General features: G+C 43.7%; 1 pseudogene; it reads left to right on the forward strand.

Annotated features, from left to right (window-relative positions):
* The first annotated feature begins 44,814 nt into the window (after positions 1 to 44,814).
* Positions 44,815 to 110,472, forward strand: LOC132830049 (S-adenosylmethionine decarboxylase proenzyme-like; annotated as a pseudogene).
* Positions 110,473 to 144,179: the final 33,707 nt, after the last annotated feature.

Consider the following 144,179-nt stretch of genomic DNA (forward strand, 5'->3'; position numbering starts at 1 on the left):
CACTGTAGGTGATGTAGCATTGTGCTGTAGGTGATGTAGCACTGTGCTGCAGGTGATGTAGCACTGTATTGTAGGTGATGTAGCACTGCACTGTAGGTGATGTAGCATTGTGCTGTAGGTGATGTAGCACTGAGCTGTAGGTGATGTAGCACTGTATTGTAGGTGATGTAGCACTGCACTGTAGGTGATGTAGCATTGTGCTGTAGGTGATGTAGCACTGTGCTGCAGGTGATGTAGCACTGTATTGTAGGTGATGTAGCACTGCACTGTAGGTGATGAAGCACTGAGCTGTAGGTGATGTAGCATTGAGCTGTCGGTGATGTAGCATTGAGCTGTAGGTGATGTAGCACTGTGCTGTAGGTGATGTAGCACTGAGCTGTAGGTGATGTAGCACTGTGCTGTAATGATGAAGCACTGAGCTGTAGGTGATGTAGCACTATGCTGTAGGTGATGTAGCACTGTGCTGTAATGATGAAGCACTGAGCTGTAGGTGATGTAGCACTGTGCTGCAGGTGATGTCGCACTGAGCTGTCCGTGATGTAGCACTGTGCTTCAGGTGATGTAGCACTGTATTGTAGGTGATGTAGCACTGTGCTGTAGGTGATGTCACACTGTGCTGTAGGTGATGTAGCACTGTGTTGTAGGTGATGTCGCATTGTGCTATAGGTGATGTATCACTGAGCTGTAGGTGATGTAGCATTGCACTGTAGGTGATGTCGCACTGAGCTGTAGTGATGTAGCACTGTGCTCTAGGTGATGTCACACTGTGCTGTAGGTGATGTAGCACTGTGTTGTATGTGATGTAGCACTGTGCTGAAGTGATGTAGCACTGTGCTATTGGTGATGTAGCACTGTATTGTAGGTGATGTAGCACTGCGCTGTAGGTGATGTCACACTGTGTTGTCGGTGATGTAGCACTGCGCTGTAGGTGATGTAGCATTGAGCTGTAGGTGATGTAGCACTGTGCTGCAGGTGATGTAGCACTGTATTGTAGGTGATGTAGCACTGCACTGTAGGTGATGTAGCACTGTGCTGCAGGTGATGTAGCACTGTATTGTAGGTGATGTAGCACTGCACTGTAGGTGATGTAGCATTGTGCTGTAGGTGATGTAGCACTGTGCTGCAGGTGATGTAGCACTGTATTGTAGGTGATGTAGCACTGCACTGTAGGTGATGTAGCATTGTGCTGTAGGTGATGTAGCACTGAGCTGTAGGTGATGTAGCACTGTATTGTAGGTGATGTAGCACTGCACTGTAGGTGATGTAGCACTGTGCTGCAGGTGATGTAGCACTGTATTGTAGCTGATGTAGCACTGCACTGTAGGTGATGTAGCATTGTGCTGTAGGTGATGAAGCACTGAGCTGTAGGTGATGTAGCATTGAGCTGTCGGTGATGTAGCATTGAGCTGTAGGTGATGTAGCACTGTGCTGTAGGTGATGTAGCACTGAGCTGTAGGTGATGTAGCACTGTGCTGTAATGATGAAGCACTGAGCTGTAGGTGATGTAGCACTATGCTGTAGGTGATGTAGCACTGTGCTGTAATGATGAAGCACTGAGCTGTAGGTGATGTAGCACTGTGCTGCAGGTGATGTAGCACTGCGCTGTAGCAGATGTCGCATTGAGCTGTAGGTGATGTAGCAATGAGGTGTAGGTGATGTTGCACTGTGCTGTAAGTGATGTAGCACTGTGTTGTAGGTGATGTAGCACTGTGCTCTAGGTGATGTCACACTGTGTTGTATGTGATGTAGCACTGTGCTGAAGTGATGTAGCACTGTGCTATTGGTGATGTAGCACTGTGTTGTAGGTGATGTAGCACTGCGCTGCAGGTGATGTCACACTGTGTTGTCGGTGATGTAGCACTGCGCTGTAGGTGATGTAGCATTGAGCTGTAGGTGATGTAGCACTGTGCTGCAGGTGATGTAGCACTGAGCTGTAGGTGATGTAGCACTGCACTGTAGGTGATGTAGCATTCTGCTGTAGGTGATGTAGCACTGAGCTGTAGGTGATGTAGCACTGTATTGTAGGTGATGTAGCACTGTGCTGCAGGTGATGTAGCACTGTATTGTAGGTGATGTAGCACCTCACTGTAGGTGATGTAGCATTGTGCTGTAGGTGATGTAGCACTGTGCTGCAGGTGATGTAGCACTGTATTGTAGGTGATGTAGCACTGCACTGTAGGTGATGTAGCATTGTGCTGTAGGTGATGTAGCACTGAGCTGTAGGTGATGTAGCACTGTATTGTAGGTGATGTAGCACTGCACTGTAGGTGATGTAGCATTGAGCTGTAGGTGATGTAGCATTGTGCTGTAGGTGATGTAGCACTGTGCTGTAGGTGATGTAGAACTGCGCTGTAGGTGATGTAGCATTGAGCTGTAGGTGATGTAGCATTGTGCTGTAGGTGATGTAGCACTGTGCTGCAGGTGATGTAGCACTGTATTGTAGGTGATGTAGCACTGCACTGTAGGTGATGTAGCCTTGAGCTGTAGATGATGTAGCACTGCGCTGTAGGTGATTTAGCACTGTGCTGTAGATGATATAGCACTGTGTTGTAGGTGATGTAGCACTGTGTTGTAGGTGAGGTAGCACTGTGCTGTCAATGATATAGCACTGCGCTATAGGTGATATAGCACTGAGCTGTGGGTGATATAGCATTGAGCTGTGGGTGATGTAGCACTGTGTTGTAGGTGATGTAGCACTGTATTGTAGGTGAGGTAGCACTGTGCTGTCAATGATATAGCACTGCGCTATAGGTGATATAGCACTGAGCTGTGGGTGATATAACACTGAGCTGTGGGTGATGTAGCACTGTGTTGTAGGTGATGTAGCACTGTGTTGTAGGTGAGGTAGCACTGTGCTGTCAATGATATAGCACTGCGCTATAGGTGATGTAGCATTGTGCTGTAGGTGATGTAGCACTGTGCTGCAGGTGATGTAGCACTGTATTGTAGGTGATGTAGCACTGCACTGTAGGTGATGTAGCATTGAGCTGTAGGTGATGTAGCACTGTGCTGCAGGTGATGTAGCACTGTATTGTAGGTGATGTAGCACTGTGCTGTAGGTGATGTAGAACTGCGCTGTAGGTGATGTAGCATTGAGCTGTAGGTGCTTTAGCACTGCACTGTAGGTGATGTAGCACTGGGCTGTAGGTGATGTAGCACTGCGCTGTAGGTGATGTAGCACTGCACTGTAGGTGATGTCGCACTGAGCTGTAGTGATGTAGCACTGTGCTGTAGGTGATATAGCACTTTGTTGTATGTGATGTAGCACTGTGTTGTAGGTGATGTAGCACTGCGCTGTAGGTGATGTAGCACTGTGCTGTAGGTGCTGTAGCACTGCACTGTAGGTGATGTCGCACTGATCTGTAGTGATGTAGCACTGTGCTGTAGGTGATGTAGAACTGCGCTGTAGGTGATGTAGCATTGAGCTGTAGGTGCTTTAGCACTGCACTGTAGGTGATGTAGCACTGGGCTGTAGGTGATGTAGCACTGCGCTGTAGGTGATGTAGCACTGCACTGTAGGTGATGTCGCACTGAGCTGTAGTGATGTAGCACTGTGCTGTAGGTGATATAGCACTTTGTTGTATGTGATGTAGCACTGTGTTGTAGGTGATGTAGCACTGCGCTGTAGGTGATGTAGCACTGTGCTGTAGGTGCTGTAGCACTGCACTGTAGGTGATGTCGCACTGAGCTGTAGTGATTTAGCACTGTGCTTTAGGTGATATAGCACTGTGTTGTACGTGATGTAGCACTGTGTTGTAGGTGACGTAGCACTGTGCTGTCCGTGATATAGCACTGTGTTGTAGGTGATGTAGCACTGCGCTGTAGGTGATTTAGCACTGTGCTTTAGGTGATATAGTACTGTGTTGTACGTGATGTAGCACTGTGTTGTAGGTGACGTAGCACTGTGCTGTCCGTGATGTAGCACTGTGTTGTAGGTGATGTAGCACTGTGCTGTAGGTGATGTTGCACTATGTTGTAGGTGACGTAGCACTGTGCTGTCAGTGATATAGCACTGTGCTATAGGTGATGTATCACTGAGCTGTAGGTGATGTAGCACTGAGCTGTAGGTAGTGTAGCACTGCGCTGTAGGTGATGTCGCACTGAGCTGTAGGTGATGTATCACTGCACTGTAGGTAATGTCGCACTGAGCTGTAGTGATGTAGCACTGTGCTGTAGGTGACGTAGCACTGTGCTGTCCGTGATGTAGCACTGTGTTGTAGGTGATGTCGCACTGCGCTGTAGATGATGCAGCACTGTGCTGTAAGTGATGTAGCCTTGAGCTGTAGGTGATGTAGCACTGCGCTGTAGGTGATTTAGCACTGTGCTGTAGATGATATAGCACTGTGTTGTAGGTGATGTAGCACTGTGTTGTAGGTGAGGTAGCACTGTGCTGTCAATGATATAGCACTGCGCTATAGGTGATATAGCACTGAGCTGTGGGTGATATAGCACTGAGCTGTGGGTGATGTAGCACTGTGTTGTAGGTGATGTAGCACTGTGTTGTAGGTGAGGTAGCACTGTGCTGTCAATGATATAGCACTGCGCTATAGGTGATATAGCACTGAGCTGTAGGTGATGTAGCACTGTGCTGAAGTGATGTAGCACTGTATTGTAGGTGATGTAGCATTGTGCTGTAGGTGATGTAGCATTGAGCTGTAGGTGATGTAGCACTGTGCTGTAGGTGATGTAGCACTGTGCTGTAGGTGATGTAGAACTGCGCTGTAGGTGATGTAGCATTGAGCTGTAGGTGCTTTAGCACTGCACTGTAGGTGATGTAGCACTGGGCTGTAGGTGATGTAGCACTGCGCTGTAGGTGATGTAGCACTGCACTGTAGGTGATGTCGCACTGAGCTGTAGTGATGTAGCACTGTGCTGTAGGTGATATAGCACTTTGTTGTATGTGATGTAGCACTGTGTTGTAGGTGATGTAGCACTGCGCTGTAGGTGATGTAGCACTGTGCTGTAGGTGCTGTAGAACTGCACTGTAGGTGATGTCGCACTGAGCTGTAGTGATGTAGCACTGTGCGGTAGGTGATATAGCACTTTGTTGTATGTGATATAGCACTGTGTTGTAGGTGATGTAGCACTGCGCTGTAGGTGATGTAGCACTGAGCTGTAGGTGATGTAGAACTGCACTGTAGGTGATGTCGCACTGAGCTGTAGTGATGTAGCACTGTGCGGTAGGTGATATAGCACTTTGTTGTATGTGATGTAGCACTGTGTTGTAGGTGATGTCGCACTGCGCTGTAGATGATGCAGCACTGCGCTGTCGGTGATTTAGCACTGTGCTGTAGATGATATAGCACTGTGTTGTAGGTGATGTAGCACTGTGTTGTAGGTGAGGTAGCACTGTGCTGTCAATGATATAGCACTGCGCTATAGGTGATATAGCACTGAGCTGTAGGTGATGTAGCACTGTGCTGTAGGTGATGTTGCACTGAGCTGAAGTGATGTAGCACTGTGCTGTAGTTGATGTCGCACAATGTTGTAGGTGATGTAGCGCTGTATTGTACGTGATGCAGCACTGCGCTGTAGGTGATGTCGCACTGTGCTGTAGGTGATGTAGCACTGTGTTGTAGGTGATGAAGCACTGAGCTGTAGGTGATGTAGCATTGAGCTGTCGGTGATGTAGCATTGAGCAGTCGGTGATGTAGCACTGTGCTGTAGGTGATGTATCACTGTGTTGTAGGTGATGAAGCACTGAGCTGTAGGTGATGTAGCACTGTGCTGTAATGATGAAGCACTGAGCTGTAGGTGATGTAGCACTGTGCTGCAGGTGATGTAGCACTGCGCTGTAGGTGATGTCGCACTGTGCTGTAGGTGATGTAGCACTGTGTTGTAGGTGATGTAGCACTGTGCTGTAGGTGATGTAGCACTGTGTTGTAGGTGATGTAGCACTGCACTGTAGGTGATGTCACACTGCGCTGTAGATGGTGTCGCACTGAGCTGTAGATGATGTAGCACTGTGCTGTAATGATGAAGCACTGAGCTGTAGGTGATGCAGCACTGTGCTGTAGGTGATGTAGCATTGAGCTGTAGGTGATGTAGCACTATGCTGTAGGTGATGTAGCATTGAGCTGTAGGTGATGTAGCACTGTGCTGCAGGTGATGTAGCACTGCGCTGTAGGTGAAGTAGCATTGAGCTGTAGGTGATGTAGCACTGTGTTGTAGGTGATGTAGCACTGTGCTGTAGGTGATGTAGCACTGTGCTGTAGGTGATGTAGCTCTGCGCTGTAGGTGATATTGCACTGTGCTGTAGGTGATATAGCACTGTGTTGTAGGTGATATAGCACTGTGTTGCAGTTGATGTAGCACTGTGCTGTCAGTGATATAGCACTGCGCTATGGGTGATGTAGCACTGTGCTGTAGGTGATGTCACACTGTGCTGTAGTGATGTAGCACTGTGCTGTAGGTGATGTAGCACTGTGTTGTCGGTAATGTAGCACTGCACTGTAGGTGATGTAGCATTGAGCTCTAGGTAATGTAGCACTGTGTTGTAGGTGATGTAGCACAATGCTGTAGGTGATATAGCACTGTGCTGTAATGATGAAGCACTGAGCTGTAGATGATGTAGCACTGTGCTGTAGGTGATGTAGCATTGAGCTGTAGGTGATGTAGCACTATGCTGTAGGTGATGTAGCATTGAGCTGTAGGTGATGTAGCACTGTGCTGTAGGTGATGTAGCACTGCGCTGTAGGTGAAGTAGCATTGAGCTGTAGGTGATGTAGCATTGAGCTGTAGGTGATGTAGCACTGTGTTGTAGGTGATGTAGCATTGAGCTGTAGGTGATGTAGCATTGAGCTGTAGGTGATGTAGCACTGTGCTGTAGGTGATGTAGCACTGTGCTGTAGGTGATGTAGCTCTGCGCTGTAGGTGATATTGCACTGTGCTGTAGGTGATATAGCACTGTGTTGTAGGTGATATAGCACTGTGTTGCAGTTGATGTAGCACTGTGCTGTCAGTGATATAGCACTGCGCTATGGGTGATGTAGCACTGTGTTGTAGGTGATGTTGCACTGCGCTGTAGGTGATGTTGCACTGAGCTGAAGTGATGTAGCACTGTGCTGTAGGTGATGTAGCACTGCGCTGTAGGTGAAGTCGCACTGTGCTGTAGGTGATGTAGCACTGAGCTGTCGGTGATGTAGCACTGTGCTGCAGGTGATGTAGCATTGTGCTGTAGGTGATGTAGCACTGAGCTGTCAGTGATATAGCACTGTGCTATAGGTGATGTAGAACTGTGCTGCAGGTGATATAGCACTGTGCTTTAGGTGATATAGCACTGTGTTGTAGGTGATGTAGCACTGTGTTGTAGGTGACGTAGCACTGTGCTGTCAGTGATATAGCACTGTGCTATAGGTGATGTCGCACAATGTTGTAGGTGATGTAGCACTGTGTTGTAGGTGATGTAGCACTGCGCTGTAGGTGATGTAGCATTGTATTGTAGGTGATGTAGCACTGTACTGTAGATGGTGTCGCACTGAGCTGTAGATGATGTAGCACTGTGTTGTAGGTGATGAAGCACTGTGCTGTAGGTGATGTAGCACTGTGTTGTCGGTAATGTAGCAATGCACTGTAGGTGATGTAGCATTGAGCTGTAGATAATGTAGCACTGTGTTGTAGGTGATGTAGCACAATGCTGTAGGTGATATAGCACTGTGCTGTAATGATGAAGCACTGAGCTGTAGGTGATGTAGCACTGTATTGTAGGTGATGTAGCACTGCACTGTAGGTGATGTAGCACTGTGCTGCAGGTGATGTAGCACTGTATTGTAGGTGATGTAGCACTGCACTGTAGGTGATGTAGCATTGTGCTGTAGGTGATGTAGCACTGTGCTGCAGGTGATGTAGCACTGTATTGTAGGTGATGTAGCACTGCACTGTAGGTGATGTAGCATTGTGCTGTAGGTGATGTAGCACTGAGCTGTAGGTGATGTAGCACTGTATTGTAGGTGATGTAGCACTGCACTGTAGGTGATGTAGCACTGTGCTGCAGGTGATGTAGCACTGTATTGTAGCTGATGTAGCACTGCACTGTAGGTGATGTAGCATTGTGCTGTAGGTGATGTAGCACTGTGCTGCAGGTGATGTAGCACTGTATTGTAGGTGATGTAGCACTGCACTGTAGGTGATGAAGCACTGAGCTGTAGGTGATGTAGCATTGAGCTGTCGGTGATGTAGCATTGAGCTGTAGGTGATGTAGCACTGTGCTGTAGGTGATGTAGCACTGAGCTGTAGGTGATGTAGCACTGTGCTGTAATGATGAAGCACTGAGCTGTAGGTGATGTAGCACTATGCTGTAGGTGATGTAGCACTGTGCTGTAATGATGAAGCACTGAGCTGTAGGTGATGTAGCACTGTGCTGCAGGTGATGTAGCACTGCGCTGTAGCAGATGTCGCATTGAGCTGTAGGTGATGTAGCAATGAGGTGTAGGTGATGTTGCACTGTGCTGTAAGTGATGTAGCACTGTGTTGTAGGTGATGTAGCACTGTGCTCTAGGTGATGTCACACTGTGCTGTAGGTGATGTAGCACTGTGTTGTATGTGATGTAGCACTGTGCTGAAGTGATGTAGCACTGTGCTATTGGTGATGTAGCACTGTGTTGTAGGTGATGTAGCACTGCGCTGCAGGTGATGTCACACTGTGTTGTCGGTGATGTAGCACTGCGCTGTAGGTGATGTAGCATTGAGCTGTAGGTGATGTAGCACTGTGCTGCAGGTGATGTAGCACTGAGCTGTAGGTGATGTAGCACTGCACTGTAGGTGATGTAGCATTGTGCTGTAGGTGATGTAGCACTGAGCTGTAGGTGATGTAGCACTGTATTGTAGGTGATGTAGCACTGTGCTGCAGGTGATGTAGCACTGTATTGTAGGTGATGTAGCACCTCACTGTAGGTGATGTAGCATTGTGCTGTAGGTGATGTAGCACTGTGCTGCAGGTGATGTAGCACTGTATTGTAGGTGATGTAGCACTGCACTGTAGGTGATGTAGCATTGTGCTGTAGGTGATGTAGCACTGAGCTGTAGGTGATGTAGCACTGTATTGTAGGTGATGTAGCACTGCACTGTAGGTGATGTAGCATTGAGCTGTAGGTGATGTAGCATTGTGCTGTAGGTGATGTAGCACTGTGCTGTAGGTGATGTAGAACTGCGCTGTAGGTGATGTAGCATTGAGCTGTAGGTGATGTAGCATTGTGCTGTAGGTGATGTAGCACTGTGCTGCAGGTGATGTAGCACTGTATTGTAGGTGATGTAGCACTGCACTGTAGGTGATGTAGCCTTGAGCTGTAGATGATGTAGCACTGCGCTGTAGGTGATTTAGCACTGTGCTGTAGATGATATAGCACTGTGTTGTAGGTGATGTAGCACTGTGTTGTAGGTGAGGTAGCACTGTGCTGTCAATGATATAGCACTGCGCTATAGGTGATATAGCACTGAGCTGTGGGTGATATAGCATTGAGCTGTGGGTGATGTAGCACTGTGTTGTAGGTGATGTAGCACTGTATTGTAGGTGAGGTAGCACTGTGCTGTCAATGATATAGCACTGCGCTATAGGTGATATAGCACTGAGCTGTGGGTGATATAACACTGAGCTGTGGGTGATGTAGCACTGTGTTGTAGGTGATGTAGCACTGTGTTGTAGGTGAGGTAGCACTGTGCTGTCAATGATATAGCACTGCGCTATAGGTGATGTAGCATTGTGCTGTAGGTGATGTAGCACTGTGCTGCAGGTGATGTAGCACTGTATTGTAGGTGATGTAGCACTGCACTGTAGGTGATGTAGCATTGAGCTGTAGGTGATGTAGCACTGTGCTGCAGGTGATGTAGCACTGTATTGTAGGTGATGTAGCACTGTGCTGTAGGTGATGTAGAACTGCGCTGTAGGTGATGTAGCATTGAGCTGTAGGTGCTTTAGCACTGCACTGTAGGTGATGTAGCACTGGGCTGTAGGTGATGTAGCACTGCGCTGTAGGTGATGTAGCACTGCACTGTAGGTGATGTCGCACTGAGCTGTAGTGATGTAGCACTGTGCTGTAGGTGATATAGCACTTTGTTGTATGTGATGTAGCACTGTGTTGTAGGTGATGTAGCACTGCGCTGTAGGTGATGTAGCACTGTGCTGTAGGTGCTGTAGCACTGCACTGTAGGTGATGTCGCACTGATCTGTAGTGATGTAGCACTGTGCTGTAGGTGATGTAGAACTGCGCTGTAGGTGATGTAGCATTGAGCTGTAGGTGCTTTAGCACTGCACTGTAGGTGATGTAGCACTGGGCTGTAGGTGATGTAGCACTGCGCTGTAGGTGATGTAGCACTGCACTGTAGGTGATGTCGCACTGAGCTGTAGTGATGTAGCACTGTGCTGTAGGTGATATAGCACTTTGTTGTATGTGATGTAGCACTGTGTTGTAGGTGATGTAGCACTGCGCTGTAGGTGATGTAGCACTGTGCTGTAGGTGCTGTAGCACTGCACTGTAGGTGATGTCGCACTGAGCTGTAGTGATGTAGCACTGTGTTGTAGGTGATGTAGCACTGCGCTGTAGGTGATTTAGCACTGTGCTTTAGGTGATATAGCACTGTGTTGTACGTGATGTAGCACTGTGTTGTAGGTGACGTAGCACTGTGCTGTCCGTGATATAGCACTGTGTTGTAGGTGATGTAGCACTGCGCTGTAGGTGATTTAGCACTGTGCTTTAGGTGATATAGTACTGTGTTGTACGTGATGTAGCACTGTGTTGTAGGTGACGTAGCACTGTGCTGTCCGTGATGTAGCACTGTGTTGTAGGTGATGTAGCACTGTGCTGTAGGTGATGTTGCACTATGTTGTAGGTGACGTAGCACTGTGCTGTCAGTGATATAGCACTGTGCTATAGGTGATGTATCACTGAGCTGTAGGTGATGTAGCACTGAGCTGTAGGTAGTGTAGCACTGCGCTGTAGGTGATGTCGCACTGAGCTGTAGGTGATGTATCACTGCACTGTAGGTAATGTCGCACTGAGCTGTAGTGATGTAGCACTGTGCTGTAGGTGACGTAGCACTGTGCTGTCCGTGATGTAGCACTGTGTTGTAGGTGATGTCGCACTGCGCTGTAGATGATGCAGCACTGTGCTGTAAGTGATGTAGCCTTGAGCTGTAGGTGATGTAGCACTGCGCTGTAGGTGATTTAGCACTGTGCTGTAGATGATATAGCACTGTGTTGTAGGTGATGTAGCACTGTGTTGTAGGTGAGGTAGCACTGTGCTGTCAATGATATAGCACTGCGCTATAGGTGATATAGCACTGAGCTGTGGGTGATATAGCACTGAGCTGTGGGTGATGTAGCACTGTGTTGTAGGTGATGTAGCACTGTGTTGTAGGTGAGGTAGCACTGTGCTGTCAATGATATAGCACTGCGCTATAGGTGATATAGCACTGAGCTGTAGGTGATGTAGCACTGTGCTGAAGTGATGTAGCACTGTATTGTAGGTGATGTAGCATTGTGCTGTAGGTGATGTAGCATTGAGCTGTAGGTGATGTAGCACTGTGCTGTAGGTGATGTAGCACTGTGCTGTAGGTGATGTAGAACTGCGCTGTAGGTGATGTAGCATTGAGCTGTAGGTGCTTTAGCACTGCACTGTAGGTGATGTAGCACTGGGCTGTAGGTGATGTAGCACTGCGCTGTAGGTGATGTAGCACTGCACTGTAGGTGATGTCGCACTGAGCTGTAGTGATGTAGCACTGTGCTGTAGGTGATATAGCACTTTGTTGTATGTGATGTAGCACTGTGTTGTAGGTGATGTAGCACTGCGCTGTAGGTGATGTAGCACTGTGCTGTAGGTGCTGTAGAACTGCACTGTAGGTGATGTCGCACTGAGCTGTAGTGATGTAGCACTGTGCGGTAGGTGATATAGCACTTTGTTGTATGTGATATAGCACTGTGTTGTAGGTGATGTAGCACTGCGCTGTAGGTGATGTAGCACTGAGCTGTAGGTGATGTAGAACTGCACTGTAGGTGATGTCGCACTGAGCTGTAGTGATGTAGCACTGTGCGGTAGGTGATATAGCACTTTGTTGTATGTGATGTAGCACTGTGTTGTAGGTGATGTCGCACTGCGCTGTAGATGATGCAGCACTGCGCTGTCGGTGATTTAGCACTGTGCTGTAGATGATATAGCACTGTGTTGTAGGTGATGTAGCACTGTGTTGTAGGTGAGGTAGCACTGTGCTGTCAATGATATAGCACTGCGCTATAGGTGATATAGCACTGAGCTGTAGGTGATGTAGCACTGTGCTGTAGGTGATGTTGCACTGAGCTGAAGTGATGTAGCACTGTGCTGTAGTTGATGTCGCACAATGTTGTAGGTGATGTAGCGCTGTATTGTACGTGATGCAGCACTGCGCTGTAGGTGATGTCGCACTGTGCTGTAGGTGATGTAGCACTGTGTTGTAGGTGATGAAGCACTGAGCTGTAGGTGATGTAGCATTGAGCTGTCGGTGATGTAGCATTGAGCAGTCGGTGATGTAGCACTGTGCTGTAGGTGATGTATCACTGTGTTGTAGGTGATGAAGCACTGAGCTGTAGGTGATGTAGCACTGTGCTGTAATGATGAAGCACTGAGCTGTAGGTGATGTAGCACTGTGCTGCAGGTGATGTAGCACTGCGCTGTAGGTGATGTCGCACTGTGCTGTAGGTGATGTAGCACTGTGTTGTAGGTGATGTAGCACTGTGCTGTAGGTGATGTAGCACTGTGTTGTAGGTGATGTAGCACTGCACTGTAGGTGATGTCACACTGCGCTGTAGATGGTGTCGCACTGAGCTGTAGATGATGTAGCACTGTGCTGTAATGATGAAGCACTGAGCTGTAGGTGATGCAGCACTGTGCTGTAGGTGATGTAGCATTGAGCTGTAGGTGATGTAGCACTATGCTGTAGGTGATGTAGCATTGAGCTGTAGGTGATGTAGCACTGTGCTGCAGGTGATGTAGCACTGCGCTGTAGGTGAAGTAGCATTGAGCTGTAGGTGATGTAGCATTGAGCTGTAGGTGATGTAGCACTGTGTTGTAGGTGATGTAGCACTGTGCTGTAGGTGATGTAGCACTGTGCTGTAGGTGATGTAGCTCTGCGCTGTAGGTGATATTGCACTGTGCTGTAGGTGATATAGCACTGTGTTGTAGGTGATATAGCACTGTGTTGCAGTTGATGTAGCACTGTGCTGTCAGTGATATAGCACTGCGCTATGGGTGATGTAGCACTGTGCTGTAGGTGATGTCACACTGTGCTGTAGTGATGTAGCACTGTGCTGTAGGTGATGTAGCACTGTGTTGTCGGTAATGTAGCACTGCACTGTAGGTGATGTAGCATTGAGCTCTAGGTAATGTAGCACTGTGTTGTAGGTGATGTAGCACAATGCTGTAGGTGATATAGCACTGTGCTGTAATGATGAAGCACTGAGCTGTAGATGATGTAGCACTGTGCTGTAGGTGATGTAGCATTGAGCTGTAGGTGATGTAGCACTATGCTGTAGGTGATGTAGCATTGAGCTGTAGGTGATGTAGCACTGTGCTGTAGGTGATGTAGCACTGCGCTGTAGGTGAAGTAGCATTGAGCTGTAGGTGATGTAGCATTGAGCTGTAGGTGATGTAGCACTGTGTTGTAGGTGATGTAGCATTGAGCTGTAGGTGATGTAGCATTGAGCTGTAGGTGATGTAGCACTGTGCTGTAGGTGATGTAGCACTGTGCTGTAGGTGATGTAGCTCTGCGCTGTAGGTGATATTGCACTGTGCTGTAGGTGATATAGCACTGTGTTGTAGGTGATATAGCACTGTGTTGCAGTTGATGTAGCACTGTGCTGTCAGTGATATAGCACTGCGCTATGGGTGATGTAGCACTGTGTTGTAGGTGATGTTGCACTGCGCTGTAGGTGATGTTGCACTGAGCTGAAGTGATGTAGCACTGTGCTGTAGGTGATGTAGCACTGCGCTGTAGGTGAAGTCGCACTGTGCTGTAGGTGATGTAGCACTGAGCTGTCGGTGATGTAGCACTGTGCTGCAGGTGATGTAGCATTGTGCTGTAGGTGATGTAGCACTGAGCTGTCAGTGATATAGCACTGTGCTATAGGTGATGTAGAACTGTGCTGCAGGTGATATAGCACTGTGCTTTAGGTGATATAGCACTGTGTTGTAGGTGATGTAGCACTGTGTTGTAGGTGACGTAGCACTGTGCTGTCAGTGATATAGCACTGTGCTATAGGTGATGTCGCACAATGTTGTAGGTGATGTAGCACTGTGTTGTAGGTGATGTAGCACTGCGCTGTAGGTGATGTAGCATTGTATTGTAGGTGATGTAGCACTGTACTGTAGATGGTGTCGCACTGAGCTGTAGATGATGTAGCACTGTGTTGTAGGTGATGAAGCACTGTGCTGTAGGTGATGTAGCACTGTGTTGTCGGTAATGTAGCAATGCACTGTAGGTGATGTAGCATTGAGCTGTAGATAATGTAGCACTGTGTTGTAGGTGATGTAGCACAATGCTGTAGGTGATATAGCACTGTGCTGTAATGATGAAGCACTGAGCTGTAGGTGATGTAGCACTGTGCTGTAGGTGATGTAGCATTGAGCTGTAGGTGATGTAGCACTGTGCTGCAGGTGACGTAGCACTGCGCTGTAGGTGAAGTAGCATTGAGCTGGAGGTGATGTAGCACTGTGTTGTAGGTGATGTAGCATTGAGCTGTAGGTGATGTAGCACTGTGCTGTAGGTGATGTAGCACTGTGCTGTAGGTGATGTAGCACTGTGCTGTAGGTGATGTAGCTCTGCGCTGTAGATGATATTGCACTGTGCTGTAGGTGATATAGCACTGTGTTGCAGTTGATGTAGCACTGTGCTGTCAGTGATATAGCACTGCGCTATGGGTGATGTAGCACTGTGCTGTAGGTGATGTCACACTGTGCTGTAGTGATGTAGCACTGTGTTGTAGGTGATGTCGCACTGTGCTGTAGGCGATGTCGCACAATGTTGTAGGTGATGTAGCACTGTATTGTAGGTGATGTAGCACTGCGCTGTAGATGATGTTGCACTGTGCTGTAGGTGATGTCGCACAATGTTGTTGGTGATGTAGCACTGTATTGTAGGTGATGTAGCACTGCGCTGTAGGTGAAGTCGCACTGCGCAGTAGGTGATGTAGCACTGTGTTGGAGGTGATGTAGCACTGCGCTGTAGGTGATGTAGCATTGAGCTGTCGGTGATGTAGCACTGTGCTGCAGGTGATGTAGCACTGCACTGTAGGTGATGTAGCATTGTGCTGTAGGTGATGTAGCACTGTGCTGCAGGTGATATAGCACTGTGCTTTAGGTGATATAGCACTGTGTTGTAGGTGATGTAGCACTGTGTTGTAGGTGATGTAGCACTGCGCTGTAGGTGATGTAGCACTGCACTGTAGGTGATGTCGCACTGAGCTGAAGGTGATGTAGCACTGAGCTGTAGGTGATGTAGCACTGTGCTTCAGGTGATGTAGCACTGTATTGTAGGTGATGTCGCACTGAGCTGTACGTGATGTCGCACTGAGCTGAAGGTGATGTAGCACTGCGCTGTAGGTGATGTCGCACTGAGCTGTAGGTGATGTCACACTGAGCTGTAGGTGATGTCGCACTGTGCTGTAGGTGATGTCGCACTGAGCTGTAGGTGATGTCGCACTGTGCTGCAGGTGATGTCACACTGTGCTGTAGGTGATGTAGCATTGCACTGTAGGTGATGTCGCACTGAGCTGTAGTGATGCAGCACTGTGCTCTAGGTGATGTCACACTGTGCTCTAGGTGATGTCACACTGCGCTGTAGGTGATGTAGCGCTGCGCTGTTGGTGATGTAACACTGAGCTGTAGATGATGTAGCACTGTGCTGTAGGTGATGTAACACTGAGCTGTAGATGATGAAGCACTGTGCTGTAGGTGATGTAGCATTGAGCTGTAGGTGATGTAGCATTGAGCTGTAGGTGATGTAGCACTGTGCTGCAGGTGATGTAGCACTGTATTGTAGCTGATGTAGCATTGTGCTGTAGGTGATGTAGCATTGAGCTGTAGGTGATGTAGCATTGTGTTGTAGGTGATGTAGCACTGTGCTGTAGGTGATGTAGAACTGCGCTGTAGGTGATGTAGCATTGAGCTGTAGGTGCTGTAGCACTGCGCTGTAGGTGATGTCGCACTGAGCTGTAGGTGATGTCGCACTGTGCTGTAGGTGATGTAGTTCTGTGCTGTAGGTGATGTCACACTGCGCTGTAGGTGATGTAGCACTGAGCTGTAGGTGATGTAGCACTGCGCTGTAGGTGATGTCGCACTGTGCTTTAGGTGATATAGCACTGTGCTTTAGGTGATATAGCACTGTGCTTTAGGTGATATAGCACTATGTTGTAGCTGATGTACCACTGTGTTGTAGGTGACGTAGCACTGTGCTGTCAGTGATATAGCACTGTGCTATAGGTGATGTAGCACTGTGCTGCAGGTGATGTCACATTGTACTGTAGGTGATGTAGCACTGAGCTGTAGGTGATGTAGCATTGAGCTGAAGGTGATGTAGCACTTCGCTCTAGGTAATGTAGCATTTTGCTGTAGGTGATGTAGCACTGTGTCGGAGGTGATGTTGCCTTGAGCTGTAGTTGATGTAGCACTGCGCTGTAGGTGATTTAGCATTGTGCTGTAAGTGATGTAGCACTGTGCTGCAGGTGATGTAGCACTGCGCTGTAGGTGATGTAGCATTGAGCTGTAGGTGATGTAGCATTGATCTGTAGGTGATGTAGCACTGTGCTGTAAGTGATGTAGCACTGTGTTGTAGGTGATGTAGCACCCTGCTGTCGGTTATGTAGCATTGAGCTGTAGGTGATGTAGCAATGAGCTGTAGGTGATGTAGCATTGTGCTGTAAGTAATGTAGCACTGTGTTGTAGGTGATGAAGCACTGAGCTGTAGGTGATGTAGCACAATGCTGTAGGTGATGTAGCACTGTGCTGTAGGTGATGTAGCATTGAGCTGTAGGTGATGTAGCACTGCGCTGTAGGTGATGTAGCATTGAGCTGTCGGTGATGTAGCACTGAGCTGTAGGTGATGTAGCACTGTGCTGTAGGTGATGTAGCATTGAGCTGTCGGTGATGTAGCACAATGCTGTAGGTGATGTAGCACTGTGCTGTAGGTGATGTAGCATTGAGCTGTCGGTGATGTAGCACTATGCTGTAGGTGATGTAGCATTGAGCTGTCGGTGATGTAGCATTGTGCTGTAGGTGATGTAACACTGAGCTGTAGATGATGTAGCACTGTGGTTGAGGTGATGTACCACTGTGCTGTAGGTGATGCAGCACGGTGCTGTAGGTGATGTAGCACTGAGCTGTAGGTGATGTAACACTGAGCTGTAGGTGATGTAGCACTGTGGTTGAGGTGATGTACCACTGTGCTGTAGGTGATGTAGCACGGTGCTGTAGGTGATGTAGTTCTGTGCTGTAGGTGATGTAACACTGAGCTGTAGATGATGTAGCACTGTGGTTGAGGTGATGTACCACTGTGCTGTAGGTGATGTAGCACTGCGCTGTAGGTGATGTAACACTGAGCTGTAGATGATGTAGCACTGTGGTTGAGGTGATGTACCACTGTGCTGTAGGTGATGCAGCACGGTGCTGCAGGTGATGTAGTTCTGTGCTGTAGGTGATGTCACACTGAGCTGTAGGTGATGTATCATTGAGCTGTAGGTGATGTCGCACTGAGCTCTCGGTGATGTAGCACTGTGCTTCAGGTGATGTAGCACTGTATTGTAGGTGATGTAGCATTGTGCTGTAGGTGATGTCGCACTGAGCTGAAGGTGATGTAGCACTGCGCTGGAGGTGATGTGCACTGAGCTGTAGGTGATGTCGCACTGAGCTGTAGTGATGTAGTTCTGTGCTGTAGGTGATGTCACACTGTGCTGTAGTGATGTAGCATTGCACTGTAGGTGATGTCGCACTGTGCTTTAGTTGATGTCACACTGTGTTGTAGGTGATGTAGCACTGTTCTGAAGTGATGTAGCACTGTGCTGTAGGTGCTGTCGCCCAATGTTGTAGGTCATGTAGCACTGTATTGTAGGTGATGTAGCACTGCGCTGTAGGTGATGTCACACTGTGTTGTAGGTGATGTAGCACTGTGCTGCAGGTGATGTAGCATTGAGCTGTCGGTGATGTAGCACTGTGCTGTAGGTGATGTAGCACTGAGCTGTAGGTGATGTAGCATTGTGCTGTAGGTGATGTAGCACTGAGCTGTAGGTGATGTACAACTGAGTTGTAGATGACGTAGCACTGTGGTGTAGGTGATGTAGCACTGAGCTGTAGATGATGTAGCACTGTGGTGTAGGTGATGTAGCACTGCGCAGTCGGTGATGTAGCATTGAGCTGTAGGTCATGCAGCACGGTGCTGTAGGTGATGTCGCACTGCACTGTTGGTGATGTAACACTGTGCTGTAGGTGATGTAGCACTGTGCTGTAGGTGATGTAACACTGAGCTGTAGATGATGAAGCACTGTGGTGTAGGTGATGTAACACTGAGCTGTAGATGATGAAGCACTGTGGTGTAGGTGATGTAGCACTGTACTGTAAGTGATGTAGCACTGTGTTGTAGTTGATGTAGCACTGTGCTGTAGGTGATGTAGCATTGAGCTGTAGGTGATGTAGCACTGTGCTGCAGGTGATGTAGCACTGTATTGTAGGTGATGTAGCATTGTGCTGTAGGTGATGTAGCATTGAGCTGTCGGTGATGTAGCACTGTGCTGCAGGTGATGTAGCACTGTATTGTAGGTGATGTAGCATTGTGCTGTAAGTGATGTAGCATTGAGCTGTCGGTGATGTGGCACTGTGCTGCAGGTGATGTAGCATTGTGCTGTAGGTGATGTAGCATTGAGCAGTCGGTGATGTAGCACTGTGTTGGAGGTGATGTAGCACTGTACTGTAGGTGATGTAGCACTGCGCTGTAGGTGATGTAGCATTGAGCTGTCGGTGATGTAGCACTGTGTTGGAGGTGATGTAGCATTGTGCTGTAGGTGATGTAGCATTGAGCTGTCGGTGATGTGGCACTGTGCTGCAGGTGATGTAGCACTGTACTGTAGGTGATGTAGCACTGCGCTGTAGGTGATGTAGCATTGAGCTGTCGGTGATGTAGCGCTGTGTTGGAGGTGATGTAGCATTGTGCTGTAGGTGATGTAGCACTGAGCTGTAGGTGATGTACAACTGAGCTGTAGATGACGTAGCACTGTGGTGTAGGTGATGTAGCACTAGCTGTAGATGATGTAGCACTGTGGTGTAGGTGATGTAGCACTGCGCGGTCGGTGATGTAGCATTGAGCTGTAGGTGATGCAGCACGGTGCTGTAGGTGATGTCGCACTGCACTGTTGGTGATGTAACACTGTGCTGTAGGTGATGTAGCACTGTGCTGTAGGTGATGTATCACTGTGCTGTAGGTGATGTAGCATTGAGCTGTAGGTGATGTAGCACTGTGCTGCAGGTGATGTAGCACTGTATTGTAGGTGATGTAGCATTGTGCTGTAGGTGATGTAGCATTGAGCTGTCGGTGATGTGGCACTGTGCTGCAGGTGATGTAGCACTGTATTGTAGGTGATGTAGCACTGCACTGTAGGTGATGTAGCATTGTGCTGTAGGTGATGTAGCACTGTGCTGTAGGTGATGTAGCATTGAGCTGTAGGTGATGTAGCACTGTGCTGCAGGTGATGTAGCACTGCACTGTAGGTGATGTAGCATTGAGCTGTAGGTGCTGTAGCACTGCACTGTAGGTGATGTACCACTGGGCTGTAGGTGATGTAGCACTGTGCTGTAGGTGATATAGTACTTTGTTGTATGTGATGTAGCACTGTGTTTAGATTAGACTTACAGTGTGGAAACAGGCCCTTCGGCCCAACAAGTCCACACCGACCCGCCGAAGCGCAACCCACCCATACCCCTACATTTACCCCTTACCTAACACTACGGGCAATTTAGCATGGCCAATTCACCTGACCCGCACATCTTTGGACAGTGGGAGGAAACCGGAGCACCCGGAGGAATCCCACGCAGACACGGGGAGAACGTGCAAACTCCACACAGTCAGTCGCCTGAGGCGGGAATTGAACCCGGGTCTCAGGCGCTGTGAGGCAGCAGTGCTAACCACTGTGCCACCGTGCCGCCCGCTGTTGTAGGTGATGTCGCACTGCGCTGTAGATGATGCAGCACTGTGCTGTAAGTGATGTAGCCTTGAGCTGTAGGTGATGTAGCACTGCGCTGTAGGTGATTTAGCACTGTGCTGTAGATGATATAGCACTGTGTTGTAGGTGATGTAGCACTGTGTTGTAGGTGAGGTAGCACTGTGCTGTCAAAGATATAGCACTGCGCTATAGGTGATATAGCACTGAGCTGTAGGTGATGTAGCACTGTGCTGTCGGTGATGTTGCACTGAGCTGAAGTGATGTAGCACTGTGCTGTAGTTGATGTCGCACAATGTTGTAGGTGATGTAGCACTGTATTGTACGTGATGCAGCACTGCGCTGTAGGTGATGTCGCACTGTGCTGTAGGTGATGTAGCACTGTGTTGTAGGTGATGAAGCACTGAGCTGTAGGTGATGTAGCATTGAGCTGACGGTGATGTAGCATTGAGTTATGGGTGATGTAGCACTGTGCTGTAGGTGATGTAGCACTGAGCTGTAGGTGATGTAGCACTGTGCTGTAATGATGAAGCACTGAGCTGTAGGTGATGTAGCACTATGCTGTAGGTGATGGAGCACTGTGCTGTAATGATGAAGCACTGAGCTGTAAGTGATGTAGCACTGTGCTCAGGTGATGTAGCACTGCGCTGTAGCAGATGTCGCATTGAGCTGTAGGTGATGTAGCAATGAGGTGTAGGTGATGTTGCACTGTGCTGTAAGTGATGTAGCACTGTGTTGTAGGTGATGTAGCACTGTGCTGTAGGTGATGTATCACTGTATTGTAGGTGATGTAGCACTGCACAGTCGGTGATGTAGCACTGTGCTGTAGGTGATGTAGCATTGAGCTGTAGATGATGTAGCACTGTGCTGTAGATGATGTAGCACTGTGCTGTAGGTGATGTCACACTGAGCTGTAGGTGATGTAGCATTGAGCTGTAGGTGATGTAGCACTGTGCTGTAGGTTATGTCGCACTGAGCTGTCCGTGATGTAGCACTGTGCTTCAGGTGATGTCACACTGTGCTGTAGGTGATGTAGCACTGTGTTGTAGGTGATGTCGCACTGTGCTATAGGTGATGTATCACTGAGCTGTAGGTGATGTAGCATTGCACTGTAGGTGATGTCGCACTGAGCTGTAGTGATGTAGCACTGTGCTCTAGGTGATGTCACACTGTGCTGTAGGTGATGTAGCACTGTGTTGTATGTGATGTAGCACTGTGCTGAAGTGATGTAGCACTGTGCTATTGGTGATGTAGCACTGTGTTGTAGGTGATGTAGCACTGCGCTGCAGGTGATGTCACACTGTGTTGTCGGTGATGTAGCACTGCGCTGTAGGTGATGTAGCATTGAGCTGTAGGTGATGTAGCACTGTGCTGCAGGTGATGTAGCACTGTATTGTAGGTGATGTAGCACTGCACTGTAGGTGATGTAGCATTGTGCTGTAGGTGATGTAGCACTGAGCTCTAGGTGATGTAGCACTGTATTGTAGGTGATGTAGCACTGCACTGTAGGTGATGTAGCACTGTGCTGCAGGTGATGTAGCACTGTATTGTAGGTGATGTAGCACTGCACTGTAGGTGATGTAGCATTGTGCTGTAGGTGATGTAGCACTGTGCTGCAGGTGATGTAGCACTGTATTGTAGGTGATGTAGCACTGCACAGTAGGTGATGTAGCATTGTGCTGTAGGTGATGTAGCACTGAGCTGTAGGTGATGTAGCACTGTATTGTAGGTGATGTAGCACTGCACTGTAGGTGATGTAGCACTGTGCTGCAGGTGATGTAGCACTGTATTGTAGGTGATGTAGCACTGCACTGTAGGTGATGTAGCATTGTGCTGTAGGTGATGTAGCACTGTGCTGCAGGTGATGTAGCACTGTATTGTAGGTGATGTAGCACTGCACTGTAGGTGATGAAGCACTGAGCTGTAGGTGATGTAGCATTGAGCTGTCGGTGATGTAGCATTGAGCTGTAGGTGATGTAGCACTGTGCTGTAGGTGATGTAGCACTGAGCTGTAGGTGATGTAGCACTGTGCTGTAATGATGAAGCACTGAGCTGTAGGTGATGTAGCACTATGCTGTAGGTGATGTAGCACTGTGCTGTAATGATGAAGCACTGAGCTGTAGGTGATGTAGCACTGTGCTGCAGGTGATGTAGCACTGCGCTGTAGCAGCTGTCGCATTGAGCTGTAGGTGATGTAGCAATGAGGTGTAGGTGATGTTGCACTGTGCTGTAAGTGATGTAGCACTGTGTTGTAGGTGATGTAGCACTGTGCTGTAGGTGATGTATCACTGTATTGTAGGTGATGTAGCACTGCACAGTCGGTGATGTAGCATTGTGCTGTAGGTGATGTAGCATTGAGCTGTAGATGATGTAGCACTGTGCTGTAGGTGATGTATCACTGTATTGTAGGTGATGTAGCACTGCACAGTCGGTGATGTAGCATTGTGCTGTAGGTGATGTAGCATTGAGCTGTAGATGATGTAGCACGGTGCTGTAGATGATGTAGCACTGTGCTGTAGGTGATGTCACACTGTGCTGTAGGTGATGTAGCATTGAGCTGTAGGTGATGTAGCACTGTGCTGTAGGTGATGTCGCACTGAGCTGTCCGTGATGTAGCACTGTGCTTCAGGTGATGTAGCACTGTGTTGTAGGTGATGTCACACTGTGCTGTAGGTGATGTCACACTGTGCTGTAGGTGATGTAGCACTGAGCTGTAGGTGATGTAGCACTGTGCTCTAGGTGATGTCACACTGTGCTGTAGGTGATGTAGCACTGCACTGTAGGTGATGTAGCACTGAGCTGTAGGTGATGTAGCACTGTATTGTATGTGATGTAGCACTGCACTGTAGGTGATGTAGCACTGTGCTGCAGGTGATGTAGCACTGTATTGTAGGTGATGTAGCACTGCACTGTAGGTGATGTAGCATTGTGCTGTAGGTGATGTAGCACTGTGCTGCAGGTGATGTAGCACTGTATTGTAGGTGATGTAGCACTGCACTGTAGGTGATGTAGCATTGTGCTGTAGGTGATGTAGCACTGAGCTGTAGGTGATGTAGCACTGTATTGTAGGTGATGTAGCACTGCACTGTAGGTGATGTAGCACTGTGCTGCAGGTGATGTAGCACTGTATTGTAGCTGATGTAGCACTGCACTGTAGGTGATGTAGCATTGTGCTGTAGGTGATGTAGCACTGTGCTGCAGGTGATGTAGCACTGTATTGTAGGTGATGTAGCACTGCACTGTAGGTGATGAAGCACTGAGCTGTAGGTGATGTAGCATTGAGCTGTCGGTGATGTAGCATTGAGCTGTAGGTGATGTAGCACTGTGCTGTAGGTGATGTAGCACTGAGCTGTAGGTGATGTAGCACTGTGCTGTAATGATGAAGCACTGAGCTGTAGGTGATGTAGCACTATGCTGTAGGTGATGTAGCACTGTGCTGTAATGATGAAGCACTGAGCTGTAGGTGATGTAGCACTGTGCTGTAGGTGATGTCGCACTGAGCTGTCCGTGATGTAGCACTGTGCTTCAGGTGATGTAGCACTGTATTGTAGGTGATGTAGCACTGTGCTGTAGGTGATGTCACACTGTGCTGTAGGTGATGTAGCACTGTGTTGTAGGTGATGTCGCACTGTGCTATAGGTGATGTATCACTGAGCTGTAGGTGATGTAGCATTGCACTGTAGGTGATGTCGCACTGAGCTGTAGTGATGTAGCACTGTGCTCTTGGTGATGTCACACTGTGCTGTAGGTGATGTAGCACTGTGTTGTATGTGATGTAGCACTGTGCTGAAGTGATGTAGCACTGTGCTATTGGTGATGTAGCACTGTGTTGTAGGTGATGTAGCACTGCGCTGTAGGTGATGTCACACTGTGTTGTCGGTGATGTAGCACTGCGCTGTAGGTGATGTAGCATTGAGCTGTAGGTGATGTAGCACTGTGCTGCAGGTGATGTAGCACTGTATTGTAGGTGATGTAGCACTGCACTGTAGGTGATGTAGCATTGTGCTGTAGGTGATGTAGCACTGAGCTGTAGGTGATGTAGCACTGTATTGTAGGTGATGTAGCACTGCACTGTAGGTGATGTAGCACTGTGCTGCAGGTGATGTAGCACTGTATTGTAGCTGATTTAGCACTGCACTGTAGGTGATGTAGCATTGTGCTGTAGGTGATGTAGCAATGAGGTGTAGGTGATGTTGCACTGTGCTGTAAGTGATGTAGCACTGTGTTGTAGGTGATGTAGCACTGCACTGTAGGTGATGTAGCATTGTGCTGTAGGTGATGTAGCACTGTGCTGCAGGTGATGTAGCACTGTATTGTAGGTGATGTAGCACTGCACTGTAGGTGATGAAGCACTGAGCTGTAGGTGATGTAGCATTGAGCTGTCGGTGATGTAGCATTGAGCTGTAGGTGATGTAGCACTGTGCTGTAGGTGATGTAGCACTGAGCTGTAGGTGATGTAGCACTGTGCTGTAATGATGAAGCACTGAGCTGTAGGTGATGTAGCACTATGCTGTAGGTGATGTAGCACTGTGCTGTAATGATGAAGCACTGAGCTGTAGGTGATGTAGCACTGTGCTGCAGGTGATGTAGCACTGCGCTGTAGCAGATGTCGCATTGAGCTGTAGGTGATGTAGCAATGAGGTGTAGGTGATGTTGCACTGTGCTGTAAGTGATGTAGCACTGTGTTGTAGGTGATGTAGCACTGTGCTGTAGGTGATGTATCACTGTATTGTAGGTGATGTAGCACTGCACAGTCGGTGATGTAGCATTGTGCTGTAGGTGATGTAGCATTGAGCTGTAGATGATGTAGCACTGTGCTGTAGATGATGTAGCACTGTGCTGTAGGTGATGTCACACTGAGCTGTAGGTGATGTAGCATTGAGCTGTAGGTGATGTAGCACTGTGCTGTAGGTGATGTCGCACTGAGCTGTCCGTGATGTAGCACTGTGCTTCAGGTGATGTAGCACTGTATTGTAGGTGATGTAGCACTGTGTTGTAGGTGATGTCACACTGTGCTGTAGGTGATGTCACACTGTGCTGTAGGTGATGTAGCACTGTGTTGTAGGTGATGTCACACTGTGCTGTAGGTGATGTCACACTGAGCTGTAGTGATGTAGCACTGTGCTCTAGGTGATGTCACACTGTGTTGTATGTGATGTAGCACTGTGCTGAAGTGATGTAGCACTGTGCTATTGGTGATGTAGCACTGTGTTGTAGGTGATGTAGCACTGCGCTGCAGGTGATGTCACACTGTGTTGTCGGTGATGTAGCACTGCGCTGTAGGTGATGTAGCATTGAGCTGTAGGTGATGTAGCACTGTGCTGCAGGTGATGTAGCACTGTATTGTAGGTGATGTAGCACTGCACTGTAGGTGATGTAGCATTTTGCTGTAGGTGATGTAGCACTGAGCTGTAGGTGATGTAGCACTGTATTGTAGGTGATGTAGCACTGCACTGTAGGTGATGTAGCACTGTGCTGCAGGTGATGTAGCACTGTATTGTAGGTGATGTAGCACCTCACTGTAGGTGATGTAGCATTGTGCTGTAGGTGATGTAGCACTGTGCTGCAGGTGATGTAGCACTGTATTGTAGGTGATGTAGCACTGCACTGTAGGTGATGTAGCATTGTGCTGTAGGTGATGTAGCACTGAGCTGTAGGTGATGTAGCACTGTATTGTAGGTGATGTAGCACTGCACTGTAGGTGATGTAGCATTGAGCTGTAGGTGATGTAGCATTGTGCTGTAGGTGATGTAGCACTGTGCTGTAGGTGATGTAGAACTGCGCTGTAGGTGATGTAGCATTGAGCTGTAGGTGATGTAGCATTGTGCTGTAGGTGATGTAGCACTGTGCTGCAGGTGATGTAGCACTGTATTGTAGGTGATGTAGCACTGCACTGTAGGTGATGTAGCCTTGAGCTGTAGATGATGTAGCACTGCGCTGTAGGTGATTTAGCACTGTGCTGTAGATGATATAGCACTGTGTTGTAGGTGATGTAGCACTGTGTTGTAGGTGAGGTAGCACTGTGCTGTCAATGATATAGCACTGCGCTATAGGTGATATAGCACTGAGCTGTGGGTGATATAGCATTGAGCTGTGGGTGATGTAGCACTGTGTTGTAGGTGATGTAGCACTGTATTGTAGGTGAGGTAGCACTGTGCTGTCAATGATATAGCACTGCGCTATAGGTGATATAGCACTGAGCTGTGGGTGATATAACACTGAGCTGTGGGTGATGTAGCACTGTGTTGTAGGTGATGTAGCATTGTGCTGTAGGTGATGTAGCACTGTGCTGCAGGTGATGTAGCACTGTATTGTAGGTGATGTAGCACTGCACTGTAGGTGATGTAGCATTGAGCTGTAGGTGATGTAGCACTGTGCTGCAGGTGATGTAGCACTGTATTGTAGGTGATGTAGCACTGTGCTGTAGGTGATGTAGAACTGCGCTGTAGGTGATGTAGCATTGAGCTGTAGGTGCTTTAGCACTGCACTGTAGGTGATGTAGCACTGGGCTGTAGGTGATGTAGCACTGCGCTGTAGGTGATGTAGCACTGCACTGTAGGTGATGTCGCACTGAGCTGTAGTGATGTAGCACTGTGCTGTAGGTGATATAGCACTTTGTTGTATGTGATGTAGCACTGTGTTGTAGGTGATGTAGCACTGCGCTGTAGGTGATGTAGCACTGTGCTGTAGGTGCTGTAGCACTGCACTGTAGGTGATGTCGCACTGATCTGTAGTGATGTAGCACTGTGCTGTAGGTGATGTAGAACTGCGCTGTAGGTGATGTAGCATTGAGCTGTAGGTGCTTTAGCACTGCACTGTAGGTGATGTAGCACTGGGCTGTAGGTGATGTAGCACTGCGCTGTAGGTGATGTAGCACTGCACTGTAGGTGATGTCGCACTGAGCTGTAGTGATGTAGCACTGTGCTGTAGGTGATATAGCACTTTGTTGTATGTGATGTAGCACTGTGTTGTAGGTGATGTAGCACTGCGCTGTAGGTGATGTAGCACTGTGCTGTAGGTGCTGTAGCACTGCACTGTAGGTGATGTCGCACTGAGCTGTAGTGATGTAGCACTGTGCTGTAGGTGATATAGCACTTTGTTGTATGTGATGTAGCACTGTGTTGTAGGTGATGTCGCACTGCGCTGTAGATGATGCAGCACTGTGCTGTAAGTGATGTAGCCTTGAGCTGTAGGTGATGTAGCACTGCGCTGTAGGTGATTTAGCACTGTGCTGTAGATGATATAGCACTGTGTTGTAGGTGATGTAGCACTGTGTTGTAGGTGAGGTAGCACTGTGCTGTCAATGATATAGCACTGCGCTATAGGTGATATAGCACTGAGCTGTGGGTGATATAGCACTGAGCTGTGGGTGATGTAGCACTGTGTTGTAGGTGATGTAGCACTGTGTTGTAGGTGAGGTAGCACTGTGCTGTCAATGATATAGCACTGCGCTATAGGTGATATAGCACTGAGCTGTAGGTGATGTAGCACTGTGCTGAAGTGATGTAGCACTGTATTGTAGGTGATGTAGCATTGTGCTGTAGGTGATGTAGCATTGAGCTGTAGGTGATGTAGCACTGTGCTGTAGGTGATGTAGCACTGTGCTGTAGGTGATGTAGAACTGCGCTGTAGGTGATGTAGCATTGAGCTGTAGGTGCTGCAGCACTGCACTGTAGGTGATGTAGCACTGGGCTGTAGGTGATGTAGCACTGCGCTGTAGGTGATGTAGCACTGCACTGTAGGTGATGTCGCACTGAGCTGTAGTGATGTAGCACTGTGCTGTAGGTGATATAGCACTTTGTTGTATGTGATGTAGCACTGTGTTGTAGGTGATGTAGCACTGCGCTGTAGGTGATGTAGCACTGTGCTGTAGGTGCTGTAGAACTGCACTGTAGGTGATGTCGCACTGAGCTGTAGTGATGTAGCACTGTGCGGTAGGTGATATAGCACTTTGTTGTATGTGATGTAGCACTGTGTTGTAGGTGATGTAGCACTGCGCTGTCGGTGATGTAGCACTGAGCTGTAGGTGATGTAGAACTGCACTGTAGGTGATGTCGCACTGAGCTGTAGTGATGTAGCACTGTGCGGTAGGTGATATAGCACTTTGTTGTATGTGATGTAGCACTGTGTTGTAGGTGATGTAGCACTGTGCTGTAGATGATATAGCACTGTGTTGTAGGTGATGTAGCACTGTGTTGTAGGTGAGGTAGCACTGTGCTGTCAATGATATAGCACTGCGCTATAGGTGATATAGCACTGAGCTGTAGGTGATGTAGCACTGTGCTGTAGGTGATGTTGCACTGAGCTGAAGTGATGTAGCACTGTGCTGTAGTTGATGTCGCAGAATGTTGTAGGTGATGTAGCGCTGTATTGTACGTGATGCAGCACTGCGCTGTAGGTGATGTCGCACTGTGCTGTAGGTGATGTAGCACTGTGTTGTAGGTGATGAAGCACTGAGCTGTTGGTGATGTAGCATTGAGCTGTCGGTGATGTAGCATTGAGCAGTCGGTGATGTAGCACTGTGCTGTAGGTGATGTAGCACTGTGTTGTAGGTGATGAAGCACTGAGCTGTAGGTGATGTAGCACTGTGCTGTAATGATGAAGCACTGAGCTGTAGGTGATGTAGCACTGTGCTGCAGGTGATGTAGCACTGCGCTGTAGGTGATGTCGCACTGTGCTGTAGGTGATGTAGCACTGTGTTGTAGGTGATGTAGCACTGTGCTGCAGGTGATGTAGCACTGCACTGTAGGTGATGTAGCATTGTGCTGTAGGTGATGTCACACTGCGCTGTAGATGGTGTCGCACTGAGCTGTAGATGATGTAGCACTGTGCTGTAATGATGAAGCACTGAGCTGTAGGTGATGCAGCACTGTGCTGTAGGTGATGTAGCATTGAGCTGTAGGTGATGTAGCACTATGCTGTAGGTGATGTAGCATTGAGCTGTAGGTGATGTAGCACTGTGCTGCAGGTGATGTAGCACTGCGCTGTAGGTGAAGTAGCATTGAGCTGTAGGTGATGTAGCATTGAGCTGTAGGTGATGTAGCACTGTGTTGTAGGTGATGTAGCACTGTGCTGTAGGTGATGTAGCACTGTGCTGTAGGTGATGTAGCACTGTGCTGTAGGTGATGTAGCTCTGCGCTGTAGGTGATATTGCACTGTGCTGTAGGTGATATAGCACTGTGTTGTAGGTGATATAGCACTTTGTTGTATGTGATGTAGCACTGTGTTGTAGGTGATGTAGCACTGCGCTGTAGGTGATGTAGCACTGTGCTGTAGGTGCTGTAGCACTGCACTGTAGGTGATGTCGCACTGATCTGTAGTGATGTAGCACTGTGCTGTAGGTGATGTAGAACTGCGCTGTAGGTGATGTAGCATTGAGCTGTAGGTGCTTTAGCACTGCACTGTAGGTGATGTAGCACTGGGCTGTAGGTGATGTAGCACTGCGCTGTAGGTGATGTAGCACTGCACTGTAGGTGATGTCGCACTGAGCTGTAGTGATGTAGCACTGTGCTGTAGGTGATATAGCACTTTGTTGTATGTGATGTAGCACTGTGTTGTAGGTGATGTAGCACTGCGCTGTAGGTGATGTAGCACTGTGCTGTAGGTGCTGTAGCACTGCACTGTAGGTGATGTCGCACTGAGCTGTAGTGATGTAGCACTGTGCTGTAGGTGATATAGCACTTTGTTGTATGTGATGTAGCACTGTGTTGTAGGTGATGTCGCACTGCGCTGTAGATGATGCAGCACTGTGCTGTAAGTGATGTAGCCTTGAGCTGTAGGTGATGTAGCACTGCGCTGTAGGTGATTTAGCACTGTGCTGTAGATGATATAGCACTGTGTTGTAGGTGATGTAGCACTGTGTTGTAGGTGAGGTAGCACTGTGCTGTCAATGATATAGCACTGCGCTATAGGTGATATAGCACTGAGCTGTGGGTGATATAGCACTGAGCTGTGGGTGATGTAGCACTGTGTTGTAGGTGATGTAGCACTGTGTTGTAGGTGAGGTAGCACTGTGCTGTCAATGATATAGCACTGCGCTATAGGTGATATAGCACTGAGCTGTAGGTGATGTAGCACTGTGCTGAAGTGATGTAGCACTGTATTGTAGGTGATGTAGCATTGTGCTGTAGGTGATGTAGCATTGAGCTGTAGGTGATGTAGCACTGTGCTGTAGGTAATGTAGCACTGTGCTGTAGGTGATGTAGAACTGCGCTGTAGGTGATGTAGCATTGAGCTGTAGGTGCTGCAGCACTGCACTGTAGGTGATGTAGCACTGGGCTGTAGGTGATGTAGCACTGCGCTGTAGGTGATGTAGCACTGCACTGTAGGTGATGTCGCACTGAGCTGTAGTGATGTAGCACTGTGCTGTAGGTGATATAGCACTTTGTTGTATGTGATGTAGCACTGTGTTGTAGGTGATGTAGCACTGCGCTGTAGGTGATGTAGCACTGAGCTGTAGGTGATGTAGAACTGCACTGTAGGTGATGTCGCACTGAGCTGTAGTGATGTAGCACTGTGCGGTAGGTGATATAGCACTTTGTTGTATGTGATGTAGCACTGTGTTGTAGGTGATGTCGCACTGCGCTGTAGATGATGCAGCACTGCGCTGTCGGTGATTTAGCACTGTGCTGTAGATGATATAGCACTGTGCTGTAGGTGATGTAGCACTGTGTTGTAGGTGAGGTAGCACTGTGCTGTCAATGATATAGCACTGCGCTATAGGTGATATAGCACTGAGCTGTAGGTGATGTAGCACTGTGCTGTAGGTGATGTTGCACTGAGCTGAAGTGATGTAGCACTGTGCTGTAGGTGATGTCGCACAATGTTGTAGGTGATGTAGCGCTGTATTGTACGTGATGCAGCACTGCGCTGTAGGTGATGTCGCACTGTGCTGTAGGTGATGTAGCACTGTGTTGTAGGTGATGAAGCACTGAGCTGTAGGTGATGTAGCATTGAGCTGTCGGTGATGTAGCATTGAGCAGTCGGTGATGTAGCACTGTGCTGTAGGTGATGTATCACTGTGTTGTAGGTGATGAAGCACTGAGCTGTAGGTGATGTAGCACTGTGCTGTAATGATGAAGCACTGAGCTGTAGGTGATGTAGCACTGTGCTGCAGGTGATGTAGCACTGCGCTGTAGGTGATGTCGCACTGTGCTGTAGGTGATGTAGCACTGTGTTGTAGGTGATGTAGCACTGTGCTGCAGGTGATGTAGCACTGCACTGTAGGTGATGTAGCATTGTGCTGTAGGTGATGTCACACTGCGCTGTAGATGGTGTCGCACTGAGCTGTAGATGATGTAGCACTGTGCTGTAATGATGAAGCACTGAGCTGTAGGTGATGCAGCACTGTGCTGTAGGTGATGTAGCATTGAGCTGTAGGTGATGTAGCACTATGCTGTAGGTGATGTAGCAGTGAGCTGTAGGTGATGTAGCACTGTGCTGCAGGTGATGTAGCACTGCGCTGTAGGTGAAGTAGCATTGAGCTGTAGGTGATGTAGCATTGAGCTGTAGGTGATGTAGCACTGTGTTGTAGGTGATGTAGCACTGTGCTGTAGGTGATGTAGCACTGTGCTGTAGGTGATGTAGCACTGTGCTGTAGGTGATGTAGCTCTGCGCTGTAGGTGATATTGCACTGTGCTGTAGGTGATATAGCACTGTGTTGTAGGTGATATAGCACTGTGTTGCAGTTGATGTAGCACTGTGCTGTCAGTGATACAGCACTGCGCTATGGGTGATGTAGCACTGTGCTGTAGGTGATGTCACACTGTGCTGTAGTGATGTAGCACTGTGCTGTAGGTGATGTAGCACTGTGTTGTCGGTAATGTAGCACTGCACTGTAGGTGATGTAGCATTGAGCTGTAGGTAATGTAGCACTGTGTTGTAGGTGATGTAGCACAATGCTGTAGGTGATATAGCACTGTGCTGTAATGATGAAGCACTGAGCTGTAGATGATGTAGCACTGTGCTGTAGGTGATGTAGCATTGAGCTGTAGGTGATGTAGCACTATGCTGTAGGTGATGTAGCATTGAGCTGTAGGTGATGTAGCACTGTGCTGCAGGTGATGTAGCACTGCGCTGTAGGTGAAGTAGCATTGAGCTGTAGGTGATGTAGCATTGAGCTGTAGGTGATGTAGCACTGTGTTGTAGGTGATGTAGCATTGAGCTGTAGGTGATGTAGCATTGAGCTGTAGGTGATGTAGCACTGTGCTGTAGGTGATGTAGCACTGTGCTGTAAGTGATGTAGCTCTGCGCTGTAGGTGATATTGCACTGTGCTGTAGGTGATATAGCACTGTGTTGTAGGTGATATAGCACTGTGTTGCAGTTGATGTAGCACTGTGCTGTCAGTGATATAGCACTGCGCTATGGGTGATGTAGCACTGTGTTGTAGGTGATGTTGCACTGCGCTGTAGGTGATGTTGCACTGAGCTGAAGTGATGTAGCACTGTGCTGTAGGTGATGTAGCACTGCGCTGTAGGTGAAGTCGCACTGTGCTGTAGGTGATGTAGCACTGAGCTGTCAGTGATGTAGCACTGTGCTGCAGGTGATGTAGCATTGTGCTGTAGGTGATGTAGCACTGAGCTGTCAGTGATATAGCACTGTGCTATAGGTGATGTAGAACTGTGCTGCAGGTGATATAGCACTGTGCTTTAGGTGATATAGCACTGTGTTGTAGGTGATGTAGCACTGTGTTGTAGGTGACGTAGCACTGTGCTGTCAGTGATATAGCACTGTGCTATAGGTGATGTCGCACAATGTTGTAGGTGATGTAGCACTGTGTTGTAGGTGATGTAGCACTGCGCTGTAGGTGATGTAGCATTGTATTGTAGGTGATGTAGCACTGTACTGTAGATGGTGTCGCACTGAGCTGTAGATGATGTAGCACTGTGTTGTAGGTGATGAAGCACTGTGCTGTAGGTGATGTAGCACTGTGTTGTCGGTAATGTAGCAATGCACTGTAGGTGATGTAGCATTGAGCTGTAGATAATGTAGCACTGTGTTGTAGGTGATGTAGCACAATGCTGTAGGTGATATAGCACTGTGCTGTAATGATGAAGCACTGAGCTGTAGGTGATGTAGCACTGTGCTGTAGGTGATGTAGCATTGAGCTGTAGGTGATGTAGCACTGTGCTGCAGGTGACGTAGCACTGCGCTGTAGGTGAAGTAGCATTGAGCTGGAGGTGATGTAGCACTGTGTTGTAGGTGATGTAGCATTGAGCTGTAGGTGATGTAGCACTGTGCTGTAGGTGATGTAGCACTGTGCTGTAGGTGATGTAGCACTGTGCTGTAGGTGATGTAGCTCTGCGCTGTAGATGATATTGCACTGTGCTGTAGGTGATATAGCACTGTGTTGCAGTTGATGTAGCACTGTGCTGTCAGTGATATAGCACTGCGCTATGGGTGATGTAGCACTGTGCTGTAGGTGATGTCACACTGTGCTGTAGTGATGTAGCACTGTGTTGTAGGTGATGTCGCACTGTGCTGTAGGCGATGTCGCACAATGTTGTAGGTGATGTAGCACTGTATTGTAGGTGATGTAGCACTGCGCTGTAGGTGATGTTGCACTGTGCTGTAGGTGATGTCGCACAATGTTGTTGGTGATGTAGCACTGTATTGTAGGTGATGTAGCACTGCGCTGTAGGTGAAGTCGCACTGCGCAGTAGGTGATGTAGCACTGTGTTGGAGGTGATGGAGCACTGCGCTGTAGGTGATGTAGCATTGAGCTGTCGGTGATGTAGCACTGTGCTGCAGGTGATGTAGCACTGCACTGTAGGTGATGTAGCATTGTGCTGTAGGTGATGTAGCACTGTGCTGCAGGTGATATAGCACTGTGCTTTAGGTGATATAGCACTGTGTTGTAGGTGATGTAGCACTGTGTTGTAGGTGACGTAGCACTGTGCTGTCAGTGATATAGCACTGTGCTATAGGTGATGTAGCACTGTGTTGTAGGTGATGTAGCACTGCGCTGTAGGTGATGTAGCATTGAGCTGTCGGTGATGTAGCACTGTGCTGTAGGTGATGTAGCACTGTGCTGCAGGTGATATAGCACTGTGCTTTAGGTGATATAGCACTGTGTTGTAGGTGATGTAGCACTGTGCTGCAGGTGATGTAGCACTGAGCTGTCAGTGATATAGCACTGTGCTATAGGTGATGTAGCACTGTGCTGCAGGTGATATAGCACTGTGCTTTAGGTGATATAGCACTGTGTTGTAGGTGATGTAGCACTGTGCTGTCAGTGATATAGCACTGTGCTATAGGTGATGTAGCACTGTGCTGCAGGTGATGTCACACTGTACTGTAGGTGATGTAGCACTGTGTTGTAGGTGATGTCGCACTGAGCTGAAGGTGATGTAGCACTGAGCTGTAGGTGATGTAGCACTGTGCTTCAGGTGATGTAGCACTGTATTGTAGGTGATGTCGCACTGAGCTGTAGGTGATGTCGCACTGAGCTGAAGGTGATGTAGCACTGCGCTGTAGGTGATGTCGCACTGAGCTGTAGGTGATGTCACACTGAGCTGTAGGTGATGTCGCACTGTGCTGTAGGTGATGTCGCACTGAGCTGTAGGTGATGCAGCACTGTGCTCTAGGTGATGTCACACTGTGCTGTCGGTGATGTAGCACTGTGCTCTAGGTGATGTCACACTGTGCTCTAGGTGATGTCACACTGTGCTGTAGGTGATGTAGCGCTGCGCTGTAGGTGATGTAACACTGAGCTGTAGATGATGTAGCACTGTGCTGTAGGTGATGTAACACTGAGCTGTAGATGATGAAGCACTGTGCTGTAGGTGATGTAGCATTGAGCTGTAGGTGATGTAGCATTGAGCTGTAGGTGATGTAGCACTGTGCTGCAGGTGATGTAGCACTGTATTGTAGCTGATGTAGCATTGTGCTGTAGGTGATGTAGCATTGAGCTGTAGGTGATGTAGCATTGTGTTGTAGGTGATGTAGCACTGTGCTGTAGGTGATGTAGAACTGCGCTGTAGGTGATGTAGCATTTAACTGTAGGTGCTGTAGCACTGCGCTGTAGGTGATGTCGCACTGAGCTGTAGGTGATGTCGCACTGTGCTGTAGGTGATGTAGTTCTGTGCTGTAGGTGATGTCACACTGCGCTGTAGGTGATGTAGCACTGAGCTGTAGGTGATGTAGCACTGCGCTGTAGGTGATGTCGCACTGTGCTTTAGGTGATATAGCACTGTGCTTTAGGTGATATAGCACTGTGCTTTAGGTGATATAACACTATGTTGTAGCTGATGTACCACTGTGTTGTAGGTGACGTAGCACTGTGCTGTCAGTGATATAGCACTGCGCTATAGATGATGTAGCACTGTGCTGCAGGTGATGTCACATTGTACTGTAGGTGATGTAGCACTGAGCTGTAGGTGATGTAGCATTGAGCTGAAGGTGATGTAGCACTTCGCTCTAGGTAATGTAGCATTTTGCTGTAGGTGATGTAGCACTGTGTCGGAGGTGATGTTGCCTTGAGCTGTAGTTGATGTAGCACTGCGCTGTAGGTGATTTAGCATTGTGCTGTAGGTGATGTAGCACTGTGTTGTAGGTGATGTAGCACTGTGCTGTCAGTGATATAGCACTGCGCTATAAGTGATGTCGCACTGTGCTCTAGGTGATGTCACACTGTGCTGTAGGTGATGTAGCACTGTGTTGTAGGTAATGTCGCACTGTGCTGTAGGTGATGTAGCACTGTGCTGTAGGTGACGTAACACTGAGCTGTAGATGATGTAGCACTGAGCTGTAGGTGATGTAACAATGTGCTGTAGGTGATGTAGCACTGCGCTGTAGGTGATGTAGCATTGAGCTGTAGGTGCTGTAGCACTGAGCTGTAGGTGATGTAGCACTGTGCTGTTGGTGATGTAACACTGAGCTGTAGATGATGTAGCACTGTGCTGTAGGTGATGTTGCACTGTGCTGTAGGTGATGTCGCACTGAGCTGTAGGTGATGTAGCACTATGCTGTAGGTGATGTAGCATTGAGCTGTAGGTGATTTAGCACTGTGCTGTAGGTGATGTAGCACTGTTTTGTAGGCGACTTGGCACTGCGCTCTACGTGATGTAGCACTGTGCTGCAGGTGATGTATCACTGTATTGTAGGTGACGTAGCACTGCGCTGTAGGTGATGTAGCACTGTGCTGTATGCGATGTAGCATTGAGCTGTAGGTGATGTAGCACTGTGCTGTAGGTGATGTAGCACTGTGCTGTAGGTGATGTAGCACTGTGCTGTCGGTGATGTAGCACTGTGTTGTAGGTGATGTAGCACTGCGCTGTAGGTGATGTAGCACTGCGCTGTAGGTGATGTAGCACTGCTCTGTAGGCGATGTAGCACTGCGCTGTAGGCGATGTAGCACTGTGTTGTAGGCGATGCAGCACTGCGCTGTAGGTGATGTAGCACTGTGCTGTAGGTGATGTAGCACTGTGCTGTAGGTGATGTAGCACTGTGCTGTAGGTGATTTAGCACTGTGCTGTAGGCGATGTAGTACTGTGCTGTAGGTGATGTAGCACTGTGCTGTAGGTGATGTAGCATTGAGCTGTAGGTGATGTAGCACTGTGCTGTAGGCGATGTAGCACTGTGCTGTAGGTAATGTAGCACTGTGTTGTAGGTGATGTAGCACTGTGCTGTAGGTGATGTAGCATTGAGCTGTAGGTGATGTAGCACTGTGTTGTAGGTGATGTAGCACTGTGTTGTAGGTGATGTAGCACTGTGTTGTAGGTGATGTAGCACTGTGTTGTAGGTGATTTAGCACTGTGCTGTAGGTGATGTAGCGCTGTGCTGTCGGTGATGTAGCACTGTGCTGTCGGTGATGTAGCATTGAGCTGTAGGTGATGTAGCACTGTGCTGTAGGTGATGTAGCACTGTGCTGTAGGCGATGTAGTACTGTGCTGTAGGTGATGTAGCACTGTGCTGTAGGTGATGTTGCATTGAGCTGTAGGTGATGTAGCACTGTGCTGTAGGCGATGTAGCACTGTGCTGTAGGTGATGTAGCACTGTGCTGTAGGCGATGTAGCACTGTGCTGTAGGCGATGTAGCACTGTGCTGTAGGTGATGTAGCATTGTGCTGTAGACGATGTAGCACTGTGCTGTAGGTGATGTAGCACTGCGCTGTAGGTGATGTAGCACTGTGCTGTAGGCGATGTAGCACTGTGCTGTAGGTGATGTAGCACTTTGTTGTAGGTGATGTCACACTGAGCTGTAGGTGATGTAGCATTGAGCTGTAGGTGATGTAGCACTGTGCTGTAGGCGATGTAGCACTGCGCTGTAGGTGATGTAGCATTGAGCTGTAGGTGATGTAGCACTGTGCTGTAGGTGATGTCGCACTGAGCTGTAGGTGATGTAGCACTGTGCTGTAGGTGATGTAACACTGTGCTGCAGGTGATGTAGCACTGTGCTGTAGGTGATGTAGCACTGTGCTGTAGGTGATGTCGCACTGAGCTGTAGGTGATGTAGCACTATGCTGTAGGTGATGTAGCATTGAGCTGTAGGTGATTTAGCACTGTGCTGTAGGTGATGTAGCACTGTGTTGTAGGCGACTTGGCACTGCGCTCTACGTGATGTAGCACTGTGCTGTAGGCGATGTATCACTGTATTGTAGGTGACGTAGCACTGCGCTGTAGGTGATGTAGCACTGTGCTGTAGGTGATGTAGCATTGAGCTGTAGGTGATGTAGCACTGTGCTGTAGGTGATTTAGCACTGTGCTGTAGGTGATTTAGCACTGTGCTGTAGGCGATGTAGTACTGTGCTGTAGGTGATGTAGCACTGTGCTGTAGGTGATGTAGCATTGAGCTGTAGGTGATGTAGCACTGTGCTGTAGGCGATGTAGCACTGTGCTGTAGATGATGTAGCACTGTGTTGTAGGTGATGTAGCACTGTGCTGTAGGTGATGTAGCATTGAGCTGTAGGTGATGTAGCACTGTGTTGTAGGTGATGTAGCACTGTGTTGTAGGTGATGTAGCACTGTGTTGTAGGTGATTTAGCACTGTGCTGTAGGTGATGTAGCGCTGTGCTGTAGGTGATGTAGCACTGTGCTGTAGGTGATGTAGCACTGTGCTGTCGGTGATGTAGCACTGTGTTGTAGGTGATGTAGCACTGCGCTGTAGGTGATGTAGCACTGCGCTGTAGGTGATGTAGCACTGCGCTGTAGGCGATGTAGCACTGCGCTGTAGGCGATGTAGCACTGTGCTGTAGGCGATGTAGCACTGTGTTGTAGGCGATGTAGCACTGCGCTGTAGGTGATGTAGCACTGTGCTGTAGGTGATGTAGCATTGAGCTGTAGGTGATGTAGCACTGTGCTGTAGGTGATGTAGCACTGTGCTGTAGGTGATTTAGCACTGTGCTGTAGGCGATGTAGTACTGTGCTGTAGGTGATGTAGCACTGTGCTGTAGGTGATGTAGCATTGAGCTGTAGGTGATGTAGCACTGTGCTGTAGGCGATGTAGCACTGTGCTGTAGATGATGTAGCACTGTGTTGTAGGTGATGTAGCACTGTGCTGTAGGTGATGTAGCATTGAGCTGTAGGTGATGTAGCACTGTGTTGTAGGTGATGTAGCACTGTGTTGTAGGTGATGTAGCACTGTGTTGTAGGTGATTTAGCACTGTGCTGTAGGTGATGTAGCGCTGTGCTGTCGGTGATGTAGCACTGTGCTGTCGGTGATGTAGCATTGAGCTGTAGGTGATGTAGCACTGTGCTGTAGGTGATGTAGCACTGTGCTGTAGGCGATGTAGTACTGTGCTGTAGGTGATGTAGCACTGTGCTGTAGGTGATGTAGCATTGAGCTGTAGGTGATGTAGCACTGTGCTGTAGGCGATGTAGCACTGTGCTGTAGGTGATGTAGCACTGTGCTGTAGGCGATGTAGCACTGTGCTGTAGGCGATGTAGCACTGTGCTGTAGGCGATGTAGCACTGTGCTGTAGGTGATGTAGCATTGTGCTGTAGACGATGTAGCACTGTGCTGTAGGTGATGTAGCACTGCGCTGTAGGTGATGTAGCACTGTGCTGTAGGCGATGTAGCACTGTGCTGTAGGTGATGTAGCACTTTGTTGTAGGTGATGTCACACTGAGCTGTAGGTGATGTAGCATTGAGCTGTAGGTGATGTAGCACTGTGCTGTAGGCGATGTAGCACTGCGCTGTAGGTGATGTAGCATTGAGCTGTAGGTGATGTAGCACTGTGCTGTAGGTGATGTCGCACTGAGCTGTAGGTGATGTAGCACTGTGCTGTAGGTGATGTAACACTGTGCTGTAGGTGATGTAGCACTGTGCTGTAGGTGATGTAGCACTGAGCAGTAGGTGATGTAGCACTGTGCTGTAGGTGATGTAAAACTACCTTTTGGAACTCTCCTCCTGACAACCAACTGATTATGGAACAGCGCTCCAAAAACTAGTGCTTCCAAATAAACCTGTTGGACTATAACCTGGTGTTGTGTGATTTTTAATTCTGCACTTCCCAATCCAATACCAGCACCTCTAAATCATGACTTTCATGTTAATTTCTGGATATCTCACCTTTCTCCAGCCCATGGTGTAATAGGATCCTGCATACAAGTGCGAAGACCTTTGGAAGTAATGATGATGTTAACGAGCAATAATTCCAATTAATAGGCATCATTTCACCACTCACTGTTGTGAACCTCATCATGTTGTCAACATGTCAGATCTCACGTGACTTCTTCAGCAGTTCTCCCAGATGTCCTGCCATAACCCATATCATTCAGGCTTTTGCAAGATTCGCCAACAGGAAACACCACCCCTGCAAGGTCTCCTCTAAACCGCTCACCATCCTGACTTGGTAATATCTCATCATTCCTTCAGTGTCGCTGCATCCAAATCCTGGAACTCTCGCTAAAATCAATGTGGGATGGGCAATAAATGCTGGCCTGACTTGAAATGCCTACATTTCCAGGATGAAGTTTTAAAAACCCACAAATAAAACAAAATAACTTGTGACCCCAAGTTTGGTATGTTAAACACACATTTCCCAACAACTACAATTTGATCTTATATATGCTGTGTACATTCTGATGCCTATTCTGACAGAAATGCACTAACGCTGACAGAATGTACACTGTAAACTAAGAACATCAAATTATATTTGTTTTATGTATTCATGTCAAAGTCACATCTTTTAGACTGTTGTGATTTTGAAGATTTGTAGCACAGGTTGTAGATCAGGTTGTAAGTTTGCTCTCAGATGCTTCATCACCATGCTAGGTAACATCATCAGTGAGCCTCTGATGAAGTACTGGTGTTCTGTCCCACTTGCTATTTATGTATCTCAGTCTGTTGTGGTGGGTGGTATCACTTCTGATTCTGTTTCTGAGAGTTTGGCAATGGGTTCAAATCAATATGCTTGCTAATGGAGTTCCGGTTTGATTGCTACGCCTCTAGAAACTCTCGTGCGTGTCTTTGTTTAGCCTGTCTCAGGATGGATCGGTCAAACTGGTGTCCCTTCTCATCTGTATGTATGGATACTAGTGATAGTTGTACATTCTTTTGGTGGCTGGTTGGTGCTCATGTGTCCCGGTGGCTCGTTTCCTGCCCGTCTGTCCAATGTAATGTTTGTTGCAGTCCTTGCAGGGTATTTTGTATATGATGGTCATTCTGCTGGTTGTTGGTAAGGGGCCCTTCAGATTCATCAGGAGACGTTTCGGTTTGTTGGTAGGTTTGTGAGCTATCATGATGCCAAGGGGCTGGAGTAGTCTGGTTTGTTTCTCCTAGATGTCTTTAATGTATGGCAAGGTGGCTAGAGTCTCTGGGTGTGTTGTGTCTTCTTGCATAGGAATTGGTGGACCGCGCTTATCGCGTACCAATTGTTCCAGAATACATGTACAGGTGTGTTTCCTTGGTCTCAGTTCCTGGGTCCTGCAGCGTGTTGTGGCGTCATTTAAATAACGTCCTGTGGGTGTTAGGGTGATTGTTCCGATAGTTGAATATCTGGTCAGTGTGTGTGACTTTCCTGTTGATACTGGTCTGCAGCGTTCCATTGGCTTTGTGTTCTACCGTGATGCCTAGGAAGGGGAGTCTACTGTTGTTCTCTTCCTCTTTGGTGAACTTTATATCAGTAAGGCTGTTGTTTATATGTTTATGGGTTTCTTCAAATCTGTTACATTTCATGATGACAAAGGGATCATGAGCAGAGGGATCTTGGTGTCCATGTACACAGATCTCTGAAAGTTGCCACCCAGGTAAATAGTGCTGTGAGGAAGGCATATGGTGTACTGGGCTTTATTGGCAGAGGAATTGAGTTCCGGAGTCCTGAGGTCATGTTGCAGTTGTATAAGACTCTGGTGCGGCCTCATCTGGAGTATTGTGTGCAGTTTTGGTCGCCATACTATAGGAAGGATGTGGAAGCTTTAGAACGAGTGCAGAGGAGGTTTACCAGGATGTTGCCTGGAATGGTAGGAAAATCTTATGAGGAAAGGCTGAGGCACTTGGGGCTGTTCTCATTGGAGAAGAGAAGGTTTAGGGGAGATCTGATAGAAGTGTATAAGATGATTAGGGGTTTAGATAGGGTAGATACTAAGAACCTTTTACCGCTAATGGAGTCAGGTGTTACTAGGGGACATAGCTTTAAATTAAGGGGTGGTAGGTATAGGACAGATGTTAGGGGTAGATTCTTCACACAGCAGGTTGTGAGTTCATGGAATGCCCTGCCCGTATCAGTGGTGAACTCTCCTTCTTTATGGTCATTTAAGCGGGCATTGGATAGGCATTTGGAAGTTATTGGGCTAGTATAGGTTAGGTAGGATTCGGTCGGCGCAACATCGAGGGCCGAAGGGCCTGTACTGCGCTGTATCCTTCTATGTTCTATGTTCTAAAGGTGTCATCCACATAGCAGACTGAAAGTTTGGGCTGGATTGTGGGAAGGGCTGTCGACTCTAAACTCTGCATAACTGCTTCTGCTAAGAGTCCATTATATTGGTGAAAAACGCCAAGATTCTCAAGCTACCCTGCCATATAAAGGACATCCTTTCCTTCTCTTTACTCAGCACTCCTGAACACAGGTTACACATCCTACTCAGACTTCTCAGAAACAGCGAGCTTAGCTTGCCTCTGTGAGGTGGAGCTAAATGTGCAAAGATGTGCAGGCCAGGCGAATTGCCCATAGTGATAGGTTCATTAGTAGGGAGCAGAGGAATGGGCCTGGGTAAAGGCCTGGGTAAATTGCTCTTTGGAGGGTCGGTGTGGACTTGTTGGGCCGAAGGGCCTGTTTCCACACTGTAGGGAATCCAATCTAATCAGCACATGATCTGATTAAACTGGAAATTGCCTGACAATACAGTGCCTCAGATATTGATTCTCATGTTGGAAAAAAAATCAGATTGTAAAAATGGTTTATTTTATAATTTATTACAACTATTCCACTCCAAATTAATGTTTGACATACCTGGAGTAAATAACCTTGGCCAATCTACCAACTCAAAATTTCACTTACTTAGAATCCCTACAGTGCAGAAGCTGGCCATTCGACCCATTGAGTCCACACTGACCCTCCGAAGAGCATCCCACCTAGCTGAGGAACATTAGCAGATGTTTTAAAAATAGTTCATAGCTCATAGCAAAAATATATCCCAGTAAGGAAAGGGGATTCCAGGCGGGAGAGAAATAAACCCTGGTTAATCAGGGTTAAAGATTGTATCAAATTGAAAGCGCATTGAGAAAGTTTTAAAAACCAACAAAAGATTACCAAAATACTTTGACAGTAAAATCAAAATGGACAGTAGAAGCTTCTTTGAATATATAAAAAGGAAGAGGGAGGCCAATCACACATAGGCCTCTTAAAAAGTGAGGCTGGGATAATAATCACGGGGAACAAGGAAATGACAGAGGAGTTGGATAAATACATTGCATTAGCCTTTACAGTGTGACTGACAGCATTTTAATGCTATTAACTAAGTAGGGGTAAAAGGAAGAGAGGCACATGGAAGTTAGTACAACAAAGGATATACAGGTTAGTCTGACCTTTGAGTAGGATAAAAGGCCAGCACAACATCAGGGCCTGAAGGGCTTGTACTGTGCTGCACTGTTCTATGTTCTAAAACAAATTCCCTATCACTAGAGAATATCTGCTCAGGAAATAATGAGGCTAAAGACCAATAAGACCTTTAGGCCTAATAGGATGCGTCCTAGTATATTAAAGTAAGGAGCTACGGAGATAATGAATGCACTGGTAGTAAATAAGCTTAGAATAATGAAGGAATTAAGGGTTATGGTGAGGGGGGTGGGGGGGGTGGGGGCGGGTAAGTGGAGCTGAGGCCATGAAAAGATCAGCCATGATCATATTGAATGGCAGTGCAGGCTCCAAGAGCCAGATGGTCTACTCCTGCTATTTCTTAAGTTCTTACATCATTAGGGTAGATAGATTCTGGAAAGTCCCAGAGGACTGGAAAACTGCCAATTTATTTACTTAAAAAGGAAAGGAGGCAAAGAACAGTTAACTTTAGGGCAATTAGCTCAATGTCTGATATTGGGAAATTGTGTGAGTCCATCATAAAGAATGTAAATCAGAGCATTTCAGAACGTGTGATATGATAAGCTTAGATTCCCTACAGTATGGAAACAGGCCCTTCAGCCCAACAAGTCCACACCTACCCGCCGAAGAGTAATCCCCCCAGACCCATTCCCCGATATTTACCCCTGACTAATGCAACTAACACTGTGAGCAATTTAGCATGGCCAATTTACCGGACCTGCACATCTTTGAATTGTGGGAGGAAACTGGAGGAAATCCACACAGACACAGGGAAAATGTGCAATCTCCACACAGATGGCCACCGAGAGACAGGAATCAAACCCAGGTCCCTGGCGCTGTGAGGCAGCAGTGCTAACCAACGTGCCAGTGTCAGCATAAGTTCATGTAGGGGAAATCATACCTGCAAAATATACTTTGAGGAGGGACAAGCAGGATAGGTAAAGGGGAAGCAGTGGATATAATATACTTGGATTTTCAAAAGGTTTTTGAGAACATACCACATGTTAGGCTATTTAATAGGTTAAGAGCTCGTGGTTTTGCAGATAGTACACTGACATAGATGGAGGATTGGCTAACTAACATGGGTGGAGGAGTGCTTCAGTAGGGAAGGAGGTTACGTGCATGAAGGTCATTCTGGTGAGCAAGGGAAAATGACAGAGGGTGTAAGGTAAAGAAAAAAAGAACAAACAGAAATTGGAGAAACTCGCCAGGTCTGGCAGCATCTGTGGAAAGAAAGTAAAGTTCACGTTTTGACTCTTCATCAGAACTGAAGATTCTGATTTAGTTTCAGATCTCCAGTATCCACAGTTCTTTGTTTTATAAAAAGAAAGAAAATGAACTTTTTAATACTTTCAGTATTTCTTAGATAAACTTACATTAGTGCACAGGGTCGTTTACATACAAAGTGTCGTTCAGGGATCAAACTCAAGTTGGAGAAAGTGAGAACTCAAGTTCAGGAGTTTGACAGCTCAACCTGAAAGGATGGCAGACTACAACTCCCAGAGTACACCTCAAAGACTGAGCCCAATATCCAGTTGAAATCAACACAACGAAAGATCACGCTGTCAGTTCACTGCTGCTGAACTCAGATGGATGGCGATATCAGCTAGCGGCTCCTTACTTTAGCAGCCCACACACACACACATAATCCGCCAAACTACCTGCAGGAAGTGAATTAATTCGCCATGGAACATAGTGCTGTTTTTTTGTTTTACAGGCACCGAGAAGCTGTTGGAGGTGTGGTTCACTCGGGCGGATGAAACGAAAGGCTCAGGAGATCTCCTTCACATCTCCAGGTACAAGCAGTGAAGGGAAAGGGCAGCAGAAATCCATTTGGGGCTATCTACTTATACAGAAATGCACACACAGCACTTGGCTAAAGTACACAGCATAGCTGCTGTGAAATATTAAAACAGACTTGGTGCCTGATGATAACTACACGCCAACCCATTCGGGGGAGGGAGTATAAAAGGAGCAGGTTACAGGAGGTGACTCTGTTTTCAATCTGTAGCATAATGAATCCCACCCAATGCTCACTTCCAGGGAAACTATCAGGTAGCGCAATTTTAACACGGAAACAATTTTTAAAAATCCACAACAAACCGCCCAATATTCCTGATGAATTGTATTTGTAAAGAATCAACTAAACCCTCAAACTCAACTTCGGTCAGCTGTAACTCACCTTTAAAGAGTGTGAACTTTTGTTACTGAAAATTAAAGGTGGAAGAAGGAAGTGGCTCATTTCCTAAAACCAGGTCGATTTACAACAAAAAAACCCTCCAGTTAGTTTGATGTCAAACTTTTTGGTGCCTTATTTAATAATACGTTGAGATAATCTTGTATCCAACATACCTCACCCCCCCCCCCCCCCCCCCCCGCAACCCAAGAAAAACAAAAACATCAAATTCTGGCCTGAAAAAAGGCAGATGCTGGAGCTCTGCACCATTTTTTGTTGTTTATTCAGTACAGATTCCAGCATCTGCAGTGATTCGCTCCGACATCAAATTCTGGCCATTTCGAGGCCTCTGTTTGCTGTAGGTCTCTCAGTGTGCTGATGGGGGCTGGCAGGAGTGTGCTCAATCCCTTGGGAGAATTTTGTCCCAAACAATTCATCTGTAACATTGTTTAAAATGTCAGTTTCAGGAAATGCGTTTATTCTTCACATGGTTCGGGTCGGTGTTCAGCTGCTTGTGTTTTTTTTTCAATAACCCCACAGCCCTTTGCAATCTGGAGACTTTCAGCCCAGGAACGTTCAATCCTGGCTCAGTAAACGGAGTGGGGGACATGGCTGGAGTTATTTTCCTGTCCAACCACTGGCGTTTTTGGGGGAGTGGGGGAGTGGTGTCTTTGTGTAGCTGCCTGTGGTAAGTTTGCTTGTTGCTGTTCATTTTCAAGACACTTGAAGTATTTGGGGAAAGTGCAATCGCTGATGTTGTAAATATTTTTTGAAATGTGAAACAATATCAGAGTCTGCTCATTAAAGAGTTTCAAAATATTGTAAAGGATAGCAAAAGCCTTTTTGACTGCTTCAGAATTGAACTTATTACTATCTACTTTATTAAATTAAATATTCTTATGTCCAAATTTGGTTAAAGTAGGTGTTGTTGGTAGAACAGGGTTGCAGTAGTGCAGTTATTGAGTAATGTAGTACGCTCTTGTTACAAGCGTACTGACTATTAATATTAATATTGAGTCCCCGAGCAGGCTCATTAAAAATACAACACACATTGTCGGTGGACCATTTCCTGACAGTGCTTTTACGATCACTGTGCACAATTATAATTAGGAACAAAGCGCATTATCCCAGTCAAAGTTTCCAGAAACATTAGGCAGGCCTCTCATGTTTAAAGACAGACCGTTCAGGAGAGATGTTAGGAAGCATTTCTACACACAAAAGGTGGGAGAGTTTTGGAACTCTCTTCCACAAACAGCAGTTGATACGGATCAGTTGTTAATTTTAAATCTAAAATAAATAAGTTTTGGTTCAGCAAAGGTATTAAGGTATACAGGCCAAAGGCAGGTAAATGGAATTAAGTCGCAGATCAGCCTTTATCTCATTGAATGGTGGAACAGGCTGGAGGGGCTGAATGGCCTCCTCCTATTCCCATGTTGCTGTGTTACAGTAAAGATAATTATTGGACCGTATTACTGCAAGAGAACTTCTTCAAACTTTAATATTTTGTTTTGAGATTCTTCAGATTCCACCTTTTTTCTGTAAAAGCATGATTCATTTTAGGATGTGAATATCTATTGTTTAAAAACATCTGGATAGTAATCACTGCTTTGTTCTCATCAGTCTCCAATTCAGGAAGTAGCACGGTTCTGCTCCTGATCACAATCTGATGAGTGGAGCTGGGAAGGGTTGGTGTGTGAACATCGACCGGAACACCGCATACCTGTGCTCATGTCCCTCTCTCCTCCCAGTTGGAGAATACTCAACACTTAATTGGGATGAGCTTACAGATGAAGAATAGCCACTGACAGGATGCTCAGGACGGCCAGTGAAGAAAAGATAGAATGAAAAACCTTGGGTGCTGTGCGGGAATGAATTGCAAACCACATTTTTTATTGTCTAATTTTTTCTTAAACCACAAATTATTACACACTCAGGAAAACTGGGCAGATGACAATTTTAGTGTATTTGGAATTCATCTTAAAAAGAAATGTCCTCCTTGACTCCTGATCAGAGTGAAATTCATGAGTTGCTATTTTAAGAAATATTCACCATAAATGGGAAAATGAGAAGATAACCCACTGTTATCTTCGACAGATCATTCACACTGGCCAAGTGTTTGGCAGACCTGTGTCAAGGCTACCCTTGCATCAATGCCATCCTTTATGTTTGCTCAATTCCTATTACCTTTGGTTTGCAGAAAATTGATACCTTAACCTGAGGAACCTTTTAACTGCAAATATTTTTTAAAAAGTGAATATTTATCATTAATCATTGCTGCTTGACGATGTTATATGCTGTTTGATGTTAGCACACATAACATCACTTGATTAGTGTAGCTAAAATCATAACTTGTTCACTTGTTATACAGTGTATCAGGTTGAAAGCTGGTAAAAGCTGATGGCAAAAGGTAGCATTGCAATGAATCAGAAATCATAATTATCTCTTTCCACAGAATTTATTTTTGATGCACCAAATTTCAGCGTCGTTTTCGTGGGTGATTATATAGAACACTCTTATAACATGCTGTTACAGATAACAGAGCCTGACAGTATTAATCTAACAGTAAGGTCTTCCTGTTCTCAAAAAACAGTTACTGTGACTGGACAGGTAGTCACAATGAAGATGAAAGGAAAGCTTTCTTGTCAGTAACTGCTGCCATCTTTTGTGTAAAATAGATTTGAATGGAACAAGCTGCTGAAAAATGTGCATTGTTTGATTGTCAGTGTGACAAGAACAGACTGGCAAGATGCTTATGTGCTCAGGTAAGTGACAGCTTTGGGATATAATACTCTGCTGATTTGTGGACTGTTTTAAGGACCCCTGAAATCCATTGTTTGACAATTCTTATTCTTCATTATTGAAGACAAAAACTAGCTGGGTCTTGTGTTCCACACTTTTTTCAAAGAAAACTTGAGCAGCAGTTTTAAAAGTGTAGGACAGGCTTTAATTTTAACAAAGTTATTCCAACTTAATAACTTGTATGGATATTCCAAAGAATGCATCTTATTCAGGAGTCAAACATTTGTAAAGTCTTCATATAGGAATGTGGAGATCTTTTAAAAGTGACTTGCTGTACTCATTAATTTATAATAGGAAGACAGAAAGTTGTAATGATTTTCCAGAGCCAAATATTGAAGAATTATGCAACAGAATGAATTGCTCTGCCTTCCTACTGGCCTCCAGAGTCCATTGTAACTTCCTGTGATGATGAGAATTGAGTGATTAATGGTAAAAGATTGTAAACCTCACAAGAGGAATGGAGGATGTTGGGTTGGCTCCAGGCATTGTTTGTGCACTCAAGGCTGTTCTCTTATAGGGAAGGCACATTTCAACTATTTACAACCAAAAACTTGAATTCATTATTTATTTTAGAAACTTCAGCTGCATTTTGCAAATGTAGAAAAGTAAGGGTTCAATCTGTATTCTATGTATAAGCTCCCTGTGAATTAAATCTTTTGTATAATACCTTAAATTTGAGGCTGGTATATCAATGCTTGAAGCTCAAAAAACAAGAATAATGTTTTGTGATTGACATAATTAACCATGCATTAATTTAGCAAAACAAATTTCCTTCTCCTGCCTTCCTGTGAAAAGAAACCAAGGAATGTTATGTCTCAGTTTGTTCATTCGATGTAAACATCTCAAAGCAGCTCTGCTTTGAAAGCAGCTATTCTCTTACAAGATTAGATTCCCTCCAGTGTGGAAACAGGCGCTTCAGCTCAACAAATCCACACTGACCTCTGAACGGTAACCCACCCAGACCCATTGCACTACCCTAAGTTTACCCCTGACTAACGCACCTAATGCTATGGGTAAATTAGCATGGCCATTTCACCTAACCTGTACATCTTTAGATTACAGGAGGAAACCGGAGCACCCAGAGGAAACCCACGGAGACATGGGGAGAATATATAAACTCCACACAGACAGTCGCCAAAGGCAGGAATCGAACCCAGGTCCCTGGTGCTGTGAGGCAGCAGTGCTAAACACTGCGCCACCTTGCTGCCCACTTACATAGAATTTCACATTTTCATGATCTCCTAGAAGGAGGAAAAGGATTTCTAAATTGCTCACCTTACTCAAGACTTAGGAATTTTGTTTGTTTGTTCTTCCAAATTGTGATAATTTTTCCATCTTGTTATCTCATCAGTTGCCACTGCATCAGATGTTGTGTTTGAGAGGACTTGAGAGCAAAATCTTATATAATATTCCACTGCAGTGCTGAGGGAGTGTTGCACTGTCAGAGGTGCTGCCTGTTGGGTGAGGTATTAAACTAACACTCTTAACTTTCCCCTCTGAAGAATGTATAAGACTTCGTAGCACTGACTTGACAAACCACAGTGGAGTTATGCCCATTGCTTGGTCAAATATTTATCTCTTAATTGGTGTCAGAAATGTAGACCGTCTAGCCATTACCATATTGTTGTTTGTGGGAGCTTCCTATGCACAATGGGCTGCCATGTTTCTACATTACAAGAGTGACTACATTTCAAAATTGCTTCAAAAGCTTTTGGGATATCCATAATACCATAAGAAACAGCAGAAATGATTATGACTGAAATGTTTCTCCATGCCATCCTTCTGCCATCTCCCTGTAACCCCTGAACCCCTTGGTCATCAAGAACCTATCTATCTCTATCTTAAATACGTTCAATGACTTGGCCTCCACAGCCTTCAGAGCAATGAGTTCCATAGATTCTCTGGCTGAAGAAATTCCTCCTCATCTCAGTCCAAAGAGTCATCCCTTCACTCTGAGGCTGTGCCCTCAGGACTGATGCAGTGATCATTAAAAGCTCCTGTCATGTTAAAAGATTAAATTGGATTATCTCCTTGGACATGATTGTAATATCAAAGGGTTAAACTGCACTGTCTTCCTCCAGAAGCTGAGAATTCTGGAAGTGGGTAGGGATGACATTTAGGCAGGAAGGCGGATGACTCCCATTCCATTTATACAGTCATTTACTACTACTTTCTTACTATTTCAAATTAAATTCTCATTCAACCCTTTCCATTCAGAAATACCATTCCCCAGCCAATCAGGTTTGCTTGAGTGATCATCCCCGATGCTGAACCCTCTCATTCCTAGAATTTCTAGGGAATTAGCAGAGCCAGAACTCATTTGCAGAACTGCCCTGAAGCTAGGACAGCTCACACCTTTGTTGCCTTGGGGGATCATGGAGTCAGGAAATCGTCTGCAAAACGATTCTGCAGCATTAGGGCATTTACATTGACATTATCTCTGAGGATGACCTCATCCTGCTTTTGTATCTGAGGTAACGTGATTCTTGGGGGGAGGGTGGGGTGGAGGGGGCTGCAGTGAGTGGCCAGAGTACCTGTGAGCATTACCAACTGACCTGTATAAAGAGGATGGGTTTCCTTTGTTTGGGGCCTCACTTTGACTCGAGTTCGCATGTCTGTGAAGAGGGTCTAAGGGGGTCACCTTGCTTGTACAGGCTTTAATAAACTTTAACTGTTTGCAGAAGTTGGTGTGTGTAATTTACATCTCATGTGTGAAACCTTGGGAAAAGAACCTAACTCTCCAACATAAATGCAATGCATTCTTTCTTAAAAGCCTCATACATGTTCCCCCAAAATCTGTTTTCCAGGAAACGTAAATTATTCAATCGAATCTTTCTACGTAACCCTGGACCTCACTGAAATGTAGACCAAGAAAGCTACCAGGCGGGAAGATGGATGTCACTCAGAATCAATTTTAATATAATCTTAATCACCCATTTATATCTAAAAACTTGTTATGATAGCTGCAGCTATCAGAATAAACTCATCACAACATTTTATGTTTTCAAACTGTTGCTATCTTGATTCTTGATTGAGCTGAATATCAAATAAAAAAATTAATTGGCCGATGAAGTAGAATCTAGATAAATGTGAGGTGCTACATTTTGGAAAGGCAAATTAGGGCAGCGCTTATACACTAAATGGGAAGGGTCGAGAGTGTGGTGCTGGAAGAGCATAGCAGGTCAGGCAGAATCTGAGGAGCAGGACAATCGATGTATCGGGCATAAGCCCTGCATCAGGCGTTGTTATGCCTGAAACATTGATTCTCCTGCTCCTCGGATGCTGTCTGACCTGCTGTGCTTTTCCAGCACCACATTTTCAACTCTGATCTCCAGTATCTGCAGTCCTCGTTTTCTCCTACTTAATTAGATTAGATTACCTACAGTGTGGAAACAGGCCCTTTGGCCCAACAAGTCCACACCGACCCGCCGAAGCGCAACCCACCCAGACCCCTACCCTTTCACTTAACACTATGGATTTAGCATGGCCAATTCACCTGACCTGCACATCTTTGGACTGTGGGAGGAAACTGGAGCACCCGGAGAAAAGCCACGCAGACACGGGGAGAACGTGCAAACTCCACACAGTCAGTCGCCTGAGTCGGGAATCGAACCCAGATCCCAGGTGTTGTGAGGCAGCAGTGCTAACCACTGTGCCACCGTGCTGCCCTATAGTAAGACAGTAAGGTCCTGGAGAGTGTTGCTGAACAATGAGACCTTGGAGTGCAGATTCATAGTTCCTTGAAAGTGAAACCACAGGTAGACAGGATGGTGAAGAATGCATTTGGTATACTTGCCTTTATTGGTCAGTGCATTGAGTATTGGAGTTGGGAGGTCATGCTGCAGCTGTGCAGGACATTGGTTAGACCACTTTGGAATACTGTGTTCAGTTCCGGTCTCCCTGCTATAGAAAATATGTTAAACTTGAAAAGGGTCAGAAAAGATTTACAAGGATGTTATCAGGGTTGGAAGGTTTGAGCTATAGGGTGATGTTGAACAGGCTGGGGCTGTTTTCTCTGGAGCATCAGTGGCTGAGGGGTAACCTTATAGAGGTTTAGAAAATCATAGGGGCATGGATATGATAAATAGACAAGGTCTTTTCCCTGAGATGAGAGAATCCTCAACTATAGGGCATAGGTTTAAGGTGAAAGAGGAAAGATTTAAAAGGGACCTAAGGGGCAACTTTTTCAGGCAGAGGATGGTGTGTGTATGGAATGAGCTGCCAGAGCAATTGGTGGAAATTGGTATAATTACAACATTTCAAAGACATCTGGATGGATATATGAATATAAATGGTTTTGAGGGCCAAGTGCTGGCAAATGGGACTAGATTAAATTAGGATATCAGTTTGGCATGGACAAGTTGGACTGAAGGGTCTGTTTCTGTGCGGTATATCTCTCTGACTCTATTTTTTGTACTTTTGATATGATGAGGGAGTCCCTGCCAAGTCTGACATTTGTTGTCCTTCCGCAATTGCACTTGAACAAAATGGCTCCACTCAGCCTTAAGGAGAAATAATAAGAAACAAATACATGATTCTCCCTCATCTCTTCAAATATACACGCAAATCAGCCATAATATGTTAAAATTAATTCTCCATTTTTTTCCCTGCCCATCTCCTTGCAGTGCAAGGCCAGAGTTATGCTTAATTTTCCTGTTCCATTGCGTTTTTGGATTTCTCTAATTTAGAACACAATAATGGATTCTGAAACTGCACAAGTGTCAATTTGTGTCTCACTCTAATAGATTATCAGTCCCAAAATTGTTCTAATTAATGCTCCCTAATACAATGGTAGAGAGGTACACTGGGGCATACAACCAGGGATTCTGCCTCCAGCTGTGAATACTATTTTACTGCATATTATTTTGTTTAGGCTTTAAAGACATATTCCAGAATTGGATGGAGAAAACATTCTCCCACATACAGCTTTCCAATTGGAATTCAGCTCTTGGGGGAAAAAAAATCTCTCGAAACAGCTGGCATCTCATTTAATCACAACCGAGGCAGTCTTGAAAGTAATCTAAAGACCCAGTGGTTTTAATTTTAACAATCTATTGCTCATTGTCCCCTCTCCTCCACCCTACCACACAATATTGCTGTCATAGCCCCCCTCCTCCAAAGTGCATCACTTAACACTCTCTGCCTCCGCACTCCCTTCCTGCTGAATGTCCACTTCCTGGCTGGGAGGGGACACACTGATCATCTATCCCAGCTCCCAGACTGCCTGTGAGTAATGCCATGGGAGATTGTTTAATTAACAATTAAAATGAATTAGGTAAGTGAGAAAAAGATGGATTTAATGGTGCATCTTGTGCTTTAGTTCCAGTGTACCTAAAGGGACTGTGGGCACTAATTAGGTTTTTGTTGTGCGATACAACAAACATTTTCTTCAACTAATAAATATAGTTGCAGCAATTATACCGTGATGTGGTGTCAGCCCATGAAAAATTTATCGAAATTGCAGTTGCTTGCAGCAAAGTTTTAGATCCAAACACTGGGGAACAAATTGCAAACTCATTGGAGTTTGAATCATGGATTTGGTGCCATTAGCCACTTTAACTAATTTCTCAGAAAGGTATTCATTTTTACAACTAATGAACCTTTATAAGGATTAATGAGAATAGAATAGACAAAAGGCATCTGCTGTGTGAAATTAAAAGCTAATCATTTGAACAAAAGAAGCATGCCATGAAAGCCTTTCATCTTACATTCATCAGGACAGATGCAAGAGTGCCAAATTTCAAAGGGAACAACAATTTTTATTCCATGAGGGACAGGGAACTGTTTGGCTGGTTGTGGATTCTGATTTGTTAACCCCAAGCTTCAATTTAAATTTATAAAAGGCGAGTCCATTCTTATCAGCCCAATTTACTGACCAATCTCAAGTGTGCCAGAAATTACACTCATGAGCAATTTAAGGTTATCAGTTTGGTTTGCAAAGTGGCTCGCTTACACCTGCTGGAAGCTATGTGTACTCATACACATAGAAACACAGGAATACTGTTGTCTTTCTGAGGAGTTAGTTAAAGTGGCCCCATAGCACATCTCAACCAATCAGCCAACATGAATCCATAAAAAGAATGGTGACATTTGTCCACCTAGTCTATCCTTCCAACCACATCAGATCCCTATGCTCCCCATTGACTCCATTCTCTAACTTCATCCCCTCCCTCAAAACCATGTCATCAGTAATTGTGGAACTCATAGTTTAAGCTCTTTCAAATGGGATATTGTCCATTCCTTAAAAAATATACTTTGCTGTAATTTACTGCTGAATTTTACCATCCTGTCTAATAAACTATTGCACAATCCTATCATTTGAAACTGTTTTCTTTCCTGTTTTCCTCTGACATTTTAACTTGCACATTCAAATTGTTTCTTTGCTTTTTGCACCACCTTTGAGCATTGAACACACAGTTTTAACAACCTAGTCATCATTACTGCCAGATCTCTCTGCTGTTACCTCAAGCACTTTGCCACCTAATCGATATCCTCAGTTCTTCTATGGAATTTCAGTATTTTCTACAGTCTATTCATTTGCCATCTCTCTGATCATTGCCTTTGGGACATGAGAGTGATTAGCATCAATTCGATCTTCTCCAGAAAGCTAGAAATCTTTGAGAAATTCTTTACTTCTTTTCATTTGTGAAGATTCTGGAAGTGAATCCTGGAACTATGCCTGGTGTTAAATAATTTGTCTAATCTGATCAGTTAAGGCCAAAAGGCCATTTTTAATATTTTGGTTAAAGGCTTGGCAATGCCAGGGTGAAAACATCTCGGGTTCACATCCATTGGGAATAGCATTCTCTGCTCAACATTGAAGAAAAGGAAATGCCTCCATTAATTCACAGAGGGAGGCCATTCGGCCCATTGATTCTGCACCATGTCTTCAAATTAGGATCTTTAACTCCATGCCATACCTTTGCAGACCAAATCTATCCAAATATCTATTCAGTGCCCCTCTTGAATGCCTCAATTGAACCTGCCTTCACCACATTTCCAGGCCTAACTACCTACTATGTGAAAAAAGATTGTTTTCTCACATTATCTTTATTTGCACATCACTTTAAATCTGTGCCTCCTTGATCTTTTGTCTCGGAAACAGCTTCTCCCTACCTACTCTGTCTAGCCTGCTCATGATTTTGAAAATCTCAAGACAGTCTCCTTTCAACCGTCTGTACAAACATAGCAGTCCCCACCCCCCCAACTCCTCACCATAACTGAAGATCCTCATCCCCGGAACCATTTTTGTAAATTGCATCTGCACTCTGTCCAACAGAGGTCTAGCAAACATCTCATACTTATTGAGGTAAATCTTCATGACTGTAGGTTATCCAAAATACTTCATAGCCAATGAGAGAGTGTGGAATGCTCTGCCCCAAAGGGCAGTGGAGGTCCAGTCTCTGGATTCATTTAAGAAAGAGTTGGATAGAGCTCTGAAGGACAATGGATTCAAGGGTTATGGAGTTAAGGCAGGAATAGGATACTGATTAAGGATGATCAGCCATGATCATATTGAATGGTGGTGCAGGCTCGAAGGGCAGAATGGCCTACTCCTGCACCTATTGTCTATTGACTGCTTTTATACAAATGTGTAATCAGTGTTAAAATATGCAGTGAACGAGTTGCTTTCAGTAATTCTTGCATTTCTATAGCCCCATTCCTGCCCTTAGAACATGCTTCACAGCCAGTGAAGTACATCTGAAGTGTAATCACTTTTGGATGTAGGTTTGCTCACTGAGCTGGAAGGTTAATTTCCAGACATTTCGTCACCCTACTAGGTAACATCTTCAGTGAGTCTCTAGGCTGCTGCTGATTCCAGCTGTCTATTTATATGTTTGGGTTTCTTTGGGTTGATGATGTCAGGAAATGTAGGGTGACAAAACATCTGGAAATGAAACTTCCAGCTCAATGAGCAAGCCTACATCTAGAACCTCAATCTAAGCTACAAGTCTTCTCAAAAACCCTGTAATCACTTTTGTAATATAGAACTTGTGGCTGGTCATTTGCACAATGCAACATCCCAACAACAGAAATCTGATGCAATGTGGTGCTGATCAGCTAATCAGTTTGTGATGTTGATAAGGCCATAGATATTAGTCCGCGCGCTGATGAGAACTCTCCTACTCTTTGAAATATTGTTGTAGGGTAGTTTACAGCCACTTCAGATGACAGAGGACACTTGGTTAACTTCTCATCCAAAAGCTGGAATCATTGCCAATGCAGCTGTGATTCTGTAGTCAAGTCTGAGAATGGGATTTGAACATGATATGTTTTGATACAGAGACATGAGTGCAAATAACCGAGTCTAAAACTTACACCTAGTTTAATAACTTAAGAAACTTATTCATTCCAAAAACACCATGGAGCTAAATGACTGGTGGAAGATCTGTTTTAATATGGCATATTGTTTTCTGGATGGCCAAGACACATGGGAAATTTTTTTAAAGGTTTCTGAAATAACTTCCCAGAGGCCAGTGTCCCATCACCAAATCTCCCATTATTTACATGTGGAGAGTCCTTGACACTGATCCAGCTCCCTCAACGCCAGCTTTCAGAGCGAACAGAACCTCTGACACTTGTGTTTTTCTCTGTCAGCTTAGGCTCACTTGACTGGGGCTGTTAATCTGGTCCAATCAGGGAACTCAGATTCTAAGAGAACTGAAAGAATCGTGGAAGCTGCAAATCAGAAACAAAAACAGAAAATGTGGGAAAAGTTCAGCTGGTCTGGGAGCATCTGTGCTGCCAGACCTACTGAGCTTCTCCAGCAATTTCTGTCTTTGTTTCACTCTCTATGAGGTCTACCTGACGAACCTTGTTACAATCACAACAATTCTATAACAGTTTTCAGTGAAGAAAGATAGTATTTCAGTTGAACGGGTGAGATGGACCAACACAAGGTCATTGTACATATTGGAACTTCACCTGGACCAGAGGCATACCAATATCCTGGGGGGGACATCTGCTAATGCTCTTCGGGTGGGTTGAAACTAATTCAGCAGGGGGATGGGAACCCAAATTGTAGTTAGAATGTACAGGAGGTTGAGAGTAGTGAGGTCCAAAATAGGCATTCAAGGTTGCAAGAGGGCACCGGCAAACAAGAAGTTGGTTTGAAGTATCTCTACTTCAGGGCCAGGAGCATCCGGAATAGGATGGGTGACCTTGCAGCATGGGTTGGTACCTAGGATTTTGATGTTTTTGCCATTTCGGAGACATTGGTAGAGCAGGGACAGGAATGGTTGTTGCAAGTTCCAGGGTTTAGATGTTTCAGTAAGTACAGAGAAGATGGTAAAGGGGGGTGGGGCATTGTTAGTCAAGGACGGTATTCCAGTTGCAGAAAGGATGTGTGGGGACTCATCAACTGAGGTAGTATGGGCTGAGGTTTGAACCAGGAAAGGAGAGGTCACCCTGTTGGGAGTTTTCTATAGGCCTCCGAATAGTTCCAGAGATGTAGAAAAAAGGATAGCAAAGTGAGAGTAACAGGGTAGTTGTTATAGGGGACTTTAACTTGCCAAATATTGTCTGGGAATGCTATAGTTTAAGCACATTAGATGGGTCAGTTTTTGTCCAATGTGTGTAGGAGGGTTTCCTGACACAGTTTGTAGACAGGCCAACAAGGGGCGAGGCCACATTGAATTTGGTACTGGGTAATGAACCCAGCCAGGTGTTAGATTTGGAGGTGGGTGAGCATTTTGGTGATAGTGACCACAATTCGGTTATGTTTACTTTAGCGATGGAAGGGATAGGTATATAGCGCAGGGCAAGAGTTATAGCTGGGGGAAAGACCATTATGATGTGATTAGGTAAGATTGAGGATGCACAGGATGGGGAAGGAAAGCTGCAGGGGATGGGCACAATTGAAATATGCTGCAAATGTGTTGCTGGTCAAAGCACAGCAGGCCAGGCAGCATCTCAGGAATAGAGAATTCGACGTTTCGAGCATAAGCCCTTCATCTTATGCTCGAAACGTCGAATTCTCTATCCCTGAGATGCTGCCTGGCCTGCTGTGCTTTGACCAGCAACACATTTGCAGCTGTGATCTCCAGCATCTGCAGACCTCATTTTTTACTCTACAATTGAAATATGGAACTTATTCAAGGAACAGCTACTGTAAATCCTTGATAAGTATGTACCTGTCAGGCAGGGAGGAAGTGGTTGGGCAAGGGAGCCGTGGCTTACTAAGGAAGTTGAATCTCTTCTTCTCAAGAATGTTGTTGTGTTAGGATGAGATGTGAAAGTTCAATTAGGGCACATGAGAGTTACTAGTTAGCCAGGAAAGACCTTTAAAAAAGAGTTAAGAAGACCCAGGAGTATATCAGGAATAAAAGAATGACTGGAGTAAGATTGGGGCCATTCAAGGACAGTAGTGGGGAGTTGTGTGTGGAGTCAGAGGAGATGGGGAAGTGAGAAATGAATATTTTTCATCAGTATTCACACTGGAAAAAGACAATGTTGTCGAGGAGAATACTGAGATACAGGTTACTAGACTAGAAGGGATTGAGGTTCACAAGGAAGAGGTGTTAGCAATTCTGGAAAGTGTAAAAATAGATAAGTTCCCTGGGATGGATGGGATTTATCCAAGGATTCTCTGGGAAGCCAGGGAGGAGATTGCCCAGCCTTTGGCTTTGATCTTTATGTCATAATTGTCCACAGGAATAGTGCCAGAAGACTGGAGGATAGCAAATGTTGTTCCTTTGTTCAAGAAGGGGAGTAGAGACAACCCTGGTAACTATAGACCAGTGAGCCTCCCTTTGGTTGTGGGTAAAGTGTTGGAAAATGTTAAAAGAGCTAGGATTTGTAATCATCTAGAGAGGAATAAGATGATTAGGGACAGTCAATATGGTTTTGTGAAGGGTGGGTCATGCTTCACAAACCTTAATGAGTTATTTGAGAAAGTGACAAACGGGTGGATGAGGGTAAAGTAGTTGATGTGGTGTATATGGATTTCAGTAAGGCATTTGATAAGGCTCTTACACAAAATACAGAGGCATTTAGTGGTTTGGATCAGAAATTGGCCCTTTAAAAGAAGACAGAGGGTAGTGTTTGATGGGAAATGTTCATCCTGGAGCTCAGTTACCAGTGGTGTACCACCGTAATCTGTTTTGGGGTCACTGTTGTTTGTCATTTTTATAAGCGACCTGGATGAGGGTGTAGAAGGTTGGGTTAGTAAATTTGCGGATGATGCTAAGGTCGGTGGAGTTGTGGATAGTGCTGAAGATGTTATAGGTTACAGAGAGACATAGATAAGCTGCGAAGCTGGGCTGAGAGGTGGCAAATGGAGTTTAATGTGGAAAAGTGTGAGGTGATTCACTTTGGAAGGAGTAACAGGAATGCAGAGTAGTGGGCTGATGGTAAGATCCTTGGTAGCGTAGATGAGCAGAGAGATCTCAGTGTCCATGTCCATGGATCCCTGAAAGTTGCCACCCAGGTTAATAGGGTTGTTAAGAAAGCATACAGTGTGCTAACTTTTATTAGTAGAGGGATTGAGTTTCGGAACCTTGAGGTCATGCTGCAGCTGTACAAAACTCTGGTGTGGCTGCACTCTGGAGTATTGCGTACTGTTCTGGTTGCTGCATTATAGGAAGGATGTGGAAGCTTTGGAAAGGGCTCAGGGGAGATTTACGAGGATGTTGCCTGGTATGGAGGAAAGGTCTTATGACTAAAGGCTGAGGGACTTGAGGCTGTTTTCGCTGGAGAGAAGAAGGTTGAGAGATGACTTAATCGAGACGTGTAAGTTAATCAGAGGGTTAGATAGGGTGGACAGTGAGAGCCTTTTTACTTGGATGGTGATGACTACCACAAAGGGACATAGCTTTAAATTGAGGGGTAATAGATATAGGACAGATGTAAGAGGTAGTTTCTTTACTGAGAGAGTAGTTGGGGCGTGGAACACACTGCCTGCAACAGTAGTAGACTCGCCAACTTTAAGGGCATTTAAATGCTCATTGGATAAATGTATGGATGAAATGGAATAGTGTAGGTGAGATGGGCTTTGGATTGGTTTCACAGGTCGACGAAACATCGAGGGCCGAAGGGCCTGTACTGTGCTGTAATGTTCTATGTTCTATAATTAATGACATAGGAAAAGAAAAGGATGAGATTCTGAAGGGAGAATATAGGAAGTTAGGCAGGAATCTAAAAAGGTCTTCGAGGCTGGTAATGTATGGATTACTCCCGGTGCTATTTGCTAGTGAGGATAGGAATAGGAAGATAGAGCAGATGAATGCATAGCTGAGGGGCTGGTGCAGGGGAGAAGAGTTCACATTTTTGGATCATTGGAATCTCTTCTGGGGTGGAAGTGACTGTATAAGAAGGACAGATTGCACCTGAATTGGAAGAGAGATTTGCTAGAGCTACTTGGAGGATTTGAACTAGTGGCAGAGGGACCCAAGGAGATAGTGAGGAAAGAGATCAGACAGACCGGTGCAGTTGGGAAAAGGAGTAAGTCAAACAGACAGGGCAGGCAGGAACAAAGCAGAAAATGAGGTAGGACTGATAAATTAAAATGCATTTATTCAAAGTTTGGGAGAAGATTTGTAGCTCGGGTGCTCGTTGTTGTGGTTCTGTTCGCCGAGCTGGGAATTTGTGTTGCAGACGTTTCATCCCCTGTCTAGGTGACATCCTCAGTGCTTGGGAGCCTCCTGTGAAGCGCTTCTGTGGTGTTTCCTCCGGCATTTATAGTGATTTGTATCTGCCGCTTCTGGTTGTCAGTTCCAGCTGTTCGCTGCAGTGGTCAGTATATTGGGTCCAGATCGATGTGCTTATTGATTGAATCTGTGGATGAGTGTCATGCCTCTAGGAATTCCCTGGCTGTTCTCTGTTTGGCCTGCCCTATAATAGTAGTGTTGTCCCAGTCGAATTCATGTTGCTTGTCATCTGCGTGTGTGGCTACTAAGGATAGCTGGTCGTGTGGTTTCGTGGCTAGTTGGTGTTCATGGATGCGGATCGTTAGCTGTCTTCCTGATTGTCCTATGTAGTGTTTTGTGCAGTCCTTGTATGGGATTTTGTACACTACATTGGTTTTGCTCATGCTGGGTATCGGGTCCTTCATTCTGGTGAGTTGTTGTCTGAGATTGGCTGTTGGTTTGTGAGCTGTTATGAGTCCTAGTGGTCGCAGTAGTCTGGCTGTCAGTTCAGAAATGCTCCTGATGTATGGTAGTGTGGCTAGTCCTTTGGGTTGCAGCATGTCCTCGTTCCGTTGTCTTTACTTTAGGCATCTGTTGATGAAATTGTGGGGGTATCCATTTTTGGCGAATACATTGTAGAGGTGTTCTTGTTCCTGTTTTTGCAGTTCTGGTGTACTGCAATTTGGTGTGGCCCTTTTGAACAGTGTGTTGATGCAACTTCTTTTGTGTGTATTGGGATGGGTTGCTTTCATTGTTTAGGACTTGGTCTGTGTGTGTGGCTATCCTTTTGCTCTCTGCCCATTCATGTGTGTATCGAGATACATCTTAAATGACACAATTGTGCCTGCCTCTCCCACCTCTGCTGGCAATGTGTTCCAGGCACCCACCACCCTCTGCATAAAGAACTTGCCACACATATCTCTCTTAAACTTATTCCCTCTCACCTTGAACTCGAGACCCCTGATTATAGAGTCCTCCACTCTGTTTCTTGCTATCCACCCTGTTTACAGCTCTCATGATTTTGTAGGCCTCAATCAGGTCCCCCCCTAGCCTCTTCCTTTCCAATGAAAATAATCCTAATATACTCAACCTCTCCTCATAGTTAGCACCCTCCATACCATGCAACATCCCGGTGAACCTCCTCTGCACCCTCTTCAAAGCATCCACATCCTTTTGGTAATGTGGTGACCAGAACTGTACACAGTATTCTAAATGTGGTCGAACCAAAGTCCTATACAACTATAACATGACTTGCCAATTCTTGTACTCAACACCCGTCCAATAAAGGAAAACATGCCACATGCCTTCTTGACCATCCTATTGACCTACATTGCAACCTTCAGGAATAATGGACTTGAACACCCAGATCTCTCTGTACATCAATTTTCCCCAGGACTTTTCCATTTACTGTATAATTCTTTCTTGAATTGGATCTTCCAAAATGCATCACCTCATATTTGCCTGGATTGAACTCCATCTGCCATTTCTCTGCCCAACTCTCCAAACTATTTATATTCTGCTGCATTCTCTGACAATTCCCTTCCCTATCAGCTACTACATTACTGTTAGTGTCATCTGTAAACTTGCTAATCAGACCACCTACACCTTCCTAGAGATCATTTATGTATCTCACAAACAACAGTGGTCCCAACATGGATCCCTGTGAGGCACCACCGGTAAAGTTCTCCATTTTGAGAAACTCCCTTCCACTATTAATCTCTGTCTCCTGTTGCCCAGCCAATTCTCTGTCCATCTAGCTAAAACACCTGGACCCTCTGTGACTTCACTTACTCCATCAGCCTACCATGGGGAACCTTATGAAATACCTTACTGAAGTCCATGTATATGACATCTCCAGTCCTTCCCTCATCAATCAACTTTGTCACTTCCTTAAAGAATTCTATTAGGTTGGTAAGACATGACCTTCCCTATACAAAACCACATTGCCTATCACTGATAAGCCCATTTTCTTCCAAATGTAAATACATCCTATCCCTCAGTATCTTCTCCAGCAGCTTTCCTACACTGATGTCAGGCTCACTGGTCTATAATTTCCTGGATTATCCCTGCTCCCCTTCTTAAACAAGGGGACAACATTAGCAATCCTCCAGTTCTCTGGGACCTTATCCGTGTTCAAGGATGCTGCAAAGATATCTGTTAAGGCCCAGCAATTTCCTCTCTCGCTTCCCTCAGTAACCTGGGATAGATCCCATTTGGATCTGGGGGCTTGTCCACCTGTTAGAATACCCAACACTTCCTCCCTCCTTGTGCTGACTTGACCTAGAATAATCAAACATCTATTCCTAATCTCAGCATCCATCATGTCCCTCTGCTCAGTGAATATTGATGCAAAGTACTCATTAAGAATCTCACCCATTTTTTTCTGATTCCATGCATATCTTTCCTCCTTTGTCCTTGTGTGGGCCAACCCTTTCTCTAGTTACCCTCTTGCTCCTTATTATATGAATAAAAGGCTTTAGGACTTTCCTTAACCCTGCTCGCTAAGGATATCTCATGACCCCTTTTAGCCCTCTTAATTCCTCATTTCAGATTGGTCCTACTTTCCCGATATTCTTCCAAAGCTTTGTCTGTTTTCACTCATCTAGATCTTATGTATGTATCCTTTTTCCTCTTAGCTATTCTCACAATTTCACCTGTCAGTCATGGTTCCATAATCTTGCCATTTCTATCCCTCATTTTCACAGGAACATATCTCTCCTGCACTCTAAGCAACTTGGCTTTAAAAGCCTCCCACATATCAAACTTGGATTTATCCTCAAACAGTTGCTCCCAGTTACATTCCCCAGCTCCTGCTGAATTTTGTTACTGTTGGCCTTCCCCCAATTTAGCACTCTTCCTTTAGGACCACTCTCGTCTTTGTCCATAAGTATTCTAAAACTTGCAGAATTGTGATCGCTATTCCCAAAGTAATCCCCTACTGAAACTGCAACCACCTGGCTGGGTTCATTTCCCAATACCAGTATGGCCCCTTCCCGAGTTGGACTATTTACAAACTGCTCTAGAAAACTCTCCTGGATGCTCCTTACAAATTCTGCTCCATCTAGACCTCTAACACTAGGTGAATTCCAGATCAGCGTGGTGCTGGAAAAGCACAGCAGGTCAGGCAGCATCCAAGGAGCAGGGAAATCAATGTTTCGGCAAAAGCCCTTCATCATTCCTGAAGCCCGAAATGTTGATTTTCCTGCTTCTCGGTTGCTGCCTGACCTGCTGTGCTTTTCCAGCACCATGCTGATCTTGACTTTAATCTCCAGCATCTGTAGTGCCCACTTCCAAGTAAGTGACCCCAGTCAATGTTGGGAAAATTAAAATCTCCTATCCCCAACATCCTATTGCTCTTATATCTTTCCATAATCTGTGGACATATTTGTGCTCGCTGTAGGGAGCCCCAACATTGTTACCGCACCCTTATTTCTGAACTCTGCCCATATTGCCTCACTGCTCGAGTCTTCCATAGTGCCCTCCTTCAGCTCACCTATGATACCTTCTCTGACCAGTAATATAACTCCTTCACCCCTTTTACCTCCCTCTCTGTCCCGCCTGAAGCATCAATATCCTTAATTGCCCATCATGTCCTTCCCTCAACCAAGTCCTAGTAATAGCAATAACACGATTCTCCCAGGTACTAATCCAAGCCCTAAGTTCATCTGCCTTACTAACTGCACTTCTCGCATTAAAACAAATGCACCTCGGACCACCTGTCCCTTTGCGTTCAGCATCTGCTCTCTACTTACTCTTCCCTTTAGTCACAATGACTTCATTATCTAGTTCCATACAGGGTTTAGTTACTACCTCCTTACTGTCCACTAACCTTCTCATTTGGTTCCCATCCCCCTGCCACAATAGCGTAAACTCTCCCCAACAGTGTTAGCAGAAGCACCTCCAAGGACATTGGTTCTAGTCAGGCCCAAGTGTAGACCATCCAATTTATTATAGTCCCACCTCCCCTAGAACTGGTCCCTGTGTCCCAAAAATCTGAAGCCCTACCTGCTGCACCATCTCTCAAGCCACACATTGATCCTGCCAATTTTTTCATTTCTGGGAATATGTCCAGAGAAGTTATTTGGATGGAACTTAAAAAAAAAGAAAGCGATGATCCCTTTATTGGGATTGTACTATACACTCCACAGCAGTTGGGGAATTCAGAAAAAAAATTTAAGGAGAACCCAGTTATCTGTGAGAATAATAGGGTGGTTATGTTAGGGTATTTTGACTTTCCAAACATAGACTGGGACTACCATTGTGTTAAGGACCTGGATGGAGAGGAATTTAAGTGTGTATAAAAAAAGTTGCTGATTCAGTATGTGGATGTACCTACTAGAGAAGGTGCAAAACCTGACCTACTCTTGCCAGACTGAGGTGTCAGTGGGGGCGCACTTTGGCACCAGTGACCATAGTTCAATTACATTTAAAATAGTGATGGTAAAGGACAGACCAGATCTAAAAGTTAAAGTTCTAAGTTGGAGGAAGGTGAATTTTGGCGATATTAAGCACGAACTTTCAAAAGTTAATTGAGGACAGATGTTCGCAGGTAAAGGGACAGCTATAAAACGGGAAGCCTTCAAAATTGAGATAACGAGATTTCAGAGACAGTATGTCCCTGTTAGGGTAAAAGGCTGGTAGGTGTAGGGAATTCTGGATGACTAGAGAAATTGAGGTTTTAGTCAAGAATAAGAATGAAGCATGTGTCAGGTAAAGATGGCAGAAATTGAGTAACTCCACTGAAGAGTACAAAGGAAGCAGGCGTATATTTAAGAGGCAAATCAGGAGGGCAAAAAGGGGACATGAGTTAGCTTTGGCAAGTAGGGTCAAGGATAATCCAAAGAGATTCTACAAATATGTCAAGGACAAAAGGATAACTAGGGAGAGAATAGGGACCCTCAAACATCATTCCTGATGAAGGCCTTATGCCCGAAACGTCGATTCTCTTGCTCCTTGGATGCTACCTGACCTGCTGTGCTTTTCCAGCACCACACTCTCAACTCTGATCTCTGGCATCTGCAGTCCTCACTTCCCCCTCAACGATCAGCCAAGGCTGCCAATGTGTGCAACCGCAGAACAGGCGATAGTAAACAAATATTTTGCATCAGTGTTTACCATGGAGAGAGATACAGAAGATAGAGAATGTGGGGAAGTAAGTAATGACCTATTGAAAAATGTCCACATTACAGAGGATGTGTTGCTGGGCACGTTAAAATGCATGAAAATGGATAAATCTCCTAGACCTGATCAGATGTACCCTAAAACTCTGTGCAAAGCTGCGGAGGTAATTGCTGAGATATTTGTGTCATCAATAGCCATAGGCAAGGTGCCAGAAGACTAGAGGCACCACTATTTAAGAAAGTGGAAAGGAAAAACCGGGGAACTATAGACCAGTCAGCCGGGTATCCTGAGTGGCAGGATTTGCATGTATTTGGAAAGGTAAGGACTGATTAGGGATATCCAACATGGCTTTATGCATGGGAAATCATATCTCACTAACTTGAGTGAGTTTTTGACGAAGTAATGAAGAGGATTGATGAGGGTAGAGCAGTGGATGTGAAGGCATTTGACAAGTTTCCCCACGTTAGACTGCTTAGCAAGGTTAGATCTCATGGAATAGAGGGGAAACTAGCCATTTGGATATAGAACTGGCTCAAAGGTAGAAGACAGAGGGTGGTGGTGGAGAGTTGCCTTTCAGACTGGAGGCCTGTGACCATTGGAGTGCCACAAGGATCGGTGCTGGGTCCTCTACTTTTTGTCATTTATATAAATGATTTAGATGTAAGAGGTATAGTTAGAAAGTTTGCAAATGACACCAATATTGGAGGTGTAGGGGACAGCGAAGAAGGTTACCTCAGATTACAACAGGATCTTGATCAGATGGGTCAATGGGCTGAGGAGTGGCAGATGGAGTTTAATTTAAATAAATGTGAGATGATGCATTTTGGAAAGGCAAGTCAGGGCATTATATACTTAATGGTAAGGTCCTAGGGAGTGTTGCTGAACAAAGAGACCTTGGAATGCAGGTTCATAGCTCCTTGAAAGTGGAGTCGCAGGAGATAGGATAGTGAAGAAGGCATTTGGAATGCTTTCCTTTATTGGTCAGAGTATTGAGTACAGGAGTTGAAGCTGTACAAGACATTGGTTAGGCCACTTTTGGAATACTGCAGTGATTCTGGTCTCCCTGCCTTTGGGAGGATATCGTGAAACCCAAAAGAGTTCAGAAAAAATTTACAAGGATGTTGCCAGGATTGGAGGGTTTGAGCTGTAGGGGGAGGCTGAATAGGCTGGACTGTTTTCCCGGAGCGAGGCTGAGGGGTGACCTTATAGAGGTTTATAAAATCATGACTGGCATGGGTAGGATAAATAGACAAGGTCTTTTCCCTGGGGTGGGGGAGACCAGAACTAGAGGGCATCGAATTAAGGTGAAAGGGGAAAGGTTTTAAAAGGGACCTAAGAGGAAACTTTTTCACGCAGAGTGTGGTGCGTGTATGAAACGAGCTGCCAGAGGAAGTGGTACAATTACACCATTTAAAAGGCATCTGGCTGGATATATGAATAGGAAAGGTTTAGAGGGATATGGGCCAAATGTGGCAAATGGGTTCACTACTTTTTGTCATTTATGTAAATGATTTGAATATGAGCTTAAGAAATATCATTAGTAAGTTTGTAGTTGACACCAAGATTGGAGGTGTAGTGGACAGCGAAGAATGTTACCTCAGATTATAATGGGATTTTATCAGATAGGCCAATGGGCTGAAGAATTTAATTTAGATAAATGCAAGGTGCTGCATTTTGGGAAAGCAAATCTTAGCAGGACCTATACACTTAATGGTAAAGTCCTCGGGAGTGTTGCTGAACAAAGAGACCTTGGAGTGCAGATTCATAGCTCCTTGAAAGTGGAGACGCAAGTGGATAGGATAGTGAAGAAGGCGCTTGGTATGCTTTCCTTTATTGGTCAGAGTATTGAGTACAGGAGTTGGGAGGTCATGTTGCGGCTGTACAGGACATTGGTTAGGCCGCTGTTGGAATATTGTGTGCAATTCTGGTCTCCTTCCTATCGGAAGATTGTTGTAAAACTTGAACGGATTCAGAAAAGGTTTGCAGGAATGTTGCCAGGGTTGGAGGATTCGAGCTATAGGGAGAGGCTGAACAGGCAAGGGCTGCTTTCCCTGGAGTGACGGAGGCTGAGGGGTGACCTCAGTTTATTGAAGTTTATAAAATCATGAGAGGCTTGGATAGGATAAATAGGCATAATCTTTTCCCTAGGGTGGGGGGGTCCAGAACTAGAGGGCATAGGTTTAGGGTGAGAGGGGAAAGATATAAAAGAGACCTAAGGGACAGCTTTTTCACACAGAGGGTGGTATGTATTGTGGAATTGGCTGCCAGAGAAAGTGGTGGAGGCTGGTACAATTTCAACACTTAAAAAGCATCTGGATGGGTGTATGAATAGGAAGGGTTTGGAGGAATATGGGCCGGGTGCTGGCAGGTGGGACTAGATTAGGTTGGGATATCTGGTCGGCGTGGAAGTGTTGCACCGAAGGATCTGTTTCTGTGCTGTACATCTCTATAACTCTATGACTCTATAAATGGGACTTGATTAATCTTGAATATCTGGTCGTCATGGACAAATGGACCGAGGGGTCTGTCCCCATGCTGTACAGCTCTCTGACTGTTTGACTCCATCTCGTTTGAACAATGGCACTTCAGACAGCGAGTCTTCACTAAGAACCGCATTGCAGCAGCTCTGTAATGGAGTTTGAACCTTTCCATCTAAAAGACTTAAAGGTCTACATTAACTCAGAACGACTTAAATATCTTTTCTTGGGCATTCCCATAAAATCAAGAGAAAAAAATATTTTATTGCACCATATTATTCACTGCTCCTGCTGCTGCTGTGGCTTTAGTGTGTTACAGTTCACTCAGGGAGTCCATGTTGCCGTGGCAACGTGCACCTTTTACGTGTCTGTTGTAGCCTGAAACTGTGGATAATGATGAGAGAGGCTCAGGTTTCTTTCCATCCAGTAGCTGACCAGGAGTCTCTCTCACTCTTACCACCTGCTATTGGTGTGAGCTGGAGGTATTTGCAGGTTGATACTGTCGGGTCCTACTGTGGATACATCTTCCCGAGCCAAGAACTCCTGGGGCAATCTCAGACCCAGACCTTGCAGCTGAGAGGCAGGAAGGAGTGCTGCTTCTTGTACAATAAGACCTCCAAGCTATTTAAACAATCCTTTTGAATTCTCTAAAAGTGTTCAATAAACCACTTTTTACAATATATATTAATAACTTGCAGGAAGGAAGCGAATGCACTACAGCCAAATTTGCAGACTACACTAAAATAGGTGGAAGAGCTGTTTGGGAGAAGGATACAAACCGTTCACAGAGAGATATTGATAATGAGTGGACAGAATGTTGGCAAATGGAGTATAATGTAGGAAAAATGTGAAGTTGTTCATTTCAGAAGGGAGAACAAAAGAGCAGGGTATTATTAAAATGGAGAAAAGCTGCAGAAGGGTACTTGGGGGGATCTTGTACAGAAAGCTAGCACACAGATACGGCAGGGAAGTCTCAGGAATTGGTCTGGTGCAGGCGCTGAGATGGTGACGGAGGAGAATCTGCCCAGCGGTGAAAGATACCACCTGAAGATTGGCGATTTTGATGTAGTTTGGGTTTGGTGGAGACATCGGCAAAGCAGTGGAAGAAGGATGGTGGTGCAAACATTGTTGGTGATTAGCTGGCCCAGGACTGAGGCACTCTCTTTAAGCTTTTCTTTCTCTTATTCTTAATTTATTCAAAATGGTGCTGAATTGTAGTGACAAATAAAAGCTTTTCACTTATTATATTCTTACTGTAAAGTACACATGACAATAAAATCATTCATTCATTCATTCATTCAAATGTTGACTCTTATTTCAAAGGTTTAGGGTTCTTTTTTATTCATTCACGGGATGTGGGTATTGTTGGCCAGGCCAACATTCATTGCCCATCCCTCATTACCCAGAGGGCACTTGAGAGTCAACCACATAGCTGTGGGTCTGACGTCACATGATGGCAGATTTCCTTCCCTGAAGAACATGAGTGAACCAGATGGCTTTTATGACCGTGGTTTCATGTCATCAGTGGATACGTAACTGAATTCAGATTCCACCATCTGCCATGGTGGAATTCGAATCTGGGTCCTCATATCATTAGCTGAGTGTCTGTATTAATAGTCTAGCAATAATACCACCAGGCTATTGTGTTCCCTATAAGAGCAGGGAAGTCTTCCTTCAACTGTACACAGTGCTGGTGAAGCAACATCTGGAGCACTGTGAGCAGGTTTGGTTCCCTTATTTAAGGAAAGACAGTATTTCATTGGAGACAGTTCACAAAGTTTAGTCAGATGATCCCTAGTATGGAGGGATTGTCTTATGACCAAAGTTTATACATGTTGGGAATCTACTCATTGGAGTTTAGAAGAATGACATGTGATCTCATTGGAACATATAGGGTTGTTAAGGGGCTTGACAAGGTAAATGCTGAGAGGATGTTTCCCCTCTTGGGAGAGTCTAAGACCGATGGCATTATCTCAGAATAAAGGGCACCTATCTAAATCTGAGATGAGAAAGATTTTTTTCTCTCAGAGAGTTGTAAGTCTTTCGGATCTCCTTACCACAGAGAACAGTGGGAATAAAGTCCTTGTGTATAATTAAGGCTGAGAGAGATTCTTGATCAGTCAGGGAAAGAAGAGTTACAGGTAAAGAGCAGGAAAGTGGATGTGAGGAATGTTGGATCAGCCATGACCCTGTGGAGCAGGCTCGAGGGACGCAGTTCGGTCCCTATTTTGAATGGTCTTATGCTCTAATTTTTGTTATATTATGAACTTAACATAGAAATGTAAGTCAGGAGTCTGTACAAATTTTGACTAAGCTTTGAATATTTTGTTCGTAATAAGCAAATAAAAAAATAAGGAGAATGATACTTTTTCATAAGTTACAGGCTATGACTCTTTTTAGAACCACACTGCACTCAGAATGTAAACTCTGTTTCTGTCCACACAGAAGCTGCTGAGTTTCTCCAGCATTCTCTGTGTTTGTTTCAAATTTCCAGCATCTGCAGAGTTTTATCTTTAATTAAAATTCTTAATGAAGGGAGTTTAATAAAAGTAGAAAATGTTGGCAATGCTGAGCAGGTCAGGGAGCATCTATGGAGAGAGAGGCTGAGTTAACCTTTCAGATTGATGGAGAATTATCAGAATGTTTGACATGGCTGTCTGCTATTTTTCTTTCAAATCCCCACCTTCATCTCCTTACAGCCTGTAAAATTCTTCCACTCATGTCTATCCTGCAGTTGTAAGAAGTTACTGGTCTGACACAGAGCTCTGCTCTTTTCAATACATTGACAACACTTCGCACTCAGGTGAAAAACCTCGCTTGCTCAGTACATTTAAACAGAGGCTAAGTAAGTCAATGAATTATTCCAGTCACCCAGTAAATCAGCCAAGTACATCTTTTAATCCAGTGTATTCCATCTGCTGTTAAACCCAACGGTTTGACTCAGTCTTTCACCATTGTATTCCATAGTCAGAGCTGGATGAATTTATAGACTTGTACTTTTACCTCAATGTGCAGTCTGCAAATATTTCACTGTCAAGGTTTCTATAATGTACACAACCTTGAAAATTCTAGGATAGAGTGCGGAAACAAAAATTATGGGAGTAAAACTATAAAATGGGACTCAGATTAACCATTTGTGGTTCTAGGGAACACTGGTATAAGATTAGCATTGTATTTGTTATATATGTGCACAAATAATAGGTCAGCGACCACTCCCATTTGTGCAGAAGAACGTAATAGACCTAACTCAGTTATTTGGCAATGGGGTGAAAATATTTAATGATGTCCCTACAGTTTTGATTGAAACAAAATGTGGGAACGAGCAAACAGGGAGCACAGAGGAAGCAGCTGGGCAAGTCTGTTACTGAAATCCTACATTTGTACATCGTGTTTAAGTTATGTGTACACATGTGAACTGACTATGTTTATTTAAATGAAACAGTAAAATAGAGTGAAAAGATATTTAAAATGAATAAATGACGTGTCAGACTCAATTAAATGAAACAACAATACAATGTTTTTTTGGGCTTAAGTTGTCCTTGTTTATCTTCTAAATGTAAACGTCACAATTCAACCAAATGAATGAGTGCATCAACAGGAACTACTGATTCCAATCACCACTGTGAAGCTTTCTTTTAAAATCCACCCTCCGCCCCAGCACCACCCCTCCATAAGCAGTCCAGCCTCTCTATGCAACTGACTATCCTTTTCCAAAGTTCCATGTCATATCTCAATTTCAGTCCTGCTGCCCATTCCTGATACAGCTGGTATCAAAAAACAAGCAATGCCATGTGCCAGAGGAGCGGTGGGTTACAGCTTCACACTCTCACATGCCCACACAGTAAGCTCTTGATCTGAGTTGTGCAGTCCATGCAGACACCACCAGATGATTCCCCACAGGAAGGAAATGAAAACCAGAAGGTGTATTAGCCCAAACCGCAGGGAGATCTCTGTCAGTTCTAGTGGCTGTGATAGGGAGCCAAGAACAAATCGAGTGGTTTCCCTTGGACAGGGGAATGCTCCACATCGAAACCAAATAAGGAGGAGAGAATGAAAAATTAGCCATCAGTGATGTTTGCATAAGTGTCATTGAGAAGGTCAACCTTTTGTTCCCATTGACTTAAAAGCACATTAACCTAAAACCTAATGTTTATCCATATAATTGAATTTCATCCTTTCTCTTCAGCACAGTTTTGAGATTTTTAGAAGGAATTCCAATATTTTGCTGATAACCAGTTTCAGTAACATTGCAGTGAGTCTGCCTTGTTTTCTACATTAACATCAAAAAGTCCAATAAGTTTCAGTTTGGTCACGATCAGAATCTGGGTTAGCAAATAAATTGCTCAGTTCACAATGATTCACTGGAATCATCAGGCTGAATGTTTATTGTAAAGGGTTGAAATTTAACCTTGAGCAATGAAGCATTAAAATTGCCTTGCTTTTTCACCATCTCAACTTAACTCTCCTACGGGCAATCTCCCAGAGCCAAAATCAGCTTCACACTTGGCACGTCAACTTTACATTTTTAATCACAGACAGACCCCAAGCTGAGTGTGTGTAAAACTGCAGGGCCATCTGGTGAGGCGGATGCATGAACAGGGTTGCTGCTGACCAATGCTGGGCAAGGTGATGCCCCGTGAAGGTGACTTCTCCAGGATCAGAAAGGAGACTGCTAGGAAATTAGGTTAAAGGAGAGAGAAAACAATAAAACATAGAAACGATGCTGTGAATCTACTCATTCGGATGAAGCTTCCCTCTCTGCTGTTTAAAATAAATGGGCTAACTTTTATCGAAAGACCAAAGAGAAGACATTTAGATTGGAGTATTAGGCAGTCATACATTGCTATTGCATGGTACAGTTTAGAAGCATTTAATCCTTTTCTTGTCCGTGCAATTTCGACTGGGTAAGCTTACAGCAAAAATAAGAATCTGAGTAATTATCAGAAGTGTTAATAACAGTGAAGCACATTTGAACAGCAACACACAGAATTAAAGAGGAGTGGGACATCGGCCATGCTTGTGATTTCCCAAGTGGTGAGATTGTAATCTTAGCTGTCACTGTGGAGAGACACTGAGTGGAGGCTGGCACAGGAAAGTAAGGAAATTTGCCAGGAAAGTAATTTCAGGTCACTCTCAATCATCTCCTCACAGCGTAATCAGAGGAATACCAGAAAACGAAATGAAACAAAAGGACCCTTGTTCTCAGTTATAAACTTCAGTAACTGTGAAATTACGTGATTGGGTATTACACACTTGCGCTAAACACCTTTTTATCTGAAATTTCTCTCCCAGTATATAAATAAATACAGCAGATTTTCTTATGCTGGAGCCCCATGGTATTATTCTGGGACTGATGTTACACCAGCTGGGTATTTTTCTTTTGTTGAGTCAAAATGCTGGCTTGAATATAAATCCAATTTCTGACCTCTTTTGCTAAAATAAGTAAATCAAAAAAATTATCCCCTTCAAAATCGATTGTAAATGATCTGTGAAAGCTCAAACACTTTCAACATTTCTTTTGCTAGATGTTTTGGACTAGATCAGACATACTTTGAAAATGTTAAAATTCTCCACTTCATTCTCAAATCCCTCACCTCCAGGTAATGTTCTCCAGTTTTAAAAGCCTTCAGGACGTTTGTGTCCATATAATTCTGTCTTGTTAATCAACTCCCAGTTTTAATTGTTGCATCATTGGTGGCCATGCCTTCAGCAGTCAAAGCTCTAAGCTCTACAGATCCCTACCCAAACCGATCTATTTGCCTTTAAAGTACTCTGTGACCAAGTGTTTGGCTATCTGCTTTTTTTGTTATATTGAACTATGTGGTTCGGCATGTCACACATCACTGCATGGTGACTCAGCGGTTAGCACTACTGCCTTATAGCGCCAATGATCTGGGTTCAATTCCAGCCTTTGGTGACTGTCTGTGCAGAGTTTCCACATTCACCCTGTATCTGTTTGGGTTTCCACTCTCAGTCCAAAGATATGCAGGTTAGGTGGATTAGCCATGGGAGGGGGTGCGATGTCTTTTCAGAGGGTTGGTGTGGATTCAATGGGTTGAATGGCCTGCTTCCACACTGTAGGGTTTCTCTGATTACAGTCAGTTCTTCTATAACGCGATGGTTGTATTCTTGTGCACCCCCATGTTATGGAAACATTGTGCTTTAGAAACAGCGCTTAACGTGTTGGTAATGTAATGGCATTACAGCCAACACGTTTTAAAAGTTCACGTTTTACAAACAGTGTTCCCAAATTGTCAATCACATTGTAGCGAATTCGTGTTAACGAACATGCGTTATAGCAGAACTACCTGTATAATTTTGCTTTACAACATTTGTGTAAGGTGCTTTGGGACATATTATTATGTTAAAGGTGCCGTTTAAGTATAATCTGTTGTTGTGTGAGGTACAATCCTTTTTATTGCTTGTCTCTTGCCAGTGAGAGCAGTATGTTTGTGTCGAAGAGATGCTACATTCTGGAGACCTGTGGGACCACCGTCTTATTAGAAGCAATGGGACCCCTTTCTGAGCTGGTGCAAACATATTGTGGCTTTGACACCATTGAGGTAAGAAATAACCGGGGATATTTCACTTTTTCACCAACAAGTCAAGGAAGGATACAGTGCAAAATGAAAGGACTACTTACGATGCAACTCAAGTGACAGGAGTCTGGACTATGGGCTGAATCTTACTAGATATCGGCAAAGTGTAAATTTTGTGAATTTCATGGAGGGATTCTCTCCGTGAGCATTAGTGGGTTTTCTCGCGTTATCTTTCCAAACTCTCTTCATTACCGATGCACCATTGTCCCACTCACCACAATACAGTCCATTGCTGGGATTCCTGGTACCATCTTTAAAGTGCAGCTGGGCACCCAATCAAGTGCCAAATGTTTACAGCTGCCCTGCACGGTTCCTGTTAACTGCCCCAGATGTGTCAGGCAGAGGGGAATTGCCACTTACTGTGCCGCTGGACACCTGGGGGTCCGTGTGAACGGGGTTGTGTGTAGGGTCACTGCCCATGGCATGTGCCCTGAGACACTGGTGATAATGAAGATCCAGCAGAGCAAGAGATGAACTGGAGTCACTAGGAACCTGCTCGGAACTTCACGTCAGGGACTATCTCCATCTGGTTTCTATTGGAGGGGAGTGGTTGTGGAATGGGAGACTGCATATTAATGAGAGATGGTGAAATAATGAGGATGTTAATATATGTTCATTTATGGAAATAGTCGTCTCGTAGCTCTTCAGTGGGAATCTCATCAGTTGGAAAATGGGACCTTGTGCTCTTGACTTTGAGGAACTCCTCACTGGGCAACTCAACACAATTCTCAGCCACATTAGGGAAATTTAAACAATCCTTAGATAAGCACGTGGATGATTTTGCGATAGTGTAGGGGGACGAGCTGAGAAATAGCTCACAGCTTGGCACAACACTGAAGGCCGAAGGGCCTGTTCTGCGCTGTGTTGCACTATGTTTTCTCACCTTCCTCTCCATTTCCCACCTCGTTCATTGGCTAGGAAGGTTCAGCCTTGACTGTTAACCAGCAGCTTCTCATGAACTCAGAGACATGCCATGAGAAATGGCAGAACAGTGAAGGTGGATAAATCCGACAGAAAAAAAGACGAGAGGATTGAAAAAGAAAGAAGCAACTGACAAGCAGCTCACAAGAGAAATAATTGATGTTTGAACCTTTTTTCTTTACAGGACATCTTTTACTCTCACAAAAACTTTATAAAACTATGAGCCAAGATTATCCTCAAAGGAGCTGTAAGGAAGAAGTAGAGTTCTTAAACAAATTGTTTCCAAGTAAGCCAAAATAAAATGTTTAAATTTGCTGCAATATTTTAAAGCTGAATGGAGAGATTAAATTTCTCTTTCTGTTCCAGATGGTGTGACCTATTGTATGGGATGTATTCATTCCGACTGCTGGTATGTTATACTGAATACACTTTACTGTCAGATTTTTGGATAAACCAATTTAAGACAGTAAGCAGCTACTAGACTATAACAAACTTTGACATAAAACCATAAGATCAGCCCTTTGGGATAAAGAATTCCACGTATTCTTAACCCTCTGAGAGAAGAAATTCCTCCTTATGGGTGACTCCTTACTCAAAGGTGATACCCTCTGGTCCGAGATTCTCCCACAAGGGGAAACCATTTCTCCACATCTCCCTTATCATGTCCCCTAAGAATCTTGTACATTTCAATAAGGTCGCCTTTCATTCTTCTTCATTTCAATGAGTACAGGACCAACCTACTCACCCTCTCCTCAGAAGACGGTGCCTCTCTACCCAGAATCAATCGAATGGACCTTCTCTGTTCAAAACGGTTCCCACTATTCTTGGTGTGGTCAAACTATTGTGTAGTTTTAGGAAGAACTTCCTATTATTAATACTCCATTCCCTTTGAATAAAGGTCATCATTGCATTTGTTTTCTACTGAAATTGAATGCTGGTTTTTTGTGGTTTATACATGAGGACCTCTGAAGTCAGGAATGTGATGGAATATTCCCTACTTGCATAGATGGGTGCAGCTCCAACAACATTCAAGAAGCTTGATAACCTCCAAGACAAAGCAGTCTGCTTAATTGGTACCAAATCCACAAGCATCTACTTTCTCCATGACTGACAACAGCAGTGTGTGCTATCTACAAGATGCAGAGCAGAAATTCACCAAAGCTCCTTAGTCAGCACCATTTAAACCCATGAACACTTCCATCCAGAAGGACTAGGGCAGATACATGGGAACACCACCTCTTGCAAGTTCTTGCCATCCTGATTTGAGGATATAATCGCTGTTCCTTCACTGTCACTGGGTCAAAATCCTGAAATCCCTTCCCTGACAGCATTATGGGTCAACCTACCACACATGGACTGCAGCAGTTTGAGAAGGTAACTCACCACCACCTTCTTCAGGTCAATGAGAGATGGCCATAAAAGTTGGCTCAGCCAACAACGCCCACATGCCATCGATAATTTTTTAAAACTGCTTTCTGCAGTCTTTCCCCATTCAAATAATCTTCAGCCAATCCATTCTTCTTGCCAGACTACATAACATCATATTTTCTCATGTTATATTCCATCTGCCAGGTTTTTGACCACTACCAAGTATAGCAGCCTGAAAATCTTATTAGTAAGTAATAAAAAAAAGTATCTGTTCAACATCCACCTCATCAACACCCTTTAGCATTTTACATACCTCAATCAGATCTGCCCCTTTCTCACTCTCCCGAACTCCAACGAGTACAAGCCCAAACTATTCAACCGCTCCTGGTCCGACAGTCCTTTCATTCCTGGAATCACCCTGGTGAATCCCTCCTCTGAACTGCCTCCAGTGCCACCACATCCTTCCTCAAGTAAGGAGACCAGAATTGGACACAGTATTCCAGACATGATTTCACCAATGCCTTGTATAATTGTAACAGCACTTCTTTACTCTGGGAGCAGATGCCATGCCTGGTGTTTAGTCTGGAGGTAGACAACATCCAAGATCATTCTAGATGAAGAGATGAGGCAAAAGTTCAACGTGATTAGATTCCCTACAGTGTGGAAACAGGCCCTTTGGCCCAACCAGTCCACACTGACCTTCCGAAGAGTAGCCCATCCAGACCCGTTTCCCTCTGACTAATGCACCTGACACTACGGGTAATTTAGCATGGCCAATTCACCTGACCTGCACATCTTTGGACTGTGGGAGAAAACCGGTGCACCCGGAGGAAACCCTCGCAGACATGGGGAGAATGTGCAAACTCCACACAGACAGTTGCCCGAGGCTGGAGTCGACACCTGGGACCCTGGTACTGTAAGGCAGCAGTGCTAACTACTGAGCCACCGTGTTGCCCCTTTGAGCATTATTCAACCATAGGGACAACAGGGAACATCCCAGAAGAGTTGACCCGATTTTGAGTTAGGAATTGTTAATATTGCCTGTTGGGTTGGGTTGGGTTGGGTTGCTCTTCGGAGGGTCAGTGTGGACTTGTTGGGCTGAAGGGCCTGTTTTCACACTGTAGGGAATGTAAATCTGAAAAAAAGAACTTTTAATAGGTGGCACGGTGGTACAGTGGTTAGCACTGTTGCCTCACAGTGCCAGAGACCTGGGTTCAATTCCCACCTCAGGCGACTGACTGTGTGGAGTTTGCACATTCTCCCCGGGTCTGCGTGGGTTTCCTCTGGGTGCTCCGGTTTCCTCCCACAGTCCAAAAATGTGCAGGGTAGGTGGATTGGCCATGCTAAATTGCCTGTCGTGTTAGGTGAAGGGGTAAAATGTAGGGGAATGGGTTTGTGTGGGTTGCGCTTCGGCGGGTTGGTGTGGACTTGTTGGGCCGAAGGGCCTGTTTCCACACTGTAAGTAGTCTAATCTAATCTAAAGATTAACCATCACCAGCTTGACCAGACAGCATTGGATGTTGGGCTGCAAAATTCTACCAGTGAAGCATGTAGAAAACAGACTAAAGATAAAACAGAACCCAAAGAATGAGACTTATCCTAGCCAATTGAAATAAACATTTATTTTGCTCAATGAGAATGAAGTTTTCACTCTTTGCTCCCAGTTGCAGGAGTGTTTCATTTGTTCCTGTTTTCTTTGAAGGGTATCCACATGATTGAGCCAAGGGGATAAATTGCAGGAAGTGATCTGACATCACTAGGCATGAGGTTACGTCTCTTAGTTGTCGCAAATTTCTCGTTCTGAGTCAGGGAATCACTGATTGAGCAAGAATGTGCAACCCCAGTCAGCCACTGTCATCATTCTGGCTTGCTACCCAGAGATCAGTACCAGGGCAGGTTTTTGTAACTGTTGAATGAATCTGTTACTTTGCACATTTGAAAAATCCTGGAGGATAGAAACTCATTCCCTGAAATAATAGTCAAGGCAGAACCTTTCATTGTGCTTATACGGATATTCATCTAGTCATAAAGTAATGTCTCACCCAACAAAACTATAGTCCAAGAGCTGGGCGCTGACATGAAGCTGGATGGCTTGACGTGAACCTGATGGGTCAAATAGCCTCATTCAATGCTGTAAGGCTTCATGATTCTATATTCTACACCATTTTGACATTGTGCTTGTGTCAATGCACCAAAGTGCTGATTTGCTAAAGAATATTTTAATGACCTCTGATTGAAATGAATCACACACAAATCAAACTATTAACCAATTACAAGCCACTTCTACTACTGCCAAGTTTTAAAAAATTTATTCAGGGGACATGGTGTTGCTGGCTGGGCCAATCTTTATTACCAGACCCTCGTTGTCCTGGAGAAGGTGGTGGTGCGCTGTGTTCTTGAACCTTTAGAGATCATTGCCTATAGGGAGACCCACAATGCCCTGAGGGAGGGTATTCCAGGATTTTGACCCAGTGACACTAAAGGAACGGCAGTATATTTCTGAGTCAGGATTGTGAGTGACTTGGAGATTAACTTGCAGGTAGTGGTGTTTCCATATATTTGCTGCCCTTGGCCGTCTGGCCGGTAGCAGTTATGGTTTCAAAAGGTACTATCTAAGGATCTTTGGTGAATTACTTCAATGCATCTTGTAGATGGTACACACTGCTGATACTGAGGGCCAGTGGTGGATGGAATGGATGTGGATGTGCCAATATGTAAGAAAGGTGGTAAGGACAAGCCAAGGAACTATAGACCAGTGAGCCTGATGTCAGTTGTGGGCAAGTTGTTGGAGGGAATCCTGAAGGACATATTTTCCCTGGAGCGTCGGAGGCTGAGGGGTGACCTTTATAGAGGTTTACAAAATTATGAGGCGCATGGATAAGATAAATAGACAAAGTCTTTTCCCTGGGATCGGGAAGTCCAGAACTAGAGGGCATAGGTTTAGGGTGAGAGGGGAAAGATATAAAAGAGACCTAAGGGGCAACTTTTTCACGCAGAGGGTGCTACATGTATGGAATGAGGTGCCAGAGGATGTGGTGGAAGCTGGTAAAATTGCAACATTTAAGAGACATTTGGATGGGTATATGAATAGGAAGGGTTTGGAGGGATATGGGCCGGGTGCTGGCAGGTGGGACTAGATTGGGTTGGGATATCTAGTTGGCGTTGACAGGTTGGACTGAAGGGTCTGTTTCCATATTGTACATCTCTATGACTCTATGACAAGATGTACATGTATTTGGAAAGGCAAGGACTGATTTTGGATCATCAACATGGCTCTGTGTGTGGGAAATCATGTCTCATAAACTTGATTGAGTTTTTTTGAAGAAGTAACAAAGAGGATTGATGAGGGCAGAGCAGTAGATGTGATCTATATGGACTTCAGTAAGACGTTTGACAAGGTTCCCCATGGGAGACTGGTTAGCAAGGTTAGATCTCATGGAATAAAGGGAGAACTAGCCATTTGGTAACAGAACTAGCTCAAAGTAGAAGCCAGAGGGTGGTGGTGGACTTTTCGTCATTTATATAAATGATTTGGATGCGAGCATAAGAGGTATAGTTAGTAATTTTGTAGATTCCACCAAAATTGGAGGTGCAGTGGATGGCGAAGAAGGTTACCTCAGATTACAACAGGATCTTGATCAGATGGGCCAATGGGCTGAATAGTGGCAGATCGAGTTTAATTTAGATAAATGTGAGATGCTGCATTTTGAAAAGCAAATCTTAGCAGGACTTATACACTTAATGGTAAGGTCTTAGGGAGTGTTGCTGAACAAAGAGACCCTGGAATGCAGGTTCATAGCTCCTTAAAAGCAGGTAGATAGGATAATGAAGAAGGCATTTGGTGTGCTTTCCTTTATTGGTCAGAGTATTGAGTACAGGATTTCGGAGGTTGTGTTGTGGCAGAACATTGGTTAGGTCACTTTTGGAAGATTGCATGCATGTCTGGTCTCCCTCCTATTGGAAGGATGTTGTGAAACTTGAAAGGGTTCAGAAAAGATTTACAAGGGTGTTGCCAGGATTGGATGATTTGAGCTCCAGGGAGAGGTTGGATAGGCTAGGGCTGTTTTCCCTGGAGCGTCAGAGGCTATGGAGTGACCTCATAAAAGTTGATAAAATCATGAGGGCATGGTTAGGGTAGATAGACAAAATCCTTTCTTTGCAGTGGGGGAGTCCAGAACTGGAGGGCATATGTTTAGGGTGAGAGGGGAAAGATATAAAAGTGACCTAAGGGGCAACTTTTCATGCAGAGGGTGGTATGTGTGTAGAATGGGCTGCAAGAGGAAGTGGTGGAGACTGGTACAATGACAACATTTAAAAGGCATTTGGATGGGTATATGAATAGGAAGGGTTTGGAGGAATATGGGCCGGCTGCTGGCAGGTGGGACTAGATTGGGTTGGGATATCTGGTCGGCGTGGATGAGTTGGAATGAAGGGTCTGTTTCCATGCTGTACATCTCTATGGCTCTATGAAGCCAATCAAGCAGGCTCACACCTGGCTGGTGTCAAGCTTCTTGTAGTTGTTTTAGCTGCGCCCATCCGGGCAAGTGGGGAGCGTTCTGTGACACTCTTGATTTGTGCCTTGTGGGCAGGCTTTGGGGAGTTAGGAGGTGAGCTCCTCACTACCGTACTTCTAGGCTCCGAGCTGCCCTAGTTGTCACTGTATTTATCTGACTAGTTGGATTCAGTTTCTGGCCAATGTTAACACCCAGGATGTTCGAGTCACAAAGATCTACAGCATGGAAACAGGCCCTTCTCTCCACCATGCCCATGCCATCCAGTTTTCACAATTTAAGCTAATCCCATTTGCCTGGTTTTGGTCCATATCCCTCCATACCGATCCCATCCATGTACCTGTCTAAATGTTGCTTCATGTTGATAGTTGAGGATTCAGCAAATGGCAGTGCCATTAAGCTGGCAAGGGGCATTGGTTTGATTCTCTCTTGTTGGAAGTGGTCATTTCCCTTCGCTTAAAGAGATTAGTGAATCAGATGAATTTTAACAACAATCAAAATGGTTTTTTGTGACAGTTTGACCTTTAATTCCACAATTTTTCATACTACTAGCTCCACCATTTGCTATGGTGGGGTTTAACCCCAGATCCTCTGGGTATTACCTGTGTCTCCAGCAAGAATACCACCTATTATCCTCCTATTATTGTTGGCTGTGTCATTCGCTCTAACATTTATCTGGTGGTGAAATGGTAAGGGGAGCAGAAAGTGTTTGGCTGGTTATACCACAACCACAGACTTTTCACAAAAAACGGGAGACTTTGTACTGTGAATGATACACATTTAGTGGATAAATATACAGTAACAAATCTCTGGCAGTGAGTCAGTAAAATGAGTCAGACAATGTCAGTGTAGAATTCCAATAACACCCTAACCCAGTCAACAAAGCTCCAACAGAGCGTCAGCATCATCTGTCTCCAGGATAGATTACCAAATTTCACTCTCAGGTTGCTGTGTTTTTATGCAGTGCACAGTATGAATTCTGACCTATTTCCATACGGTGTCTCAGACTGAGACAAGGTGGATAGGATTAAAGCTATTGATGACGTGCAGTGAGGGTTGGAAATTGCGGGCATAGTTTACACAAACTTCGAATGCATGGTCCCAGTGGGCACAGCTCCCCCATCTGGAGTGCAGACTCAGTAAATGAACTCTTAGCATTTTCATCCTATTTGGAACATTAGTACCGTTAGCTAAATCAGAGCGATGCAGGAAATGTGGTCATAACACCAAAGAACACACAGTGATGAGTAACCAATCAAAATTAAAGTTAGTTTTTTTCCTCTCAATATTTTATTGTTTGTAGCGTAGAAATGAATATCCAGAACAATGTTGTGTTCTTTGAATTTGGAGTGTTAAGTTAACAGTAGTAGTTTCGTGCTCATGATAACTGCAGGCACTCACAGTGAGAAATAAAGGGGTGACGTGAGAGGAATTATATATTTTGTGTTCATGGGAAAAAAACAGGAAAATGGAGGCAAGTTGGCAAGAAAAGCACAAAGTGAATTAGAGTAAATAAACAAAGTGTTTGCTCCGTAAGCAAATAAATATTGCAAATCTGCTGAGGGAAAGCAGCACAAAACAATTGATTTATAATACAGGAGAAAAGATAAGCAAATTTACTCACATCTTAACCAAGGATTTTGTTGATGTTCTGTAAATTGTGCTGAAAGTATAATTGCTCCAAGATAGTACTCCCAGCTTCCTTGGCTGTCCACTACCATTTTAGTAAAATCCTTGTTTTATTTCTCTGTATTCTTTCATGGCACTTGGGCATGGCATAATTACCCATGAGCCAAGAGCCTTGCTATACCCTTTCAGATGCAGTTAAGAGTCATAGGAACATAAGACACAGGAGCAGGAGGAGACCATTCAGCCCCGCAAGTCTGCTCTGTCATTTAATACGACTGTGGCTGATCCCTTCTCAACCTCAACTTTACTTACCTGCCCGCTCTCCATAACCCTTCAACCCATTACTCATTAAAAATCTGCCTATCTCTTCCTCAAATTTACTTAATAGCTCAGCATCCACTGCACTCTGGGGGAGTGAATTCCACAGATCCACGACCCTTTGAGCGAAGTAATTTCTCCTCATCTCTGTTTGAAATCTGTTTCTCTTTTCTGAAAACATTGCAATGGGTCGGGAGTAACTTATAGTCTAGAGCAGGTAAGAAAGGCAGATTTCCTTCCCTTAGTGAACCAGGTGGGTTTTTACAACTGTTGACAATGGTTGTGATACTCACTTTTTATAAATTGTCTTATTAATTGAATTTAAATTGCACCAGCTGCCACAATATCCCTCGGATTGCTTTACTAGCCCAGGGATGTTATCACTATGCCAACACTAGCTTCTATATTTAGACATGAGTCGGGTTTCTGCCATAATTACTGTGTCAGAATGGGAGGCATTCTGCAAACTTCCCAGCACACATCTTTCAGGAGTTGGGACCTTTATAATATTTGTTTCTTTGTTTGATCAGTCTTTTTGAGTTTGGGAAACAGCAAGCGTTCTCAGGCTCGATGAGGAGTGCTGCAAACTGCAGAAACAGGGTGGCAGACTCCCTGGGACTGCCGGGGGTTCACTGCCAGTGGAAATACCATCTCGGAATGTGGCCTGACACTGTTCCATTTGGGAATTCTGACGCCTGAATTCAGGCAGCCCACAGCAGTTCACAGAGACATCTGACTTCAATTACTTCCAGTAGCCTCAGAAATTATTTGCTGAGGGGGGTTTTGTGAACACATCGAAGAGAATACAGAAGCGATTAAAACGAATGGTTCCCGGGTGAGGAATTTCAGTGACGAGGAGAGTTTGAAGAAGTTGGGACTGTAAGGCTGTAAGGAAATGTGAGAGATGTTTTCAAGATCATGAGCGAGCTGGACAGGGTAGATCAGGAGAAACTGTTCCTTCTCACAAAAGAGCATAGACTTAGTGATCTGCAAAAGAAACCATGGTGCAGTGTGGAAAGACTAGAGCAGTTAGAGTCTGTAAGGCACTGCCTGGAAATGGTGAAGGCACGTTCAACTCAGGCATTCAAGAGGGGGATTGGATGGTTAGCTGGCTAAAAGTCATGTGCTGAAAATTAGATTAGATTAGATTACTTACAGTGTGGAAACAGGCCCTTCGGCCCAACAAGTCCACACCGACCCGCTGAAGCGCAACCCACCCATACCCCTACATTTACCCCTTACCTAACACTACGGGCAATTTAGCATGGCCAATTCACCTGACCCGCACATCTTTGGATTGTGGGAGGAAACCAGAGCACCCGGAGGAAACCCATGCAGACACGGGGAGAACGTGCAAACTCCACACAGTCAGTCGCCTGAGTCGAGAATTGAACCCGGGTCTCAGGCGCTGTGAGGCAGCAGTGCTAACCACTGTGCCACCGTGCCACCCACAAATGTGTTGCTGGAAAAGCGCAGCAGGTCAGGCAGCATCCAAGGAACAGGATTATCGATGTTTCGGGCATAAGCCCTTCTTCAGGAAGTAAAAGTCATGTACCAGGGTATGGGGTGAAAGAAGATTGGCATGTGGTAATGAGACTCATTTAACAGGCCTGATGGGCTGAATGGTCTCTTTCTCCAACAATTCTATGTGGAATTCTTTATCAAACAAGCATTGCTATTTCAAACGTAGTCCTGTTTAATGACCAGGAGAAAGCGAGGATTGCAGATGCTGGAGATCAGAATGGGGAATGTGGTGCTGGAAAAGCACAGCAGGTCAGGCAGCATCCGAGGGGCAGGGGAATCGACTTTCAGGCCGATTCCTGGTGAAGAGCTTATGCCCTAAACGTGGATTTTCCTGCCCCCGGGCTGCTGCCTGATCTGCTGTGCTTTTCCAGCACCACACTCCCCACTCCAATTTAATGACGTTTAATTACTAGCTCATGTCGGATCGAGCCCAGATCTTTGTACGGTTTTTTGAGTTAGCAACTATGCAGCACTACATCGAAATATTGGCAGGAAGATCAGCACATGTACAGTAGCCCTGCTAGCATTAACTGTTTGTAAGATCAGATTAATTACAAGTGGTTTTATGGAATTGGAGGTTACCTGCTGAATAAATGTGTAAATTTTGAGTCTGCGCTGTCAATGAACGTCAATTCTATCCATGACAACATGGGCTTAATTAAAGGGTTAGAGTGGATGGAGCTGGTATTCGGGAATGTGTGCAGCTGCTGGGAGTTGCTGCAAATCAGTCCCGGAAATGGCTGGACTGAAATATTTCTCTAGCAGTCCCCGGGATGTGAGTGGGTTTTGTACACGAGTCGGAACACAGTGAGGGACAAAGTAAAATAGCCATTTGTTAGTCTGAGGGAATGTATGTTGGATCTTTAAAGTGATACGTTAGTGGGATATTGCGTTCACCGACATGAGTGTGTGTGTAAATCGGGCATTTGTAAACTGGGGTCCGCCTGTCCTAACGTGCACTGCTCCATAATGCAGGGATGAAGGAGTTACAACAACCTCACAGAATCTAGGGAGAGATATCAGTTTGTTTTTTTTCTCAGTTCTCCACTGGCATTGATGTACATAGAGGCCTTTGTAAAAAAAAGACTAGTCATTCAGTGAGCAGCTCGGACCCTGGGTATGAACCTCACCACAGCAGATGGTGGGATTTCAGTCTGATTCAAAACAAAAAGTCTGGTATTTAAAGTGTAATGGTGACCATGAAACAGCTGTTAATTATTGTTGCAGAACCATCAGGGTCACGAATGTTGTTCAGGAAAGGAAACTGCTGGCCTTTCCTGGCTGGTGTACATGTGACTCCAGATCTGCAGAAATGTGGTTAGACCATAAGACATAGGAGTGGAAGTAAGGCCATTCGGCCCATCGAGTCCACTCCGCCATTCAATCATGGCTGATGGGCGTTTCAACTCCACTTACCAGCATTCTCCCCATAGCTCTTAATTCCTTGTGACATCAAGAATTTATCAATCTCTGCCTTGAAGACATTTAGCGTCCCGGCCTCCACTGCACTCTGCGGCAATGAATTCCACAGGCCCGCCACTCTCTGGCTGAAGAAATGTCTCTGCATTTCTGTTCTGAATTGACCCCCTCTAAGTCTGTGTCCAAGGGTCCTAGTCTCCTCGCCTAACAGAAACAATTTCCTAGCGTCCACCCTTTCCAAGCCATGTATTACCTTGTAAGTTTCTATTAAATCTACCCTTAATCTTCTAAACTCCAATGAATATAATCCCGGGATCCTCAGCCGTTCCTCGTATGACTCTTGAGTGTTATCATCATCATCGGCGGTCCCTCACAGATGAGGATGACTGTCTTCCCCTCTCAGGGGGAGCCTGTTGGTGGCTGTACAGATGGATACAGGCTCTGTGACACATGGGCCAGATGGTACTCATGGGAAGGAGATGGGTGAGTGGGGAGTTGGTGTGACAGCATGGTCCTTACTGTTTTCACCTGGCCTCTGTTTTTATCCAAGTCTTGAGCTGCCTGACACCTTCCCAGATGTTCCTCCTCCACTTTGGATGGTCTTGGGGCCGACCAGTGATGCCCATGTCCTGTGGATGAATTTAAAACAAAAAGGTCTGGGAGCCAATCATCCAGATAGGCTTTACTTGGTTTGAAAGCAGAAATTGCTGGGAGAACACAGGTGTTTTTATTAACCTCTTTTTCCAGAAATGGTCTGGCTGGAAAACCCATCTGTTAATTTAAGGCTTTAAAAATGTTGCCGGGAGGCTGTGTCTATCTTAATTTGCCCTCTCTCTCCCCCACATTCCATTGCAGCCTGCTGCCCATTCCAAACTGAATTGGTCATCCTGTTTTGAGAGCTGACCAGCTATTGTTAATGTGACAGGCTCTCTGTTTCCAGGCTACAATATAGGGGGTATACCTGCCCCTCCATAAAAATCACAACCCTCTGTGAGCTCCAGGAAACAATGCATTCCACCTTTTCCCACCCCTAGCATGAAAATCCTGCTCACCATTACAGCATTGTGTTACTGTGACTGACCAAAACCTTCACACCTGTGGTGCAATGGCAGTGTTCCTACGACTGGACTAGAAGGCCTGAGTTTAAGTCCCACCTCTTCAAGAGATGTGTAATAACATCTCTGCATAAATTGATTCAGGGGTGAGGAAAGTCAAAATCTCCACAATCTATAATTCCATTGATAAGCTTTTTTTTTAAAAAAAAGGATGCTTTCTATTGTCTCTAACATCCCTGTGACAGTATTGAGTAATGTTCTGCACAGCCTCACTAGACTACACCACCCTCCAAGCATTCCACATCATGGGATGTGCTCTCTCCAGGCAAGTCCAGCATTTGTTGCCGGTCTCGGAATTACCTTGAGAAGGACACGTGTTCAGGCAGTGACTGCTGCTTGAGGATTGGTGTCAGCCACAGATCAGTCAGTGGCTCTCTCGCCTCTTTATGCCTTCACTTCAAGACATAATCTGGCTTGACATACTCTACTGCGGCACCTGGGGAGTGTGCAACTGTCTGTGCTGCCTTTCAGATAATACATTAAACCAAGGGCTTGCCTATTCCACTGCATTATTTTTAAAAAGGAAATGGGGGTCTCTCCCTGCCTTGGACAATGTTTGTCCCTCAAACAGTACCTAAAGCAGATGATCTACTCATTTATTTGATTGCTGTCTGTAGGAGCCTGCTGTTTACAAATTGATATCCAGACTTCCCACATTACAGGAGTGACTACACACCTAAAATAAAGTTTCTTTGGCTATTTAACTTTCAGTTGGTAAAATGGAAGAAATCCGGTTCACTGGTTGGATGAATCGATGTGCAGAATACTTCTTCAGTGGTGAGACTGGAAATTGTAGATGCACAAAGAGACCAAGGTGTCCTTGTTGATAAATTACAGAAGGTTATGTGCAGGACGCTATAAGGAATGCTAGAGGAATACTAGCCTTTATTGCAGGAAGGTTTGAGCACTGCAGTAGTGAAGTCTTTCTCCAATTGCGAGGGAGCATGGTTAGACTGCACATGGAGGATTGTGAGCAGTTTTGGTCTGCACTCCTCTGGAAGGATATTATTGCCAGAGAGGTAGTGTAAAGAAGGTTCACCCAGGATGGTGGGACAGTCCTGCGAAGAGAGATTGGGCAAACTGGGCTTGTATTCTCTAGAGTTCTGAAATGAGATGAGCTCATTGAAACCTACAAAATATTCAAAGCGGTAGAGAGGGCAAACACAGGTAAGAGGGCTCCCCTGATTCAGGATTTGAGAACAAGCGAGCAGAATTTAAAAATAAAACACCTTAGACTATGTCCAAGATAAGGAGACTTTAATTTTTACTCAGTGTTGTGAACCTTTGCAATTCTCTACCAGAGAAGACCGTGGAGACTCAATCTTTGAGTATGTTTGAGACAGGGAATGTTGATTTCTGACCAATGGGATGTGGAGTTGTGTACATGAGGTGAGTAAAAAACATTGAAGTATGTGAACATCCATGATCATATTAAATGGAGGGTCAGACCTGATGGGCTGAATAGCCTACACCTGTTCCTATGTTCCTAGTTTATGTCCTTTAAAATAGTTTTAAACATTTAAGTATTTAATATAATTGAAAGTCTGTGCAAATATTAACTATTTACCCCACCATCTAACCCCACTTCCCTGAGATCAATTGCTGGGATCAGTTAATTTAGCACAAGCTAGAGATCATACTGAACAATTTCCAATCTGTACAATATCACCTGAGAGGCTTAATATTTGACTTTTAGACACACAAATCAGTTTTCAGCCATGCTGCTACCTGCTGTGCTAAATTCTCTTTTGCTCAGCACTGGTATTTACGATCTCTTGCACCACTTTCTCACTCCCTAACCATATCCCTTTCGGGATTGAAATCTGTACCTAATCAATTTCTTCAATAAATACTTGGGAAACAAGATATTTTAAGAATTGCAAATTTGTTTTCATTAATTGGGTGTGGGTGTTGCTAGTGAGGGCAGCGTTTATTGCCCATCCCTAATTGCCTGGAGGGCAGTTAAGAGTCAAACACATTGCTATGGGTGTGGAGTCACATGTAGACCAGACCAGGTAAGGACAGTAATAATTGCAGTTGAAAGATTGAGTTTAGATCTATTTGAATAATTAGCGACCTAAAATAGATTATTTGAAATCAGGTTTAGAGATATCCAGTTCATGGAATTGGACTGATATTAAGGTTTGAGAAATGATGATTTGTATCACAGTTTGCCAGTTACTCACCAGCCCTCCAACGGCAGTTTCTTGAAATGAAGTCCACAGTATCTGCACAATGACTGATAACAAGCTGGAATTCTCTCCCCTCCTGGCCACAGAATGTTGTTTTGAACTGAGACTCTCAGGAGAGAATTTCTTTACCTTGAACATTCTTTAACAATGTATAAAAAACAAAGATGTGGATAGAGCTGCTTTTATCTGCAAGTCTCTTTGAAGGGGAAGAACAGATGGATTTTAAAGATACCACTATACAATGAAGCAGCACGTTAGGACAGTTTGAGATCACATCTCCTTTAGTTAAATAGCTTGAGTGCTAGCTTTTAGCACAAAAACACCCAGTGAAACCATAGACTGAGTCCCGCCAGAAATTACCAGTGACTTCCGTGGAGAGTTTCTGTTCCTGACCCTTGGTGAGTTTCCTCAAACTTGTGCCTCTTTACCTAACACCACTCTGTTTTGGTGCTTGCTAATCCTGTTGTCTGACACGCTGGGGGTGCAAGTCCTTGGCACGGTCAGATAGCCTGGGATCCTCGGTACAGGCAATGGCTGTGTGGTACTAGATTATTATTTCAGAGACCCCAGTAATGTTCTGGAGACCTGGGTTTGAATCTGACCATAACAGGTGGTGGAATTTAAATTCAATCAATAAAAGAAATCTGGAATTAAAAGTCTAATCATCATAGAGTCCCGACAGTGTGGAATCAGGCCACACAGGCTATTGACTCCAAAGAGCATCCCACCTAGACCCACCACCTCCCAAATCCTGTAATTTCCATTGCACACTCACCCAGCCAGCAGGTCCTTGGACACCACAGGGTAATTTTGAATGGCCAATCCACCTAACCTGCACATCGTTGGACTGTGGGAGGAAACCGGAGCACCCGGAGGAAACCCATGGTGACCATGAAACTGTTGCCAGTTGTTTGGGGTAAACCCCATGGCCTTTTAGGGAAGGAAACTGCCACCCTTACCTGGCCTGGCCTACACGTGACTCCAGACCCGGGGCAAAGTGTTTGGCTCTGAACTGGCACTTGGGCAATAAATGCTGGCTCAGCCAGTGACACCCACATCACATGAATAAATATTAACAATTCTTTGAAGGCGAGTTCTGCATCTGGTCTGGAGTTGCCCTTCACTGTGCACGTGATGGGAGAGAGCAGCCACTGAATAACTCTCACCAGGCCATGAGATTGGCACGCTACCACTTCATTGCACATCTGTGTTTGAGCACCAGCCCACACAGCTTGCCTCTCCTTAGCCACATCCCACCCTACATCCCTGTATAGGTCAGTGCTACTCTTTCCCCAATGCCCACTTGTCCAACATCATCTCATTATTCAATGTGGGACCATCACACACTTTGAAACTTTCACTTTTTTTTTCAGTAACAGTAAAAGTGAACCAAGAACAGACAGAAACTGTATGTGCCTCTGTGAATAGAGAGGGAGCTTGGGTATCGAGCATTGACTAATTGTGTTCAGAATTAATTTAACAATAATTTCACAGTAATTCTGTTCTGGGTTATCCTGCGAAGTTGTGTTAGGGAAGTTGAGGGGGATTCAGTCCTGGAATTGGAGGAAGCAACCAGGGAGCAGCAAAGGTTGAGAAGGGACCTGATAGAGGGGCAGAGGCAACAGGAAGCCAGGGGCAACAAGAATTGTGCAGGCGGTTAGTTCACCATATAATGGAGGGAGTTACAAGTGCATGAGAGGAGATGACGTAGTGAGAGGGGGTTATGAGCAGTCACTCCCTCCAGGACATTGATGAGAGGCACTGTGCAACACAATGATGGTAGAGCTTGGTTCAGGAGGTAATGATGTGACCCAGATCCAGAAGGGGTGTGGGGGTATGTGGAGGATCAGTAATGATGGGCTGACCAGAATTCCAGACATGAGGGTTTGGGGTGGAGGGCAGCCCCCTTAATTGCCAGGCTGAGCCTGTGGCCCACTGGCTGAACATGTCCTGGGTGCCTTCCTCAGATACCCATAGACATTGACAACACACAAGGAAGCCATTTGGTCCATCAGGTTTGTGTCAATCAACAAATGTCTCACAACATTAATCCTGTTTTTCAGATGTTGGTTCACAGCTTTTGAGGCTGTACTAATGCAATTAAATGGGCTCAGTGGTTAGCACTGCTGCCTCACAACGCCAGGGGCCCGAGTTCAATTCCAGCCTCGAATGACTATCTGTGTGGAGTTTGCACATTCTTCCCATGTCTGCTTGGGTTTCCTCCCACAGTCCAGAGATATGCAGGTCAGGCGAATTGGCCATGCTATATTACCCATAGTGTTAGGTGGATTAGTCAGATGTAAATATAGAGTAGGGGAATGGGTCTGGGTGGATTACTGTTTGGAGGGTTGAGATAGACTTGTTGGGCCGAAGGGCCTGTTTACATACTGTAGGGAATCTAATCTAATCCAAATGACACGGGTGGGGAGTATTTTGTTCGGATAATTGAATGTTAGGATAATCAAATACCGGATGACACAGTTTAGCCAAGCTTCGGGACCTTGTGACCTTGTTTGGATAAACCGAAATTTGGATGATTGAATGCCAGGTAATCGAGGTTCCTCTGTAAATCCTTTCTGTACCATTTCAAGTTTAATGTCTTTCCTATAGGGATACCAGAATTCAATGCTGTATTTCAAAACTGGCCTCACCAATGTCCTGTCTGCTCAATAAAGGGCAGAATTGTTTAAATTTATTAAACTATTTAATCGTAATTGTATTGGCATCCAAAGGACAGTGTGTACCCCTGTGAGTCATCCTGGTTGGGCATAGCGAGTGTACTGGCCAATGTTATGCATACCCTCACCTAGATCATGCTGCTATAGAGAACACTGGGAAAGGGAGGTAAATGGAGTGACCTTTGCCCCATCCATACAGGGAGTGCCCTGCATGAATTAGATCAGAAGTTGAGAATCCCATTTGTGTCCATACTCTGCATTTCCTTATGGTACAGACAGAGTGAATCAGCTCAGGTTGTTTTCCTTGGAACAGGGAAGGTTGGGAAGAGGCCTGATAAAGGGATGGGAAGGCACCTTTTCCAACAGTAGAGAATCAATAACCAAGGAACATTGACCTAAGGTAGGAAGTAGAATTGAAATGAACTGTGTTCACTCTAGAGGGGGCTGAGGGTCAGGAACTCACTGTCTGAAAGGGGAAATTGAGTCAGAAACATTAAAGCAGTATTTAATATTTAGATTAGATTCCCTACAGTATGGAAACAGGCCATTTGGCCCAACAAGTCCACCCCGACCTTCCGAAGAGTAGCCCACCAAGACCTATTCCCCTACCCTATATTTACCCATCACTAATGCACCTAACACTATGGGCAATTTAGCATGGCAAATTCACCTGACCTGCACATCTTTGGGTTGTGAGAGGAAACTTGAGCACCCAGAGGAAACCCACACAGACATGGGGAGAATGTACAAACTCCACACAGACAGTCGCCTGAGGCTGGAATCAAGCCTGGGTCCCTGGCATTATGAGGCAGCATGCTAACCACTGAGCCACCATGTCTCCCATGGATAATCAAAGTTCCTCTGTACAAAGATGTTGCTAAAGTTGGAGGGTTTGAACAATACAGAGAGGCTGAATAAGCTGGAGCTATTTTCCCTGGAGCACCAGAGGCTGAGGGGTGACCTTATAGAGGTTTAAAAAATCATGAGGGGCATGGATTGGATAAATAGATGACGTCTTTCCCCTGTGGCAGAGGAATCGAGAATTAGAGTGCATAGGTTTAAGGTGAGAGAAAAGATTTAAAAGGGACCTAAGGGGCAACTTTTTCACACAGAGGGTGGTGTGTGTATGGAATGAGTTGCCAGAGGAAATGGCAGAGGCTGGTTCAATTACAACATTTAAAAGGCATCTGGATGGGTCTATGGATAGGTCGGGTTAGGATATCTGGTCAGCATGGATGAGTTGGACTGAAGGGTTGGTTTCTGTGCTGTGTGACTCTGACTACGTTGTTGCAATTGGATTGCACTTTTTTTTATATAGAAGGACCCAAAAGGATCTGCTGCAATAATTCATGTCTTTTCTTGGGGTGTTTGAGGTGTAATTAAAAATAATCTCTATTTCATCCACAGTACTTAGGACCTGCCAAAAGATTCAACCAGTTTTCACATTATATAAGCAAGAAATGTTATTTAACATAGGGGTTCAAGTTCATAGCTCCTTGAAGGTAATAGTGTGATAAAGAAGGTGTATGTCATGCTTGTCTTTATTGGCCAGGAAATTGAGTAGAGGAGTCAGGATGTCATGATGAACCTTATAAGACTTTAGTTCGGCCACAGTTAGAGTATTGCATTCAGTTCTGGTCACCACGTTACAAGGTGGATGTGGAGGCTTTGGAGAGGGTGCAGAAGCGGTTTACCAGGATGCTGCCTGAATTAGAGGGTATGAGCTATAAGGAGAGGCGAGAAAAACTTGGGTTGTTTTCTCTGGAATGGCAGAGGCTGAGGGGAGACTTGATAGAAGGCTATAAAATTATGAGACACATGGATAGAAATAATGGTCAGAATCTGTTTCCCAGAGTTGAAATGTCTGATACTAGGGGGCATGCATTTGACATCTCGGGAAAGTTCAAAGGAGATGTAAGGGGAAACTCCTTCACAAAGAGTGGTAAGAGTCTTGAACATGCTGCCAGTGGTGGTGGGGGCAGATAGAATAGGGGTGTTTAAGGGAATTTTAGATAAACACATGAATATGCAAGGAATGGAGGGATGTGGACCGAGGGCAGGCAGAAGGCGTTAGTTTCATTTGGTGTCATGTTTGGCACAACATTGAGGGCCGAAGAGCCTGTTCCTGTGATGTAATGTTCTGTACTCTATAGCGAAAAGAAAAGGTCTTGTATTCACAGGACCTAATGCATCTTCACAATCAATATGTCTCTTGTGTGAAGAGTTCCCACTATATTTGACATCAGCAAACACAAGCCATATACAGCGATGAGATGAATAACCATCTTGCATGAATGGTTGCATTAGCAAGGGGATAAATATGAATGACGATACTGTCAAACCTCCCTATTGTCCTGTAGAGAAGCGTATGGCATCTTTAAGATTGTTTATATTTACCTATACAGGCTTCCACTTAACAGCTACAACATTATGAGAGGCATAGATAGGGTGGATAATCAGAGGCTTTTCCCTAAGGTTGAAGTTTCAATTACAGGGGGGCGCAGGTTCAAGGTGAGAGGGAGGAAGTTTAAGGGAGATGTATGAAGGAAGGTTTTCACACAGAGAGTGGGTAGGAGCCTGGAACACACTGCCAGAGGAGGTGCTGAAAGAAGCACGTTGGTGATATTTAAGAGGCAGCTGGATGGTTACGTGAATAGGGAGGAAATAGAGGGATATGGACCTAATAAGGGCAGAAGGTTTGTTTCTTTAATTTAGTTAGGGCATGATGATCGGCAGAGGCTCTGTACAGGCTCCTGGACTGTACTTCAGTTTTGTTCTTTTTATTCCCCCCAAAAGGTGGTGCCTTTGACAATGTAGGATTCTCCCCATGTGGTTCAAAAGTGAGGTATCTAGTTTGGCCTTCATGCGTCTTGGAGTAGGATTTGAACCTTCAACAATCGGAGGTGTGGAATTTGACTGTGAAAATGTTTGTGGAGGTGAACAGCAGTTTCCAAAACATGAACATTCCAGTGAGACAGACAGAGCAGTGAGATTCACCACTGTGCCTGTGCACATGTCAGGTACTGATCTGTCAGGTATCTCTATACCCTGGATCACGGAAGGTTTTGGGATCCTCTAGCCGGGTCAAACGCTAGAAATTTTAATGATCGCACGGTTAAATCTCACGAAATACAGGGAGAACTAGCCATTGGATACAGAACTGGGTCAAAGGTAGAAGACAGAGGGTGGTGGTGGAGTGTTGTTTTTCAGACTGGAGGCCTGTGACCAGTGCAGTGCCACAAGGATTGGTGCTGGGTCCTCTACTTTTTGTCATTTACATAAATGATTTGGATGCGAGCATAAGAGGTACAGTTAGTAAACTTGCAGATGTCACCAAAATTGGAGGTGTAGTGGACAGCGAAGAAGGTTACCTCAGATTACAATGGGATCTGGACCAGATGGGCTAATGGGCTAGAAGTGACGAATGGAGTTTAATTCAGATAAATGCAAGGTGCTGCATTTTGGGAAAGCAAGTCTTAGCAGGACTTATACACTTAATGGTAAGGTCCTAGGGAGTGTTGCTAAACAACGAGACCTTGGAGTGCAGGTTCATAGCTCCTTGAAAGTGGAGTTGCAGATAGATAGGATAGTGAAGAAGGCGCTTAGTATGCTTTCCTTTTATTGGTCAGAGTATTGAGTACAGGAATTGGGAGGTCATGTTGCAGCCCTACAGAATATTAGTTAGGTCACTGTTGGAATATCACGCGCAATTCTGGTTTCCTTCCTATCAGAAAGATGTTGTGAAACTTGAAAGGATTCAGAAAAGATTTACAAGGATGTTGCCAGGGTTAGAGGATTTGAGCTACAGGGAGAGGCTGAATTGGCTGGGGCTGTTTTCCCTGGAACGTTGGAGGCTGAGGGATGACCTTATAGAGGTTTACAAAATTATGAGGGGCATGGATAGGATAAATAGACAAAATCTTTTCCCTGGGATCGGGGAGTCCAGAACTAGAGGGCATAGGTTTAGGGTGAGAAGGGAAAGATATAAAAGAGACCTAAGGGGCAACTTTTTCACACAGAGGGTGCTATGTGTATGGAATGAGCTGCCAGAGGAAGTGGTGGAGGTTAGTACAATTACAACATTTAAGAGGCATTTGAATGGGTATATGAATAGGAAGTGTTTGGAGGGATATGGGTCGGGTGCTGGCGGGTGGGACTAGATTGGGTTGGGATATCTGGTCGGCATGGACGGGTTGGACTGAAGGGTCTGTTTCCGTGCTGTATATCTCTGACTCTATGAGTCAACTGGATCTGGATGTAGTTAAGCAATTCTTCCTGAAGGATGGTATTATTGCTGATGATGTCACTCAGGTGCAAATTTGTATAAAGATACATAAGGCAATTACTTTTTGTTGGAAAACCTGAATTTCCATCATGAAAGCTATTTATCATGTTCGATGTTATTGCTTGGTAGTCTTCCAGGTTGATGTGTCTGATGGCTGTGTCAGACTACACACAAAGGCATTCACAGCCGAGCCAACTGGACAGTCTGTTAGATTCAATTGCATTTCTTCAAAAATGGAGTGCTTTCTTTTAAAAGTAACACGATGTTGTTGCAAAGCTTCAAAAGAAATTTTAAAATTTTAAAACTGGTGAAGAATTAACAAAAATTCTTATTTGAAACCACCTCAGATACATTCCTCTGAATGTCTCTTAACACTAGGAACACCGGAACAAGAGAAATCGTTTACCCCTTAGCCTGTTCCAATATTCAAAGAGGTGTACAAACTTATGAAGGCTGTAAATAGGGTAGATAGGGAAAACCCTATCCCATTAATAGAGGGATCAGTAATCAGGGGGTACAGTTTTAAGGAAAGGGACAGAAGGTTTTGAGGAAAAAACATTTAGCTCAGGAGATGTTGGGTCTCTAAAACCTATTACCTGAAAGGGTGGTAGAGGCAGGAAACGCCAAAACATTTGAGAGGTTTTTAGATGAGTATTTGAAATATTGTAGCAGGATTGGCTATGGTCCAAGTGATGGAAAATGGGATTAGAACAGATGGATGTTTGACTGCATGGACAAGATGGGCCAAAGGGCCTCCTTCCATGATGTAAGGGCTCAATGGCTCTATGAAATTGTGGTGATCTGTAACTGAACTCCATATACGCACCTTTGGTCCATATTCCTTAATACCTTTTGATAACAGAAGTCTATCAATTTCAGATTTGAAGTGGATGAAATATCAATTACTGTTTACAAACAGTTACCCAAGTTTCACAATCTTCTGTGTGAAGAAGTGTTTCCTAATCTCACTCCCAAAAGATCAGGCTGTAATTTTTAGATTCTGCCTCTTAGTTCCGCATTTCCCAATCCATAGTAACAGTTTCTCTGAAGGTCCCCTTCCCCTTAACACCTTATTATCTCAAACTTTCATTAAGTTACCCCCACAACCTATATTCCAGAGGTGACCATCAGTGTTTGCATCATTGAGATGGGAAATGTTAGAAATATTTCCAGGTCAGGGCAGCATTTTTGGAGAGAGAAAAACAAAGTTCACAAAATGAATTGTCCTGAGGCTGAGGCACTGGCAAAATGTTAAGGAGGCATCAAAAAGGGAGCCCACTCTTCTGTTGTCAGTGGCAGGAGTCTCGGCAGCATGGATGCTGACTGGGCAGCCAGTCGAGATGCTTAGTCACCACAGTCCCACTCATCAGAGTGACAACTGCTAGTGATGTAAACTGAGTGTCACCCAGGCAAATTTGAGAATGAGGAACCATCATGATAACCTCAGCCAGTACGGCGACTGAACTCTTGTTCTTATCTCTCAGCATTGCAGGCCAACTGAGCTAAGTGACCCCCAATTAAGTGGTAAACAAAGGGTGAATTCTTGCCTTGTGGTATCCTGCAGGCAAGTAACAGGAAGAGAAAAGGGTGTCCGTTGTGAGCATTCTGTGATCCACAGAGGGATACCCTGGTGGCAATGGCACTGCCAATGCTTCACAACTCGCCCCACCTCATCCACATACCCCAGTTGCTGGAGCCTTTCTGCCTGACCCTAGTGTCCCCAATTCAACTCCGCTGTATTCATCAGTGGCTGCTCCTTCAGGGTCTCCCCCCAGGACCCAGCAATGGCACTGCTGAGATTGTAGGGCTACCAACCTTTTACCTCAATGGACAGTTCATCGAGATGGATCCCTGTCTTTGATTGGTCAGCATCAACAATACTCTGCCCAAGGTTCTGCTGCTCCTACTTCGACCCTCCCCTTGCAGCTAAACCCTTGGAGTCCAGGAATCATTCTGGTCAATTTATGCTGCGCTGTTGTTAATTAAAGCAACATTATTGGTTATTTTATGTCCACATTAGTTTGTGATCTGGTGATCTAGCTACATATCCCAGGGTCAATTAGCATGTTTATAGATTTCCTTGCATGACCGCTGTTTTCTCTACAGTCAGCCGGGGCGGCTGTGGTTCTGTGTTCCTTCAGTACTTGTGACTTGCTCAGTTGGTGTGGAACTGTAAGAGTGGAAGAGAAACATGCCCCCATGGAAAGGGATTTTCGAGATAAAATGTGATTACCTCATCTCAGCTTTATTGCCTCTTTGTTGCTGGTTACACAGCAGCATCAACAGAAGCTGAAAACAGGCCATCCTCCCACCCTACATATGAGCAATACTACCATGGCAAGAACAGGAATTAGAGAGTCAAACACATAAATGTAATATTGTGGGAGGTGAGGTGCTGGAGAGGGTGGGAGGCAGAGAAGTTGAAAAACAAAATAACTTTAGCTTCACATCAGAAAATTTCTACTTTAAATATTCATTCAGAATAGTGATGAAAGGATATAATTATTAGCAACTAGTATCCTATAAATCACAATGAATACTATATTGATAGCAGGATAAACAAGATATTCGTATATTGAACAATTGCTGCCAATGTCAGCCTGTTAATTTTAGGATGTCAGTTCTCTCCTGAAACATCAGGGTATTATTTTCCATCAAGCTGACAGGAATGCAATGAAAATAAAAATGTATATTAAATAACTTTACTTTTTCATTAATTAAATATAGGTCTGTACTGTAATTCTCTTGAGTAAAACGATGATCAATGTTTGTGAAATGATAAACCAGGAGATGATATTACTAGTCCTCAGATTGAATCCTAAATTCTGATCCTCAGCTAAATCCCTTTAATGTCATTTATCCATTTACATCTCAAGCAAATGGCTTAGTGCAGCACAGACAAGAAAGAAATTGTGACTTGGCATGGGGATAATTTTCTTTCGATCATAAGTCACTCCCTCTTGCTTCACTGGTACTTCAGTTTTAGGCAGACTTGTGCTTAACAGTCACGGCGTTTTGTCCCCCGCCTGTATCTATGAGGACAGCTTAATGCTGATTACTAAGGCAGTCAGTCATACACTGAGCACCCGTCCGGCCCTTTCCCTGTTGTACTGATTCCAACACTAATATGAAACAGGGTGGCAGAATCAAACCGAATTCCTTCTGGCTGTAAGACAAGTTGTTCCAGTAACTGGCTGGAACTGTCTGTCAGTACTAATAGAATTCTAGCTGGAGGTTTATCTTTACGTGGCTGTTTAATCCCAGAGCTGGAGAATATTGAAACTGAGGACACGCAGTAATGTGATGGACAGTGTGTATTGGCTGTGGTTGTTAAGGGTGAGTAGTGGGATGTTGTTTTGCAAGGCCAGGGGATGGTCCTGAAGTTTGATGGACCTGGAATCGATGGAATTAAAAGTGCAAGCATGCAGCCAAATTGTGCTGAAGGGAATTTTTGGATCAGCAAAACCGGTGGTTGAGTGATTAAAGATGGAACTTAACTCACTACACTCCTCAGGATCCTTCAAGAGTTAAAGTCAGAGCACCCAGTCCATACCAACAATTTGCATTTCTCCAGCATCTTTATGATTAAAAAAAAAATTCCAAGACTTTTCCCTGAAGCACTTTTAAACGCAATTTAACACAAAGTCCCCTTCATATAGATTAGGGTAGATGGCGAAAAGCTTGGCCATTGAAGAAGAGGAAGTAAGGAGCAGGTTAGACCAAGGAGAGCCAATGGATGTTATCTACCTGGACTTCAAGAAGGCTTTTGACAAGGTGCCACGTGGGAGGCTACTGAATAAGATAAGGACTCGTGGTGTCAGAGGCAAGGTGCTAGCATGGATAGAAGCTTGGCTGTCTGGCAGGAAGCAGAGAGTGGGGATAAAAGGATTCTTCTCAGAATGGCAGCTGGTGACAAATGGTGTTCTGCAAGGCTTAATGTTGGGATCACAACTTTTCACTTTATACATTAAGGATCTAGATGAAGGAACTGAGTGCATTCTGGCTACATTTGCAGATGATACAAAGATAGGTATAGGGACAGGTAGCATTGAGGAGGCGGGGAGGCTGCAGAAGGATTTGAACAGGTTAGGAAAGTAGGAAAAAAAAGTGGCAGATAAAGTAAAATGTGGGAAAGTGTGAGGTCATGTAATTTCATAAGGAAGAACAGAGACATGGACTATTTTCCAAATGGTGAGAAAATTCAGGAGTCTGAAGTTCAAAGAGACTTGGGAGTTCAAATCGGGATTCCTGCAAGGTAAACTTGCAGGTTGAGTCAGTAGTTAGGAAGGCAAATGCATTGATGGCATTTATTTTGAGAGGACTTGAATATAAGAGCAGGGATGTACTTGTGAGGCTCTATAAGGCTCTGGTCAGACCACATTTGGAGTATTGCATGCTGTTTTAGGCCCCATAGTCCAGGAAGGATGTACAGTCCTCCGAGCATATTCAGAGGAGGTCACAAATATGGTCCCAGGAATGAAACAGTTAACATATGAGGAACATTTGAGGACTCTGAGTCTATACTCAATGAAGTTTAGAAAGATGAGGGGGGATCTAATTGAAACGTACAGAATACTGAATGGTCTGGACAGAGTGGATATTGAGAAGATGTTTCTGTTGGTAGGGGAGACTAGAACCCGGGGACCTAACCTCAGAGTAAAGGGAAGACCTTTTAGAACGGAGATGAGGAGAAATTTCTTCAGCCAGAGAGTGAAGTCCATACATTCACCATTGCCACAGAAGGCTGTGGAGGCCAGGTCATTGAGTATATTTAAGACAGAGATAGATAGGCTCTTGAGTATCAAGGGGATCAAGGGTTATAGAGTCCATGCCGACCAGATATCCCAACCCAATCTAGTCCCAACTGCCAGCATCCGGCCCATATCCCTCCAAACCCTTCCTATTTATATACCCATCCAAATGCCTCTTAAATTGTACCAGCCTCCACCACTTCCTCTGGCAGCTCATTCCATACACGTACCACCCTCTGTGTGAAAATATTGCCCCTGAGGTCACTTTTATATCTTTCCCCTCTCACCCTAAACCTATGCCCTCTAGTTCTGGACTCTCCCACTCCAGGTAAAAGACTTTGTCTATTTATCCTATCCATGCCCCTCATGATTTTATAAACCATGCAAGGTCACCCCATAGCCTCCGACACTCCAAGGAAAAAAACCTTAGCCTATTTAGCCTCTCCCTATAGCTCAAATCCCCCAAACCTGGCAACATTCTTGTAAATCTTGTCTAAAACCTTTCAAGTTTCACAACATCTTTCCGATAGGAAGGAGACCAGAATTGCGCATAATAATCCCACAGTGACCTAACCAATATTCTGTAGAGCTGCAACATGACCTCCCAATTCTTGTACTCAATACTCTGACCAATAAAGGAAATCATACCAAATGCTTTTTTCATTATCCTATTGACCTGTGACTCCACTTTCAAGGAGCTATGAACCTGCACTCCAAGGTCTCTTTGTTTAGCAACAGTCCCTTGGACCTTACCATTAAGTGTATAAGTCCTGCTAAGATTTGCTTTCCCAAAATGCAGCAATTCACATTTATCTAAATTAAACTCCATCTGCCACTTCTCAGCCCATTAGCCCATCTGATCAAGATCCCGTTGTAATCTGAGGTGACCTTCTTCACTGTCCACTACACCTCCAATTTTGGTGACATCTACAAACTTAATAACTATACCTGTTATACTCACTCCCAGCACCTTCCCCTGCAACCACAAGAAATGCAAAACTTGCGCCCACATCTCCCCCCTTACTTCCCTCCAAGGCCCCAAGGGATCCTTCCATATCTGCCACAAGTTCACCTGCACCTCCACACACATCATTTACTGCATCCGCTGCACCCGATGTGGCCTCCTCTATATTGGGGAGACAGGCCGCCTACTTGCGGAACGTTTCAGAGAACACCTCTGGGACACCCGGACCAACCAACCCAAACACCCCGTGGCTCAACACTTCAACTCCTCCTCCCACTCCACCAAGGATATGCAGGTCCTCCATCGCCAGACCATAGCAACACGACGGCTGGAGGAAGAGCGTCTCATCTTCTGCCTAGGAACCCTCCAACCACAAGGGATGAACTCAGATTTCTCCAGTTTCCTCATTTCCCCTCCCCCCACCTTGTCTCAGTCAAATCCCTCGAACTCAGCACCGCCCTCCTAACCTGCAATCTTCTTCCTGACCTCTCCGCCCCCACCCCCACTCCGGCCTATCACCCTCACCTTGACCTCCTTCCACCTATCGTATTTCCAATGCCCCTCCCCAAGTCCCTCCTCCCTACCTTTTATCTTAGCCTGCTTGGCACACTCTCCTCATTCTTGAAGAAGAGCTCATGCCTGAAATGTCGATTCTCCTGCTCCTTGGATGCTGCCTGACCTGCTGCGCTTTTCCAGCAACATATTTTCAGCTCAATTATTAACACTTGCTCACCCACTGACTCAATCGTCCAAACTCACTGACCCACTTATCCCATAACTCTCTCTCACCCACTAACTCACAGGCACTCACACTTTCACAAATGCAATCTTTCACACTCACTCACTCACCCACTCTCTCGCTCAATCATTCAGACACATGGAAATGGACATATATGGAAAATTTGAATTTAATTTTTGTAAAATTAATACTGTATGTTGTGGGGGCAAACACAGTCTTGAAGTCAGAATCAGGGTTCAATGACAGAGTTGATTACACAAGGAAATACTGGAGCTCTGGGGAGAAAGAGAGAGAGAGAGAGACACCAACAGCACAGTGGTCAGCTGTGAGTCTTCTCTCAACCCGGAGCACGTGTCAAGATACGTTTATACATCTTGTGATACAATAGATCAGTGATGAGATTATTGTCTTTGTAACGTGGTTGGTTTATGGCAATCATTGCAGAATCATTGATAGTTTCAACACAGTCTTTGTCAGTTCCAGCGCAACCTTTGTTAATTTCCGTGTGGTCATTGTCAGTTTCAATATCTGCACCGAAATCTATTGCTATAGTAATGGGCGCTAATCACTTTGCCTTAGAAGAATGATTACTGCAGCCCTGGCTATTAGCATTTTGTATTGACTCTGTATTAAGCTGTTAGCATTTCTATAAAAGGCGGTGGCTTGACCCAGACACTTCAGCAGGCAGTGTACGTTACTCATGTGTATTCTCTCCCCCACCTGCCTTAAACTAATCAACGGGGTTGTGAGTTCAGTGTGCTGGCATTCTGGTGGCCTCAGTCAGTGTCTGTATCTGCTCTGCTATTTCTCTCCATATTGTGATCTTGCAGCCATCTTGTGTGTCAAGTTGGCCAACTGATGGCTCAGCGGCCATCTTGTGTGTCTGTGTGCCTAGTGTAACCCTGCCCTGTGCCATCTCCCTCTTCACTGTAGATGATGGAAATCTGTCATTAATGATTCATGAAAAACATTTAGACAGCAATTTATTGTTTTAGTCTGATTTAGAACTTCATGCTTTTGTGACTTCTGTATATTTTTAATAGATCTAGAGACATGCTTTTAAAGAGAAGGTGGACACATCAGCCTCATGGATAAGAAATAAGAGCTGGAATCAGTCATCTGGCTTGCTGAACCATTTGAAAAGATCTTGACTGATCTTCTATCTCAATCCTATTTTCCTGCATTATTCTCATATTCCTTAATTCCCTCAGTCCTGAATACACTTTGATTTGATTTATTATTGTCACATATACTTGAGATACAGTGAAACATATTGTTTTATTTGCTAGTACCAGATAAATCATACCTTACGTAATTATGTTAGGCTAATAGAACAGAATGCAGAATATACTGTTACAGCTACAGAGAAAGATCAACTCTAATACATGAGAAGAGAGAGACTTAATGACTGAGTTCACAGCTGTCTGGGGTAGTTGATTTCAAACATAACACCTAGTGGTTTGAAAGGATCGATGTAACAGAATAAAAAATTAATATTTTTATCTGCACTATTGTTTCAAATTTCAGTATAAACAATTGCAAAGTTGTCTATTCTTGACGATTGGTCTCATCAGTGAAGTTGGGACATGCAAACAAAATTATCGATCTCCTGACAATGAAAGACATTGGTTTCTGACACATGGTGAGAAGTGATCCTGACTCACTTCAGGAAATGGTGAATTAACATGTAATATTCATCTCTGTTCACTTACTGAGAACTCAACAAATTCTTGCCAAAGAACTCTCTGTGCTTATGATTTAGGGAATCCAAGACAATGGAATGTTATAATTTAATTGCTCTGCCCTTTTTGGAGAATACAATTGCAAATGAAATATTATAAAAGAGAAATTAAAGGTGTAATTTCAAAGCATTTAAGCACAGCGTACTTAGAAAATATGCAATTTCTTAGTTATCAATTTCATGCTTCAAATCAGATGAACTGCAGCTTATTTTGCAGAATAAAGACAGGAAACAAATTAAAAACTGAAATCATTCTGCTGATTTGTCATTTGGATCTTTAAACATTTTGAAATGCTCAGAATTCTAAAACTCCAGTCCTGAAACAAATGTTTCATAAAGAATGATTTGAAATGTACAACTTGCACATAGTGTTCCTTACACTTTCCTAAAATAATCTGTGTCCTCAGATAAGTGGGATACATGACCTGATCCCTATTATAGATGCAACAATGTTCAACCCCTGTGGCTACTCAATGAATGGACTGAAAGCAGATGTACGTATTCAACTAGATAATTAAAAATCCAAATATTTTATTGAACTGGTGATAAAAAATATTTTGAGATTTTGCAGCCTATTAAAAGAATTTGTTATACGTGGATAAAATTCAAGAAAAGGGAATCTGATTTGTACTTTGATTAAAATTATGCAGAACACCTTTGGGACAAACACTTGCAAGCAATTACCATAAGACAGTAGTAAGGGTTTAGAGGGATATGGACCAAGTGCTGGTAAATGGGGCTAGGTTAGGTTAGGATAGCTGGTCAGCATGGACAAGTTGGGGTCTGTTGTACATCACTATGACTATGACTATCCAGCCTCTACTTATGCAAACACTCCAGTCCTGGCAACATCCTGGTGATCTTTTCTGCACCCTGTCCAATTTACTAATAACCTTCCTATAGCAGAGCAACTAGAACTGTATGCAGTATTCCAAAAGTTACTACTACTTCTGCTGTTTGAGCTGAAGAGAACGCTGACCTGTTTGCAATGGATTAGAGTAGTTTTGTGAGGTAGAATTTCATCATTGACTTCTGGAAGATTCTGAAGAAGAGTCAGACCTTCTCAAAACATTAACACTGTTTCTCTGTTCGCAGATGTGACCAGACTTGCTGAGTTCCTCCAGCATTCTCTGTATCTTCTTCTATAATCAGGTTTAAAGTTGAGTCTTGGGCTAGTTTTGATAATCCTTTGTGGGGAAATGGTGGTTGGGTTGAGAGGGGTTTCCCAGATTTTGCTTTTCCCTAATTGGCATGGGTTATTTGTGATTTCTTAACCTGAGTGAGTTGAAAATGTCCCAGAATCTGACCTCACCCATACAGACGAGTTAGCTAAATTGTCCCACTGGTCGCTCCCTGTTTGTCACTTCTGTTGTCTCCCTTCTGTTGTTATTACTGGTTTGATTTTGTGCTGTCTCAATATCTTTCATTTCCATGGACAGTTTAATCGGGTAAATACCTTGTCAGCAACCAGCCTTCAATTCACTATAGAACCTGTGGGCGGCACAGTGGCACAGTGGTTAGCACTGCTGCCTCACAGCGCCAGAGACCCGGGTTCAATTCCCGACTCAGGGGACTGACTGTGTGGAGTTTGCACATTCTCCCTGTGTCTGCGTGGGTTTCCTCCGGGTGCTCCGGTTTCCTCCCACAGTCCAAAGATGTGCGGGTCAGGTGAATTGGCCATGCTAAATTGCCCGTAGTGTTAGGTGAAGGGGTAAATGTAGGGGTATGGATGGGTTGCGCTTCGGCGGGTCGGTGTGGACTTGTTGGACCGAAGGGCCTGTTTCTACACTGTAAGTAATCTAATCTAATCAAATGATGTGGAGGTGCTAGTGTTGGACTGGGTTATAGTCCAACAGGTTTGTTTGAGATCACAAGCTTCCAGAGTGCTGCTCCTTTACTTGATGAAGGGGCCGTGCTTGGAAAGCTTGTGATTTTAGATAAACCTGTTGGACAATAATTTGGTGTCAGGTGACTTCTGACCAGAGAAAGAATTATTACTGACCTGTGTATACACATTCAGGAAGAAGTGGAAACATTTTATTACGTTTTTTTTTAGTCGGTTTGCTGTTGGAGTTCAGAAGCACTTGATCCAATTGATGATAGAGTTTGGAGTTTGCTGTTCTTTATCATTGCTAAATCTAACAGGCCATAAAAACCTGGTCTTCCAGGCGACTCCAAAGGCAGACTCCCTGTACATTTGTCGTTGGGAATGCTTTGCAGAGTTTGATAGTAGAAAGTGCCGCAAAATTACAGAGAAAGAGTTCCAAGCAGTCTCATGTTTTTTCTGAGCATTGAAATTGTGCGGTTTTGTTGCCATCCTGTGCTGTGAATTGTCGACTGTGGAATAGACGTTAACAGTGGAGTGATAAGTGAACAATGCAGCAAAGTGGGTTGTCCTTCAGTATCAGCAAGGGATCATTGTCCTGTCTGCCTGAAAGCTCTTAAAGAAGCATACTTTTACTTTCCCAACAGCCAGTCTCGCCTTCCAATTATCTGGTGGAGTGGAACAGAGTAAGAAATGAGAGCAACGATCCATTCAGCCCATCATGCCTTCCCCACTGTTTAATAAGAATATTGTCGATTTTACCCCAGTTCCCTTTGTTGAAGGGAAACTAAAATTTCACGTTTACTTAACAACTTGTCCTTCACAAAATTTTTTGTTTCACAAAAATCTAACCATTCTCTTCGGAAGAATGAAAAAGTACAGCAGAAATTTTCAATAATTGAACATCTTTCAAAATCTCAAGATGTCACAAAGCAGTTTACAGCCAAGGGAGCACCAGAATATTGTTGCCCTAGTGTAGGAAATGCAGCAGCCAATGTGAAGACAGTGAGCTCCCACAAAAACTAGTTTAATGATGAGCATACAATCTTTATTTTTAAATGTTGAGTGAAAACAGAATAATCACAGCAGACAGTGAAATAACCCTTCAGAGGCCAGCACTCCATAACCAATTACCCTTTATTGACAAATGCATAGTCTTTGACAATAGCACTGCCACTCACTTAGTCAGGCATATAGGTAGCCCATCCATTTATGTCAGCCAGGGCTCCCTGATTGGACAAGATTAACAGCCCCAATCAGGGAACTCATTGTATGATGTCCAGCTGCCTGACCACATTACAACGACTACACACACTACATGTATTTCTCTGCATTTACATCAATATCATAAGCATAAACATACATACACTCTATATTTTGATGTGTTAATTTATTGTCAGAAAAATATTTTCATGTGAGGTATATACAAAATGATTTTAGTAACTAGATTTTTCCATGGAAATGAATGTTCCTACTTCTGTAAAGATGCCTGTATTTCAATATCTTACCCTAACCAAAACACTAGCTGTTCTAGATGTTTCATATTGCCATAACATGTTCCTTTGCCCTATCTGAATTACAGCAGGAATTTGGTCTTGATTTTTAAAAAGTCATTTTATTGGGCATGGACGTCACTGGCTAGGCTAGCATTTATTACCCATCCCTCAATGCCCTTGAGAAAGTGATAGTGATCTGCCACCTTCAGTTATTGCAGTCCATCTGGAATGAGACATTTGTGATGGCTTTGTTACAACTATATGCCTCACTGGGCTAATCCAGAGTCAATTGCATTGTTCTGAGTCTGGAGTCATCTGTAAGCCAGATCAGGTTTGATGGCAGATTTCCTTCCTTAAAGAACATTATTGGAAAAATTAATGAATGAGAGTTTCAAGGTAGCCTTCACTGAGGCTAACTTTATATTCCAGATTTAATAACTAAATTTAAATGATAAAATTCTAATTTTGATTAAAAAGTAGCCAAGATGGGACGTGACCCCATGCACACAGAACATGGCCTAGGCTTCTGATGCCTTGCCCAGTGACAGTATCATTACACCATCTGCTCCCCTTGTTACAGCAGTCTATTATTGAACAATGCCACCAAAAACAAATATCCTGTGACTTATTTCAGTACGGTTTTGTGGAATCTTAATGTATTATTTAAGAATCTTCAATTTTAATCAGTCCTCCAATGATGGCCCTCTCTTCAGCTGCCTGCATTGCAAATCCTGCAACACCGCTCCTCACCCCCCCCCCCCCCCCCCCCCCCCCCCCGCCCATCTCTATTTCCTTCTTTAAGATGTTCCTTAAACCTCCCTCTTTGATTAACTTTGTTTTTGTCATCTGCTGTAGTATCTTCTCATTTGGCTCAGTGCCACGTTTATGGTTTCATGCCCTTGTGAAGCACCTTGTTGTTATTACCCTAACGACATCTCATATTTGCAGTTTTAAAAATTAATGTTTTAGTGTTTATCTACAGAAAAACAGTTAATGAATTTTCAAGTAATTCACTTTCTATGAAGTGCTTTTGGCTGTTTGAGATACTTCATAAGACACTATTGATTGATACAGTATCCTGCATAGTTGAGTTGCCTTTTACGAAGAATTTATTATATGTTTATAAGATTGGACAGTATCAGACATGTAAATCAAAAAGATCTTTGTCACAATCCAACAGGAACATCTGTATTATCATGACTCCTGTCAAGTCAGCGTATAATAATGAGATCAATTTGTATTTGTTTAGCACCTTTAATGTCAGAGAACAGGTTGAGACATTTCTCGTCAGGGATTTGAACAAAATCAGGCATGCTTGAGACATCAGAATTGGGTGCGCACTGATATTGTGGGGGATTGTGGGTCTGGAGGACAATGCAAAGATAAGGAGGAGCGAAACCACAGAGGGATGTGCATATACAACTTTAAAATCAAGGTGTTGCTTGATCAGGATACTAAGGAGCAAGAACGGGAGTAGTCAAGATACAATCATGTTCACATAGGTTTTAAGCAAATGATTTCTCACTGTTCAGATTGTCGATTTTAACAATGTTAACAGTCTCACTGTTCAGATCGTTGATTTTAACAGTGTCTTGCAATTAGGAATTTCTGGCAGAGCTGCCAGGATTACCTGTAAATATTCAACAATCTGTGCAGAATATTGAGGATATTAAACCGAAAAATGCATTTGCCACATTTTTACAAGAAAGCTTTTGAGCTTTGATTTGAAGATGTTTGCAAGCTTCTTCCTGGGTTGTTTTTCCAAGCGATGGTAAATACTGCTGGTTTATATTTTTTGCTGCATGAGCTGCTATTTGTCTGGCTTTTTTGTTAATGCATCCCCATTCAATGACAGCTACTTTTTTCTTTGTCTTTTCATAACCTCAGGGAACATATTGGACTATTCACATCACACCAGAACCTGACTTTTCTTATGTAAGCTTTGAAACTAATCTCGCTTTGAACTCTTACACCAAACTGATTAAGAAGGTTGCAGATATCTTCAAACTGGAGAAGTTTGTTGCAACACTGTTTGCTAACCAGTTGAGTTCCAACTAGTGAGTTTGTAATCGTTTTATTTTGTAAAAGTCATTTTTGTAAATCTAGATTAGTGGCATGTGTAGATCCAGTCTACATGATAGAACATGATATGTTGAAAACTCCGTATTCTCATAAAGAATATGAACATGTATGTTCATATGTTCAATACCATGTATCCAATACTGGATACATGATATTGAACATATGAACATACATGTTAGAAGAAACACCTCAGCCATTTGATCCCTCAAGCCTATTTTGCCACTGTCATCCAATAAGTTCATTGCTAATCTGATAATAGCTTTGATTGTACTTTCTCATCCACCTCCTATACCTTTTGAGATGCTTGGCAATCAAAAATCTATCTAGTTCTGCCTGTGAAGCATTACTCATGTGATGTATGAATTTCAGCACAGATATGATGTCACATATGGTGGCTGGATGTCCCAAGACTGGACTGTATCAAACAGCATATCACTTTGGCTGTTTACACAAACAATTTACTGACCTTAAATAACCACCCCATGCTTGCAAAGCCCATATCACAGTGTCCAACAGTAGATGTGTTTCCACAGTTGGACAACATTTGTTGGATAATCCTGAATATGTGAGCAGTTACACTAACAACCACCTTAGGTGACATGCGTTAATACCCAAGGCACTGTTCTTTACAGACACAGAACACGAACGTCCATGGCAACTGTTTCAACTCAACAAAATAAGAGACAATTAATTACTGGCTTGCTTCTCAGGACCAACTTGTTTGGTATAATGTTTAAACAAAACTTGGCAGTTAACTATGAATTATCTTTAATTGGTGCATTCTCCATGGCAACACCTCTACCAATAAAAGTTCTCTTGCTAATCAATCATTACTTGCCTGTCATGTAGTATAAATATTGGTTTTCTCCTTGAATTGGTATTCTCATGAATTGTCCTGGTGGGAGTAAGATGAAGAGCTTCACAAAATGTATCTTTTTCAGCAATTCTCAAATTCTGTATCACCAAACTACTTAATAAATGCATTAAGCATGATTTCTCTTTCACAAAGGTCTTATTGACTCTGCTTGATCACATTATGATTATCTAAGTATTTTGCTATAACTTCATGACGTGAATTAGGGACAGTTGTAGGCCATTGAGCCCCTTGAGCCTGTTCTGTCATTCAGTAAGGTCATGCCTGACAAGTATAGTCAACTCCATGTTCTTGTCTACTCCACAAACCCTGTGACTCAAGGATCTATCTTCCTCTGGTTATTCCATTACCCCACCTGCAATATCTTTGAGAAAGAGTTCCAAAGACTCATTCCTTCTGAGAAAAAAAATCTAATCACCATCTTAAATGGAGACACCTTATTTTGAAATTATGTTCCTCACTCTCAGCTCCCACAAAAAGAAGCATCCTCCTAGGATTCACACTGTCAGTTGCCCTCACCATCTTACATGTGTCAATAAAATCACCTAATTCTTCTAAACTCCAGTGGACACAGACCCAGTCTATCCAAACTGGCCTCCTAAGATATCCCACCATTCCTGGAATGTGAGTGATTCCAACAGAGTTCCAACTTAGTGAGTCTTCTCTGAACTGTGTCTGATGCATCCATTCCTTTTTTAAATAACAACATCAAAATTTTATACAGTGCTTCAGATGTGACCTTCTAAACACTCTATTAAAGCTGTAGCAACACACCTTTTTAAAATTCCATTCTATATTCCAGCAACAATGTTTCATTTACTTTCTTAATCACTTGCTGTATCTGCATACTAACCTTTTGTAATTCATGTACCAGGACACCCTGATTCTGATTGCTCAGAATTCCTCAATCTCTCTCCATTAAAATATCATGCTGCTCTGCTGCTTTTCCTGTCAGATGTAGACACGTTTACATTTTCCTATGCTATACTCTTATTTGCCAAAGGTTTGCCCATTCACTCAACCTGTTTATCTCCCTTTTGCAAATTCTTTGTGTCCTCTCACTATCTTACTTTCCTACTACCTCTGTATTGTCAGCAAAGTTAGTTATCATATATTTGATATATTTGTCCTAGTTATTGATATGAATTATTTCATTGAATTCAGAAAATCCCTATAGTGTGAGAATGGGCCATTTAGGCCCAACATGTCCACACTGACCCTCTGAAGAGTAACCCACCCAGACCCATTCCCCTACCCTATTACTCTACATTTACTCCTGATTAATGCACCTAACTGCACATCTCCGAATACTATGGGCAATTTAGCATGAGCAATTCACATAACCTGCACATCTTTGGGCTGTGGGAGGGAACTGGAGCACCCAGAGGAAACCCATACAGAGATGGGGAGAATGTGCAAACTCCACACAGACAGTTGCCTGAGCGTGGAATTGAACCCACATCCCTGGCGCTGGGAGGCAGCAGTGCTAATCACTGAGCTACTTGCCACCCACAATTAGAACCAACTGAGGTCCAAAACACTGAGCCTTATGACACACCTCCTCATCTGAATTAATCCCAGCAATCTGAAAATGACCCATTTGTGCCCACTTTCCATTTTCTATTGGCTAACTAATCTTCTATCTATCCTTCTATTTTACATCCAACACCATGAGCTCTATTTTGCTTAATAATTACTAATGGAAACTAGCAATTTCCCTGTGACAGTTGCTAGACTAACTTCAGTTTCTCTCTTTCTTGAATAAAATTGTTAGATTGGCCATTTTACAATCTGCTGGGACACTTGCAGAATGTAAGGAATCTTATTTTGTTGCTGTAGCCACTTCTTTTAAGACTCCAGAATGAGGGCATTGGCCTGGGAATTGGTCAGCCTTTGGGTTTGGTAAGTTTCCCAGCACCTTCTCACCGGAGCTGGTGATTGCTTTTAAGATCCTCCCTTCTATTTTCCTCTTGATTTTTCAGATTGTAATTGGTTATAGATGTCAGAGTTTCCGGAAGGTTTCATGAAGTGAATGGCCATCATTTTAGAAGTGAACTGATTTGATGTGTGAAGAAATGAGAATTTGGAGTGGAACATTAGATTTTGGGTTGCATCTTACATATATAGCACCGTCGTGGATCGGATCCACGTAACACGTGTGTAACCAAGTGTGTTGTTTACTTAGTTGGATCCATTCCATTTTAAAGGCATCACTGGTTCATGCTGATGGGTGTTCGGAACAAAGACTACAGTAAAACATTAAACTGTTTTTATAACTAGGTTAGAACATCAAAAATTTAGTAAAAGATTTGGTGGTTTATTTATCACCAGTCAGTAAACATAATTCACGGATAAAATCAAGTCAAATAAACAACGCATTTAAGCAGGAAGCGGTTCATCTACAATTAAGACAGCCTTGCTAGGAGGCTTCTCCCTTCAGAAATCTTTAACTTCAAATGCAGTTTTTCCAAGCACATAAGATCTTGAAGTGACATTTATTTTTCTAACCTCTCACTACACAGTGGGCTGATCAATCATTTTTTTTGAAGTTAACATAGGATGTTTGTGACATGGTATTTAAAATCCACTGCAAGTCAATACCCCGCTTACTGTACAAGACAACGCTTTCCTGTGACATATGGCATTGCTTTTGCCTGTGGCAAATTGCATATCAATGAGACTCTACATAAAAACTGCAAGCACAGAGTTGGAAAGGATTGGAGGACACTTACAAAATCCAGATATTAGACAATTCGTCCCTATATTTGGGGATGGCTTGACTTTGGTTTCAGTAGACATTTAGCTACAACACTGCGGTGGCATCTGAGAGCCTATCGCCTGGTTTCTTCTGAATTTGATAGACTTTTTATGAAAGCAAAGCTTTTTTTAATCAAAACTGAGTGATCCAATCATTATTAAAATTCACATAGATTCAATATTCTACACAATTTAATTAGGCATTGTCATTACTTTTAACTATATTGAAAATGATGTGAAATAACATGAATTATATCCAAAACTGGATATTAAATGCACATAGTATAGCAACAAATTACTGCAATGTTGGAATCTGTACTGAGAACAACAAACACTGGCGATTGCAGCAAGTCGGGCAGCATCCGTGGAGAGAGACCAAGCTAGTGTTTGAGTCTAGATGACTCTTTATCGGGAGACAGCTCTGATGAAGAGTCATCTAGACTTGAAACGTTATTGTGCTTTCTTTCCATGAATGCTGCCTGACCCGCTGTGATCTCCGGTATTTGTTGTTAAATGCACACAGTTGCTTTGTACCAGTTTGAGAACAACCTGCTGCCCTGTGTTTTGAATGGTTGTTTATCATTTGCAATTCTTTAAAAGGAAGATTTATTTGAATTGTCATTATTTAGATTTATTTTCTGAATTTCAACAGTGCACTTGAATCAACTTTCAGATGGGGGCATAGATCATTTGTAAGTTACAAAAAACTTGCAAATATTTTGAGGCAGTATTTCACCATTTTCATACATTTAAATTGAGCAGATGTGAAAGCATCAGGAAATAGTGTCGAGCCACTGAGAACTCCAGCATTAGCCTCCCTCACTGTCAAACTCATTGCCGCCTTCCTATGGATGCCTGTAACAACTCCCTAAACTCAGCATTGGTGATTATCACATATGAGAACAGATGGTTCGAATTACTCTCATGTAAATTGGAATGTTTATTTAATCTGTTTATTCAATCTTCATTTCCCCTAACTTAAAGAAAAAGAATAACGTACTCAGGTCCTAAATAGAGAATGAAATGACAGAGTGAGGTTAATGGACCGTATGTTGCCCTCAGTCTTGCATCTTATTATCCAGTTACAGTTATTACATTTTCCAATTCTTCTTCTGACTTTGAGATTGACTCCATTACATCATATTACAAAATAGTTACTTTTTGCTTAGTCGATTTTGAGTGTGAGACTGCTTTTGAATAGTGAAATGTTGAGGGATTTAAATACTGGTGTTGATTTTATTACTGATATATATTTCATTAAATGAATTTTGACGGTTCATTATAATTCCCATGAAACAGAATCTATAATACTCTTATTTATGTAGTCAGTTTAAAAATGGAGACTATTATCCAAATGCACTTCTGGAGCGATGAGAGTTGAATTAATTGCATATTTCTGAACCTGCAAAGTCTGGTATGGATTTTTTTTTCATTAATGCATTAACATACTGACGTGGCCACATCTAAAAGGTAAAATAGAGCAAACTTTGAGATCCATTTTAAACTGCAAAATGTACGACTGATGCAAAAGGAAGTTTATTTGGATGATTGCTGACAGAGCTTGTGGTTTAGTGGTGCTTATAATAACCAGTTGCCACGAAGCATGAGGGTAAGAGTTTACACCAACAGTTTCTACATGCTCATTTCCTGGACTTAATTTGGGCTTCGAAAAGGTGGACATGAATGGCGACAAAATGATTTGTTATTATGTTCTGAAGAGTGGCCTGGGGTAGGAGGTGCAGGTTTACCCATGCAGCTAGAACACACTTCCCTACTGTCTGGCTGGTAGAGACATAATTAGTTTATTTGACTGCTGCCTCTGCTCCTTTTTACTGTGTGCTGCAGCTACTAAAAACCACCCAAAGGTAAGCTTCAGTGCACAAAGCTGCTTCTGAGTGATTCTGAGGTCCCTCTGAGAAATGTCTTTCAGCTGGGAATTTCTTATCTGATGCTAGGGATTGGGGAAGTGAGTAGAGACCCCAAAATGTCCACTCCATTTTCATTGCAGACAATTAGGGAAGCAATTAAGGTACAAACAGCTCATGGTTCAGTGTATTTTTCATAGGCCCTGCCATCCGCATTGAGTATATTTTCTGAAAACCTTGTGAACCGTAATTTTCACAAACCACATCACAGCAGACTGCAGATACAGCACATCATTGCATGCCTTCTACTCCAGGAAGTAAACTTCCTTTTAATTTGCTTTCTTTACAAATGTGGAGAGGTGAAGGTTATGTTCACAGTTGGCGGATGGTTTGTAGTCAGGTTGGCATGGATAAGCAAAGGGTGAGCATGCAAATGGTTATACTCCAGAGATAACACGATGACTGATGTCACCAAAAACCAGTGCGTAATAGAGTTTGAAGCAATTGGGTTTGGAAATGGGAATTTTCACTTGTCAACATAAAACTGTTTCTGAAAGCAAGCTCTGCCAGGAACTCAGGATTGTTAGTTTGAGGTTTCCAAGGAGGTGATTAAGTTTCCTTATCTAAGGAAATATGGACTGGCATTTCAGGCTGTCCAGAGAAGGTTCAGTAGGCTGGTATCGGGTATGGAGGAATTGTCTTCTGGCTGTATGATGCTCAGGACTAGAAACGAAGTATACCAGAGTGTAGGGTTTACAGGACGGACAGGAAAAATGGCAGCGGAGGTGAAGTTGCCTTACTGATTAGAAACAAAATTTCTTCAATGGTAAGAGAGGATGTAATGCAGAGAAAACATTCAGTGGAATTGGGGAACAGTAAATAATCTAAAACTGTAATAAGTTTTGTGTAGAGACCCCTGGTAGCAACTCTGAAATTCTAGATTGTATAAATGCAGACATCAGGTGCAAAGCCAATGTAGTATTAATGGAGGATATTAACTTTAACTTAGGTTGGGAGATAGACAAGCAGCTGCCAGAAAGATTCTGAATTTCAGGAGTGTATTTGGGATAGTTCCCTGCACCAATATGTCCTGGATGCAACAAGGGAACAAGCAATATTAGATTTAGTAATGAGAAATGAGCCGATTGAATTAGTAACCTAATTGTGTGTATACATTTATCAAATAGTGATCATCACCTGACAGAGTTTAATGTAGTATCTGAAAGCAAAAAGTATCAATCAGCTACTACAGTTTTAGGTTTAGGTAAAGCCAACTTTAACTTGATGAGACAGAGACTGTCCACAATAAACTGGAAAAATCTACTCATGGGTAAAACAACTGAGGAATAGTGGAGGACGTTTAAAGAAACATTTAACACAATACAGACTCAATTTATACCCCTGAAAGGAAAAAGCTTTCACAGAGCAAAAGAAACCAACCAAGGACAAGGAAAGAGATAAGAGACACTATAAAACTAAAAGAAAGAGTTACAAAAATGCAAAACAAAATCACAGATGCTGCCAAATGGGAAAAATACAAAGACCAGTAAAGGGACCACAAGGCAGCCTTTCAGAGCGACTAAACAGGATTTTGAAAGGAAACTTGCCAGGGACAGCAGAATCAATAAGAAGAAATTTTATAGTTCCATAAAAGGCAAGTGGTTGGACAGGAGCAATGTTGGCCCATAAAGGTTGAAAATGGGGATATTGTCAGTGGTTAAATGGAAGTGATGGACATGTTGAATAGTTACTTTGCCTCAGTATTTTCATAAAAATGCAGGAAACTTTGCTGGAGGTCCCAAGGAAATTAATAGTGAATCAGGACAGGGACTGAATGAAATAAAATTAGTAAAATATAGGTAATTAGGAAATTAATGGAATTAAAGAGTGACAAATCCCCACAATATGATGGTTTTCATTTGATGGTGTTAAAGGAAGTAGGGAAGCACATTGTCAATATCCTAACTATAGTTTTTCAGAGTTCCTAGACACAAGTGGTGGACAGGGGAATGTCTGTGGATGTCATTTACATGGTCTTCCATAAGGCAAATGATAAAGTTCTACATAAGAGACTGTTAACTATGGTAGAAACCCATGAACCTGAGGGCTCATTACTAACATGGCCAGGAAACTGGTTGAGTGGGAGGTGGCAGAGAGTAGGAATAATTGCCATGAATTTAAATGAGTAGCATGTGACCAGTGGTATCCCATGAGGAGCTGTGTTAGGGCCTCAATTATTCACATTATTTATTAATGATATGGATGATTGCTTAGAAACTCGTATATTTACATTTACTGATGACACAAAGAAAACTGATAGACTATGCAAAATTATAGCAGATGGAGCCAATGGATGGCAGAGTGGCTCAGTGGTTAGCACTGCTGCCTCACAGCGCCAGGCACCTGGGTTCAATTCCACTTTTGGCTAACTGTCTGAAGTATGAATGTTCTCCCCGTGTCTGTGCAGATCCACTCTGGGTTGATGCCACAGTCCAAAGTTGTGCAGGTTAGGTGAATTGGCCATGCATTGTCCAGGGATGTGCAGGCTAGGTAGATTAACCATGGGAAATGCAAGGTTACAAGGAGAAGGTAGAGTATGTGGGTGAGATGCTCTTTGAAGAGTTGGTATGAGCTGAATGGCGTGTTTCCACACTGCAGGGATTCAATGAATGTAAGGAGGTGTGAGGCTATCTATTTTGCACTGAGAAAGGACAGATCATGGTACTTTCTGAATGGTATAACATTAAATACAGTGAATGTCCAAAGAGACTTGGGTGTTCAGGGGCATTGATCTTTAAAATGACATGAAAACATGCATAAAATAATCAAGAAAGCTAATCGAATGCTGGCCTTTATATCTTGAGAACAAGGACAGAGATATCATGCTGCAGGTATACAAAACCCCGATTAGACCCCACTGGGAATACTGTGAGCAGATTAGGGTATCATACTGGCCTTAGAGGAACTACAATGTAGTTTTACAAGAATTATCATTGAATCATAGAATCCCTACAGTGTGGAAACAGGCCCTTTGGCCCAACAAGTCCACACTGACCCTCTGAAGAGTAACTCATCTAGACCTATTCCCCTATCCTATTAGTCTACATTTACCCCAGACTAATGCACCTAACCCTCAACACTATTGGGAACTTAGCATGGCCAATTCAACCAATTCCCACATCTTTAGATTGTGGGAGGAAACTGGAGCACCCTGAGGAAACCCACGCAGATACAGGACCGTGTCAATTATACCTGGACTTCAGGGGTTAAGTTATGGGAAAAGAGCATATAAATTAGGTCTGTTTTCTTTATAATATAGAAGGTTAAGGGGCAACTGATCAAAGTCTTCAAGATAGTCTCCTGGTAAAGCCAGGGTACATAGACTATTTTCACTGGATGAGGATTCATGAGCTGGGGATAGACTGAGAATTAGGCCCAGACTGTTCAGGAGTGGTGTTAGGAAGCACTTCTGCACACAAAGGATGGTGGGTGTTTGGAACTCTCTCCCACAAATGGCAATTGATGCAGGAATAGTTGTTAATTTTAAATCTGAGAGAGATAAATGACAGGAATATGGAGTTATTTCACAGATCAGCCATTAAATGGTAGAACAGGCTTGGAGCCAAATGGCCTACTTCTGTTCCTGTGCTCTGATGAAGAGAGATTGAGTTGGTTGGACCTGTACTCATAAGAGTCATGGACATTTCATTTAGCTTCACCACTCCTAGGACCAGTTAGTAAACAATGTAGACAGGCCAGGAAGACAGTAGGCAAAATTGAGGAATGAGATGCTGGAAACCAGATTAGAGTGGTGCTGGAAAAGCACAGCAGGTCAGGCAGTATTCAAGACGCAGGAAAATCGACGTTTTGGGCAAAAGTCCTTTGTCAGGGATAGAGGCAGGGTGCCTGCAGGGTGGAGAGATAAATGAGAAGGGAGTGGGGGTGGGGAGAAAGTAGCATAGACTCACTGATATTCTTGTAGAGGGAGGAGGAAAACTTCAAGGCAGGCATCCTTAAAGGCATCTAATCTAGACCCCAGGAAGACAGTAGGTTGGATGAAAGTAATTAGGTATAAAATTTGTTCCTTTTTTTGTGTTCTGCTGCTCTAGTTATTGAAGGCATTCACATCACCTTTACCCAAAAAGCATTGAATGTATCTGCGATGATTTTTAAACTCTTTGGGTTGGCTTAATTCTAACTGGTCAACTCCATTTATTAACGAATGCAATTATTTTTTCTATGATTTCTGTAATTTATGATTTCATGAGAAATGAATATATCAGTTAAAATTACACAGAAATAATTACTATGTCAACCAGAAAGGAACAAAATACAGTTTGTTTTTTTTAAAAAATAAGCATCATAGAGAGAGAGAAAGAGTGTGTGTTTGGGTTTTTGAGCATCATGCTGGTGCAGGAAGATGAACAGAAATCCCTGCAGTGTATTGACCACGTGTTCCAGCTGAACTCACATTACTTGATGCTGTCACATTATTAAGAGGAAATGAATATTATATTCCTGAGCATCAGATCTGTAGATTTAATAAGTATATTAGCACAAACAGAAAATAACATGCTTATAAATCTATAGCAGAAGCACACTGTTAAGTCCAGACATGGTAATTAATTTTGGTGATTCCCCGCAGAGTTTGAAATGTCACATCTCCTGTTCAGCACCTCCAGCCGTGGATGGATTCAAGCGCAAAGATTTGCTGTACGCTCAGTTCAACAACTACAGCTTTGTATTTGCGAGTTACGTCAAGCATTCACTTCACAGCCGAGGAGAAACCATCCCAGCTGCCCAGAGTGAAACATGAATTACTGCATCAATTACATTCATCTGTTTGTAACAGCTTGCATGTCATAGTTAAAAAGGATGGAGAAACTGAGCATGAATGTACGAATTTGGAGCAGGAGTAGGTCACTCAAACCTGCTGTACCATTCGATCAGATCATGGCTGATCTCTCTACTCCACCTTCCCGGCGTGCCTCCCTAAGCATTTACTGTCTTGCCATTGCAGCCAGACTCTGAAGATGAATCATATCAGATTTGAGATGTTAACTCTGTATCTCTCTCCACAGTTGCTGCCAGGCCTGCAGAGTTCTTCAGTGCTCTCTCTGTTTGTTTCTGTGTACAATAACTTGTGCAATATTGTTAAGGTAATAGCTTTGTACAATACGCAGCAATTTGGTGCACACGATTTTCATTGATAGATTTTACACTTGAAACATTTAAGACTTACTTAAAAAAAATTTGAGCTATACTATTAGCAAAACTGTTGTATAAAAGACAAAGCTGAAATTAACTTCCTCCATCTAATAAGTTATATGCTCTGGGAAAACACATTTTGTAAACAAAATTCCAGGTCATCTCAAAAAGCATTGAATAGTATTCATCATCATGAACAAATACTTTACAATATTATAGACCTTTGTACCTCAATATTCCGCTGACTGCAACTGATTTTACTGTCACATGTACCTAAGTACAGTGAAAAGCTTTGTTTGCGAGCAGTAGAGGCAGATCATTGTAAGCAAGGCCATTCAGATTATAGGTTGAAAATAAATTTGGACAGAGACATACAGGTTACAACACATGGGCTTGTGTGAGGCAAAAATAACATTTACATGATCAACATCATTTGAAGTCAGAAGTCACACAACACCAAGTTAAAGTCTAACGGGTTTATTTGAAATCACAAGCCTTTGGAGCATTCTTTGTCAGGCAGTGCTCCGACAGCTTGTATTTTCAAATAAACCCATTGGACTATAACCTGGTGTTGTGTGACTTCTGACTTTGTCCACCCCAATGCAACACCAGCACCTCCACATCAACATTATTTGAAGTTAGAGAGTCTATTCATCTGTCTAATAATGAGGTCCAACAGATGTTCAGACATTCTAAAAATGCAGCATTTTATATCAATTGAAATGGTACTGAGCATCTGAACTTATGATTTCAAAGGGGAATTTCAATCCATATTAATGTAAAGTCAATTTCAATTGACTTAATATAAAATCTGTTCACCAACACAAAACCCAACTATATATTCCAAAACAAGAGTAATCCAGATTCTTGTATCATATTTATATGACATATATCCAAAATCAGCCTGCAGCTTTGCACTTCTGTCACTCTATGGATAGGATATATCTTCCTGCTCTGCAGTCTGAGCAGATTAATGTTAAATGGTTTTATCATTTTGATTGAATGGATCTGATATTTTTTAATTTTTTAAAGTAAGATACATTTATACTGATGGTTACACATAATGTTTTGCATATTGAACATATGGAAAGGTGCAGACAATTATTACCTATTCCATTTAATCAGATATCTCTCCTTTAAAAATCTTCTAATAAATGATTAGTTGACAGTCAGATAAATCTGCTCTGATACAATTCTTCCTGGTGAATCAATAGAATAGAGATGTATCCAGGCTGTTAATATCTCAGAAAATATAAGTTAACAGTAAAAAAAAAGGAAATAACTTACGTGTTCCCCATTGGTAGTTATGCTTTTAGTTGCCTTAGTCCTAAGCTTTGGAATTACGTCTGTGACCCTCACCACTACTCTCATCGCCTTGAAGATGCTGCTTAAAACCTATCTCTTTGATCAAGCACATGACCAGCTGCCTCAATAGATCCTTATGTAGCTCAGTATCAAACTTCGTTTGACAAAATTCCTGTATAGATGCAAATTGCTGGTCATTACAAATACAAAAGTAGAAAGCTCTAAAATGATACATTTAAAACAAAAGGTAATACTGAAAATGGACTAACAAACAATTTAAGAAAAGTTTATTTAATAATTATATACAACTCCCAAACTTCTGTATTTTTCTACAGAAAGCTGAAGGACAAAGTGGATTTAACACTGAGATTTGGGTTTGAATCTAGCCCAAAACAGATGATATGAAACTCTCTCTGGGACATCTAGGTCCTAACAAAAGACACTCGGGCCATCTTGAGCTCCCAGTGGTTAGAAGACCATATAATAAAATGGTCCTTGTATTTAATACATTTACAAGAATTTTCTGAAAGGGACTGTACTGATGGGCAGTTATTAAAAAGAGGAAAGTCATCCAAGCTGAGTCGAGATTTCTCTTTTAGTGACATTAGGAATGAGACAGCGTTATCAAGCAAATATGTGGCAGGGGGTTTGGGTGCTAACATGCTTTCAGACTAGGATATATCTGATCTACGAATACTTAATACTGACATTCAAAACTAAGTGGACAATATCTCCTGTTTCTCTTTGCTGCCAGACCTTTTGAATTTCTCTAGCACCTGCTGTTTTTATTACAGACAACACCTTGTCCCAGAAGAATGCGGATAAAATTATTTGCAACATTAAATATCTTAACACCCCATACTTCCAATCTATTACAACAGCTCCCAAATCTTTTCATCATGAACTACAGAGCTGTGCATTTTGAACCTGAATTCCCCCATTTTCTAATCATCTTGTTCAGAGATGTTAAGGTGCAGGTGGAACTTAAGCCTGGGCCTCCTTCCTCAGAGGTACAGACACTGCCACCAAGCCATAAGTCCCCAATAGTGTTCATATTTGATTTTTAAAAACTATTTTTGAACCTCCACATTTAAAGTTAGTTTCAGTGATTCCTTTCAGTTGCGTGCATCTAACATTGTCAATGTCATTCGATCTTTGTGTTCTGATTTAGGACTTATCCAGATAGTGAAGTAACAACTTCACAATCCTCTCTGCCTCTTAAATCAAACTCAACAAACCTGAAGTAGAAACACAAACAAAAATTTAGTTTGAGTTAGTTCTTGGGACAGATTACTTGGCACGCAGATCCATTAATTATCACTACTATTCACTCATCATCTCATGCATAATGCTTAATTAGGAGGATTGTTCTGAAAATTTCAGGAATAATTATTTAAAATCTGATTGAAGATTTGTAGCTCGGGTATCCGTTGTTGTGGTTCTGCTCGCCGAGCTGGAAGTTTTTGCTGCAAACATTTCGCTCCCTGGCTAGGGAACATCATCAGTGCTGTTGGAGCCTCGTGTGAAGCGCTGCTTTGATGTTTCTTCCGGTATTTATAGTGGTTTGTTCTTGCCGCTTCCGGGTGTCAGTTTCAGCTGCAGTGATTTGTATGTGGGGTCCAGGTCGATGTGTCTGTTGATGGAGTTTGGGGATGAATGCCATGCTTCTAGGAATTCTCTGGCTGTTCTCTGTCTGGCTTGTCCTATGATAGTGGTGTTTTCCCAGTCAAATTCATGTTGCTGGTTGTCTGAGTGTATGGCTACTAGAGATAGCTGGTCGTGTCGTTTTGTGGCTAGCTGATGTTCATGGATGCGGATTGTTAGCTGTCTTCCTGTTTGTCCTATATAGTGTTTTGTGCAGTCCTTGCATGGTATTTTGTAAACTACGTTAGTTTGGCTCATGCTGGGTATTGGGTCCTTTGTTCTAGTGAGTTGTTGTCTGAGCGTGGATGTTGGCTTGTGTGCTGTTATGAGTCCTAAGGGTCGCAGTAGTCTGGCTGTCAGTTCTGAGACGCTCCTGACGTATGGTAGAGTGGCTAGGAATAGAACACAGGAGGCCGAACCTATCAACAAGGACGGCATACTTAAACTACTGGACCTGTGCCTCACCACACACTTTACATTCAACAATCAGATATACGAACAAATCAACGGAACACCCATGGGATCACCAATCTCGGGACTCATAGCAGAGGCAGTTATGCAAAGGTTAGAACATACAGCCCTACCACAAATCCAACCCAAACTCTGGATCAGATATGTTGATGACACCTTTGTAATCATCAAAAACACAGATATAGAAAAAACACACCGAATCATCAATGCCACACTCACAGGAATCCGATTCACACGAGAAGAGGAAAAGGATAGCCAACTCCCATTCCTAGACGTGTTAGTAGAGAGAACACCCAACGCAGAATTCACCACAAGGGTACACTGGAAACCAACACACACAGACCAAGTCTTAAACTATGAAAGTAACCACCCCAACACACACAAACGAAGCTGCATCAGGACACTATTCAAAAGGGCCACAACACACTGCAGTACACCAGAACTGCGAAAAGAGGAAGAGGAACATCTATACAAGGTATTCGCCAAAAACGGATACCCACGCAACTTTATCACCAGATGCCTAAGAGATAGACCGAGGAACGAGGACATGCCACAACCAAAAGGACTAGCCACTCTACCATACGTCAGGAGCGTCTCAGAACTGACAGCCAGACTACTGCGACCCTTAGGACTCACAACAGCACACAAGCCAACTTCCACGCTCAGACAACAACTCACTAGAACAAAGGACCCAATACCCAGCATGAGCCAAACTAACGTAGTTTACAAAATACCATGCAAGGACTGCACAAAAGACAGCTAACAATCCGCATCCATGAACATCAGCTAGCCACAAAACGACCCCACCAGCTATCTCTAGTAGCCATACACTCAGACAACCAGCAACATGAATTTGACTGGGAAAACACCACTATCATAGGACAAGCCAGACAGAGAACAGCCAGAGAATTCCTAGAAGCATGGCATTCATCCCCAAACTCCATCAACAGACACATTGACCTGGACACCATATACAAACCACTACAGCTGAAACGGACACCTGGAAACGGCAAGAACATCCATCAACAGACACATCGACCTGGACCCCACATACAAATCACTGCAGCTGAAACTGACACCCGGAAGCGGCAAGAACAAACCAATATAAATACCGGAAGAAACATCAAAGCAGCGCTTCACACGAGGCTCCAACAGCACTGATGATGTTCCCTAGCCAGGGAACGAAACGTTTGCAGCAAAAACTTCCAGCTCGGCGAGCAGAACCACAACAACAGGAATAATTATGCTAAGCTGCATTGCAAAAGTAGACATTAACCTTGACAGTGCTGAGTATCTCTGTATACTGTACCTCAAATCAGTATTACTTATTATCATTAGGGATTATTAATTAAACTATTACTTGAATATTTCCCCAAATATCACTTGTATTTTTGCTTTGTATTGATATGTTGCTCCCCCTCCCACAACCATTTAAGAGGTTACTTATCACTGAGAAAATCCAAAACTTTCTGTAGATGATAAGGAATCTGACACAAGTTTTGTATCAAATAAGTAGGACTGTACAGTATTAAGTGACTGTTTTACATTCACATTTGATCAAAAACTAAGTTAATTCAATCTACTCTGATGTCATGATGGACTTAATAGAAGAAGCTGGAAGGTACAAAACCATGGCCTGTTCTGAAGAGGGTGACGGAAGTGATGATTGATAGTCCTAGAAAGACCAGAGTCATTGGCAAGATGCATCCAGACCTGCATCCTGCTTGTATTCTTAATTTGGGAGTTGAATCTAGATATTATGGATTCCACAGTTAACTACTGTCAATATAGGGTCAACATTACAGCCTTCGAGAAAAGTTACATAGAACTAAAGATTCAAAGTATACTTGCTGAGCTGGAAGGTTTGTTTTCAGATGTTTTGTCACCATACTACGTAACATCCTCATTGAGCCTCCGAATGAAGCACTGGTGGTGTAGCCTGCTTTCTGTTTGTAGGGTTGGGTTTCCTTGGGTTGGCGATGTCATTTCCTGTGGTGACATAATTTCCTATGGTGATGTCATTTCCTGTTCTTTTTCTCAGGGGGTGAGAAATGGGATCCAAGTCAATGTGCTTGTTGATAGAGTTTCGGTTGGAATGCCATGCTTCTAGGAATTCTTGTGAATGTTCGAGGCTTGTCCTAAGATGGATGTGTTGTCCCAGTCAAAGTGATGTCTTTCCTCACCTGTATGCAATCAACCCAACATCCACTAATGAAGTTGCATTAGAATATTATTGCAACGAGCCAGTGAGCCAACATACACTGCAGCACAGAGGAACTACGCAGAGCAGAGGAAAATCACTTATACAGTGTATTAAAAAAGAATGGATACCCAATGAACACAGTCCGCCATTTCTGAGGAACAAACCCAAACAAGCAGACAAAACATGTCCAGAAACCCCAGCCACTCTCCTCTACATCAAAGACATCTCTGAAATGACTGCCAGACTACTCAGACCCCTTGGCATCATGGTAGCCCACAAACACACCAACACACTAAAACAGCAGCTAATGAACATGAAAGACTCTATACAGACAACAAACAACACTAATATCACGTACAAAATACATTGCAAGAACTGTAACAAACACTACATTGGACAAACAGGCCGAAAACTAGCCACCAGGATACATGAACATCAACTAGCCACAAAAAAAGATATGACACACTCTCACAACTATCCTTACATACAGATGAGGAAGGCCACCACTTCGACTGGGATAACACATCCATCCTAGGACAAGCTGGAATTCCTGAAAGCCTGGCATTCCAACCAAAACTCTATCAACAAACACATTGACTTGGATCCCATTTACCACCCCCTGAGAAAAGGAACAGGAAGTGGCATCACCAGAGGAAATGGTATCACCACAGGAAATTATATCACTAACCTGATTAAACTCAAACATATAAACAGAAAGCAGACTACAATACCAGTGCTTCAACCAGAGGCTCACTGAAAATGTTACCTAGTATGGTGAGAGTAGGACTGGGAGGAGCGACTGTGAAGACCAGTGGCATGATGGGAAGGTAATATTTAAATATATAAACTTATGTCGGGAGTTTCAGATACATACTTTGGCAGTGACCGAATCCCGAGACACTACCCGCCCTCCTCCTCTAACCAAAAGAAACTCGTGTGTTGCAAAGGTAAGGCACTTCAATTGATATTTCTTGTGTTTCGTGTGATTGATTAAAAGTTTACTACTAGTTGGTTAGTTGAATAGAGAAGTACTAACAATTGTTTAAATTAATTAAATAATTGAGATGGCTGGGCAGGTGATGTGCTGTCACTGTATGATGTGGGAGCTGACTGATCCCATTGTGAACGGCAGTGACCCCATCTGCAGCAAGTGTTGGTTGCTGGAAGAACTCCAGATCAGAGTTGATGATCTGGAATCTGAGCTTCAAACACTGCGGCACATCTGGGAGGGGGTGGGAGTTACCAGGACGCTTTGTTTCAGGAGACAGTCACACCCAGTAGATTAAGTAATTCAAATTCAGTCAGTGATCAGGGACAACAGGGTGTGACTGTACGTGAGGCAAGTAGGGGGATTCTGAGTTCAGGAGTGGAGGAGCCTCAGCCCTTGACCTTGTCAAACAGGTATGAGATTCTTACTCTCTGTATGGATGAGGAAAAGGGCTCTGGACAGGATGAGCCAGCTGACCACGGCACCATGGTGCAGAAGGCCATTCAAGAGGGCGGGAGCAAAAAGATAACTAGTTGTTATAGAAGATTCTACAATTTGAGGGACAGATAGTATCCTTTGTGAGCCAGATTGGGTGTCCCGCATGGTGTGCTGCCTGCTCGGTGCCAGGGTGCAGGACATTTCTGAACAGCTTGAAAGGATATTGGAGCGGGAGGGAGAGGATCCAGCTGTTGTGGTCAACATTGGCACATACAACATAGGCAAGGCTAGGGCGGAGGACCTGTTTGGGGATTATCAAGCACTAGGAAGGACATTGAAGGACAGGTCCTCGAGGGTCACAATTTCCGGATTACTGCCCAAGCCACGTGCTAATTGGCATAGCGATAAGAAATTAGGGAAGTAAACACATGGCTAAGAGATTGGTGTGGGAAAGAGTGTTTCCATTTCATAGGACATTGGCATCAGTTTCAGAGCTGGGGGCGAAGTGTACCGATGGGACGGCCTCCACCTGAACCGATCTGAAACCAGTGTTCTGGTGAAAAAGACAAATAGGGTGATTACTAGGACTTTAAACCTGTGAGTCTGGGGTAAGGGAAGGGAAAGGGAAAGCAACAGAGTATGGAGTCAAGGAGAAAGATAAGCAGCAGGTTTAAGTTCAAGGCAGACTAGGAATGAAGCAAAAAGGAAGGATAACTTAGGACATATTACTAGAGGTAATGGAAATCATGAGGTTAAGAAAATTAGCATTAAGGTGCTTTACCTGAATGCTCATAGAATTTGTAACAAAGTAGATGAATTAACAACACAAATCATCGTGAATGATGATGATGTGGTAGGCATCACCGAGACATGGTTGCAGGGGGATCATGACTGGCAGTTAAACATTCAAGGATTTACAACTTATCGAAAAGACAGGGCAGAGGAGGAGGGGTTGCCTTGTTAGTTAAGAATGAAATTAAATCTATGGCACTGAATGACATGAGGTCAGATGATGTGGAGTCTGTGTGGGTGGAGTTGAGAAAACACAAAGTCAAAAAAACCATAATGGGATTATTGTACAGACCTCTCAGCAGCAGTGGTCAGGACCAGGGATGCAAGATGTACTGGGAAATAGATAGGCCATGTCGGAAAGGCAAGGTCACGGTGATCATGGGGGACTTCAATATGCAGGTGCACTGAGTGAATAATGTTGCTGGTGGATCCAAAGAAAAGGAATTAATGGAATGCTTACAGGATGGCTTTTTGGAACAGCTTGTGATGGAGCCCACAGGGGAGCAGGCTATTCTGGGCTTAGTGCGATGTAATGAGCCAGACTTTATAAAAGATCTTAAAGGCAAGGAACACTTAGGAGGCAATGATCATAAAATGGTAGAGTTCAGTCGGCAGTTCAAAAGAGAGAAGGCAAAATCAGATGTAATGGTGTTACAGCTACGTGAAGGTAATTACAGAGGCATGAGAGAGGAACTGACGAAAGTTAACTAGAAGCAGAGCCCAGTGGGGAAGACAGTAGAGCAACAATGGCAGGAGTTTCTGGGTATAACTGAGGACACAGTACAGAGGTACATCCCAAAGAAAAGAAAAATTATCTGGGGTGGTGGGGGTGGTGGGGGGAAGTTGGAATTGACAACCATGGCTGACGAAGCAAGTCAGGAAATGTATCATAGAAAAAGAAAGAGTCTAGAAAGTGGCCAAGAGCTCTGGGAAATCAGAAGATTGGGAAGGCTACAAAACAAACAGAAAATAATAAAGAGAGAAATACAGGAGGAGAGAATCAAATATGAAGATAAGCTAGCCAGTAATATTAGAAATGAATAGTAAAAGTTTCTTTTAATACATAAGAAACAACCGAGAGGCAAAAGTAGGCATTGGGCTGCTCCAAATTGATGCTGGAAGGCTAGTGATGAGAGATAAGGAAATAGCTGAAGAACTTATTAAATACTTTGTTTCAGTCTTCACAGTGGAAGACGTGAGTAATATCCCAACAATTAAGGAGAATCAAGGGACAGAGTTGAGTATGGTACCATTACAAAGTAGAAAGTACGTGATAAGCTAAAAGGTCTAAAACTTGATAAATCTCCTGGCCCCAATGGGCTACATCCTAGAGTTCTGAGGGAGGTGGCTGAGGAAATAGCAGAGGCATTGATTGTAATCTTTCAAAAATCATTGGAGTCAGGGAAAGTCCCAGATGATTAGAAAATCGCTGTTGTAACCCCCTTGTTCAAGAAAGGATCAAGACAAAAGATGGAAAATTATAGGCCGATTAGCCCAACCTTGGTTGTTGGTAAAATTCTAGAATCCATTGTTAAGAACGAGATTTCTAAATTCTTGGAAGTGAAGGGTTGAATTAGAGGAAGTCAGCATGGATTTAGTAAGGAGAGGTCGTGCCTGACAAACCTATTAGAATTCTTTGAAGAGGTAACAAGTAGGTCATTCATTACCAGCCTGCCTCATTTTTTATTGGAAGATTTGTTTTCATTGTCCTTTTTGAATTTCTCATCAATAGTGTTGCAGCTCAGTGACAACAGAAGACAGATATGAGGAGTTTGTTTGCACTTACTGGACCTACTCCTCCTCAGCAGCTCTCCGTTTCTCCACTGCCTCTGTCGTTTTGGGTTTTTGGCCGAGTTCCTGAGCCAGTCATTGCTTCGGACTGAACCATCATTGGACAATCCTACTGGAACTTAGATCATCCATTTCCATCCAATCCTCTCCGTTTCTGTCCATCCTCTGCTGGTCCATGTTTCAATTCTCTCCCGAAGTGAAAATTCCAATCCTGCCCTGGCCAAACCCATCCTCCACAAACTTGAACTCATTCAAATTTCTGCCACCTATTTCCTGCTCATTCATCAACATTTGAACAATGTTAGCTTTTCAGTCCTTCAAGGTTTCAATTTTAAAATTCTCAAGTTCATGCACTAGTTCTTCCATGGCCACGGTCTCTTGTCTCTGTAATTTCCTTCAGCCCCACAAAATTCACATATCCACGTTCTCCTATTCTGACCACTTATGCATTCTCAAAATTCATCACCTCCACCTTGATTGTCATGTAGCCATCCATCTAAGACCTAAATAGTGGAATTCCCTCCTTAAACCTGTCCACCTTTCTGTATTTATTTAAGATGCTCCTTAAAACATTTTCAAAGAACAAAGAACATTACAGCATAGGAACAGGCCCTTTGGCCCTCCAAGCATGTGCTGATCCAGATCCTCAATCTCAAGCTGCCACCTATTTTATAAGGATCTGTATCCCTCTGCTCCCTGTCCATTCATCTATCTGTCTAGATACATCTTAAATGACACAATCATTCCCGGCTCTACCACCTCCACTGGCAACACATTCCATACACCCACCACCCTCTGCATAAAGAACTTTCCACATATATCTCCCCTAAACTTTTCCCTTCTCGCTTTGAACTCATGACTTCTAGTAAATGAGTCCTCCACTCTGGGGAAAAAGTTTCTTGCTATCCACCCTGTCTACACTTCTCATGATTTTGTAGGCATCAATCACGTCCCTCAATCAGTCACGCTTTGAGCACCTAGCTAATATCTCCTTTTTTGACTTGGTGTTTTCTTGTCTGATGACATTCCTGTGAATTATCTTGCAATTTGTTTTTGCTTTTAAGGCACTATATGAATGTAAGTTGTTATTTTCTCTTTCATTCACTTATGATACTTTATCTTACCATTCCTTTTCTTCAGTAACGTTAGATTCCATCCATGTTGATCTCATACCCAGTTCCAGGCTTCATCTTACTTTGTGACATCTTTCCAAAGTCTTTCTGAAATTCAAATGAAAATGAATTGTACACTTGCTTCAGTTTCAGCCTGACTGAAAGCAAATGGCTCTGAGGTTGTGCCTAGAGTCCGGCTGAGCTCTGGGTAAGGTAACTCAAGGCCTGAGCTCCAGATTTTAGCTTTCTTCTGTGGTGCAAAGCAGAACAAGCAGCAACTATCTGAACAGCCTGGCACTGATCCAAGAGCTGGCCCCAGAGACTCATAATTAATAAATTATGATTGATATCAATGCAATCCTCAAAGGGATCGGGAAGGTGGGAATGGAATTGGGCACACAATAAAATATATTCAGAAGCTCAGATGATGACACAAGACCCATCTAGATCTAAGACTAATATTGAGATATAGTGATGAGAGAAATCAAAATCTGATGAGACTAAGAATATGGGACATCCAACCCATTAGAGTCATACAGAAGTACAGCACAGAAACAGACCCTTCGGTCCAACCCGTCCATGCCAACCAGATATCCCAACCCAATCTAGTCCCACCTGCCAGCACCAGGCCCATATCCCTCCAAACCCTTCCTATTCATATACCCATCCAGACGCCTTTTAAATGTTGCAATTGTACCAGCCTCCACCACTTCCTCTGGCAGCTCATTCCATACATGTACCGCACTCTGCATGAAAACATTGCCCCTTAGGTCTCTTTTATATCTTTCCTCTCTCACCCTAAATCCATGCCCTCTAGTTCTGGTCTCCCTCACCTCAGGGAAAAGATCTTGTCTATTTACCCTATCCATGCCCCTCATGATTTTATAAACATCTATAAGGTCACCTCTCAGCCTCCGAGGCTCCAGGGAAAACAGCCCCAGCCTATTCAGCCTCTCCCTATAGGTCAAATCCTAAAATCCTGGCAACATCCTTGTAAATCTTTTCTGAACCCTATAAAGTTTCACAACATCTTTCCGATAGGAAGAAGACCAGAATTGCACATGATAAAAGGGAGACGGGTAAGGAATTCTTTAGCTTGAGCTTAGATTAGATTAGATTGTTGTGGTTCTGTTCGCCGAGCTGGGAGTTTGTGTTGCAAACAAATTCCCTGACTGTTCTCTGTTTGGCCTGCCCTATAATAGTAGTGTTGTCCCAGTCGAATTCATGTTGCTTGTCATCTGCATGTGTGGCTACTAAGGATAGCTGGTCGTGAGGTTTCGTGGCTAGTTGGTGTTCATGGATGTGGATCGTTAGCTGTCTTCCTGTTTGTCCTATGTAGTGTCTTGTGCAGTCCTTGCATGGGATTTTGTACACTACATTGGTTTTGCTCATGCCGGGTATCGGGTCCTTTGTCCTGGTAAGTTGTTGTCTGAGAGTGGCTGTTGGTTTGTGTGCTGTTATGAGTCCTAGTGGTCACAGCAGTCTGGCTGTCAGTTCGGAAATGCTCCTGATGTATGGGAGTGTGGCTAGTCCTTTGGGTTGCGGCATGTCCTCGTTCCGTTGTCTTTCCCTTAGGCATCTGTTGATGAAATTGCGCGGGTATCCGTTTTTGGTGAATACCTCGTATAGGTGTTCTTCTTCCTCTTTTTGCAGTTCTGGTGTACTGCAGTGTGTTGTGGCCCTTTTGAATAGTGTCCTGATGCAACTTCGTTTGTGTGTGTTGGGGTGGGTTGCTTTCATAGTTCAGGACTTGGTCCATGTGGGTGGCTTTCCTGTGTACCCTTGTGCTGAATTCTCTGTTCAGTGTTCTTTGTACCATCACGTCTAGGAATGGGAGCTGGTTGTCCTTTTCTTCCTCTCTCGTGATTTGGATTCCTGTGAGTGTGGCGTTGATGATCCGGTGTGTGTTCTCTATTTCTGTGTTTTTAATGATTACAAAGGTGTCATCCACATATCTGACCCAGAGTTTGGGTTGTATTTGCGATAAGACTGTTTGTTCTAACCTTTGCATTACTGCTTCTGCTATGAGTCCAGAGATGGGTGAGCCCATGGGTGTTCCGTTGATTTGTTCGTATATTTGGTTGTTGAATGTGAAGTGTGTTGTGAGGCACAGGTCCAGTAGTTTAAGTATGCCGTCTTTGTTAATAGGTTCAACGTCCTGTTGTCTGTTCTGTATGTCCAGCAGGTTGGATATTGTTTCTCTGGCTAGGGTTTTGTCGATAGAGGTGAACAGTGCCGTTACATCGAATGAGACCATGGTTTCTTCCTTGTCTATGTGTATATTTCTGATAATGTCCAAGAATTCTTGTGTTGATTGTTAGATTGCCTATACCTATACAAGGTATTCGCCAAAAACGGATACCCGCGCAATTTCATCAACAGATGCCTAAGGGAAAGACAACAGAACGAGGACATGCCACAACCCAAAGGACTAGCCACGCTACCATACATCAGGAGCATTTCCGAACTGACAGCCAGACTGCTGCGACCACTAGGACTCATAACAGCACACAAACCAACAGCCACTCTCAGACAACAACTCACCAGAACGAAGGATCTGATACCCTGCATGAGCAAAACCAATGTAGTGTACAAAATCCCATGCAAGGACTGCACAAAACACTACATAGGACAAACAAGAAGACAGCTGACGATCCGTATCCATGAACACCAACTAGCAATGAAACCACACGACCAGCTATCCTTAGTAGCCACACACGCAGATGACAAGCAACATGAATTCGACTGGGACAACACTACTATTATAGGGCAAGCCAAACAGAGAACAGCCAGGGAATTCCTAGAGGCATGGCACTCATCCACAGATTCTATCAACAAACACATCGATCTGGACCCAATATACCAGCCACTGCAGCGGACAGCAACTGATAACCGGAAGCGGCAGAGACAAGCCACTATAAAAGCCAGAAAAAACATCACAGAAGCGCTTCACAGGAGGCTCCCAAGCACTGAGGATGTCACCTAGACAGGGGACGAAATGTTTGCAACACAAACTCCCAGCTCGGCAAACAGAACCACAACAACGAGCACCCGAGCTACAAATCTTCTCCCAAACTTTGAATTAGATTAGATTCCCTACAGTACGGAAACAACTCTTCGGACTAACAAGTCCACACCGAACCTCCAAAGAGTAACCCACCCAGACCTATTCCCCTTACCCCTATATTTACCCCAACTAATGCACTTATCACTATGGGTCAATTCACCTAACCTGCAGGTCTTTGGATTGTGGGAGGAAACCGGAGCACCTGGAGGAAACCCACACAGACACGGGGAGAATGTGCAAACTCCACAGACAGTCGCCCGAGGCGGGAATCAAACCTGGCTCCCTGGTGCTGTGAGGCAGCAGTGCTAACTGCTGAGCCATCATGCCACCCTACCAATGCTAACCAGATTAGATTCCCTACAGTGTGGAAACAGGCCCTTCGGCCCAACCAGTCCACACCGACACTCTGAAGAGTAACCCACCCAGACCCATTTCCCTCTAACTAATGCACCTAATACTATGGGCAAGTGCACCTTTGGGCACCTAAGCACTACGAGCCACCGTGCCACCCCGAGTTCTTGGGAAAGAATGAGTTGGAGGTGATAGGTAACGTTGACACAGGGACGATGAAACAAATATGGAATAATGAACTGGTAAAATAACCCATACATGATAGATATTCTTTGCAAAAAGGTGGACACTCAAACACTCTAAAGCTATTGTTTCCATAATGGTCCCATCAACGGACAAAAAGCATCAACAGCAATGGGGAGACAGTGTTCTCTTCAGCTAATTTCTAAATATAGATAATGGATAATAAAACAGAGGCATAACACCATAGAAACAGATACCTGCTTTTCAACTCACAGTAAGAGGGGGATTGTGTCGGTAAATGGATGACCAAAGGCAAAGCCTGTGCAATATGAAGTTTCAATCACCTATTAAATCATTGAAAGTACAGAAAACAGAAGAAATATTAATATACAATAATCAATTAATAACAATTTTAAACACCAAACAGCAATGATTTTAATTCAGACTATACTTTACATTTGTTAAATGTTTCAAGACAAAAGCAATTTTAAAGGCACAATATAAATGTTAGTTGTTATTTTAAATTTTCTTTTATGATATTGCATGTCTTTCATTTTATGATTTAAAAGAATTTTCTAATACTAAAACCATTCCATTGTAATAAAATGTTACTTGGCATCATTTAAAGTGCCTCCAATGTAATATGTTGCTTGCAGAATTGCAATTTGTTCCTATAAGAAATTTTGTGTTAATTCACATGATCCTCAATTCAGCCTTTATAAGATATTCACAGAGCATAAGGTCAACATTTAATCATTCATGTTTTCTCATAATGCAATACACATGATAAAACATATGGTAAACACTGTAAAAATGTACCTAAAGTAATGACTCCTACAGTTGATCCATTTCATTAAATTCCTAATCAGAAAATTCAAAAAACTGCGATTCTTCTTGAAAATGTCAAACGATTCTTCTGCACTTAAACTCTCTAACCTCATGTAGATTTATAAGTCAACTTATTGATTCTGACATGAATGCTTTAACCTGAATTTGTTCCTTGTCCTTAACTCCAGCAACTGTTCAACCTTCAATTAAAAATAAATTTGGTTTCACTGAGGTTCACGCTGTATACTTGTTACATTTGCTTCACATCACTAATTGCTATTAAGGTGTGCTCTGTGTTCTACCATGTGAAGATGCTTTGCCCTGATGATATTGTGCAAAGTAGGCTACATCGAGATTTCACCTGTTGATCAATCACCCCCCCGCCTCACCAAGATCGGCTTTCTTGGTCCCAACTAGCCCATACCCTTCACCTCTCTGCAGTAATGTTTCCTTTCCCTGGTCTGGTGCAATCCCAATGGTTACCACTGCTTCCAGTGGCACTGTTGTAGATGAACAGCTGCCTCTGATTGGTTAGCAGTTCTTGGAAGTGAGGTATCTTGCCTCAGGGTGGGAAAGGTTGATGGGGTGAGAAGTTACCACAACCTTGGGCAACTGATTGGTCCTTAGTCCCATTTCAAAGTCACAGTTTCCCACTCCCAGATAGTTGTCTCATGTTTCAGCTTTGTTTCCATTTAAAAACTAATTTGAGGTTTGGATCAGAGTGGTGCTGGAAAAGCACAGCAGGTCAGGCAGCATCTGAGGAGCAGGAAAATCGGCATTTCGGGCAAAAGCCCTTCATCAGGAATAGAGACAGGAAGCTTCCAGGTGCCAGTCCAAGATATAAAAAGGGGTTTCAGTTTTTGGCGATGGCACTGAAAGGGCAAATTCATAGTCGGGACACTGTCATCATGGAACACTTTGAATTAACACAATAAAAGTGTGTTCTAGTGATGAAAGTAATGTCACTATCTGCTGTACAATTGCTGAAATTAATAGTTAACAAGAGGGGGGATCCAAGATGGTGGCATCTGAGTCTATAGTGCTCCTCCCAAGACCTGGGAAAAGTGGGACACCCACCTCCACCACACTCACCAAATCATTTAAAATCGTTTTTACTTAATGTAATTAGTGGTTTGGTACTAAATTTAAACCGTCTAGTCTCCTGTAAAAATGACTAGGGGGAAAGGAGCCCACAGCTCTCAGCAGGCAGGAACCCCTCCCCCACCCTCCCCAGCTGCAGCAGAGGCATCCGCAGCCGCCCTGGGGGACTTACCTACGGTGGCGAGCCTCATGGAAATAATCTCCAAACTCGATGTGAAGATTGACGCCTTCAGCAAAGAGTCCCGGAGCTGATGGGACTCACACCAAAGAAATTGAGCGCCGAGTTGGATGGGCGGAGCTAAAGGCCGTGACCTCTGAGGTCATAGCAGAGTCGGCCTTGGATTGGGTCCAGACTCTCGAACAGCGAGTCCGAACTTTACAGAATCACATCGAAGTCGTTGAAAAAAATATTCCTTTGCTGGGCCTTCCCAAACAGGAAGAGGAAGACCAACTTACAGCGTTTCTCGAACATTGGCTTCCACAGCTTTTAAATCTGGAGGCTGGATCAGGCCAGGTAAGGGTAGAATGGGCCTAACGGGTTGCAGTGCATGGGCCCAGCTCGAACCAGTGCCCCCACCCGGTCCTGTTCCGGCTGCAGAGCTACAAGGAGAGACAGATGCCCTTGGAAGCTTCCAGAAAGATTCCCAAGCCATGGTTTACAAAGGATCCAAGATTATGTTATTTCAGGACTTTTCCCCAGCTTTGGTCCAAAAGAGGAAGGCGTTTGATGAAGCGAAGAAGTGTTTAAGGGGCTTAAACATTCAGTACTCCTTGCGCTACCCAGCTATACTGTGCTTTAGCCATGAAGAGTCTGTGTAAAAATTCGGATCACCGGAGAAGGCCAAGGAATGTTTGGACTCTCTTAGATAAATTATAAGAGTTAATTGATGTTGTTTTTCCCTCCCCCCACCCCAGTTTACCCCCTTTTTTTCTTTCATTACCACTTTATTTAATATTATCTCTGGAGCGGGGGGGGGAGGGGTTTATTTATTCATCCTTTACTTAGCGATTTTATATATATATAGGCCGGGGGTCTAGTTATTGTCGATGGGGGGAAGGTGGTTACCTTATCCTATTTTATCTTTGTCCTTAGGAGTGGGGTTGTTTTCCCCTGTTATTTTGTATTACTATATTCAATTATTATTTGCTGAGACTGTAATTTTATAGTCATATATGTTCATATATGGTATTAATATTACCAAATATATCCAGGTGTTGGTGTGGATGGGGTGGGGGGATGATGGGGGTTAGGGTACTCATTGTTAGTTCTAGCTCAGTAATATACTTGAATTTTCTTTATCCTATCGTGGGGTGCCTGGGTCAAGGGTGGGGCATTGGTTGAGAGAGATTATGATGGGTTTTTGGAAAGGAAGTGATGCCCCCTGGGAATAAGGGGGAAGATCTCCATTTAAATATGTTTTATTTTTTTTTATTTAGGAATAGTTTTTTATTATATTGATCTGAATGTATTAAAGAGCCTTTATTTTTGTGAATTTTATATGCTCTATGCTCGGGATGTTTTGGATAGGGTTTCTTCTCCTGGGGGGTCTCGGACTTGCCTGGCGATTATGGGTCATCGGTCGATTAAATGGTGCACCTGGAATGTCATGGGGAGTAATTCACCAATCAAAAGGAGGAGAATATCATCAAACCTCAAGAAAGAAAGGATCGATATAACTCTCCTATAGGAGACATATTTATTGGATAAAGAATACCTGAAATTACGACAGGGAAGAGATTATTTTCCATTCTCTCTTTCTGTGCAAGGAAAAGCATTTTGGTAAACTGGGTGGCTGATGGCCCTCATGAACTTTCGAGTTGGCACTGAATAATTATGGAATATACTCCCCCTGACTTCCTCACAAACATGGTGCACCAGGAGAAAAAACGAATTACTCCATAAAATATGGCAACCCTTCTTGAATTACACAAATACAGATATCTCAGTCATCCTAACAAGGACCTTTATTTAATTGAGAGGGTGAACCTGGCTGGTCCAGGGCCCCTTAGGAGAGGAATCCCACATGAATACGGGTTTTTTTGTGATCTGATTTTAACACATTCTGAGCATGTATCTCACTGCTCAATTTCTGTGTTATCTGTTGGGTTTTCTTTTTCTCTTGAATAATGTAAGAGTTTTAATCATACACTCTGATTAGTTGTAGGTTAGATGAGTATTTCTTTTTTTTCTTGTTTGATAGATTTTGGTTATTATTTATTTAAGATTTAACTGTATATCAATGTTTATACTTGGGTATTTTTAGTTTTCTTTTGTAAATGTGTAAAAACATGTTAAATTTTCAGTAAAAATTCTATTAAAAAATAGTTAACAAGAGAGTTAGTGACATTAATTGCATACCACGGCCTGAGATTTTGCTGTGACAACACTTGCAGAACTTTCAACATGCCACTGAGACTGACAGCAATGTTTGGAACTCCGTACACACACATGGAAATGGCTGTCAGTAATTCTGTGCTTCTCCAATGAAGAGCACTATTGAGGACCCTTGTTCTGGACTGCAATTCTGAAGCAATCAGTAAAATTTACTGTAAAAACCTTCAAAAAGTCACTTTCAAGAATGAGATCTGACTGAATTTGATGCACCAACTCCACAATCATTGTTGAGTAGCCTTCCTGGTCCTGCAAACTAAATCAAATGTTTCAATTATAATGCCATTTTAATAATCTATTTTGCAATCAGAAAGCCAATCAAAAAAAAGATATTAAATACATTTGAATTCCTGGTTTGCTGTCTGAAATGTGAATGACTATGTAGTCAGCTTTCTGATTTAACAGCTTTTAGGTACTGGATGATCCTCTTCATTTGCTGCTGGATTCAAATAGCTTTCAGGAGAGGGAAAATTCCACCTCAAAGATGATCCATTCCTTGAGGTGAGTGTAACTTCTTTGCTGCTGATTACACCCATGGAAATAGACATTCCCTATCACGTGACATGCCCTCAGTGCAGAAAGAACAGTAGATATGGAAACAGTCAGCTGTCAGTTCCTGTAGTATTGGTCACCATAGCTTTAATTTTGCTGCCATTGTGTTGTGTGCCATATACACCCGAGAAGGAATTCTTCAAAACATCTGTGACCATTTTTATAATTAACAAGCAGCAATCCAGCTGTGACCTTATTTCAGAGTCATGTTCAATTTCTGGTCTTAACAGGGCAATTTTACACTTGTAATTGTGTAGTTTGAACATTGATGGTAACAATTAGGTTACCAAGGCAGCACAAGGAAACAGAACTTTGTACTTCAGTGTATTGTGCAACAGTTAGTGCTGATAGAGGTTTGCACAATCATTTCTCCCTCTGATGAATCTTGATTTCTTTTGCTACTGCACATAATAGAGGTGTCAAAATAACCAACAGGGATTTAGGAAAGAAAATAATACCATCTTGAGCAAGCTTTTGTTTATTTCATAACCTACCACCATTGTTCCTGAAAACTAATCATTGGCCCTTCATATTTGCAGATCTCTCTATCCAGTGCTATTCTTGCAATATCAATAAATTCTTTTCATTTTCAACTCATTTAACCTTGATATTCTTTTCCCTGGAAATCTTCCCCCTTAAAATGTGGCCCAAACTAGATTTCCTACTTGAGTCCAGCAAACGTAATTGTTTATTCACTTGCCTTAACACCATCATCTGTCCAGCTGAATCTTTCCATCCTTCTCAGCCCCACATTTCGAAGATATCTTGTAACTGTCTCTGTGTTCTTCACATACATACACATGTATCACGTTCAATCATCGGGGAAACAATGACCTAATGGTATTATTGATAGGCTATTAATCCAGAAATGAAACAGCAGGTCAGGCAGCATCCAAGGAACAGGAAATTCGACGTTTCGGGCCAGAGCCCTTCATCAGGAAAGTTACTATTAATCCAGAAACTCAGCTAAAGTTCTGGGGACCTGGTTTTGAATCCTGCCATGAAGAATCTGGAATTAAAAATCTACTGACGACTATGAAAAGCATTGTCGAAAAAAACCCAGCTGGTTCACTGATGTCCTATAGGGAAGGAAATCTGCCATCCTGATCAGGTCTACATGTGACTCCAACCCCACAGCAATGTGGTTTGACTCTGCACTGCCCTCTGAAATGGCCAAGCAAGCCACTCAGTTTAAAGGTAACAAAGGATAGGCAATAATTGTTGTCCAACCAGGTGAGTTTTTAAACTAACTTTGTAAGGTGACTGGCTACCTGTCTATAGACGAAGCCCCAAAAATGAAAATAAAAAGAGATTAGAGCAGCCAAAACATGGAAGCTTGAGGACAATGTGATAAAGTCCCAATGTGGTTAACCAAGTGCTTGCTCTGGTGTTCAATCTCCAGCAAGAACAACAAACACAATGAGATGAATCGATAACCATGAGAGTCAAACAGAAGCTGGGATGGAGAGATTGGGAGAGAACTAAATGGAGAGGAATATTCATCATTATGTGGATATTTTCCAACAGCCAGCCACATAAGCAACCTAAGCTAGCAATGAACTGTCAATCCTCATTTTTGTCAGAGGTTGCCTTTAGCCATGAGAGATGAGAACCGATAGGAGGACAACTTGAGGGTCAATCCACCTTGTCCAAAAATCAAAATATCATAAAATATTTATTCTAATTTTGGAATCCCATGCCAGTGGGATTTTTTTAGAATGGATTTCTGTAAACCATAATATACTATTTGAGGAATCTATCAAAAAATGTGCTTTTTTTTTTGCAACATATTTCATGCTCCAATTACTTTAGCTGCTTTCACTTCATATTTGTGTTTCATTAGAGTACAGTAATAATGAGTTCAAGCATTTTATTAACTAGTGGACAATGAAATTCCATAGCAGCTGGCTGGTTTGGGAGTAACTGACATGTATTTTTTCTGGCAATATATTCAGTTTATCATGAAACTACAGAAGAAGCTGTTGAAAGTGATTTTCAATATTTGCAAATTCATTTTGTTTTGTCCCAATAAGTAAAACAATGCTGCAGAATATTTTGCCACAAGATGTCAGCAGTTTAGACAGTAAATGCTGCACTGCAGATAATTAGGGCATTGAAATTTGGTTAAACAAATTAAAATTTGACTCTCGTACTTTTTAAATCTTGAAGTCATCAATCCTGAAAGTGCTTCACATTGTGATGAAGAACAAATTTCACCGTCTTTAATACTTGCAATCAAACCAAAAAATTGGCATTAATTTTGATCATCTATTGTTTCTATTGCTATTGAATTTCTTGCATAATTTTTGTTTAATGTTGTGTGCTGATTGCACCACGAGGGACTGGCTTGGAAGAAATATTAATCTGTAATTTTGCACCACTGTTTAATGTGACTCATGTTTTCGATTCCTTTATGCCTCAACACATTGTGTTGCATGAAGTCAACCATTCCCCTGGAGCAGGATATGACTGCATTAACACAAGATGAACTGTAAAGCTTCTTCATGTCATAGAGTCATGCAGTATAAACAGGCCCTTCAACCCACCATTTCTATGCCAACCAACAAATGCCAAACAACATTAATCCCATTTATCTGCACTTGCTCCATAGCCTACTATGCCCTGGCATTTGAAGTATTCATCCAGATGCTTCTTATAGAGTCATGGGGCTGTGCAGCATGGAAACAGACCCTTCAGTCCAACTTGTTCATGCCGACCAGATATCCTAAATCAATCTAGTCCCATTTGCCAGCATTTAGTCCATATCCCTCTAAGCCTTTCTTATTTATGTATGACAGAGGAGGAAGTGCTGGACATCTTAAAACGCATAAAGGTGGATAAATCCCCAGGACCTAATTAGATATATCCTAGATCTTTGTGGGAAGCTGGGAAGTGATTGTTGAGCCCTTTGTCAAGATATTTGTATCATCAATAGCCACAGGTGAGGTGCCAAGACTGGAGGGTAGCTAATGTGTAGCCATTATTTAAGAAAAATGGGAAGGAAAAGCAAGGAAACTATAGACTGGTGAACATGGGTCAGTGGGGAAGTTGTTGTAGGGGATTCTGAGGGACAGGATTTACATGTATTTGGAAAGGCAAGGACTGATTAGGGATAGCCAACATGAGGGGAAATCATGTCTAACTTGATTGAGATGTTTTTGAAGAAGTGATAAAGAAGACTGATGAAGGCAGAATGGTGGACATCATCCATTTCGACTTCAGTAAGGTGTTCGACAAGGTTTCGGATGTAGACTGGTTAGCAAGATTAGATCAAATAGGATCCAGGGAAAGCTAGCCATTTGAACTAGCTTGAAGGAAGGAGACAGGAGATGCAAGAGTGCTTTTCAGACGAGAGGTCTGTGACCAGTGTTGTGCAGCAAGGATCAGTGCTTGGTCCACTGCTTGTTGTCATTTATAGAAATGATTTGGATATGAACATAGGAGGTATAGTTCGTAAGTTTGCAGATGACAACAAAATTAGAGGTGTAGTGGACAGTGAAGAAGGTTACCTCAGAGCACAATGGGATCTTGATCTGATGGGCCAATGGGCCGAAGAGTGGCAGATGGAGTTCCATTTAGATAAATGCGAGGTGTTACACTTTGGAAAGGCAAATCAAGGCAGGACTGATATACTTAATGGTAAGGTCCTGGATAATGCTGCCAAAGAGACCTTGGAGTGCAGATTCATAGCTCCTTGTATGTGGAGTCGGAGGTAAATAGGACAGTGAAGAAGGCTTTTGGTACATTTGCTGTTATTGATC

Source organism: Hemiscyllium ocellatum, chromosome 30 (assembly GCF_020745735.1).
Source record: "Hemiscyllium ocellatum isolate sHemOce1 chromosome 30, sHemOce1.pat.X.cur, whole genome shotgun sequence".
Lineage (NCBI taxonomy): Eukaryota > Metazoa > Chordata > Chondrichthyes > Orectolobiformes > Hemiscylliidae > Hemiscyllium > Hemiscyllium ocellatum.